The 144,179-nt window shown below is 46.6% G+C and overlaps 2 protein-coding genes, 1 long non-coding RNA gene and 1 pseudogene across 3 annotated transcripts; 3 read left to right on the forward strand and 1 right to left on the reverse strand.

Moving 5' to 3' along the window:
* Window positions 1-31,869: 31,869 nt before the first annotated feature.
* LOC119448657 (uncharacterized) lies at window positions 31,870-33,941 on the forward strand (annotated as a pseudogene).
* Window positions 33,942-40,103: 6,162 nt separating this feature from the next.
* On the reverse strand, window positions 40,104-49,443 carry LOC119448668 (period circadian protein). Its single transcript, XM_037711901.2, has 4 exons — window positions 49,182-49,443; window positions 46,514-46,773; window positions 41,389-41,938; window positions 40,104-40,270 (listed from the first exon to the last, which is right to left on the reverse strand). Exons 1-3 carry the CDS (start codon window positions 49,383-49,385, stop codon window positions 41,407-41,409), a joined length of 996 nt encoding a protein of 331 aa, XP_037567829.2. The 5' UTR covers window positions 49,386-49,443; the 3' UTR covers window positions 40,104-40,270; window positions 41,389-41,406.
* An 18,268-nt stretch (window positions 49,444-67,711) lies between these two features.
* Window positions 67,712-101,498, forward strand: LOC119448679 (uncharacterized). The gene is made up of 3 exons (XR_007465253.1): window positions 67,712-67,879; window positions 76,227-76,400; window positions 101,314-101,498. It is a non-coding gene; the product is annotated as an uncharacterized LOC119448679 (long non-coding RNA).
* Window positions 85,815-89,343, forward strand: LOC125939642 (uncharacterized). Its single transcript, XM_037711909.2, has 3 exons — window positions 85,815-86,134; window positions 86,756-86,891; window positions 88,848-89,343. The coding sequence occupies exons 1-3, from the start codon at window positions 85,865-85,867 to the stop codon at window positions 89,009-89,011; spliced, it is 570 nt and encodes a 189-aa protein (XP_037567837.1). The 5' UTR covers window positions 85,815-85,864; the 3' UTR covers window positions 89,012-89,343.
* Window positions 101,499-144,179: the final 42,681 nt, after the last annotated feature.

Here is a 144,179-nt window from a genome sequence, read left to right on the forward strand (position 1 = left end):
GCGCCCCCCTCCGCCGCCGTGGAGGGTGGAGACAACCGCGTCGTCTGCTACGGCGTCCGCCATTATGATGCCCTCTCCGCAGGCAGCCTATAGCCAGGATAGGCAGCAAGCGGTACTTTGCGCAGCTGCACGTAGACTTCGTTATGTAAAACGTGTGGTACTTTAACGATATGACGAGAACACAAAGTTTTCGCATCGGCAGCGTGAAGGTCTCCGATTTACGTTCTGTAATCTTTATTTTTATAGCGGAATTTGTAGCCGGTCTCGCTGGCAGCGGAAGGCTACCATACACGCCAGCTGCGTAAACACCTTAAGATAGCGTCTTGTTGGGCTATATATTGGTTAAACGTGCGAAACACACACACACACACACACACACACACACACACACACACACACACACACACACACACACACACACACACACACACACACACACACACACACACACACACACGCGCGCGCGCGATTCCCATCGCATTTCGTTGTGTGTGTTTTGTGCCTTCAACAAAATTGTAAAAAACATTCGTGTTTTCGAATCAGTCATCAGCTACCCCATTTATGGACTGCATGCTGCAACGCAGGGTATTCCGAATTTTTTTATTTCGTTTACCGTCCTGTAAATGTGCAGATGGGTAAAAATTGTTGGAATACATGTCAGATGATTTGGTGCTCTACATATGGCTTTTGTGGCATTAAATCATGGCTCTCATGCAGGCATTGACTATGAAACCTTGTTGAGCATGATTTCCGCAGCAATATAGCTTAAACCGGTAACTGTTATAAAGCAGCCGGTCATCGATATCTTTAAAATAAAGCGGCCACACGGCTTCTCAACGTAGAGGAAACAAAATGCATTCAATACATAGCGATTTCTCATATGTCGTATATTGTTTATTTGGTTGAGAATTTTTTCAAGAACAAGCGCTACAACTCACTGCAAATTAACTGCAGCGCATCTCTTGCTTCCACTCCCACTGATTCTTGTATCTTCGAGCTGGCGCGACATGCATGTCACGATTTTCATGTTATTAGAACGTGTCACCCATGGTCGTCAGACATTGTTGTCTCGTCATACCAATTTTGGTATATATCAAGTTAGCGAAACGTCCGCAAGAGTACCAAGACCGTGGCACGCAAATCATGCCGCTCATGACATTCATGCTTTGATTTTCATGTTATAACCTGTCATTTATGTTCGTCATGCAGTCATCTTGTGGCATACCAATTTTCGTATTCACCCCATTAACGAAACGGCCAGGGAAGCACCAAGACCGTGACACGTAAATCATGCCGCTCATGACATGCATGTCATGATTTTCATGTTATGACCTGTCATTTATGTTCGTCATGCAGTCATGTTGTGCCATACCAGTTTTAGCATACGTCCCATTAACGAAACGGCTAGGAGAGCACCAAGACCGTCGCACGTAAACCATGCCGCTCATGACATTCATGCTTTGATTTTCATGTTATGACCTGTCATTTATGTTCGTCATGCAGTCATGTTGTGGCATACCAATTTTCGTATACATCCCGTTAACGAAACGGCCAGGAGAGCACAAAGTCGTAGGCGGCTAGATAGATAGATAGATAGATAGATAGATAGATAGATATGCTCAATGTCGCCGAAGTGCGCTAAGAAATGCTTCGCATTTAAAAGCGCACAACGTAGGCGCAGATCTTTACCCACTTGCAGCTCATGCACAACAAGCGTTTAAGAACAGCGCATTTTGTGCTATCCAGAAACGAACGAGTTAAACAGGCACGTTTGCATGCCAGATATCAAGACTACAAGACGGACAAACGCTACGGGAAATAGCGTGCAAATGAACTATTACACACGGTGCACTGGTGATTACGATAAAGCCCGATCGGGATCTGATTTCTCAACAATGATCGGGTTCCTTCTGCAGCTTGGGCAAGGGAGCTGATGACGATCGAGAAATTCGATCCGGATAAGGCTCGATCGCGATCAAAAGTGCCAGTGTCACACAGCTTCAACTCCCCAAACACAGAAAGGCAATAACGTATACGCTGCACAAACAGGAACGGTCCGTGGGTTGCCACTTGTCGCGCCTGATCTTTACCAGCCACAGGAGTCGCCTCTTCGGATCTTTCGGAACATCTTCCAGCCATTTCGCGAATGGTTTGTGCACTGTGGCACGCAACACCCGGGCATTTTGCCCTAGAAGACGCCGCACACGTGTCTCACTCAACCAGCCGCGACGATGCGTGGGGAGCGCAATGGCGGCCGCCGGTCGAAAGGCGGCATTCACCCCTTCACAGAATGACTCCACCCTCCACGGCGGCGGAGGGGGGCGCACGCATCGAGGAACCCTATTTCAACTCTCTCTCGAGTGAAGCCGAACAGGACGGTCGTGGCCGAGTGGAGCTCAGCGCAGCAGGAGCAGTGAATAAGTTCAATTTTTGTTTATTCTTATTTGGTTGATAGAAGTGTTAGGGTACCCGAGCTATCTATATATATATTGTTTTTCATGCTTTTTTAGTTTCTTGGCTAGTTTGGTAGGACGTTAGTAGGTAGCGAATAGTTCAATTTGTTTAAATTTTTTTTTGGAAGCGGGTTGTGGCGCACGTGTTGCATGGTGAAAGCAGTCTAAAGCGGCAGTTTTAAACCGCGTTAGGGAAGCTAGCGGAGGTAGCCGGATAGCGAGTTTGCCGTGCGGCTTACCGTGGGGCCTTGATCAGGTATTTTATTGGGCTTTCTCGTTAGGTGGACGGGTGGACAATGGCGCGGCAGGCTAGGAAGGACAGGGGTGATGACGAGCTGGTGCAGTGCGAGGAGTGCAAACGTTGGTGTTATTTGGACGAGACGCACTTCGCCAGTTTAGCCGACGCTGAGGAGGCTAGCTTCGCGTGCAGGTCGTGTGAAGGATTTAAGGGAGCTGTGCGGCGGATGGAAGGGAAATGGGCAGCCAGTGTGGAAGAGCTCAAAGGGGAGCTGAAGGTGGAGCGAGAGCGGTGAATTGAGCTCGAAACTCGGATCGGCGAGTTGCTTAACAGGGAGGGGGCCGAGGCCGTCCTGGTAAAGCGAATAGCTGGCGAGCTACAAGAAGAACGGGAAAAGCGGGCCGTGCTGGAAGAGCGGGTGGAGGCGCTAATGGCACAGGCGGCGCGTAATCCCGGGTCAGCTTAGGCGGGCGGCGGGGACAGCGCGGAGACTCAGGCAGAGGCATGCCATGAGAGCAGGGAGGGACGCCTAGGGGCCGTTGAACAGCAGGCGAGAGCCGGCGGCAACGCGGCGGTTCCACAACTCTACAGCGAGGTAGTGCGGCAGGCTTCGGGTGGGAAGGGACGAACGGCAGGGAGCACATCGTCACGTGTCAGTGGCGCACGGCGGGTGGAGAACCAGCTAGCGCGAACTGGAGGACGACAATCGCAGGCAGGAGGCAAACGTGTAGAGCGAAGGGTCCTAGTGGTGGGGGACTCCAACGCAGCTAGGGTTGAGGAGGGCGTCCTTACAACAGTGAAGGCAGACGGGCGGGTGAGGGTGGAGGCCCAGTCAGGGAAGTGCATGGTTGACGCAATGGCAAAAGCTCAGAAGGTGGTATGGGACAACATGGAGCATGAACATCTGGTCGTTATCCATGCTGGTCTCAACGATGTGCTGAAGGGAAGGAGCCAAAACCTAAACAGACAGTTAGAGGTTGGGTTTCGTAAACTCAGAGAAACCTCTGCGAGTGTGCATGTGACCATATGCATAATCCCAGAGGTCCGGGGCCAGGCTAGCGGGATGGAACGGAGTGTGCTTGAGGCTAACTGGGTCATTAGGGGTCTGAGCCGACCACTTGGGTACGGAATAATGGAGGTAAACCGGGAAGTGTACGAGTCTGGCTCCCACCCTTTTACACAGGATGACATTCACTACAGTGGTGCCACGGGCGGAAGGGTAGGTAGTAGGATAGGGTGCCAAGCTTGAAGCTACGGCTTTTTTGGGGGGACCCAGAGCCCTAAGACCACCTGTGTAGACGAAGACGGACCCAGAGAGGCCCCAAGATTCAAGAAACGCAGAATCGGTAGGAGAAGAAATAGACGTAAGCACCAGGGGCAAGGCCATTCTGACATAGGGTACATTAACATGCAAGGTGGTAGGAATAGGCTGAAGTGGGAGGAGATAGAAGAGCAACTAAGGCAGGAAAAGCTGATGGTGTACGGGTTTGTGGAGACACATCTTAGGGACATGGAGCAACCTCCCTGTAATCCTGACTATGCATGGGAATGTTGCAATGGAACAGAGGGCAGCAGAAAAGGGGGTGGAATTGGTGCATTCATTCACAAAACTATGAATTGGCAAAGGATCAAACAGGAATGCAAGGAGCATTTATGGCTAAAAGGGAAAGTTGCAGGAGAGCAGACACTCCATGGCTTTGTATACCTGTGGACAGGAGCAAAGGCCAAAGAGGAAAACAAAAAATGCTGGAATGCATATCAAGTGACATTAATGAGCTACGAGAAGGGTGCGAGATTATTATACTAGGAGATATGAACGCACACATAGAAGACATGGACGGGTACACAGACTCAACAGGCAACATGATGCTGGATATGTGTGAAAAGCATGACTTAGTTGTGTGCAACAGTACTGAGAAGTGTGAAGGGCACATAACATGGGAGGTAGGGAGCCTGCAGTCGACGATAGATTATGCACTAATGTTACATAGGATGCACGATAGGCTAAATGTAATGAACATAGATGAATATGGCTCCAGAAGTCTAGGTGGTGATCACAAACGTATTAAGGTGAGTTTTAGAAGGGAAATGAAAGTAGGCAGGAGGCAAGATGAACAACCAGGTGGGATATTTTACTCGGAAAAGCAGCTTGAAATAGCAACCCAGCAAATTGAGGAAGTAATTTCAGAGGATACAAAAACAGAATGGACGTATGCAAATTTAACAGGGCTATTTAAGCTAGAGCTTGCTAAGGTACGAGTCAGGACAAAAGGGAACAGAAGACGTAAACCGAAGAGCTGGTGGGATGAGGAGGTTAAGAAGGCCATAGAGAAACGTTAGGAAGCATCCAGGGAACACAGATATTCAAAGCAGAGGGGTGAACCAGAAGCTGATGTAGGCAGAAAATGGAATAACTTTTTAAACTGTAGAAGGGAAGCATCCCGTTTGATTAATGAGAAGATCAGAAGAAAGGGGAGCCAATGGTTGTCAGAAGTAAACAAAAAGGATAGAAAAGCAGCGAAGAAATTTTGGAAACATCTCAACTCCTTGAGTAATAAGACTAGCCTAGAGCAGAGGTTTATAGTTACAGCTCAAGGTGTTCGGCAAGAGGGAGATGAGGCAATGGAACATATAAGAACAATGATGACAGAAAAATTTAATGAACGAAACATAGCATGTGCTCAATCAGGTGAGGATAGACTAGTTAGTTCAGTGGCTCCACTGGCACAAAGCGAGTGGGAAAGGGCAGAGAAGAGGGTTCCTAGTAGCACGTCTACAGGTCCTGTTGGCATCCCAATTATGTTGATAAAGACATTGGGCCCAAAATCTAAGAAAGCATTAAGAGAGGCAGTGAGCAAAATGATAATGGACGGTAAAGCCCCCAACGGGTGGAGACTGAGCAGGATGAGCATGATATATAAGGGAAAGGGGCACAAAGCCGACATAAACAACTACCGTGCCATAACAGTGACGTCAGTGGTTTACAGGGCGGTGATGCAGATTATAAAGGACAGACTGCAGGCATGGGTGGAGAGCAAAGAGGTGCTGGGGGAACTACAAAATGGGTTCCGGAAACAAAGAAGGTTAGAAGATAATCTGTTCTCATTGACACAGTGTATTGAAATAGCAGAAAAGGAACACAGGCCCCTATGGCTTGCATTTCTGGATATCAAGGGAGCCTATGACAGTGTAATCCAAAAGGATTTGTGGGACATACTGGGCACTCTAGATGTAGAAGATGGAGTAAGAAATCTTTTAAAAGATATCTATAAAAGTAACAAGGTGCTTATAAAATGGGAAAACAAGGTATCTGGTTCTATAGAGATACAGAAGGGGCTTAGGCAGGGGTGCCCTCTGTCACCTCTGTTGTTCATGCTGTATTTACAAGGATTAGAGAAAAAGTTAGAGAGGAGCGGACTTGGCTTCAACCTTTCCAATTTCAAGCAAGGAGAATGGATTAAACTGTCATTACCAGGACTGATGTATGCGGATGACATTCTACTTATGGCTGACAGCAAGGAAAACTTGCAGAGATTAATGGACATCTGTGGTAAAGAGGGAAATAGCTTAGGTTTGAAGTTTAGTAAAGAAAAATCGGCAGTCATGATTTTTAATGATAATCAGGGCAGCGAGCGTAGGATACAGGAGGTTACGCTGGAGGTGGTGGATAAGTACAAATATCTTGGAGGTTGGATAAACAATGGGGCTGAGTACCTAACAGAACATGAAAAATATGTAACGGCTAAAGGTAGTCGAAATGCAGCTGTGATGAAAAATAGGGCACTGTGGAATTACAATAAGTACGAAGTGGTGAGAGGGATTTGGAAAGGGGTGATGGTCCCTAGTTTGACTTTCGGCAGTGCGGTCCTGTGCAGGAGATCAGAGGTTCGAGCAAGGTTGGAAGTTAAGCAGCGAGTGGTAGGTAGACTGGCTCTGGGAGCACACGGAAATACACGTACCAAATCAGGGGGTACAGGGTGACATAGGATGGACGTCATTCGAGGGCAGGGAAGCCAGCAGCAAGATAGAATTTGAGGAGCGATTGAGAGAAATGGCAGAAAAGCGGTGGGCAAGGAGAGTTTTCAGTTATTTGTACATGAGGAATGTTGATACAAAATGGAGGAAGCTGACCAGAAAACTGTCAATCAAATATTTGGACTGCAGGAGGGGTGCAAACCAGGAAACAGCGGTTAAGAAAAAGGTTAAGGAAACAGAGAGGGGTCTGTGGAAAACAGGGATGTAGATGAAATCAGCACTGGGAACATACAGAACTTTCAAGCAAGAAATTGCCAAAGAAAATATCTATGATAATTCTAGGGGAAGCTCTTTGTTGTTTGAAGCCAGGACGGGAGTATTGCGGACTAAGATGTACCGAGTCAAGTACCAAGGTATAGACGCGTTGTGCTCTGCGTGTGGAGAAGAAGAGGAAACGGCTGAACACCTCATACTTTTCTGTAAAGGGCTTAACCCTACAGTGCAAAGCAACGGGGCTGATTTTTTCGAAGCATTGGGGTTTAGGGACAGTGAAGACAAAATAGACTTTAAGCGGGTTGAAATAACCAAACAGAGGTTATCTGATTGGTGGATAAAATCAAGGCAGGGGTGAAATTTCACCCACCAAAAAGTACAAAATATGTTCACAGTCATGGCTAGGTGGCGTATGCCGCCGCCCGATTTAAAGGGTTCAGCCTCATCTATCCATCCATCCATCCATCCACTTTCGGCGGCGGCGGTAGCGGCGGTCGACGACTTGCGCCGGTCCTTCTATAGCGCCTGCTGACTCCGAGACGGTAACAGATGCTACAGTAATTTCAGAGGCCGCAGCACGTGATCTAAGTTGCAGACGTGCGCCACAAGCGGCGCTCGTTGCCTTTTCGCGGAGAAGAGAAAAGGGAGACTGCACGGAACCGGGTTTACCGGACCACGCGGCAGGCATCTAGTAAAGGAGGCATTGTCTCCTATGTTGTAACCACGACCTACTCAAATACTGACCTGCTCAGCTGGCGGCCCTCTATGAAGCTGCCTGCGCCGGTTCTCGTTCCAGAGTTCGCCGCTAAGAGGGCGCTCGAGTTAGGCCTTAAGTTTAGCACAGAGAAATCAGGGATTATGATCTTTAATGAGCACACGAGTAACTTCGTGGTGTCAATTCAACAGCAAGTAATACCCATAGGGAAGCAATATAAGTACCTCGGCGTACACATAAACGAAGGAAAGAATTACTCAATCAACCACCAAGATAATCTGAAAATAAAGGGGAAGCGGAATGCAGCATTAATGAAACACAGAGCACTGTGGGGCCACAATAAGTATGAGGTGGTGCGTGGAATCTGGAAAGGAGTAATGGTGCCAGCGCTAACATTCGCAAATGCCATTATATGCTTAAAATCGGATATATTGGCGGGTTTGGAAGTTAACCAAAGATCAGTAGGCCGGTTGGCTTTGGGAGCACACGGTAATACGACAAATGAGGCAGTGCATGGAGACATGGGTTGGGCCTCTTTTGAAGTCAGAGAAGCACAAAGCAAAATTAGTTTTGAAGAAAGGCTCAGGAACATGGATGAAAATAAATGGGCAGCTAAAGTGCACAAGTATCTCTACATGAAAAGCGTGGACACAGAATGGAGGAAGAGGTCAAGGAAGTTGGCAACCAAGTACAGGATAATCGAAACTGTAAATAGACAACCAGGGGTCATCAGAAAGAAAGTGAGAGAAATAGAGACCGTGAATTGGATGCAAAGAATGGAAACGAAAAGGACAATGGAGATTTACAAGAATGAGAAGAAAGAAATTAGAAGGGAAAATCTGTACGATAACACAAAGGGCAGTGCCTTGCTATTTGAGGCTCGAGCCGGTTGCCTAAGGACGAAAACATATCGGAACAAATATTCGGAATTAGATGAGACATGTGTATGCTGCAGTAAAGATCCAGAGACCACTCAGCACATCCTAATGGAATGTGACGGGATCCACCCAGCGAGAACCGTAGGTAACGTGCAACTCCCAGAAGCGCTTGGGTTTAAAGTGGAAGGAAACATAAACAGATCAGCCGTAGAGATCAGCAAGAGACGATTAGAGTACTGGTGGAAAAAAAGTAGGGAAAAGATGGATGCGACCTGATCTCTTAAAATCATAGGCAGCGGTACAAGGTAAATTTTTGAAAAAGAAAAATAATGATAGGTATACAAAAATGCAAGATAAAGAACATGTATAGTATACCTGATTAAATCAAGCAGGCTAGGTGACTATTTGTCGCCGCCCCGTTTCAAAGGGGATGCCAATAAATCATCATCATCATCATCATCACCGTACCCACCCGACCATCGAGGGCGATGGTTACAGCACACGCGGGCGCACTGTACAAGTGCTTCACTCACGCAACGCGCTCAAATTTAGGCATATTTTGATTTATTTTAATGTTTGTGATAGTGAGAATGTTTATCTGCACTTCAGCCAACATTTCAAAGCGTTTATTTACAAAAGAAGCAACTGCACCAAAACTGGTGTACTATTCGATTCTTCAGCGAATAACTGATGTTGCGCACGTTTCTTTCTTTGTTTGTTGACCGTGCAAGTGAGAAATGGGCTTATTTGTGGTGCACGAGCTTAACGAACCTTATTGTGCGCTCTTCAGTAGAGCCCTCTAGTGTAAATACTGTTTCCAGCGATCACTTGGAGGGCAACTGATTTTTTTTTCTTTCTTAGCTGGCGCTGAATGTTTTTATGTTGCTACATTTGTTCGGGACTCTTTAACAAATATTTTGACTCCCGGAGAGTGTCAAATGAACATTGTACTGTTCATGAAAGTCTACAATCTGTGATAAAATTCCAAGGCCCAGTGTGCAAGTCTGGGCACCATCAACTTCGCAATCTTCTAAACTCTCATTGAAGATTAGTTGTGGATCTGTTTGTACCAATTCATGAGTTGTCGTTCTGTGATAGGCTTTGCGACGCGCGTAATGTATACGACTGAAGACCGTTTATTTACTGCATAAAATTCGACTGTATAATGTACGTGCTTGCACCTCGTTTCACTTCCTTTTTGCTGATTACATGCGGCTCGCTTTTGGTACAGCACCTACAGGGCACAATGCACCTAGGGTACCAGGTACGTATAGTCCACCTAGGGTACAATCAGGGGCGGATCCAGGTTTTTTCTGAGGGGGGGGGGGGGTCAGCTTCTGTCAATGATGATGATGATGATGATGATGATGATGATGATAGTAGCCTTTCTCATTTACCGAAATGCACCGTTTCTGCTCACGATAAACCCGCGTTTTATACGGCTAGAGCAACACCTGTAGCCCGCCGTGGTGGCTCAGTCAGCTCAGGTGTTGCGCTGCTGAGCACGAGATCGCGGGATCGAATCCCGGCCGCGGCTGCGGCATTTCGATGGAGGCGAAATGCAAAAACGCCCGTGTGCTTGCGTTGTAGTTCACGTTTAAGAACACCAGGTTGGCAGAATTAATCCGGAGCCTTCCACTACGGCGTGCCTCATAATCAGAACTGGTTTTGGACGTAAAACCCCAGAAAGAGGAAGAAGCCCTATAGCGAAGCCAGGTATCGGTTTCTCCGATCATAAAGGAAAAGGACGTTACCCAATACAGCCATGTGCTTGGCGGCTGTGCATGATAATACAGGGTGTTCAAAACTAAGATTTATGGTTTTCTTAAAATTAGGCACAGGGAGGCACGCAAAGACCACCTGGGCAAATAACTTATGTGGCCAGGTGGGCACAAAGTGAGAGGATAATTATCGGTGTGAGCAGCCGAAGTCACTTGAGTTGAACAATTATTTTTTTGTCGACTGCAGTAAGTGGGTATGTTTGTATTGAAAACTTAGAGACAGTAGTGTTTCTACACAGTATCGGTCGGAAGAGTTATTCTAGCGTGTTCGTGCTCCGAGATATCCGACTCCAAATTTCTATTGTCGTACTGCGAAGAGTTACGGAATCGACGCGGGAGTGGTTTATGCTTTGCGTTGCTGTGGAAGGGAGGAATTTTCAACGTTTTTAGGGCATTGACATCCTGATGGGTGAAGTGTTGTCATGAGATTCGTGCATGACAACATCAAACTTAAAACGGCAGTATATATGAAATATTCGTGAGCATAGCTAAAAAGGTTTCTGTTGTTGATGGTGTAGTTGTTGCTTTTGATTTCAATAAAACTTACAATACTTGGAAATCAGCAGTCACTTTATTTTCGTAGCCCAGGAAATGACCATGCCCGGTCGTCTAGTCACCATTACGCACGCGCATTGCCCTCCGGCTTCTCCGCTCGCGCCGTTATCTCGGCATGGCAGCTGCCGCCAGCTTTACAGGCTGCGAGGTCGCGTGTTACGACAGCGGTTACGGGTTCTTCGATTTCTTTTATTTCGCCAGCCGTCAGGGGAAGGGGGACAGTTATTATCTTTGCCAATGCCTCCGCCGCGTTGTCAGACTAAACGCCGCACCCAACAGCCGCGTCACATCATGGAGGAGCTTTGCGCCAATCCTCACTCTCTTGCATGCGTAATCATGCGAACGACTATTAAAATTTGGAGTTGGATATCTTGGAGAATAGACATGCTAGAAGAATTCTATCAAGTGAAACTTTGTAGAAACACGGCTGCCTCTAACTTTTCAATACAAACATACACACTTACTTCAGTCGATAAATAGTTAATTATTCAATTTTAGGTAATATTCGGCTGCTGACAGCAATAATTATTATCTCACTTTGTGTCCCCTGGCCACATAACTTATTTGCCCAGGTGCCTAATTTTAAGAACACCATAAAGCTTAATTTTGAACACCCGGTATATCTAGCCTGTATTGTTTCTTAAAATAAAATTTGGGATGATCTGTCGCAGGTTTGTTATAAATGCGTAAGCACGGGTCCATCTTTGGAGTTCTGTTGGGACATCTTGATTTCCTTAAGAAGATTCTTTGTGTTCGGCTGAGACACCTTCGTTTGCTTTGGAGCTCCAACGCGGCAACCACTACGCTGGTTGTTTACGATATGCGAATCACCGCGTATGAAGAAGACTCACGACACCACCTACAAGAACGATGTGGCCTAGTAGCCGAGAGCGCGAGCCAGCGTCTACATGTTTTGCTTCCCACGCGACGTCATCCTTTTACACAAGGCGCGCATCTGCTCCCGTTTCTCTAACCACGCGTGGTTAGCGGCCGACGCCCGCGCGCTGGCGTTGGCCGCTGACGTCACGCTCCCCCACTTCGCAGCTGCTGCTCGAGGCTTCATCCCACTCCGCGAGAACGGCCACTCAGATAAACGAATCCGACGGCTTTGAGCCTCCTATGCTTAATGTACGACAATAAAACTGTGAAGTTACAATGAAAAACTTGTAGCGTACGAACCGTACTGTGCTCGTACTGGATAATGTCAACGTGTAACTGTGATCACACTTCTTCCTGGGGTTTTACGTGCCAAAACCAGTGATCACACTGAGTGCTACAGTTTAAAAAAAAGTTGCCTATGCGAAGTTCTTAGTTTAGCTGTTAGTTGTTATTATTTATATATGAACACTTCAGCGAGAGATCTCTTTCATTAAGCAGGTTGGTCGCGGAACCGATGACAGCCAATGAGGCAACCGATGACACCCCAATCGGGAACTGAGTTGATCAGTTGCGAAGGCGCTCGCGCGGACATCTGCGTGCTTGGCAAAAGGCACGTCCCCTCGTTCATTCGACGCCACCGATGGGACGAGTAAGGCACGGCCGGCGCCAGGAGGTCCAAGGTGTTCATGAGAAAAAATAACTACGGCAACTTCGCGACACCACACCCCTACGGAATAAAACCAAGCTTGTGAGCGAGCTAGCTTTACCTCTACATGGCTCATACCACTGGTACTCGCGAAAAATAATTTTGAAGAATGCTGGTGGCGATACTTTTTTTGGGGGGACAGGGCCATTCCCCTGTCAGCGAGGGGGCGATGCAGAAATCTGAGGGGGGGGGGGGTCAGGACATCCGGACATCCCCCCTGGATCCGCGCCTGGGTACAATGAATACCGGTATTGAAAGCAGTACATCTTACCTTCAGTCTTTATGTCATACTCTGGCCTTTGTTGCAAAAATATTTCGTGCAACCCTTGCCTCGCATGCTCGCAATGCAAATTTGATGCCGGTGGCGAAGGTATTCGGGAAATGCCATTAAGTGACAATAAATGTACGGGCACATCTCTTTAACCACAGAACACTTACGTATAACGATTTGAGCCATGTAGCTGCATTTTCGGCACGCCAATTAACACTAGAGCAGCCTCACCTTTTCTAGAAACTGCATGCTTTGATCCATTTTTCCCCCCAGGTGCGTAAAGCGGGAACTCAGCATGTCAGGCTTATGCCAGGCGTCTTACCTTGCCGCGATTTACACAAAGTCACGTAGCAGTGCGGCATTATTGTTGATTTTGCTCAATCAACGCACTTTTGCTCCTTTTCTTAGTTGTACAAAGTGCATACCCACTGAAACATCGCCACTTGGCGCGAGCAGACGACAGCAAACGTGCGGCGCAGATGGGGTAACTAGTAGCGCCATAAGGCTCGTAGTGGCGGAAATATGACCTAGGACAGGCGCGCTGGTGTTCCGCTTGCTGGTCAGGTCAGTAGTACAGTAGGTCGTGGTTGTAACTCGTCAATGTGGCCAGCGCAATTATTTTTGAGACATGGTCACCTTATGCTGTGTCATAAAAAACGAATACGTGTTGGCTTTGTGAAGGTGATGTGTGAATATTAAGCTTACAGGAAGCGCTTGTTAACGTAATTTATGCAATGATTGATGTACTCGTTCATTCAATAACGCGAGTTTGGGTTTCGGATATTTTTTATTTGTGTTTTCGGATGCGTGGTAGTTTCGTTATGGGTGTTCTGTGGTTTCGTTTGGTTACAGTGTACTAGAAGTACACTGTAGCGATGCAATTGCGATGCAAATGCACCACGTGAACGGAGCTCACCGCGGCAAGCTAAGACGTGGAACTCCAGCATTTATATTCCAAATGTTATTTTGCTTTGCGCTTTCACATTACCGCGTATTTAATCATGGAAATGTGCCAATGACACAAAAATTATGGACAGAAAAAAAAAGGAGACATAGGTCCTCCTTATTCTGTTTCTTGAGCTGCTTCGCCGATCACACATGTGTCAGTAAGTTCCCGCTCTCTGTCCGTTGTAGTTATTTCATCTTTGTAATGCTTCCCCATTCTTAATTGCTTATAATCTAGCCCAATCTTCAGTCACGGCCCATTTTAAATAGCTTAGCGCGACGGGAGCCGTCAGTGGCGGCGAGTGTGAACACGCCACTGCGTTGGCGTTCGCCGTCGATACACAGCACAGTCGTGTGCCGGACGCAACCAGAGTTGGGAATTGCTAGGAACGAAAATGTACATTAAAGATAAGACGGCAAAATGACTACAAGTCTGAGTGTTCGCCTTCGGTGGCCAAGCTCCGGAGCCGTTACACTGCGGAGGCGAAAACAGGCAAGTGGGACACGAAGCTCTTGCGTATGAACGGCTCTTTTATTAACGTTAGAACAACTACATCATAGCAAATCAGCGTCGGAAATGTACAGTGCCCAGCGATTGAAGCGCTGGCAGCGCGGCTGCCGCCGTTTTTTGTTTTTTTTTCGTGCCACATGTGAGCGCCGTGGGACCAAATGCAGTCACAATGCGTTACGAAGGTTCTCGCTTTCACTCTACACCACAATGCATCAGTTTGGTGTCCCCAGCGCTTACAGTTAGTGCAAAAAGCGCTGGCGACCATGCGATTCGAGCATCGCGTTTCAATTGCTGAGCACTGAACGCGCTGTTGCCTACAGACCGCACATATACAGCCTTTCCGCCTGAAAAACGCGATGCCGCGATGAACAACGGTTCAATTGAATGGCCTAACCAGCTTCAGTCATGTTTCAGTAACTGCTTGTGCACCCAAAACGCAACATGTTTGATCAGACTTGGTTTCACGGCAGCGCCTGCTGCGCGCGGCCCGGCCGCCACATGCCATTACATTCGCGATGCCTCCGCATGAAGGCGCCACCGAGTCAAATTCATCCCGCGCCCGGTGCCTATAGACCTTTTCACAAACCGACGTTTGAGCAGCGCCATTTGCCGACGCGGGCGACGTCTAGCGTCAGAACATGTTATGCCACCATTTTGGACTGTGCGCCTTGCGAGAGCAGGCCGGCCGCACTTCGGTTGTGTGATCTTCGCCGCGCATTATTTCGATTGTTTTCTTCCGTTTCGCTTGTCTTGTGCGGCTTGACTTGTTACATGTTTCACGTGCTCGCGTGAGCGCTCAGTGTGGTGTGCCATGGCACCAGCAAGCCCAGCCAGTGGATGTGGTGTTTCGTCGTCGGTAGCGGCGGCAGCCGCGTCTGCTTCGTCGAGACCTGGCGTGCTAATCAGCGGTATATTTCATTGTTATTTCTGGACACATGTGACCGTATCGTTGATTGAATCTGATCACCATTAGGTTTCGCGGTTGAGGGTTGCCTCATTTAGCGAAAGCAGGCGCGTACGTAGGTGTCGGGCAATGCTTAGAACCAGGCGCCGGCGGCCCGACGACGCGTGTCAGTGGTTGGTAGATATGCGGTGGTTACTCCATACGCTTCCGACGCAACTGAACAGCTCAATCATGCAAAATTTATTGGATCTGGTGCGGTGCAGTGTGCTTATAACCAAATGTCAAAGCATAAGCGTGGCGATCGAGCAGCGTGGTACCTGCAGCGAACCGACGCGCGATAGTGATCACAGATGCCAGCGCAACTGATACAGCCCAGGTGCTATATTTTTATTTTTAGTATTTAGTAGTTATTTATTTATACATACTGTCAATCCCAATAGGGATTATAACATGACTTGTTATAAAGATATATTTGTTTACCTATTTTTTACGTTTGTTTACCTGGAATGGCTTTTCTTTCGAATGTCTCAATTTGGAACAAGCTTCGCCCACGGTGAACCTTAACGTAGATCGTGCGCGAAGTTTGTATTGAAGATATCGCGTACGGAAAGAATTGTTCGTGTGCGCTATCTCTGAAGCGAAATACGCCAATAATATTGCAGCGTTAGGGCCATCTCTGCTCTTTCTCTAGTTTCTGTGCAATGTTCATAATAAAGTAATCTCAACTCTTGACAATTGTCGAATAAATACATATGCGTATGACTGCAAACCACTACTGACCGTGAGTGAAAAGCGCTTAGTGGTCAGCGAAGCGGTCACTGCACGCACGTAAGTATTTCACTTGATCGACTGTGCGAATAATTTATTTTTTTCGTTCCTCTTATTCTTGAAAGTATGATGCTATTGTCCGCGCGTACCCATGCGAATACCATTTTTTACGTTCTAACTTGCGCGGGCTCATTTAGCGCGTTTCTACTCCATGCACAGTTAGCGCATTACGGTTCCCGAACTCTAGCACTGGCGCTAGGCCACGCTGACGAGGTTGACACGTTCGTTTTTGCATTCTCTTGCTGCCCAAGCACATAGACAACGCTCAAAGATGGGTGAGCTCGATGCAGCACCACACTGTTGAAATTATTAACTTTATGGGCAGGGCCGCGCAGGGTGCGTGTGAACGCAGAGACAATGTTTTGGTGGACACAGGGTCTGCATACATCTTCCATAGGACACGATTTTTCCAGATCGTTGCGAAGTGTATTTACCGACTAGTTCTCTCGCAGAGTGCTTCAATTTGTGTTATACCGGTGTCACACGGTCATTTTGATAGCGATCGAGACCGATCTGGATCAGAATGTTCGACCGCGATTGGCTCCCTTCCGCAGATTGAGCAAAGAAGCCAATCGCGACCAAGAAATTCGACCCAGATCGGCCTCGATCACGATAAAAAGTGCGCCGTGTGGCCCCCGTATTAGGCAGTGGAATGAAGTCGTGTTTGAAAGAATAACAAATGTAGCCTCTGCTACTACATACGAGAAAATATTGCATCGAAGAGCTGACAATTCTCGCAACCTACTGGGACATGTGCCGAAAAAAGTTTACCAAAATGCGTTATTTTACTGATGTGTGCATTGGTTCACATTAGACTGAAATGCCAAGTCCTCAGGTGATGCAGGAAACCGGCAAAACGTTAACATATCACATCGGCAGTGGTCTCGCGGAGTGCTGTGTTGTGGACACACTATACTCCTCAAAATCGTTATTTTCCGCTGGTTGTTTGTGCACCCATAAACTGCACAGTGCTGGCCTGTAGCCTTTTGATGAGTATATATGCCATTATTTACGAGCGTAAGTCATTCGTGACAAAAATAAACGGAAACATCGAAGGAAAGCTACCACTCCGCAATGCAAGCACAAGGCAAGCTCACAGTCCAGACCGAACAGGCAACACTGACACATACTCTCCACGCCAGACCGTCGGAAGCGCCCTTGTGAAAACGTCTATAGACCTTTTCATAAACCGACGTTTGAGCAGCGCCATTTGCCGACGCGGGCGACGTCTAGCGTCAGAACATGTTATGCCGCCGGTTTGGACTTTGCGCCTTATGAGAGAGCAGGCCGGCCGCACTTCGGTTGTGTGATCTTCGCCGCGCATTATTTCGATTGTTTTCTTCCGTTTCGCTTGTCTTGTGCGGCTTGACTTGTTACATGTTTCACGTGCTCGCGTGAGCGCTCAGTGTGGTGTGCCATGGCAACAGCAAGCCCAGCCAGTGCCAGTGGATGTGGTGTTTCGTCGTCGGTAGCGGCGGCAGCCGCGTCTGCTTCGTCGAGACCTGAAGTGATAATCAGCGGTATATTTCATTGTTATTGCTGGGCACATGAGACTGTATCGTCGATTGAATCTGATCACCATTAGGTTTCGCGGTTGAGGGTTGCCTCATTTAGCGAAAGCAGGCGCGTACGTAGCTGTCGGGCAATGCTTAGAACCAGGCGCCGGCGGCCCGACGACGCGTGGCAGTGGTTGGTAGATATGCGGTGGTTACTCCATACGCTTCCGACTCAAGTGAACCGCTCAATCATGCAAAATTTATTGGATCTGGTGCGGTGCAGTGTGCTTATAACCAAATGTCAAAACATAAGCGTGGCGATCCAGCAGCGCGGTACCTGCAGCGAACCGACGCGCGACAGTGATCACAGATTCCAGCGCAACTGATACAGCCCAGGTGCTAGATTTTTATTTTTAGTATTTAGTAGTTATTTATTTATACATACTGTCAATTCCAATAGGGATTATAACAGGACTTGTTATAAAGAGATATTTGTTTACCTATGTTTTACGTTTAATTGTTTACCTGGAATGGCTTTTCTTTCGAATGTCTAAATTTGGAACAAGCTTCGCTCACGGTGAACCTTAACGTAGATCGTGCGCGAAGTTTGTATTGAAGGTACGGCGTACGGAAGGAATTGTTCATGTGCGCTATCTCTGAACCGAAATAAGCCAATAATATTGCAGCGTTACGCCATCTCTGCTCTTTCTCTAGTTTCTGTGCAATGTTCGTAATAAAGTAATGTCGAGTCTCAACAATTGTCGAATAAATACATATGCATATGAGTGTAAACCACTACTGACCGTGAGTGAAAAGCGTTTAGTGGTCAGCGAAGTGGTCACTGCACGCACGTAAGTATTTCACTTGATCGACTGTGCGAATAATTTATTTTTTTCGTTACTGTTATTCTTGAAAGTATGATGCTATTGTCCGCGCGTACCCATGCGAATACCATTATTTATGTTCTAACTTGCGCGGGCTCATTTAGCGCATTTCTACGCCATGCACAGTTAGCGCATTACGGTTCCCGAACTCTAGCACTGGTGCTAGGCCGCGCTGATGAGGTTGACACGTTCGTTTTTGCATTCTCTTGCTGCCCAAGCACATAGACAACGCTCAAAGATGGGTGAGCTCGATGCAGCACCACACTGTTGAAGTTATTAACTTTATGGGCAGGGCCGCGCAGGGTGCGTGTGAACGCAGAGACAATGTTTTGGTAGACACAGGGTCTGCATACATCTTCCATGGGACACGATTTTTCCAGATAGTTGCGAAGTGTATTTACCGACTAGTTCTCTCGCAGAGTGCTTCAATTTGTCTTATACCGGTGTCACACGGCCACTTTTGATAGCGATCGAGAACGATATGGATCGGAATGTTCGACCGCGATTGACTCCCTTCCGCAGATTAAGCAAAGAAGCCAGTCGCGACCAAGAAATTTGACCCAGATCGGCCTCGATCACGATCAAAAGTGCGCCGCGTGGCCCCCGTATTAGGCATTGGAATGAAGTCGTGTTTGAAAGAATAAGAAATGTAGCCTCTGCCACTACATACGAGAAAATATTGCATCGAAGAGCTGACAATTCTCACAACCTGTTGGGAAATGTGCCGAAAAAGGTTTACCAAAATGCGTTATTTTACTGATGTGCGCATTGGTTCACATTAGACTGAAATGCCAAGTCCTCAGGTGATGCAGGAAACCGGCGAAGCGTGAACATACCTCATCGCGGCAGTGGTCTCGCGGAGTGCTGTGTTGTGGACACACTTAGTCCCCAAAATCGTTATTTTCCGCTGGTTGTTTGTGCACCCATAAACTGCACAGTGCTGGCCTGTAGCCTTTTGATGAGTATATATGTCATTATTTACGAGCGTAAGTCATTCGTGACAAAAATAAACGGAAACATCGAAGGAAAGCTACCACTCCGCAATGCAAGTGCAAGGCAAGCTCACAGTCCAGACCGAACAGGCAACACTGACACATACTCTCCACGCCAGACCGCGCCCTCACGTTTTCACGAGGGTACTAGTACACTGTAACGAGGGCGCTTCCGACGGTACAGTGTACCTTCTAGTACACTTCTAGTACACTGTACCGACGGTCTGGCGTGGAGAGTATGTGTCAGTGTTGCCTGTTCGGTCTGGACTGTGAGCTTGCCTTGCACTTGCATTGCGGAGTGGTAGCTTTCCTTCGATGTTTCCGTTTATTTTTGTCACGAATGACTTACGCTCGTAAATAATGACATATATACTCATCAAAAGGCTACAGGCCAGCACTGTGCAGTTTATGGGTGCACAAGCAACCAGCGGAAAATAATGATTTTAGGGACTAAGTGTGTCCACAACACAGCACTCCGCAAGACCACTGCCGCGATGTGGTATGTTCACGCTTCGCCGGTTTCCTGCATCACCTGAGGACTTCGCATTTCAGTCTAATGTGAACCAATGCACACAACAGTAAAATAACGCATATTGGTAAACTCTTTTCGGCACATTTCCCAACAGGTTGCGAGAATTGTCAGCTCTTCGATGCAATATTTTCTCGTATGTAGTGGCAGAGGCAACATTTGTTATTCTTTCAAACACGACTTCATTCCAGTGCCTAATAGGGGGTCACACGGCGCACTTTTGATCGTGATCGAGCCCGATATGGGTCGAATTTCTTGGTCGCGATTGGATTCTTTGCTCAATCTGCGGAAGGGAGCCAATCGCGGTCGAATATTCCGATCCAGATCGGTCACGATAGCTTCAAAAGTGGCCTTGTGACACCAGTCTAAGACAAATTGGAGCACTCTGCGAGAGAACTAGTCGGTAAATACACTTCGCAGCGATCTGGAAAAATCGTGTCGCATGGAAGATGTATGCAGACCCTGTGTCCACCAAAACATTGTCTCTGCGTTCACACGCACCCTGCGCGGCCCTGCCCATAAAGGTAATTAACTTCAACAGTGTTGCGCTGCATCGAGCTCACCCATCTTTGAGCGTTGTATATGTGCTTGGGCAGCAAGAGTATGCAAAAACTAACGTGTCAACCTCATCAGCGCGGCCTAGCGCCAGTGCTAGAGTTCGGGAACCGTAATGCGCTAACTGTGCGTGGCGCAGAAACGCGCTACGTGAGCCCGCGCAAGTAAGAACGTAAAAAACGGTATTCGCATGGGTACGCGGACAATAGCATCATGCTTGCAAGAATAACAGTAACGAAAAAAATAAATAAATCGCACAGTCGATCAAGTGAAATACTTACATACGTGCAGTGACCGCTTCGCTGACCACTAAGCGCTTTTCACTGACGGTCAGTAGTGGTTTGCAGTCATATCCATATGTATTTATTCGACAATTGTTAAGCCTCGACATTACTTTATTATGAACAAAGCACAGTGAGAAAGTGTAAGGCAAACAAGAGAAAGAGCAGAGGTGGCCCTAATGCTGCAATAATATTGGCTTATTTCGCTTCAGAGATAGCGCACACGAACAATTCTTGCCGTACGCGATATCTTCAATACAAACTTCGCGCACGATCTACGTTAAGGTTCACCGTGAGCGAAGCTTGTTCCAAATTCAGACATTCGAAAGAAAAGCCATCCCAGGTAAACAAACGTAAAATATATGTAAACAAATATATCTTTATAACAAGTCCTGTTATAATCCCTATTGGGATTGACAGTGTGTATAAATAAATAAATACTAAAAATAAAAATCTAGCACCTGGGCTGTATCAGTCGCGCTGACATCTGTGATCACTGCCGCGCGTCGGTTCGCTGCAGGTACCGCGCTGCTCGATCGCCCCGCTTTATGCTTTGACATTTGGTTATAAGCACCCTGCACCGAACCAGGTCCAATATATTTTGGATGATTGAGCTGTTCAGTTGCGTCGGATGCGTATGGAGTAACCACCGCATATCTACCAACCACTGACACGCGTCGTCGGGCTGCCGGCGCCTGGTTCTATAAGCATTGCCGACAGCTACGTACGCGTCTGATTTCGCTAAATGAGGCACCCCTCAATCGCGAAACGAAATGGTGATCAGATTCAATCGACGATACGGTCACATGTGCCCAGCATTATACCGCTGATTAGCACGCCAGGTCTCGACAAAGCAGACGTGGCTGCCGCCGCTACCGACGACGAAACACCACATCCACTGGCTGGGCTTGCTGTTGTCATGGCACACCACACTGAGCGCTCACGCGAGCACGTGAAACATGTAACAAGTCAAGCGGCACAAGACAAGCGAAGCGGAAGAAAACAATCGAAATAATGCGCGGCGAAGATCACACAACCGAAGTGCGGCCGGCCTGCTCTCGCAAGGCGTGCAGTCCAAAATGGCGGCGACGCTAGACGTCGCTCGTGTCGGCCAATGGCGCTGCTCAAACGTCGGTTTGTGAAAAGGTCCCGACGGTCTGGCGTGGAGAGTATGTGTCAGTGTTGCCTGTTCGGTCTGGACGGTGAGCTTGCCTTGCGCTTGCATTGCGGAGTGGTAGCTTTCCTTCCATGTATCCGTTTATTTTTGTCACGAATCACTTACGCTCGTAAATAATGGCATATATACTCATCAAAAGGCTACAGGCCAGCACTGTGCAGTTTATGGGTGCACAAACAACCAGCGGAAAATAACGATTTTGGGGACTAAGTGTGTCCGCAACACAGCACTCCGCGAGACCACTGCCGATGTGGTATGTTCATGCTTCACCGGTTTCCTGCATCACCTGAGGACTTGGAATTTCAGTCTAATGTGAACCAATGCACACATCAGTAAAATAATGCATTTTGGTAAACCCTTTTCGGCATCTTTCCCAATAGGTTGCGATAATTGTGAGCTCTTCTATGGAATATTTTCTCGTATGTAGTGGCAGAGGCTACATTTGTTATTCTTTCAGACACGACTTAATTCCAGTGCCTAATACGAGGGTCACACGGCGCACTTTTGATCGTGATCGAGCCCGATCTGGATCGAATTTCTCGGGCGCGATTGGCTTCTTTGCTCTATCTGCAGAAGGGAGCCAATTGTGGTCGAACATTCCGATCCAGCTTGGGCTCGATCGCGATCAAAAGTGGCCGGGTGACTCCGGTATGAGACAAATTGAAGCATTCTGCAAGAGAACTAGTCCCTATGGAACATGTATGCAGCCCCTGTGTCCGGGAAAACATTGTCTCTGCGTTCACGCGCACCCTGGACGGCCTTGCACATAAAGGTAATTTCAAATTCTAGCACCTGTGCTGTATCAGTTCGCCGCAGGTACCGCGCAGCTAGAGCGCTACTCTTCTGCTTTGACATTTGGTTTTAAGCACCCTGCGCTGCACCAGATTCAATAAATTCTGCATCAGTGAGCTGTTGAGTTGTGTCGAAAGCGTATGGAGTAACCACCGTATCTACCAACCGCTTACACGCGTCGGTTGGCTGCCGGCGCCAGGTTTTAAGCATTGCCGGACAGCTACGTACGCGCCTGCTTTCGCTAAATGCGGTAACCTTTTACCGCGAAACGTATTGGTGATCAGATTTAATCGACGACTACAGTCACATGTGCCCAGCAATAACAATGAAAAAAAAATATTACATTCGAAAGCAGCAAATAGAGGGGCAAGAAATGCAGCTCCATTAACGTGAAACCTGGGAAAGTGCGATGCAGTGATGCGCCGGTGCTGGAGTAGCGCTACAGCCCGGACGTGATTACGCGCGACGGACGCCCACAGCCCGGGCCACTAAAGTGCTTCGCACTTAAACCCGCGACGGATACCGACGTTGACAGCCCGGGTGTCATAACGCGCAACAGACGCCGACAGCCCGGGCCCCTAAAGTGTTTCGCACTTAAAATACCGCTGATTAGCACGCCCGGTCTCGACGAAGCAGACGAGGCTGCGGCCGCTACCGACGACGAAACTCCACATACGTCGTACGCTGGCTGGGCTTTCTATTACCATTGCACTTCACACTGAGCGCTCACGCGAGCACGTGAAACATGTAACAAGTCAAGCAGCACAAGCGAAGCGGAAGAAAACAATCGAAATAGTGCGCCGCGAAGATCACACAACCGAAGTGCGGCGAGCCTGCTCTCGCAAGGCCCACAGTCCAAAATGGCGGCATAGCATGTTCTGACGCTAGACGTCGCCAGTGTCGGGCAATGGCGCTACTCAAACGTCGGTTTGTGAAAAGGTCTATAGGCTCCGCTCAGCGAAGTTTGCTGCGATTGCTGTGCCATCTGTCGCAGCGGCACCAACAATAATGAGACGGCCAGAGCGCGCGGGGGTATTTGTAGGCGCGGCGTCAGTGGTGCTGTTCGGTCTTTTCTGGCGTTGAGTCAACGTCATCCTTCAGCTCGACTAATTCTAATCCATCGACTGAAAGCGTACGGAAGAGGAACAAGTGCCGGTACTGCTGCGTAAAAGACTGCCACAGCCACGAAGGCCAGCCTGGCATGAAATTGTACCGATTTCCTGGCCGCCCGTGGGAGCGAGAACGACGGAAAAGATGGATTGTTGCTGTTCGAAGAGTTAAGTAATTGTGAAAACAGCGTTTTCCTAGTGTCAATGTATAACTATATGCTTTAAGGTATAGCCAGGTCTAGCTGCTTGAGGTTCTGAAACTGTATTTGTGTGCTTAGCGCGGTTGGAAGTGCACGGAGCACGTTTTGCACAGGAAACTTGCGTAGCGCGAAATTTTACGGCCGAATTTGTGCCTCAAATGGTCTTGTAGGCTGCATGCGAATCTTTGTTGATTTGCTTTGCACGTGTGTAGTCCGGTAATTAACTGTTAAATTGCGTTTATCTGTGATACTTTCAGCTAAGTAAGTAAACTCGGTTTGCGTTGATTTTGGGGGTAGTGGTTGTGCGTGTAACATCGAAACTTCAAACGCCTTCACCAAGTGGCGCCCGCCGCAGACTGCTAGCTCTCGTCAGCGCTTTGTGGCGTGTTTGCCTCGTTTACCGTCTCGTGAAGTCATTCGGTTACTGCATGTGCGCTCTTGCTTGCGGCCGCATGTATCGGGCACTGTGTCGTCAGTATGAACTTCGCAGTATTCGCAACCATGCTCCTCTTGTTTTCTTCAGCGAGAACAACGGCTCGCCGTGGATGCCGAAGCAGGCGAGCAGGATCTGCTTAAAACACTTCGTGAACAGCGCAAAAAATACGATAGCAAGGAAACGTCGTACACTTGTTTCCCTTGCTGCGAGTGACACTTCGCCCTCAAGTCGGTGCCGTCGGTCTCCTTCACGTCGTAAACGTGGCCCGCCACATACAGCTTCTCTCCTTTGTCGAGTATAGGCGCACGAAAGTAATTTTCGATACAGCGTATCGGCTTAAAGCCGCAAAACAACACACGCGACATTTTGAACGTCACGCGCGCGTTGGAACACGTTCAGTCGCAGCCGCGGGGGTCGGAGCGGCCGTCTCAGTGTTTCACATTGTTTCACCATTGGCGCTGCACGGCGTTTCGCCTACTAGAATATGGTCGAGTGGGACGAGCGGCTGGGGCGGCGCATGCTTTGCAGTGAGGCGCCCGACGTGGAAAAATACTGGGGCGGCGCTGCGGTCGAAGTGGATTGGGCCGCATCAAGGTCGCGCCGTTGGAAATTGCTGGCGATACTGCTCGGCAGGGTCATTCGCACTACTTCGCGCGCTGGTATTTGCGTTCAGACCACTCAAATGGTGTTCATAATTGCATATGACATGTATTTATGCCTTAAGAATAAATTCCTTTCCTTTCTCTTTTTCATTAATTTTTTATTATTTTCTAATACCGCTCGGTGATTGCGCGTACATTGCGGCCGCAGTGTCGGCTTTCATTCTACTCTGTTATTTTACGGTTCCCTTTGGAGAAAAAATATTTTTCTCGTTCTTCAAGCAGCATGTATCTCTCGTGCGTATTGTTGTGCATATAGTTTTCTATCAGTAGCTCTTGCGAAACGCAGACGAAGCAACGTATGTAACCTTCCTGCTTGCCGCTTCAAACAAGTAAAGCATATCTGCCCCATCCGGCGCCTTGTACTTAGATTTATGGGAAGCATTGGCATAGATAAAAAAAAGAGTAAACTGCCGTGCAACATTCCATTCAAGTTTCTGCCTTTCTCGCGTAACAGAATACGGAGTACGGGGTCATTTATTACAGTTGGACCTCGAGCGCTGCAAACAGTTTTAGTTAGCCATTCTATATGTTAATCTTTGGCCGTAAGCCGTACATGGAATTTTTTCCAGTCGATGCTTCAAAAAAAAAAAAAAAAAAAACGAAAGAAAGCCTGCGCGGTTAGTGCCTATATCGTGGATACGGCGTTGCGCTGCTTATTCTGGAGCTCGCGGCTTCAATCCAGGGCGCATAGTTTGATGGGAACGAAATGGAAAAAGACTGGTGTACTTCTATTTAGGTGCGCGTTAAAGGAACCCCAGGTGGCAAAAACTCAACCGGGTGCCTCATAATCATATCGTGGTTTTTCCACGTAAAACCCAAGAATTTGCATATATTAAAAAAAGAAAAAGAACAAAAGCAGGTGGCTGCGTTCTTCGGCTTATTTCTGGTAATGTAAACAACAAATTATTCTAGAGTGTGATTTCCGAGAAAAACATGTTACGCTTATCCTATATTTCATGCGTAAATGTAATGACGTTCCCAAATGTATGACCACTCAACTCTGCAGCTTGTATATTATAAACGGCTGTGTTCAGTTATCCGGTGCACTATCATAACGACCATAATGAAACAATTAAAGGAACGGCATGTCTCACATAAAGGTAGAGGTGTGTGCAGAACTGTTGCGTTCGTTGAAGATAAGTGTGGTACCCCATGGGGCACCCAGTTTTAATTTCTCATTGAACATGGTGGCATGGAATTGAACATGGCAAACACGGTGAGACTGTCAAAAATTCTTTTCTGAATCAAGTTAGCAGATTTACAGGCTGCTCCAAAATGGGTCGTTTATATTGAATGAGAGCTAGGAACTTGTTAAGCAGGACTTATTAACACCCGTCCGTTAACTCTCCGGCAGCAAAATCATTCGGAATAACAGTCCTCACTTGCATGCAGTCACTCACCTCGTACAGTATAACACACACACACACACACACACACACACACACACACACACACACACACACACACACACACACACACACACACACACACACACACACACACACACACACACACACACCACGCACACGCACGCACGCGCACGCACGCACGCATATATATATATATATATATATATATATATATATATATATATATATATAATATATATATAAGATGGTTTTGCCTGCTATGAATATTATTTCCGCGAATGCGAGTTTTATTTCCAGTATTCACTAAGAAGTGTGTTTGTCACTGCATACACGTGCGCTTATTCCGGTCGGGAGTTCTCACTTTGTCAATTATTGCATTTAGAATATTTGTTATTGTTTCCCTTACACACACACACACACACACACACACACACACACACACACACACGCACACACACACACACACACACACACACACACACACACACACACTCACACACACACACACACACACACACCACACACACACACACACACACACACACACACACACACACACACACACACACACGCACACGCACGCACGCGCACGCACGCACGCATATATATATATATATATATATATATATATATATATATATATATATATATATATATATATATAAGATGGTTTTGCCTGCTATGAATATTATTTCCGCGAATGCGAGTTTTATTTCCAGTATTCACTAAGAAGTGTGTTTGTCACTGCATACACGTGCGCTTATTCCGGTCGGGAGTTCTCACTTTGTCAATTATTGCATTTAGAATATTTGTTATTGTTTCCCTTACACACACACACACACACACACACACACACACATATATATATATATATATATATATATATGTATATATATATATATATATGTCTATGTACCCTTTGATTTAATTACCTAGAAATACATTGGTCATTGTTCGCGCCACGCAGTTAATAAACCTCGCTTATTTCACTCTAATATTGTTTTCTTCGATCATTGTCCCTGATCAATATCCACCAACAAGAACCGCGTGCAAAAATTACACGATATCAATAATAAAATTTTCTTACGTAGCCTTCATGGTGCGGAGATACGAGTTATACTTTTAGAGGACAGTGGTTGGCTAAAACTACATTTGGCACCGGTCGTCAAGAGTCATGGGCGCACCGAAGCAACTACACCCAATGTGGATCGACCTTGCTAAACCATTAAAAAAATGTGCTGCACAGAGGTTCTGCGATAAAAACTGGGCGCTGCCAGCGTCCGCGTAGCGAACGCTCGCTCGCTAGCAGACGACGCGCTTGACAACGACAGCAAAATTGAAGACATCGCTTTGCATAATCTATGCTTCAAATATATATGTTTGGCAAAATGGTGTAAACATAAAGTTGCAGTTGAAATAAAGCGCTATTTTAAGAGCGTACTATGCGCAACCGGCCTCGGCGCCCACAGCGAAAGTACGTTGAATATGCCGGGGAGGGCGTCTCCGCCCCAATCCAGTTCGCTCGCAGCGCCCTCGCACTATTTTTCCACAGGCGGCGCCTCAGCGCCAGAGCGCCGTTCGGCCCACTCGACCATTGTCTAGTACACTCTAGTTTCGCCGTTTTACTATGGTCCCTTGAATACTGGCTAGTCTACCGTCCGCATGGCGCGCCGTATGGGGAGAGGTTGACGCTAGCTAAATGACCCCGCAGGGGGCGCTGCGCGCATTCGGAAAGAGACAAAGGCGCCCCAAAAAGATTCTGGAACCATATAAAAGCACTCGGAGCTCCAACTAGAAACTCGCAAACGGCTATAAGGGATGAAGACGGTAACATCTATGAAGGCGATGATGCGCTGCGGTACATCACAGACGTTATCAGGCATAACTTCGGTACGAGAAAAAGTGTAGTTCAGACAACAGATCCAGCAACAACAGAGAGGCTTGAGAGATCAAAATTCAGCATAGAAAGCTTCTATTGGAAAAAGGCAGCAGAAAATGTCCCTAACAACACGGCAGCAGGACCCGATGAAATCCCAATACAGCTAATCAAAAACCTCGGTCCAAAAAGCAAGGCACTGCTGACTAATGCCATAGAGCAAGTGATTAGAACAAAGAATATTCCCGTTGGATGGCGTGAAAGCAAGATGAATCTCATCTACAAAGGCAAAGGAGATAAGGATAAGACGAGCTCGTACAGGCCAGTTACAGTAACGTCGGTGATATATAGAATGGCAATGCAAGCCATAAAATTAGAACTGTCGAAGTGGGTGGAGGAAAACGGTGTATTGGGGGAACTACAGAATGGGTTCAGGCCATGCAGACGCTTAGAAGACAATATGTTTGTACCAACTCAGTGCATAGAGATTTCAGTAGCTCAGAAAAGACCTTTATGGGTAGCATTTCTAGATATTAAAGGAGCTTATGACAACGTAGACAGGGAATTGTTGTGGGATATTCTTCAATACGAAGGCATAGATGACGATTTCGTGGAGCTGCTGAGGGAGATATATCGAGACAACCAAGTACAAGTGGCATGGGAAGGCCGAAAAGGAAATGAAATGGTGGGAATTCACCAAGGATTGAAGCAAGGATGCCCTCTGTCACCATTGTTGTTCACGCTTTACGTCAAGGGCATAGAAAGACGACTGGAAAACAGCGAATTAGGTTTTGATTTATCCTACATGCGTAATGGACAAATGGTGTAACAGAAGGTCCCTGGATTGATGTACGCAGACGACATTGTGCTACTAGCGGACAATAAAAAAGATTTACAGATACTTGCGAATATCTGTGGGAACGCAGCGACAAATCTAGGCCTTAAGTTTAGCACAGAGAAATCAGGGATTATGATCTTTAATGAACACACGAGTAACTTCGTGGTGTCAATTCAACAGCAAGTAATACCCATAGTGAAGCAATATAAGTACCTCGGCGTACACATAAACGAAGGAAAGAATTACTCAAGCAACCACCAAGATAATCTGAAAATAAAGGGGAAGCGGAATGCAGCATTAATGAAACACAGAGCACTGTGGGGCCACAATAAGTATGAGGTGGTGCGTGGAATCTGGAAAGGAGTAATGGTGCCAGCGCTAACATTCGCAAATGCCATTATATGCTTAAAATCGGATATATTGGCGGGTTTAGAAGTTAACCAAAGATCAGTAGGCCGGTTGGCTTTGGGAGCACACGGTAATACGACAAATGAGGCAGTGCATGGAGACATGGGTTGGGCCTCTTTTGAAGTCAGAGAAGCACAAAGCAAAATTAGTTTTGAAGAAAGGCTCAGGAACATGGATGAAAATAAATGGGCGGCTAAAGTGCACAAGTATCTCTACATGAAAAGCGTGGACACAGAATGGAGGAAGAGGTCAAGGAAGTTGGCAACCAAGTACAGGATAATCGAAACTGTAAATAGACAACCAGGGGTCATCAGAAAGAAAGTGAGAGAAATAGAGACCGTGAATTGGATGCAAAGAATGGAAACGAAAAGGACAATGGAGATTTACAAGAATGAGAAGTAAGAAATTAGAAGGGAAAATCTGTACGATAACACAAAGGGCAGTGCCTTGCTATTTGAGGCTCGAGCCGGTTGCCTAAGGACGAAAACATATCGGAACAAATATTCGGAACTAGATGAGACATGTGTATGCTGCAGTAAAGATCCAGAGACCACTCAGCACATCCTAATGGAATGCGACGGGATCCACCCAGCGAGAACCGTAGGTAACGTGCAACTCCCAGAAGCGCTTGGGTTTAAAGTGGAAGGAAACATAAACAGATCAGCCGTAGAGATCAGCAAGAGACGATTAGAGTACTGGTGGAAAAAAAGCAGGGAAAAGATGGATACGACCTGATCTCTTAAAATCATAGGCAGCGGTACAAGCTAAATTTTTGAAAAAGGTATACAAAAATGCGAGATAAAGAACATGTGTAGTATACCTGATTAAATCAAGCAGGCTAGGTGACTGTTTGTCGCCACCCCGTTTCAAAGGGGATGCCAATAAATCATCATCATCATCATGTCACCCGCGCATTGCTCTCGTCTGCTTGTTGACTGTGTTGTGTTGTGGTGCTGCGGGTCGTCCGTTGTGTTACTGCGACCACAACTGCGACGGCGTGTTTGCTGGACTACCTGGACCTCATCACGAGTGCTTTCTTTCCAATACGATGCGAGGAACATGCTTTATATTGTGTTGTGTGCTTAGTCTTTTCGAGCTAACGAAATGTCCGCGCGAAAGCGCGAGAAGCGCGATAGCATGTGTTTCGTACCGGGCTGTAACAGCGGATACCGCTCGTGCAAGACACTCCCTTTTTCGTGCACCGAAAGAGACAGAGAGACTGCAGCAATGGGCGCGAAACATAAAGCGTGGTGACAAGACGCTGGACGACGCGTGTGTTGTGTGCGAGAGGCATTTTGAACCTTCGTTCATCGAGCGCACCTTCAAAATAGTTATTCAGGGCAAGGTGGAAGAGATTCCGAGGGACGTACCACTCCTTGTCAAGGAGGCTGTGCCGACTATTTTTCCGGACGCACCTAAGTACTTGTCCAAGCCTTTGCCTCAGAAGAGAAAAGAGCGCAACTTATGCGAGCAGGCTTCTCGGCCTCGACCACCACCAGCAAAAAGGCAGCGTCGTGATGCTGATGCGGTTGCGTGTGAACATGTGGAGCTAGGAGAACGACAAGCCGGTAGCTCTGTGTTTTTAGAATGCGCTGAGCTTCAAGTTGCACCCCCTTGGACTAAAGTTCACTTTCGTGATGCAAGAGACAGCATTACGTTTGCTGAGTGCCACAAAAGCGACGATGGATCGTTGGACATTATTCATGTGGGTTCAGTGGCGCTGAAGATGGTCCAGTAAGAGCATTTGTTTATATCCGCGGAAAAAAGTTCCAGGAAGAAAAGCTGCAGTCTGTAATAGAAGTTCAAGAACTGCTGAAAAATGTCGCAAATTACAATTTGTGCCCGGGGAGTGGACTGAAGCCGCAGAGCAAATCATTTGATACTTTTAATGGACATTATTATGCTGCAAACTGTGCTGTTGTTTCCGAATCAATGTGCATAGCTTGTAAATATCTGTGAAAATTGACTCAAAACACGATTTCCCGCAGGAAAAAGAAAGCAAGCTCGAGTACCTCTAGAAAAATGCTTGCTTCTAAGACTCGTGCTGTGTGGCTGATGAAGAAAAAGACGGCAAAGCTGCAAAAAGAAGTGGAACGGATGAAAGCAGACATACAACAACTGTCAACAACAGAGTTCGAGAAAAGAATCAGAGGCCTTCCCTGTAAACAACAGCTTGCTGTTCGAACTTGCTTTGAAGCTGCAAAGCGAAGGTCCACAAAGGGAATGCAGTATGCTGATGAATGGCTTATAGAATGCATCCTAATGCGAATGAGAAGTCCAAGGCTATATGAACACATACGCCGACACAATATACTCACTCTGCCCGGGCGAACATGCCTGCAAAAGCGCATAATGAACTTCAGGACTGGATTTGGGTTCAACCCGAACATCTTCAGCGCCCTCGCTGAGAAGACAAAACATATGGATAGTTTTTCTTGTCATGGAGGCATTGTGTTCGACGAAATGAAGCTGTCTGAGCATCTGGATGTGAAATCAAATGGTAAGTTTCTTTCAGGCACTTATACATTAATGTTACAGCGGCGTGCTTCATTGGCTTAATTTAATGCATCCCTTTCAGGTGAGCTGGAGGGCTTTGTTGATCTGGCGCAATTCACGTCTGAATCTCAGAAGGAGCAGTTGTCTGATCACGGCATGGTGGTCTTGTTTCAGCCTTTTCAGGGTAAAATATTACGGTTCCTTCTTTTTTTTGCATATCAAATATTGCTTTAGAGAAATGAAGCAATTTCTGGGGTCTTTACTTAGGGAAATGGACTCAAGTTCTCGGAGTATTTGCATCGCAAAGCAACGTCAAATCCGATACATTGGGGAAAATCATCGTGGAAGCCACCATCCTCTGTGAAAAAGCTGGCCTACTTGTTGACTACGTTACCTGCGATGGAGCCAGCTGGAACAGATCAATGTGGAAGCTCTTTGGCATAAGAGGTAACATCTGAACTAAATTACAAATTTGTTCTGGTAATATACATTTTCTTCTATCATGTGTGCCTTTACTCACAGGTACAGCTACAAGCACGCGATGCAAGGCTCCACATCCAGTTGACGCAACTCGTCATTTGCACTTTTTGTCAGACTTCCCCCATCTTATCAAGAATGTTAGAAATGCATTTGTGTCAAAAGGGTTCAACACTCCTGAAGGACGTGTGCATGTAGGCCCCATTGAGGAAGCCTGGAAAATGGACAGCAAGAGTGTTTCACTTAAAGTGATGCCAAAGATAACCAGCAGTCACATTCGTCCCAACTCTTTTGAAAAAATGAGGGTTGCCCCTGCCTTTCAGATATTTGGTGATCAGGTAATCAAGGGTCTCTTTCTCTATCGCTCTCATTTAGAAAGAACTTATAATTTTGTGGAGCCAACAGAGATTTTTGTAAAAAAAAATTGACAAACTCATAAGAATAATGACTGCTCGAATACCAAAAGCAGGTTTGTCCATGCCATCACCAAACTACGTGTTCCTGAAGGAATTTCTGGAATACCTGACAAAATGGGAAGAGCATGCAAAGACCACAGTTGGTGGCTTCATGAGTGCAACTACTGCGGAGGGTCTCCGAGTGACCATTGAAAGCACATTGAACTTAGTCTCATACCTTAAGAACATTGGTTTCAAGTACATACTTACAGCAAACTTGAGCCAGGACAGACTTGAGAATCTGTTTGGGATTGTCAGACAGTCTGCAGGAACCAATGACCATCCAACTGCAGCACAATTTCTAGTGATAGTTAGTTCACTGGCGTTTTATAACATTGCAAAGCCACCTAAATCAGGAAATTGTGCCCCAGAAGTTATCACTGCTCTAGCTTCACTTCCTGAGATACAAACGGAAAGCAAGGTTGCTGTACTGGATAATTTGATTGATGGAGGAATGTTTGTTGATGCTGAAAATGCACTGGAAGGTTGCGCTTTGCGCAATATCAGTTCGTCGGACCACGTGTCTTCTGTGATGGCAAAAAGCCATGAAATGCTTATTTATTATGTGGCAGGGTACACAGTAAGAAAGATCCTGAGGAAGACTTCCTGTAATGAGTGTACATTGCTGCTCTCTGTGGAAAAGTGCGATGCTGTGAAAAATGATGATGCTTCTGAATTCACATCAAATTTCGACAATGGGGGTCTGATGTACCCTTCGGGCCCTCTTAAGGATATTATAACTGTCCTTGAGAACAGCTTCACGACATTTTTCAGCGCAAGTAAACTACACGAGCAAAGCATTCTTGATTTTGCCGATTTCCTTACGCGGGTAGAGTTGCCTGCACTACCTGCACAGAGCATGCACAGCAAATTACTTGTCAAATAGTAAAGTTTTACATTCTTCTACGGCTGCGCTTTTTTGTGAAGTCCTTGAACAATGAGAGAACAGCAAAAAAAGAGCAGCTGAAGCACTTGAAAATGAGAAGATTTAAATAATTTTCCTACCTGTGCAATTCTTCATATTGATTTGCTTGCATAACCACTTTCGTTTCCACGTTTTAGTTTTCTTTTTTTGATGCTCATGCCAATAAAATTTTTGAAAAAAGAGTAAACTGTTTTTTTCAGTGTCAGTTGGTGCCGTGCCACCTGAGAAACAACCTACACACAGTACCATGCATTCCTTTGATATATGTGCCTCGGCAAAGCAAGCCTTTGCGAACGAACACGTGTGAGAACGTGTTAATCGAACCGGTTTTTCAGTGTCAGTTGGTGCCGTGCCACCTGAGAAACAACCTACACACAGTACCATGCATTCCTTTGATATACGTGCCTCGGCAAAGCAAGCCTTTGCGAACGAACACGTGTGAGAACGTGTTAATCGAACCGGTTAGTATTTGCCATGGGCACAATTACGCTGCAGCAAAAAAAAAATTGCAAGAAATGGTCAAGCCGAACTACGCTGAACGCGCGCCCACGCTTCGACGACACGCAGCTGGTCAGCGGAGCGCCGCTCCCCAGCATGAGGACTGTTCGAAGCGCCACCTCCCGCGTCATTCGGTAAGCGTGCTCCTCCTCCTCGGCGGACGGCAGACTAGCCAGTTTTCAAGGGAACATAGCTTTACGCCGTATTCGGTTGTAGCGCCCTCTGTTCACTGGACGGAGCCTATAGTTTAGCACTGAGATGTGATCGCGAGACGACATCGGTTGACGCGATGGCACCTTCGTGCCTTTTGTGCAAGACTAAACCTATAAAGGGCTCTGGCATTTCCCTTCACACGTAAGTAAACGTGTCTGACTTGTTCAGGACACCACGCGAGTAGACAGCTTTCGTGATTCATCGCAATCGTTCGAGAAGCACCACAGTACAGCTTTTTTTTTTACCTATTGCTCGTCAAGTGAAACTTGCGACAGCAAACAGGGTAGCCTTAACAGCTCTATGGTATTTTCGCTAGTGCGTAACCGTTGAAAACCACATATCGCCGGAAATTTTAACAGGATCATCCTTGGGTTGCGGAAATGCCAGCTGCACGGCTGCACGGCCCACACCTCCCACACCCACGCGCACACGGCTGCACACACACTACAAGCTATAGCTTGCCAGATTAAAACTGATTACTATCGCCAAGTCTAGCAAGCGTTTCAGGAGCTGGAAACATCAGCGTATCATAATGGCGGCGCTCTTGCCGTGACCGATTTCAGTGCATGGGCCCTATGGGCACCTTGTCCTCTAGAGTCAGTATATTAACTCTATGGCTAGAATGGATGCTAGAATGGCACCAAAAAATTGATGGTTTAGGCTTTGGATCATTTTGGATCCGCCTAACACAGGCCCTAGTTTCGGTTTTCTTTCCTCGCGTTGAACAAAATTTGTTGAGACTCTAATTTTGATATTTACGAGAAACACAGGCAATATAATTGCATACTTACTAAAAGTGCCAAAGTGAGTACCGTGTAACATGCATTCAGAGGAGTCCTAGAGCACTAGATAAGCCTCCACAGCTGCCAACAAGTACAATTAGTTTTGCGTTGCTCAATCTGCAAAGTGTCACGACACAATTTGAGGGGTGCTATAATCGATTTCGGCATGGTTAGGAGTGCAATAGCCAGTGAAAACTGCATTCAGTTTCCTTATTTTTATTGTAAGAGAAGTAATGCCCAGCATTATAAGCAGGTCGTTTATCTCGTTTAAGGAAACACGTAATCACACACTTCAATGGTTAAAACAAAAAAGTCAAAACAAAAAAGTTAGCAGCAACGCAGGAACAAAACCAGCACCGCATGTCTTTGTTGCCTTCGGTAGACGCGCATGGTTGCAAGTACGTTTCAAGCTTGGGCCGTATCGACGGTATTGACTATCCCGCCGTCGGTTGCTCTGCAGTTGTTTGGTTTCGCGTTACCGTTACCGTATCGACGGTATCGACAGCATCTTTTTCGCAAAGGTATCCTTTGGTTCCCTGCTCGCGGGTCTTTTTCTCCTCTTCACGGACTTTGACAGGTAGCTGGGGAAGTCCGGAAACATGGTTGGAACTGCATCTGATGAAAAAACCGCACGATGAGTTGTGCTGGCCAGTACGACAGCACCGTGCTCTGCAGATCACGTCTTGCTGACGTAACGACTGTCGAAATGCGTTTCGCAGACATCGTCAATGGATCGGAGAACACGGTCGCTACGGGGAATGGCCTTTCGCCACGTTTCCAGGCGAGCTTCTCCTTTGGGAGTGCTGAAGAGCGATACCGGCTCCTTGCAGGACGCGTAGCCGCTATTGCAGCCGGGTACGAAGCACTTTTTCCAAATATTAGAGCACAATTACGCACTTCTTGCAGCACCCACATACGAAGAAGATTCAGACCAATTCAGACAGCAGATCACAGCGCATCTCTGCAGTCGCAGTCGAAGGGAATCATAATTGAGATGGTCCCGCACATCGCCCTACACCATGCAGCTAAGCTGCCGATCACCCAAGTAGGCAGCGTCGGCGATTTGATACCACGAAGCGGCTCTTTAACTGGCCAGACGGAGCGACAATTCGCATGAAGCGCACCTAAAGCCCCTCCATACGCGTTTTCGCCGACCAGCAAAAGCGGCGGTGACGCGTGGATGGAGGGGCTTCAAGCGCACCCGGTGCGTGCTCCGACTGGCTTCGATGCTGCGCTCGCCGTCTGCTCGAGCAGACGACGCGTTTCTCTCGTGTCGGAAATGACGGCATGAAACCATCTACCTGCTCAGAATTAGGCGTCCAAATAACGAAAAAGTGCACATCTTTAGGTATGGGTGTTTCTATGCTGACTGAGGCAGATGCCTTGGCAAAGGCGGCACACGGCATGGACACGGCAATCAGCCCGGCAGTTATTGCCTCAGACTACTCCAGGAGCACCTTGCAGCGATTGCTGCTGAGCTGTCACCCTGACGCACGCGTGGCGAGGCGGAGTCCCCCGACACGGCTGCCGGACCGGGGACTGACAAGGAGGGAGAGATCCCTCCTGCTACGCCTACGGATTGGCTGCTGCTGGACAGCCACCCGGAGCTTCCACCTGGGTAGAACTGACTCACCAGCCTGCACACAGTGCGGGGCAGACTAAACACTGGAGCTACTTCCTATGTTTCTGCCCCGCACTCAACCAACACCGAGCCACCATGGTGGCTCAACTACGCCGCATGGGTCTGCCTTCAGCCTCCAGTACGGACCTGCTGTTCCCAGCCCCAGCAGGCTATTCAAGGTCGGACTCTGCTACCTTTCCGATTCGATGCTGGCTGACCGACTGTAAGGGCACCCTACCCAAGACGATGACAACTACTTTCTCCCTCCCCTTGCTCTACTTTTCCTACATTCTATCCCCCATTCCCCGCCCCTCAGATGCTAAGCCGTGTTCCTTATAAATGCTGCAGAAACATGCATCTCTTCTCTTTTCGTCAACCTCTACTACTATACTACTACTCTCTCTTACACCGTGCTCGCTACTTTCCTGTCGAGAATGCAATGTCACATTGATAACTCGCGTGCCGTTCGTGATTAGGAAGTACCGGGCTCACAGCGTTAATTAAAGAAAGGAAATGCGACAAGACAGATGACGATTATTGTTTAAACCTCCCAAAGAATATAAACTTTTTTAGAGTGTTGTTTGGGGACAAGATACGACCCAAAGGGTGTAAACTTTTTTCGAGTGAACTGTGGGCGTAGCTTTTGGTGGAGATTTATAGCTACACAATTTCCAGGAAGATCGTTCTCCGCTGGCTCCTGGCGCTCAGCTGAAACTTGGAAAAGGGGCACGTTCCTTTGTCAAGCCGATTTGTGGCTTCTTGGCTGCAGTATGCATGTCGCCTTGACATATTACTGTAAAGAAATTTGAGTTCATTTCATCTGTACACATTCGGAACTTTTGTCAAAAAGTCTTCATGCTTTAGTGTTCATCAAACACTCTTGTCATACTGTGCCAATTTTTGTTCATACAAAGTTAACGAAACGACCATGAGAGCACAAAGACGTAGGCGCCTATAGTAGATAGATAGATAGATAGATAGATACTGCCAAAGTGGCAAATGTTGGCCAAGAAATGCTTCGCATTTAATAATACTTCATTGTGATTTTTGTATGTGGACGATAAACTGCCTAAGCAAGTTTCAATACTTCTGGGCATGCTTGTTGCTAGATCTCAACGGCTTTAATTTGCGCTGACGCTCGTCATGGCAGCTGACTGTTTTGGATATCTTCAAGTTATATTTGCAATAGTCTTTAAATAATATATAGCAGACATTGGAGAGCAAAGGAGAAATAACTACCATAACATCGACAAGGTCACAACTGCGAAACAACGCTATGTAGGCATATTGTCTCGACAGATTGTTTTCTCAAAAAGTTACCCGCTTTATCAGGATGCTTTAGCATAAGGAGTGAATAATAGGGAAGAGAACCGCAAAATGTAGACAAGAAATAAGTGTTCAACGAAATGCGCGTGATTCATCTCACGACGAATGACACTGTCGCACATCGCACCTGTCGGCGCAAGTGTGTCGGGAGCAACACAGCCATAAGGTACGTTTGTATCTTATTTCGATGATCCATGTAATACAGCCATTAACGTTTACAAAGCATTCTGGTAAACGACAGCGTCACAACGTGTCGTCAGAACTACGGCTGTTCCTGGATACGTGTACGCCAATACGCCGCTACATTGTTGGAGAGCTTTAGCTTTGCGTGCTACAATGCCGTAAAACGAGATACGTTAGGCTGTTGCGTCCCGAATCGGCCGGGCGCATTCTTTGATTGTTCCCCATCGAGGCAGGCCCTTTCATGAGCGTCGCCCAGACGGCGACAGTGCCAGACACCGACGAGACGGGCAAACAAGCGCCCCAACTCGGCAGTGCGCATTCTTTGGGTGCTTCCCCCGATTCCACCCCCTTCATCAGCGGCCGCCTACCTGGCGACGCGGCACGACAGCGGCAGTGACGTTCGGACAAAGAAGCTCACTTAGAGGCGACCGACCACAACCGCCACCCTTCGTTAGAAGCAGGGATGAGCGTGAAGGTCATTCTCCCGACCCTGGCAAGATGACCGTTGGAGGGCAAGAAACAAGTCACCGACTTTCGTGGAACGAGTGTGAACCCCCTGTTTCCGGATTGCCTCGTCCTTGCTTCGAAGGTGCAACATTAGAGGCGGAGTTCGGTGAACAAAACGACCCCTCTGATTGGTCGCATCAAGGTCATCTGATTCCGTAGCCGGGTCAACTAGGGAAGACCGATGTTTTATAAGGAGACACCTTGAGTGCAGTTGGGTGTCCTGACGTGTTCTGATATGTGCTCAGACATGTAGTCTCTCTTTTTCTCTCGCTATTACTCCCGGACGTACTCATCCCTCTGGCTGAAGGATCACTGGCCTAAACGCTACCCGAGTCTCAACAAGGCCCAGTGCGTATGCGCACCTTATATCGCTCACTACGGCGGGTAACTCGCGGCCGCCGCGGATTACCGTATAACTCAGGACCGCCTGTATAGACCAGCCCAGACTGCACGCTCCAATTCGAATTCGCCATTGATAATTTTTTTCGTCGTGACTAATGCATGGTAAAGTGGACAATCGGGTCGTCGCATCTCACTCTGAGAACAAAGTATTAGCGATATTTTGTTTTTGTAATCGAGATCAGCTGTTTGTTTCGGCGCTGCTAGTCCTAGAGGGACCCCATTCACCCGTGGAAGTGTTTTGATGTGCACCTTGCAGATGGCGCAGCATTAACGCTAATGATAATTGGTGATGCGTTTATGATGCGGAACGCTTATGGCGTTCACTGCAGCATTATTTGATAACATGCTCTATATATACCATGCTGAGAGATGACAGTATATATGTTATATACCGCTGAGCTCTCCGCATGCCCTACCATCGTTATGTTGAGGCAGCTCATCCGAAGAGAAACTCATGTATCACGGCAACTTATTACTCAGAGATAAATGTCCCGATTGGTCCCATGCACAAACGCTAACTGCGTATGCGAAGTGCCGTACACTTCGATAACGTACAAGTGGCACTAGCGTCGGCACAGTGATTGCTACCATTGCCACAGAGACGTGACAGACATTCGATAACGTGCCCTGAGTTACAGCTTCATTCGCTCTGAATATATATCGTCAGTCATAATCCCGTGCTGAGAGTGAAGACTGGTAACTTTATTTCTGACGCTGTACACGCGAGGCGTTCCCAAGCAGGACTTGGCAAGGCAACGGAAACTGCAGCCGACGTCGTCGAATCGGCCATGGTACCGCCAAGGTACTCGTTCTCCGGACCGTGCCGCAGTTTTTCGTACCCTGCTTCGAAGACCTCACAGCAGGCTCACTGGACGTCGTAAGTGAAGGAAGAAAGAAAAAGGAAATCTGTCAGCAGGGCAGGCACGACAGTTCGATTTGAACCAGCATGCACCCGCTAACATTCACTGGTGAAGATCGATAACAGAAGGGATGTATGAGATCGGAGTGCGCAGTTACTTGTATTATTAATAAATAAAAAACTGGAATGTACCCTTGCTGCCGCAGTAAAAGCGTTTCGGTTGATGCCAATGGCCCGAAAGTTAAGACCGTCAAAAAAAGAGGTAATCTTGAAGCGCGTCAGAGAAGAGGTCAGTATACTAGCCACTACCGCAGGTTAACAGGACAGCAGCAAAATATAAGCTGCACGCTCAGAGAATGTTTTTAAAGGCACCCTCTCTGAAACGTGTGGCGCAAATAGTCGTTTAGCCTCCGTGAGCCAATTACCGTCTAGGATATTGCCTATCTCTCTCCATATTTTTAAAATTACCTCGGCTTGACTATGCCGGCTACGTTCCTTCCCTGCTTTTTTCACCATAGGCGCCTGTTATATGGACCCCTGACCAATTAACAGTCCAGTAATGGAATCTCAGCGCTTCCGGGATTAAGCGGGGCATTCCGTATGGTTCTGGCTGGGTGAATATCTTGGAATTTTATTACAATGTGCTGAGTTGTCTCCGGACATTTTCTGCTGAGGATCTAATTCTAACTGGAGCCTCAAATAGGAAGGCGCTGCCCTCTGTGTTAGTGTATTATTTTTTTAGCCTGACTTCTAGCTTGCCGTCTTTGTAAATCATCATGGATTTCTTGTTTCCACCTCTTGAATAAAATTTGCCCTATATAGGGAAAATTTCATGGGGCAAATCATGACTCCGTAATTGGTTACCACCTTTCTTGACTTTCTTTTCCATGCCAAGTCTAAGACATTGAGGTAAAAATAATTGTGCCCTTTAGCCGCCTATTTATATTGAATGATGTTCCCGAGTCTTTTTAAAACAATAATTTTGCCTGCGCTATACAGCTGCGCATACCACAGCTCGAGTAAGTGAAGCGTACATGCGCAGCGGACTTATCGGCCGGCCGGCGCGTATTGTATGATAAAATGGATTCCTCTCTGCTGTAAGGACTATGCATGCGTTGACCACGTACTTGAGACCGGCGTGGACGTCATTTGTTGGCCATCTGACCGTCCTTCTTCTCGGCCGGCGCATCATGCACGACGGCTTCGACGGGAGGACCGCCGGAAACAGCAGGAGCGGCTGGGCTGTCCCCGGTACCAGAACCCTTCCGAGACGACTTTTTAGATCCTTCTGCGGAGCCGGCTGCGGATCCGCTCGCGGATCCCTTTCCGGAAGCCGAGGCGGACCCTTTTGCAGAGGCCGAGACTGACCCTTTGGCGGATCCCGAGACAGATCCCTTTCCGGATGATTTTCCTGAACCCTGGCCGGACTTGTGTTCGCTGCGATGCTCGGATGATGGTGCTGATGATGCGGCGGACTTGTCTCCACCTTCGGCGGGTGCCGGGGCCGCGACGGCCACTTCGCTGCCCGCGGGCTGCGTCTCGGACACCACGCTCACGGACGCCCTCTCCGCTGGCATGCCTGACGCACTCGGCGTCACGTCGTCGGGGCCAGGCTCCTGCAATTCTGTGCTCGGCGGCGGCCTCTTCTTGGGCGGCACGCCATACTGGTCGGGTGGACTGCGCGTAGAAACATCGAAGAACTAATACGGCACGTCAATTCTCTACGTCTCAGATGTAATCATCAGAAGCCAACAGACAATACGCGGCAATGAAGTGATGAATGAAGTACACAGACAATGAAGTGGCGATGAAATACCCGCCGCGGTGGCTCAGTAGCCGTGGCGTTCTGCAGCTGTGCAATAGGTCGTGAATGTGATTTCTGTCTTCAGTGGCAACGTTTGGGCAGAGACGAAATGCGAGAGAAAGAAACGCTTCGAGAACATTGATTGAGGTGATCGTTAAAGACCCTAATCTCACCAAAATTAATCCACAGTACTCCTCTACGGCGTCGCATAGTCCCAGTATGTCGTTGTTAAACCGCACGATACCTCAGCGGGGGGGGGGGGGGGGGGCGCAGTGCACGCCTATTTTTGTCAGAGCAGGTATGTCGGCGTATCTCCAGGGTGACAGGGCACGGCGCCGGGAGTTACAAGGACGCACAATGTAATGCCAGGCCAAAACATGCGCTCGTATTATCGGCTGGTCAAGCACTCAGGTATTGTCTGTTTTGATGCGTAACTTGTTTACTTTACGTTTTATCCTTAAGAATCGGCACGAACTCTTGTCTAAGCGTCGTTATACAGGGTGTGTTTTTTTAGACCACGTAGAGATTTTATAAAAAGGCTACGAGCGTATCTAAGGTGGCGTTTTGCAGACCAATTTTTTGGCTAGGCGGACATACTTTGCCGCTAATAGCTTGAGTATCAGAATGCTAACAAATAATTATTAACTTTTTATTAGCGCCTTGGAGGCAGTTTATCATGCGGCAAATTTGGAGGCAGTAATATTTTAATGCTTCTACATCCTGCACTATGATGTGATCATAAGAGAGTATGAAATCTATTTCATTTATTGGTTCTCCATTAGGGCTTTTCCACATCCGCTTCCCGTTACTGCGTTTCCTGAAGAAGGTATTCGTTATTCGGCGTCTATTCCTTTCCTCGAATTCTAACAACTCCCCACTTCTATTCCTAGAATCAATGCCATAGTTGCCAACTGCTTGTTTCCTAGGCTGCTTTTTCGCCACTTTTGCATTGAAGACGCCCATGATTACAGTATACTGAGCTTGTACGTCTCTCATTCGTCATCTAACATCTTCGTAAAACTGGTTCATTTTATCATCATCATGACTGGAGGCGCCCGTTCCTGCGGCGAACGTTGGCATCCTACCTTGTAACTGAGCGAACGAGCACAGCGAAAGATGAGAGTGAACGCGGGGCGCAGCGGGGGGCGAAAAAAGCGGCGAGAGCAAAGAGTAAAAACCAGTCAAAAGACGAAGGACAGAGAAGAGACGTGGCACACACGACGACTGGAAATCATACAATGCAATGTGATAGCACTGCTTAATCATATCATGCATCTCTCCTCCCCACTTCTTTCTTTCTTTTTTTTTTACACGTGTCGCGATGCCTGCAATTTCGTTTGCTTTTTCACGTTTCTTTTCTCATGTTTTCTCCCTTTCCGAAATTTCTGTTACGTTCATATTTTGCTACTAGTATTGTATAGCATGATGTGTTTATTTCTGTTCTGTTCAGTTCAGTTATATTTGTTTTAGTACCATTCTGTTATATTTCATTTCACTTTTAGAAATTATGGGGTTTTACGTGCCAAAACCAGTTATGATTATGAGGCACGCTGTAGTGAGGGACTCCGGAAATTTGGACCACCTGGGGTTCTTTAACGTGCACCTAAATCTAAGTACACGGGTGTTTTCGCATTTCGCCCCCATCGAAATGCGGCCGCCGTGGCCGGGATTCGATCCCGCGACCTCGTGCTCAGCAGCCCAACACCATAGCCACTGAGCAACCACGGCGGGTTCCATTTCACTTTTACAATTTGTCGCTAATACTGTATAATGCTGCATGTTTCATTCTGTTCTTTTCTTTATTTATATGTTACCCACTCACCTCTACAAAGCCTCGGCGATTGAGGGTATCGAAAATAAATAAATAAATAAATAAATAAATACCAGTCGTTGTGTGTGCCACGTCTCTTCTCTGTCCTTCGTCTTTTGACTGGTTTTTACTATTCAGTATGTACCAACTGACCCAGACAGCTACTCTACTGAGAGCGAAGAGTGCGCGTGGAAGAAAACGGAGGAGGGTATGGTGAAAGCGTGAGAAGAAAAGCGTAGTGCCACGCACGAGGGCCTTTGCGGCGATGATAGCTACGAGATGGCGCCACAAAAGCGCGTCTTCTGAATGTAAACAAAGCGCTGCATGAGCGAAGGTTGTCTGCGGCGGCTACTGTGAATCGCACCCACGCGTCACCGACACGCTTCATCTCGCGATCCACCGATTTGCGAGGCAGTCGCGCCACACTTCGCTTCGTTTGCAACCTGCCGCACGAGACAGTTTGTCCGCGCGAGGCAATATATCGCGAAATGAAAACACGTATACAGCTGCACTCAAATTTAGCATTAGGAAGCATCGTAATCGTCGGTGAATTTTTTAACATGAGTCTTGCAAAAGAATAACATGTACAACACAATATAATAAAACACAGCATCATTGATGAGTGCCATCATCAAAGCTACTAGTATTTTCGTCGCCAGCTTCCGTATATTCGGAAAATACAATAGCGAAAATATATTAGGCAATAGGATCTCTCGCTGACAGTATGTACAGCTTTCCACAGTTATAACTAAACAATTATGCAGGTCGAACGCACATCTTGGAATCTTTATGAAGTGAAGTTTTCGTGAAGCTTGAGAAGGCTAAAAATTCTGCTTTGTTGGTACGACATATTGCAAGTGACATACTGCAACAAATGGCACAAAACTAGTTATGTGGCCTCTACAGAGAGCGTAGAATATCAAATTCCTCTCTCCTGTCGCAAATACTACGTGGAACAGACAGGTCGCTGCCCAAAGGAAAGGCTCAGAGAACATAACAACGTAAAAAAAAAAAATGGTCGAGATGGTTGGCAAACATTGCACCGCAGCACGTGTGGGTGTCGTCCGCTCTGTCAGAGTCGTGCCATTCTGACAAGAAATAAGGACGCTCTAACTAGACTGATAGTCGAGTTTGCAAAAATTCATAATCTAGGACCTTTTTGTGTCAGCATCCATTTCATATCTCAGTCAGGAAAAAATTTCTTTTTTTAATGTTCACTAGACTGCACATAGCTTCTAAGCAACTTGAGTGTCACTTGTGTGTGTACCGGGTGTATTAGCGAACAGTTTCAAAATTAAAAACATTGCCTCTGGCAGGTAGCACAATTCTAGCCCATGAGCTGGACTACTCGAAGAGGCGGACATTACTTTTGAAATGCATAATCGACTAATAAAAATTTACTAATTACGTTTTTAACTAAATACCTTAATTATGGTACATATTGCAATTTACAAATGCTAGCCGGGGGGAGTTCGCAAGGCGGATCCACTTGGAACGAATTCTCTGGACGACACCAGTTTCGAGATATCCATTCCCGAAGTTTGGGGATAAATACATTGACGTTTAAGTTACTGTTGTGCTTCAATGCATAAAACGACATTTTGTTAAAGAAAGTAAGTGGAACAACAGTGAATTTTTACCACGAGTTTGATGGCCCATATCTCGTAAATGCTGTCATCGACGCAATTCTTTTCAAATGGATACGCCTTGCAGTCTCACCCGATAGAATTCGTAAATTGCAAATTTAGTAGCCATGGCATTACTTGTCGGGACGGGGTTTCAGCAGCGAAGCACCGCCTCACTGTCTTCGCGCAAACGTCCCTCCGCGTGTTATCTGTCAGAACGCCAGCCGATAAGGCCTTGTGAAGCGATAATCCCACTAAATCAAGGCGGGCCCGCATACACAATCCGATTGTAATGTTGACAGGTTAAATTCCAATAATTATTTAAAATTAATTAGCACGTCTTCATACGTGAAAATGTGAGCTGATCCCGGCGATAGTGCAGCAAAACAAAATTAAAAAAAAATGAGTCCGACCCTCGTCCTACTCCTCTCACGTGACGAATGATGCGATAAAGTGCGGTGCGCAGTGACTACGCCCCCTATCTCACCCCCAATTCACTCAAGAAGTCTATGTCTGATCGACTGCAACTGGAGATTGAATCGCCTTCCAATTTTAATAATTTATTAATTTCTTCTAAAAAGCACTGCGCAGTAACTCGGCGACGGCATGTGTCCTCCTGAAGTGTACAGCGCCGCAGGCGATCTTCAAACTGAAGTGGACTTTGACTGCTTCTCGCCGTTATAAGGCCCTGACATGGCGTGTGGTTTAGCAACTTCAGTGCGGTTGACGCTTGCACGATATTAATAAAAATGCTGGAGGCTGTACAGCGCGGTGCGCTCTACAGCCTCCCGCATTCTGCGAATTTTTTTTTTCTTTTGACAAGTGGCTCGGTTTCTTAGCAGATGACTCGTTGCTAATGCACCTTTCTACACGCCTGCGCAGTGCATGGACATAGCCTCAGTCGGCACTAGCTAGTAGCTACATTGCCCGTGAAGCAAGAGCGGTACATTAGAGTGTTCCATTTAACAATTTGACCACACTGCATAGATGTAAGGATAGCGGCAACAGCGTACAGTGGCGTAGTGATGGTCTTGATGAACTCTTCGTAGTCCACGTGCCCTGCGTTGGTCGGGTCTGCCTCCCGGACGAGCTCGTCAGCCTCCTCGTCGGTCATACGCTCGCCCAGCGTGGTGACCACGTGACGCAACTCGGCCGTGGTGATGAAGCCGTGGCCATCGCGGTCAAACACCCGAAACGCGTCGCGCAGGTCTGTCTGGGGGCTGAACGCGCGCGTGCACTTCTGCACCAGATCCACGAACTCTGGGAACTGCACCTGCGGTGTACACGACTCACAGTCTATGGATTGCAGTAACAGCAAGAAGAGTCGCTCCGCAGAAGGGTACACAGAAGTGGAGGCTTAACATTGTCAGGGATAAAATAGCGCGATGAACAGAGCAGAGACAAATACCAAATAGCACGAGCGCCAGTGTTGTTTCCCTTCAAGTTATGGCGACACTTAGCCGTGATGTTCAATCGGCTGCCTGCCAGATAATTTAGTAGATTGAAAAAATTCACACTCTCAGTTTAGTTGCAGCTCGTATGCCTTTTTTATCATTCATCCGTCGGTATAAGAACGTTAGTGAAAATAATTTGAAGCTATCACAAGAATTCAGACCTTTACTGTGGCACAGTGGGATGCTTTTGAAAGTGGGGTCACAAAATGAGGAACGCTACAGCGTGCAAGGGTACAAAAGAACGCAAAAAGGCGTACACAGAGAAGCTTGTGCTTGCGCATACGCAAATCGGCTTCACGATGTTATTTCTAAAGCACCCTATAATAAAAAAGAAAAGTCCGCCAAAAGGATTGATGTGCGCATGCATAACCTTTTGACTAAGCGAGGTTTTCTCTTTGTACCTTTAGTTGAAATAATATCATTTCTGTTGTTTCATCTACATCTCTGTTCAGTGTATTGCTTTATTAACCCTAGACAGAACCGGGCTTGTTTGCGTCCATTAGCAAACAAGCAGGACAAGAGTTACACCGGAGCAGGACATAAGGTGACGCTGCATAATGAAATGTTCGCGCAATTTCATTTCGTACATTGGCGCAGCACATCTTACATAACCCACAAGCCAATGCATCATATTACAGGGCCCCGATATAGTAAGGCTGATACTCCCATTGCAATGCAATAAATATCGATTCATCAGGCGTGGCCTCTTACCGACTCGATTGTACGGACTCGCACCCATCCAAGAGATGACGCTATGTAAAGCGACTCCAGTGCCGGGTGGTAACCGATAATGTTGTTCATAAGGGCAGTTTGCTGTCATTTACCGAGCGTGTCCTGTTTCTGCATCATTACGTAATGAAACGAATACAAGCAATCACTAAATACGTGAAATATTATTTTACCACTAAATAAAAGGTGAGACAAACGTGAGCTCGGGTCACAGTGAGGGCAGGACGTTCAGGAAAAAGAGTTGGTTTAAAGGGCTCCTCACCAGGCTTAGGCAATGCAAGCGTATAGGTCAGGTTGTGACAATAGTGTATACTAAAAACTTGGAGTACGCTTAAGCTTCGCGTTTAAGAGTGGAACGCGATAGCGTTATTGGACGCCGTGGACGCCGACACCGACACCGTATTTTCTGCGACATGGGGCCCGTTTAAAATTTAGATATGCCCGGTTTTCAACATTCCCCTCAATGTTGCGTAGAACCAAAGCGAAGCGAAACAGCATCAGAAATGGAGGACGCTTAAGCTTCGCCTTCAAGAATGGAAGGCAATATCATCTACAGATCTCTGGCTGCTTATCAGGTTTTTTTCTCGTAGATTCAATCCGACGCTATCCGACGCTATCCCGTCTGTAGGTTGTGGTTACGTCGTACTTGACGATTTTTCTGACGGATTTTACTTTGAGAAATGCAATTTATGTTCACTAACGCCTTGCGCCACGCGAAGGGCCCGCCCAGTCGGGGTGGTTCGGGATAATGTGGCTCGGCATGATTATTTAAGCCAGCCAGACGCCGATGCTTACGCCGATGCTTACACCGACGCCGACACCGACGCCGGATTTTCTGCGACACGGGGCCCTTATAAGGCTCTCGCGTTAGAAGTGTTACACCGATCTGGAGTCCCAGCACAAGTGACTGGCGGCCGGAGCGGCAAAACCATGGCACGCTTTTTGACGACCACCCCTCCTTTGGAAAATGGAATGTGCCGCTTCGGCCACCAGTTACTTGTGCTAATCTTTTTTTCCGTTGGAACTGTACGCCGCGAGGAGAGCTCAGAAACATACCCGCCCCTATACTCTCGGTCATGACAGAACTATACTCGCGGACAACTTTGTGTGGCAATGAAGGGAAAGCTACGGGCGCGTGGCTGCTGCACAAGTGTTACAGCGCCAAGTAGTCCGTTTGACGGTGCCTTTGGTTGCTCGGAAGAAACGCTGAATCGACGCAGCTTCCACGGGCTACGGTTTCGCGTTTGGCACGGCACAGAAGGAAAAAGCCGCAAAATAAGCAAACTTTTACACTCTGTGGTGTGTTCTGTCTTATTTAACTCTTGCTAATAAGGTGCTAATGTTTTCTCTTCCCCAGCCTAAATCAACGTGGATTAAAAGGCGGCGCTCCGTTCAGAAGCACTCTAACTTGTGCGCGCTTTGTCTCCGTAGCTTTCCCTTCATTGCCACAGAAAGTTGTCCGCTAGTATAGTGCTGTAGCTCAATTGCGAGCGCCTACCTTCTTCCCGAGGTCGCCGGGTACGGTGCTCTTCACGCGTTTCTTGAACTCGGGGTCAGTGATGACGCGCGCAGCGGCTCGCAGTATCTCGTCTACGTGCTCGAAGGCCACCGTCCCCGTGCGCTCCGTGTCGAACTTGAAGAACAAGTCGCGAAGCTCGGACACTTGCGAGTCGTTCAGCTCATCTTCCTTGGTGAAGGACATGACGGCCCTGGCTTGCTTGCTTGCTTGCTTGACGGCCCTGGCCTCCGTCGATCCTGGGTAGAACGCTTTCTCGTCTTTCTCTGCTTCACGTGCGCAGCTGCGCTCCTGATTATAGTGATGATGATGTCTCCCGATAAAGGGACGAGCTCGCTATGGAGGAGGACAGCGCGAGAGTCGAATCGTATTAGATGGATGGATGGAAAAACTTCATTATGGTCCATTGGGTCGCGCTAGTTTCCTAGCCCGAAGCGGGATTACAGAAAAAAATGTAAATGAAAATAGAAAGGGACACACACAGGTCAACGGAGTGGGGGACTTTATTGGGCTAACAGGACGCGTGACTATACGAAGTATAAAAAGGACAGGAAAAAAAAGCGTCAGGAAAGAGCATCGCAGGACAGGAAAGAACCGAGAAGGAAGTCACTGTTTTTCCAGCGCTGTTCTTACTTCACATTGTTTCACTGCCAACTCCCCCATTCTATCCGCGAGATTCCCGAATTCCGACCAGTACTGCCGATTTTACGGACACGTCCATAAAAAACGTGCCCCAACGTTGTGGACACGTTTGGGCAAAAAAGCAAAATAAAAATTTAAAAAATGGCTGTGGCTCAACTCAGTTATGCCTGGGTGTGCGTAGTGAGAGGTACGGTTAATCTTATGGTTTAGCTTGGTTCTCTCTATGGTTACATCTTTATCGTTTAGCTTCGTACGTCTGAGTGTTTATGTTTGGTTGTTACCTCTCGTTAAGCTATGGTTACATTAAAGACTAGACATTTTTAAAGTGTAACGCATTTATTTTGAAAGTCTTCATCTTGTTGTTTCTCAATTGCCACAAAGACGATGGTCGGTGAGGCGGGAGGATAAGGGGTTGTAGTCCAGTGACATGAAGACGTTTCGGGTGCTATCCTCATCTGAATCCACTCGCCTGGCCGCTTCGGACTTACGATGCTTCTCGAGCCGTGCGGCGCGTTCTTCCTCCGTCTCCTCGGCTCGCTGCCTCCTCTTGGTTTCGTTCCGACGACGAAGCCTGGCTTCTTTCAGTCTCTCCGACTCAGTTTCCATATATGCCGACGAATCCCACCGAGCCGCCCCTTCTATATATACGATGCAACGCCGGCTCCTCCTCTGTTGTTGCAACGCGGTTTCACCGGCTCCTCCTTTGACGTCATGCCAGATGGCGCGGCGAAGGGCACTGCCAGCTGCGGTGGTTGCTAGGCAACGGCTCAGCTCGCGGTGCGGTGACCGGCCGCAGCGAAACTGCAAGAATACGGCCAATGTAAACAATTAATTACGGGCCAAAATTAATTACGGGCCAAAACCACGATCTTATTATGAGGGACGCCGTAGTGGGGGAATCCAGAAATTTGGACCACCTGGGGTTCCTTAACGTGCACCTAAATCTAGGTACACGGGTGTTTTCACATTTCGCCCCCATCGAAATGCGGCCGCCGTGGCCGGGACAATGTAGCTCTCGCTGCAAAAGAGATACCGTATCCACCTCGCGCATTTCTCTCGCCCACCTTGCCCGTGCTGCTTATCAGACCGTAACGGGGCCTACTACACGTTCCTTAATTGTACACGCGCGTATTCACCCTATTCACCCCACACGCACTCAAGCGCTGTCCTAGGCGTGCGTATAATGCGTATAGGCGTGCGGTTTACTGTGTTTAAAGGAGTACTGACACAAAAATTTGACGTCGAGATAACTCGCGAGATCGATTTAGGTGGACACAGACATATCGTCTACAAAAGATCAGCGGCGAATATAGCTTAGAACATATTTAAAATGAATTTTAAAGTACGTGCGCGCAGCCACCCGCAAAGCGCAGCACCTCGCGACATTGACATCAAGGAGGGATTGTAAATAACCAAGAAAACGCTACGCCGCCGTAGGTACGTCACGAGTTTGCGCTGCCTTCGGGGCGAGGCCGGCGAGAAGGTTCCTCGCCGCTCCGATCATCCCGGTGCTTTTTTTTTCCCCCTCCCTGGTCGAGACGCTGGCCTCGTTCGCCGCTGACGGCGGCATAAAAATCGGCTCAATTGTTTCTGACACGAGATAACTCTTAGAATAAAGTGACCCCGAGAGTGTGCATGTTATGAAACGTTGTGCGATATGGTTAATCCTTGGCATGACTTTGGCTCACAAGCGGTCAGCGCAGCCGCCGCAGCAATCGTCTCTACGAAGCGGCTCGCCTTGCTAACGTGTTTTCTCATCGCTACCAACGCCGTCGGCAAAACTTATTGTACTGTCAGTTATGAGCGTCATAAATGTGCAGACGTTGATTGTGTTGACGAATATGGGGGGTTTATTACGAGCTGCGGACGAATCGCAAGGGCCGTCGGCCCCGGATCAGACGGCCAGCGAGCTAGGCCTATACGGTTTCCCAGCGATCGCCAGCTCGCCTGTGGTGGATCGAATCAAAAGTGGTTGACAACGTCTAATACGGTGGCGATTCCCGCCTGGAGGAAATAGTCGCCGCTGGACGACGCAAACGAGGACGGCGACGACATCGCAAAGCTCGTGCAGGCATAGCAGACGAACTAGCAACACGAAGCTCGCTCGCCTGCGAGCGCGCTGGCTTGAACACGTCACAGTTTTGTGCGATCACGTGCTCACTGTGTTTACAGTCCCTCTTCTCCCATCTCGTTGCTCTCTGAAACCGAAACGTGGACTGGTCGCTGCAAAGAAGACTCCAAATAATTACCTGTAGCGCTCTGAAGCAAATGAGGTTTCGCGCCGGGATTACTGGGTCATTAGCTACTTATTACAGCAGAAAAAACAAGTTCGAAAATTTTTTGTCAGTACTCCTTTCAGGTGTTTGGAGCGAGCCACAGCACAGATATAACCTGTTATTTATTTGTTGCTTTGTTTGGATCCACATTTTCAGGGAAATGCCACTTTATAGTGGTTCAGCACATGTTCGGGGACCTCCTACAGCATGTTTATTTAATAAGAGCTCATTCCTGTTACCCGAATTCCCGGACTCCGGACCTTCACCAAAACGCAAGGAATAATTAAAAAAAAATTTTCGTTGTGCGTCCGATGATTCAAGCATTCAAAATGACTGGATTCAAGGACACGTCTGACTTCACACATATAGGCTGTACAATCGAGACTGAGACTTATTCTTCGAAATCAGTACTTCTGAAACTTCTTCATCACCACTTTTATACCTTTCTATACGCTCCCCAGTAAGTGAAGCGCATGTGTCCCACCGTTTCTAGCAAGCCTAGATAACATGACTAATGCCATCTTTTGCCCCCTTTTTAAAAATCGCCTGTAATGTCTTCGCTACGCTTTGTTAAATGTCAAAGCGATGTTCTTTCTTTACAGTGAGACGCATGAAGGAGTCGGAGAGTTCCTCATTAGAACTGCAATAAAGGTGAAGAGTCGAGCATTAAAATCAAGACTGATAGAGCCCTTTATCATGATCTCTTGAGAACCACGTTCAAGTTTTAAAAATCAAGAGATATACGACTGTTCAACAAAGTAATTCCGAGGCATAAAAGAGACGGCGAAAATGCCGTGATAGTTTTGACAGAGACAGAAAATTTACTGGCGACTAAGGCTGGCGCTCGAGGTTTTGCGGTCGTTTCAAGAATGCCTCGACAGATATTTTTGGTTTAAGCGCCCGTTAAATGGGACTACGTATAGTATGCCATTTGTGTAGCTGCCAGCGGGTGAACGCTGATTTATGGCAGACTAATGTTCAAAGTCTGTGTGCGTGTATTTCATGAGCATAGTTTAGGATGTTCAACATCATGAATAAATCGAAGTATTTGTTGATAGTAACAAAAAAGAAAGAAACGTTTTTCGTGCCTAGCACAAGTCTTCTTTCTGGGATTTTATGGCCAAAACCAGTTCTGATTATGAGGCACGCCGTAGTGGAGGGCTCCGGATGAATTTTGGACCACCTGGTGTTCTTTAGCGTGCCCTACAACGCAAGCACACGGACATTTTTGCATTTCGCCTCCATCGAAATGCGGCCGCCGCGGCCAGGATACGATCCCGCAACTTTGTGCACAGCAGCTCAACGCCTGAGCTAATTGAGCTACCACGGCGAATGAGCACGCGAGACGTCATTGACAGGAAATGAGACAAACGTCTTATCAGAAAATGTACCGTAATACCAACATGTAAGGAAGCGTTCTTCTGTGTGTATACATATATAATCGGTAACACAACTTTGCGGCATCTTAAAATTATGGGGTTTTACGTGCCAAAACCACGATCTGATTATGAGGTACGCCGTAGTGGGGGACTACGGAAATTTGGACCGCCTGTGCTTAAAACGTGCACCTAAATCTAAGTACACGGGTGTTTTCGCATTTCGCCCCCATCGTAATGCGGCCGCCGCGGCCAGGATTCGATCCCGCGACCTCGTGCTTAGCAGCCCAACACCATAGCCACTAAGCAACCACGGCGGGTAACTTTGCGGTATCTTCAGTTTATGGACAAAGAAACCGAAGGTAACCGCGAAGTTATGCTTGTCATCCTGCTAAATACGTATCGCCCCTCCAAAAATCCAGTCACTATATATATATATATATATATATATATATATATATATATATAACACCAAGGGCAACACAGGGGTAATGATGTGGCATTACTAAGTGAATTAAAGAGATGATAAATTAAAGGAAAATAAAGTGGACGAAAACACAACTGGCCGCAGGTGGGGAAAGATACCACGTCTTCGCATTACGCGTGCGATGCTCTTACCATAGAGCTACCGCGGCGCCATTTTCCAATCCACTTTACTGTCATCATCATCATCAATAGAACTTTATTTCATGAACAGAAACGACATATACAGCGATTATTTGGACCGATAGCCTATATTGGCTAGTGGCCAGTCCAATACATTGTGCAATAAAGAATGTACAGGTCAGGAAGAGGAAACAAAAAAGAAACATGATCATATCAATACATACATATGCACGTATACATTTACTGTTGTAATATATCGGTACCTATTAAAGGAATTCAAAGAAAATCAAATCAAACATTTTATACTAACATGCACACTGGTTTACATATCTTGAATTGATAGAAAAAATTATTTGCATGCTATGCTGAAATTACGTGCAGTTTTAATCTCAAGGGGAATCATGTTCCATACTTTAGCTCCAGTAAATTCTATTAATCTTTCACCATAAACATTATGGCATTTTGACAGATTGAAGTTACCGTTTGAAGTATGTCGCGTATTGCGTATAGGAATGGAAAAAAGATCAACAGGCAGAGGAGAGTTTCTATTGGTTATGTTATTTATTGAAACAGAAATATTTAGTCGCGCAACATCGGAACTGAAACAATGCGTTGTGATCGAAAAATATTACCTACTGGTTCACCTTGGCTTATGATTCTCAATATTCGCTTTTGAAGTCGGTCAAGAGTTATTATGTAATTATTGTACGCCACACCCCATGAATTCAGTCAGTAACTAATGTGACAGTGACACAATGAAAAGTAGAGTGTACGAAGTAATATAGCTTGTGGAAAATATTGGTGAGCTTTTATTAGAGTATAGCAGCCATACGCTACCTTCGCGCATACATTTTGTACTTGCTCATGCCAGTGTAAATTCTCATCAAAAATGGCCCCCAAGTATTGAAAGAAGGGACTGGTTGAATAGAAGCGTTGTCTAATGATAGGCTAAGAAATGCAGTATCAGTGTGCCTCCTGCGAGAGTGAAACACTACCTATTTTGTTTTAGCACACTTAATGGTCAGCTGGTTATTGGTAAATCATTCCGAAATGTTCGACAGATCCGTCATCACATCATTTTGTAGAACTGCTAGGCAGTGTCCTGTAAAAATTGAGGCAGTATCGTCCGCGTACAGCAATGCCCTTGATCTCTGTAGGGAATGTGGGACATCATTTATGTGAAGAGGGAACAATATAGGGCCTAATACTGAACCTTGTGGCAGCCCGCAGTTAATATAATTGTAGGATGAATTGATGTCACCAAAAACTACCCTTTTTTTACGCGCCAATAAATAACTGGAAAAGAAATCAAGTGAGTTATCTGCGATTCTATAGGAATTAATGCATTTTTTCCAGTAAAATGGAATGACTAACTGCATCAAATGCCTTCCTAATGTCTAAAAATACTGCTATTGCTATGTTGTTTTCATGCAGAGCGGAATTGGTATATTGCGAAAGCATTGAAACAGCGGTTGAAGTGGACCTGTTGGTAACACAGCCATGCTGCTCGGGACAAAGTACATTCTGATCACGCAGGAAGTGCTTTAATTGTGACGAAATTAGTTTTTCATATGTGGTCTCGTCACCGGGAGGCATGGTGACAAGCTCGATGTACCGACCACTTCGGAGTTCCGTGGCGAGGACGGGGATTGCAATCCTCCACCAGAATGTTACGTGTGGAAAGACACACACGAAAGAAGCTATTTACAGTATATTTACACTGGAACCAAAACCGCCAGGCCGACACCTTGCTCGAGCCAAAAGCCCAGACACACTTCATCGTCTTTCTCGCGGCGGCTCGTCTCTTTAGCATCTCTAGATGGTATCGTAATAATATGTAGTGTTAATACAACTCAGGACAGATATTGGTCTGTAGCTGTCCGGAAGGTTCCTGTCCCCAGATTTGTATACTGGTATTACTTTAGCAGTCTTAAGTATATTAGGATAAGTTTGAGAAGAAAACGCATGATTAAATATGTGGCATAACGGAGCCCACAGTATATCAATATTTCCTTTTAAAATCCTTGAAGGTACGGCGCCATGGCCAGCCACCTTGTTCCTCGGTAGCATGTTAATAAGCTGTCTGATGTTATCTTCATTTATGTCGCGAAGATTAAAATTATTGGTAACACTAGATGGTGCATTTAGGTTGGGTATATGAGCAGGGAACTTGCTCGCGAGACTAAGACCGATATTAGTAAAGGAATCGTTAAAGTTGTTAGCCACTTCACATGTTGGATTATCAGGTATAGTGTGTTCTTTGGTACCCATGCCAGTGACATCTTCTGACAATTTGCCATATCTTCTTCGTGTGACCTTCATTGTTTTGAATTAGGTTGCTATAATAGATCTTTTTTGATTTTCTCATCATTGCTACTGACTTATTTCTGTATAACCTAAAATTTGGATGGTAGTATTCACTGCTTCTGCTATTTTTCCATTTATCGTAGTAAAAATCTTTCAGTTTCAAAACCTCAACTATACTTCTATTCATCTATGGACATAAGGCGTGCTCATAATTTCGGCGCGAACAGCTGCGTGTTGACCGTTTGATGGCGTCCGCTATGCATTGAATAATGCTTTCACACTCGACTTGCACGTCCTCATCATAAAGGGCTTCAAAATTCGTAGCCTGAAGTCATCTTTGCACGCAGTTATAGTCTACACGTGTTGTTCGTTTGACGGTAGGTACACCAGCAGCAACAATGTCTTTTGGGAGAAAAATAGAAAAGTAGGATTGTGATCCGCATTAACAGCGCTGTATACACCTGCCGATACATTCAAGTCAGCATTGTATAACACGTGATGAATAATCGACTCCGAGTGGTCTGTTATGGGCGTAGGCGATGAAATAACATTTTTCATATTAACTGATTGCAGTAAAACACGTAATCGTAACAAATATCTCCAGACAAGTCTATGTTAATATCACCGCAAACAACAAGAGGCGCTTTAGAGGTCACAATAGGAATCATGGTACTTTCCATTACAGTAATGAAGTCGGCTATTATGGAATTTGGTGGGCGATACACCACACCCACGATAACACCATTTTGAAGATGAATAAAAAGAGTTTCTACAGATGAACTGTAGCATGAACTATCGCGAAGGGTGAAAGTAGCCAAACCAATCTTTGATAAATAACGCCACGCCCCCTCCACGTGTATCACTGTTTCGAGGTTGCGATAGCATGACATAGCCAGGTAGATAAATTGATTCGCTTTCTCGAAGCCAAGTTTCCGTTATAGCATTAATATCATATTTTAGTGAGTGCTGTGACAAGTACAAAAGTAGATGATTGAAGTTATTCTTAATGCTGCGAATATTACAATGTAAAACTACGAAATGATCCTGCTGAATCCATACATTTTCAACCTCAGGAAAAGAAAATCGCCATTTAGAAAAGTAGAAACTACAGGTATACAGAAACGACAGGTAAACAAATCTCAAACAACTTTAGAAAGATCTTCAGCACAAGTGACGTCAAGCACACGTGAATTATCTGCCTTGCGCATCAAAATCTTGCCATTAGTTACCCAAGTGTACTTCAAGTTCTTTTCCCGCTTGGTCTTTAAAGGGACACTAAATGCAAATACTAAGTCAAGGTAAAGTGATGTATTAGTGCTTGAGTATCTCTAAAGCGTCAATATTATCGCGAGCAGAGCCTTAGTAATAGAGAAATTGAGTTAAATGCAGGACACGATTAGAGACTCCCCCGGGACATTGAGATACTTGCCCGATGACGAAGGCACTCCTCATTTAAGTTCTGTCACTAGTACTGAACCACTCGTTATAAGAAAAACATCATTGTACTGTATTATAAGAAGAAAGAAAATACTACTTCACCAGTTCTATTACACTTTTACAAAAAAGAACTAACTGACATTACACCGTTGACAACGACGCGGGCGGTCAAAAGGTTTCGTGTTCGCTCGATTCTGCGCCGCCCGCACTTTCGCGTTTCAGTTTTTCTGTTATCGTGTAGTGTTGCGCTTGTTGTTCTGGCTCGCGAACCTCGCAATAACTGCAAGTAGCAAAGAAATCCACTTCCATGCGTCGTCGCGGAATGCCCGAACGGTGTACGCCGCTTTACCAAAATCAGCTGCAGCGGCGCACCGTACCGCCTTCTGTCGGGCGCCGTTTCACTCACCAATGGCAGCAAATGGCGGTAATGGCGTATGCAACGTCACCACTCCTCGGTTGGCATGGCGGGTGATTTGAATTGCAATAAAGGTATTTGGACCCTTCAGATCCAGTTTTCTCGTAATTTAAGCCTTTTCTTTGCACGAGACAAGCGTTTCGAGGTTTGTGGAAAGGTATGTAAACAGTCCAAGTCGACTTTGTATTTGCCTTTAGTGTCCCTTTAAAGCGGCAGTTAGCAATTCCTTATTTGCTGGGCTCAGGTGCTCATTTATGTACACCGGGGATGCAATGCCCTGGAAATCTAAGACTGCCGTGTTGAGTCCTTGCTTCTTAGCAGTCTTCAGAACATTATCTTTCACAGCTCGGAAAAGACCTGACGATGATATTAGGTGCTGACAGGTTCCTTGACTGCACTTGGTGCACAGCGTCTATATCTGTTTTCTGGACATCAACTTTCAGGCAGGTGGCAATTTGTTGCATTGTGGAAACCAGCTTCTCTGCATCCATCACAGCAACTCCCTTTATTTCTAGATTATTCTGTCTTTTATATTGTTGTAGATTCTGTCTTCTATGTTGTTGTAGAGCAGTAAGTTCCTGTCTCATTGCCGTAATATCCTCAGCGAGGCATATATCCTGGGGAACTACTAGAACTAACAACTAGTACTACTAGAACTAATCCTGGAAGTGTTAGCCAGCGCCACGCCTGCGGCAGAAAAGATGTTCCACATCCGCCGTCTAGGTTTGTCAGTGGTGGCGCTGGCTAACGCTCCAAGGGTTAGTTCTAGTTGTAAAACATAAATACCCCAGAAAGTGGATGGGAAAATGGCGCCGTGGTAGCTCCATGGTAAGAGCATCGCACGCGTAATGCGAAGACATGGAATCGTTCCTCACCTGCAGCCAGTTGTTTTTTCATCCATTTTCATTTCCCTTAATTTATCATTTCTTTAATTCAATTAGTGAGTACAAATAATTTCCCCTATGTTGTCCTTGGAGTCATTGTTTGTTGGCTTCTTATGATATGATTAATAAAAATCGGGCCCCTCGGTGTCCTTTCTTCTCGTTCATTACATAACGAGAGACCCGCCGGGGTGGCTCAGTCAGCTAAGGCGTTGCGCTGCTGAGCACGAGGTCGCGGGATCGAATCCCGGCCCCGGCGGCCGCATTTCGATGGAGGCGAAATGCAACAACGCCCGTGTGCTTGCGTTGTAGTGCACGTTAAAGAACCCCAGGTGGTCAAAATTAATCCGGAGCCCTCTACCACGACGTGCCTCATAATCAGAACTGGTTTTGGCACGTAAAACCCCAGAAAGAAGAAGAAGACATAACGAGGGCTTGAATCCGGTAACATTGATGCCTTCAGGTAGCATATGTGGGTTTATTGACCAGTTGCCTTCCCCTAAAAAGATCACGGACTCGTGACGCCTGCGGCAGAAAGGATGTTCAACATCCGCCGCCTAGGTTTCTGAGTGGTGGCGCTGGCTAACACTCCCACGGTTAGTTCCTGTTGTAAAACATAAATACCCCGGAAAGTGGATGGGAAAACGGTGTCGCGGTAGCTCAATGGTAAGAGCATCGCACGCGTAATGCGAAGACGTGCGATCGTTCCCTACTGAAAATAACCCGTATTCCCCATAACTCCTATATCCAATAACATCATAAGAGAAATAGGAAAAACTGGTTTCTATATGGGATCCTATATGTTTCATATCGTATTATTGGATATGGGAGTTATGGGGCATATGGATTTTTCAGTAGGGTTCCCCACCTGCGGCAAGTTGTTTTCTCATCCACTTTAATTTCCTTTAAGTTATCATTTCTTTAATTCGTTTAGTAAGCACAAGTAATTTCCCCGGTGTTGTCCTTGGTGTCTATGTTTGCTGGATTCCTATGATTAATAAAATCGGGTCCCTCGGTTCCGTTTTTTCTCGTTCACACACACACACACACATGTATATATATATATATATATATATATATATATTATGACAAGGAAGTCTAGCACGGCTGTGGACTGCACGAAGGACGCCGACAGGAAGACACAACAGCGTAGGTTTCGCCAGGCGCACCAGGAACAGCGTCGAGCACGAGCTCTGGCGATTCGGCTGCGGAGCTCTACACGACGCACTACTTCTTCCTTACATCTCCCCCCCCTCGCGGAAGACGGAGCTGCACAGGAGGCCTAAGGCGTCGTGAGGACGAAGGGCTCGTGATACGGCTTGAGCCGATCGACGTGGACAGTTTCGCGGCCTCGGCGACGCAGGTCCGTAGGGGGCGTCAGAGGTTCTATGACGTAGTTCACCGGAGAAGTTTGCTGCAGAACGCGGTAGGGTCCATGGTATCGGGATACAAACTTGGAGGAGACACCTGATGTCGAAGTAGGAGGCACCCACAACCAAACGAGAGCGTCAGGCGAAAACTGGGTGTGGGGGCTCCCGTCGTCATGACGAAATTTCTGTAGCGCTTGTTCTTGCGTTGTAAGGGAGCGAGCTAGTTGCCGACATTCTTCTGCATACCGGGCGGCTTCTGAAACCGGTGTACCCTCTGATAAGTCGGGACGGTAAGGAAGAATAGTGTCAATGGGAAATGACGGTTCTCGGCCATACAGAAGAAAGAAGGGAGAAAAGCCCGTCGTTGCCTGGGGTGCCGTATTGTAGGCGTATGAAACATAGGGAAGGATGATGTCCCAGTTGGTGTGGTTGGAGGCGACATACATCGAAAACATGTCGCCAAGAGTTCGGTTAAAGCATTCTGTCAATCCATTTGTTTGCGGGCGATATGCGGTGGTACAGCGATGAATAATGCGGCACTCAGTGAGAAGTTCTTGAAGGACATCGGCGAGAAAGACGTGGCCGCGGTCGCTCAGTAGTTCACGGGGAGTGCCGTGACGAAGCGTTGAAGCAGGAAGTAGGCAACGTCACGAGCCGTCGCGGCTGGTAGAGCGGCCGTTTCGGCTTACCTCGTGAGGTGGTCTATAGCTACAATGACCCAGCGATTGCCAGCAGCTGTGTATGGAAGAGGCCCGCATACGTCTATTCCAACCCGGTCAAAGGGTCGTGACGGGCACGGCAAAGGTTGCATTGGTACAGAAGAGCGGCAAGGATCAGGCTTGCGGCGTTGACATTCTGTGCAAGAGCGAGTGTACTTTTGCACAAATGTGTACATACCGCGCCAATAAAACCTATGACGTAGTCTGGTGTAGGTCTTGAAGAGACCAGCGTGTGCACACTGAGGGTCGGCGTGGAAAGCGGCGCATACATCGGTGCGGAGCTACCGGGGTATTACAAGCAGCCATTTGCGGCCGTCGGAACTGTAGTTACGGAGATAGACGATGCCGTCGCGGATGGCGAAGTGCGAAGCTTGCCGGCGTAGTGCTCGGGATGGTGGGCGTTCAGGTGAATCAGAGATGTAATCTATCAAAGATGAAATTCAGGAGTCCTTGCGCTGCTCCAAAGCCATGTCGACAGAAGCGAATGGGGGAAGTGGGTCGTCTAGGACGGATACACTGACAATGTCGGTGTGGACAGGCGAGCGCGAAAGAGCATCGGCATCGGCGTGCTTCTTGCCTGAGCGGTAGACAACCCGGATGTCGTACTCTTGGAGCCTCAGCGCCCACCGGGCTAGGCGGCCGCAGGGATCCTTGAGGGACGACAACCAGCAAAGTGCGTGGTGATCGGTGACAACATCGAAGGACCGGCCGTACAGGTATGGACGAAATTTTGTAATGGCCCAGATGATCGCTAGACATTCTTTTTCCGTGACTGAATAATTTGCTTCGGCTTTCGTAAGAGTGCGGCTCGCGTAAGCAACAACATATTCTTGGTAGCCGGGCTTTCGCTGGGCCAGCACAGCGCCAAGACCAACGCCGCTAGCATCCGTATGGATTTCCGTGGGATCAGCTGGATCAAAATGGCGCAGTATCGGTGGTGTTGTAAGCAGGCGACGTAGCTTCGCGAAGGCCTCGTCGCAAGCCGGGGACCACGCGGAAAGATTGGTATCTCCCTCAAGTAGCTCTGTCAGCGGTGCCATAATCGAAGCGAAATTTCGAATGAACCGGCGGAAGTACGAGCAGAGGCCAATGAAACTACGCAAGTCTTTTAGAGACGTTGGCCTTGGGAATTCTTCAACAGCACGGAGCTTTGCGGCATCGGTGAGAACGCCGTCCTTCGACACATGTCCGAGAATTGTCAGCTTCCGTGCCCCAAAGTGACATTTTTTCAGGTTAAGTTGGAGGCCAGCGTCACTGAGACAGCGTAAAACCTGCTCCAAGCGATCAAGGTGAGTAGGAAAATCCAGTGCAAACACTACTACATCGTCCAAATAACACAAGCACGTGTTCCATTTGAGGCCTCGAAGAATAGTATCCATCATCCGCTCAAAAGTCGCGGGCGCGTTGCAAAGGCCGAATGGCATCACACGAAATTCGTATAAGCCATCTGGTGTGATGAAAGCTGTTTTAGGCTTATCGTCTGCAGCCATAGGCACCTGCCAATAACCAGAGCGTAGATCGAGGGAGGAAAAGAACTCTGCACCTTGTAAGCAGTCTAAAGCGTCATCAATCCGTGGCAATGGATAAACATCCTTTCGGGTTATTTTGTTTAGGCGACGGTAGTCCACGCAAAAGCGGATCGAGCCATCCTTCTTTTTAAATAAAACAACTGGCGATGCCCATGGACTGTCGGATGGTTCAATGACGCCACGCTTGAGAATTTCACCTACTTGCTCATCAATGACGCGTCGTTCTGTCGAAGATACGCAGGATGGTCGCTGCCGTAGCGGTGAGTGAGCACCGGTGTCAATCCGGTGGCATACAGTCGTCGTTCGATCCAGAGAAGTGCTATGGCTGTCAAAAGCAGAGCGAAATTTGTCGAGGAGACGGAAGAGGTCATGGCGCTGCTTGGGGTTTAAGGCGTTGTCGATGACGTGACTGAAAACGTCTTCAGGCGATGTGGCAGGTACGGGACAACCGGAGAGGGTGTTGACCTCGGACGATCCATTAGGAAGTTCCAACGTGGTAATGGTGTTGTAAGGCTCCACAGTGCCGAGAGATTCACCGCGAAGCAACGTAATCGGGAATGAGAAGTGGTTGTAGACAGGAAGGTGAGTCGCACCTGCTTGAAGGCCAAGCAGCGCGGTTGGGAGTGGTGAGATGTGGCGACGAACGAAAGCAGTGGTAGGTGTGATGAGTACGGTAGAGTCGGAGGCAATGGAACAGGATACAGGTGCCAGAACGGATGCGTGCGGAGGTATCTGGATGTCGTCAGTGAGGGATGACTTGGTGCAGGAAAGCGAAACGTCGTCAGATATGGCATTGCCAAGCGAAGAGAAGGCGACTTCTGCACGGGAGCAATCAATAACAGCTTGTCGACGAGAGAGAAAATCCCAACCTAAAATAATATCGTGGGAACAGTGGGGAAGAACGACGAACTCGACGATGTAGAGCACTCCTTGAATTTCCAGTCTGGCGGTGCACGCAGCCACCGGCTGGACGTGCTGTGCTGTGGCCGTGCGGAGTAACGAACCGAAGAAAGGGGTCGTAACTTTTCGTATTGAGCGGCATAGTTTTTCGGCAATCACATGATATGACGGCACCTGTGTCAATGAGGGCAAGCACAGAGACACCTTCAACAGCGACATCAATAACGTTGGGCGGCGAAAGAAGAGGGCTTGAGCATTGCGACGATGACGCAGTTCTTGCCTCGGGAACTGCGCCACTTAGTTTTCCGTGTCAGCGGTAGAGGGACGTCGACGCATCGGGGAGAGCGAGCGACGACGAGGAGAAGGAGAACGGCGGTCAGAAACTGGGCGAAGGCTAGGGCGGGGAAGAGGTAAATCGCGGTCTGGTGCGTAAGACAACGGATGGTCGTACGCTGCTGTGCGTGGGTCGTCACGTGGATGAAGTGGACGGCGGCGGCACAGGCGTGCAACGTGTCCGGGAATACCACACGAATAGCAGATGGGCCGATTGTCCGCTGTGCGCCAGGGATTAATTGCTCGATGGACTAGGAGGTCGTGGTGGCGGGGAAGTAAAAACAGGGCTAGACATCGGAGGTGTAGCCCGGAACGTCGGTGGGCGTGGTCGTGCGACGGCGTCGGCGTAAGTCAGGGGGGCGGTGAGTTGAGGCGCCCGCTCCAGAGGAAGGACCTCGGACACTTGTTCTTCTATGACGTGTCGTAGGGTCGGACTAAGGGACGAACTGGACTCCGGCGGGTTGGAGATAAGGGAGAGCTGGCGAGCAACTTCTTCCCGGACGAAAGCCTTGATCTGCGAGAGGAGGTTGGAATCGTGAAGAGGAGAGGTCAAGCCGGACAACGATTCCTGATGGGGAACAGGACGGCGGGTGAGGAGGCGTTGACAGCGGAGCTCGTCATAGCTTTGGCAGAGTTCAATAACTTGGCCAACAGTCGAGGGGCTCTTTGAAATCCGCATCTGAAACGCATCCTCGTTGATGCCCTTCAGGATATGCTTGATTTTATTGCCCTCAGTCATGGATGCATCGACGCGTTTGCAGAGAGCGATGACATCTTCGATGTAACTCGTAAAGGTCTCACCAGGCTGCTGAGAGCGCGACTGCAGACGCTGTTCGGCACGAAGCTTTTGAACAGCAGGGCGGCCGAAGACCTCGCTGAACTTTGTCTTGAACACAGTCCAGCTTGTGACTTCGCTTTCGTGGTTGCGAAACCACAAGTGGGCAATTCCGGTAAGGTAAAAAGGGACGGTGGTCAATTTCGTGGTGTCATCCCATTTGTTGTTAAGACTGACACGTTCGTATGATGATAGCCAGTCATCAACGTCGTGGTCATCAGCACCGCTAAAGATGGGAGGGTCCCGCTGACGGAGTGTGCCGGGGCATACGGAGGACTGGGGAGCAGGTGGTGGTACGCTCGTGGCGCTTGCGGAGGTCATGATGGCAGGGAGGATCCGGCTGCGCAATTCCAGGATTACAGGAGACCCAGCAAACCTCAACCAATTATGACAAGGAAGTCTAGCACGGCTGTGGACGGCACGAAGGACGCCGACAGGAAGACACAACAGCGTAGGTTTCGCCAGGCGCACCAGGAACAGCGTCGAGCACGAGCCCCACTACAGTAGCGCTGGCGATTCGGCTGCGGAGCTCTACACGACGCACTTCTTCCTTACAATATGTATATATCTTAACAACTGTAGCCTCATAACGGCAGATTAATAGTGATAATGTTGCCCATTCGATTAGCCACGTGCCGTGTAGTAAAAATATTTTGTGGTGCAAGTTTTCTCCGTTTAGTCGGGCTCCTTTTAACGCAAATGCGTTAAGGGCCCCGTGTCGCAGAAAATCCGGCGTCGGAGCCGGCGGACGCGCTCCGGCGCCGTTGGCGGAGATAATCATCCCGAACCACCCCAACCGCGCAGACCCTCCGCGTGGTGCAAGGCGTTAGCGAAAAAAAAATTGAATTTTTCGAAGTAAAATCGGTTAGAAAAATTGTAAAGTACGAATTAACCACAATCTAAAGACGTGATAGCGACGGATGGTAATTTGAATATATGAGAAAACATAATTGTCTTAATTACGCCGAAACTTAAACACAAACCCCTTTTCCAGCATTTCTACAATTCATACGGCGGTGTGCCGCGGTTACTTACTTGCAAAAACACCATCCAGATGGCGCTCGCCTAATCGGCAGCCGCATTCGGAGGCGAAGTTGGAGAAAAAAGAAAGCTGCAGTTGCCGGGAAGCCTGACAAACAGCCAGGGATCTTTGAATGCTATCACGTTCTACTCTTAATGGCACTTCGTGAGACAGGGTCCGAAACTCCAAGTAAATCATGCACGAAAAGCTTCATGTTTTAAATAAAAAGCGTCTCGGGCAATGAGGAATGTAAAAGGCCAACCCAAGGTTGAGGACAAATACAAACATTTATTTTGACGAAATGGAATATTTTCTTAACTCATTATTGCGTTGCGTCCAAGCCAAATTAAGGTCGTCACGATGGTCGATAATTATTATATTGATTTACCCCAACAAATGCGAAAGGGCTGAAATGACAAAGTGGTAAGATGTCTTATTAAACTCTAATATTCCGCCTGTTCGAACTGAAGGTCACGAAGAACTTAAAGATAACTGCTAGCTTACGCGGACGGCAATAACTATGTTCCTGGCCCATGGGCATCGCTCAAGATAGCCATGAATATATTCATATATATTTCATTTTGCACCAAAAATTCTTTAATTCAGTTTAAGGAGCAAACTATTATTCAATTTGCTGAACTGATACGGTGTCAGTGCAAAAGTTGTCGAAGAGGATCGAGACGCGGGCGATAACTACGTGTAAAGCAACCTAGGCATTAGGTTGTTCTCTTTTCTTTTGACAAAAAGAAAAACAATCCACAAAATTATAATAATAGCAAGCGACGCGCCAGGGCTTGCGGCGCTTTAAAACGCCAACATCACCAATTACGAGCCTAGCATAACGCACTAGAAGCGAGCGGCCGCGCTCTTTCATCGACGCGTCAGAAGCTTTCGGTTCGCATTTTTGGTCTTTATTAAGCGCGAAGGCCTGGCTTATAACTTGCATAAGGTGCATAGCGTACTAAATTCATAGGTCGGTTCACACATTTGGCGACTAACCCCCGTATTCAGAAATGCATCTTAACTTGAAGCCCACGCTTGGCTTGATTTAAGTGACGCCTGTCGTGAACGTACCATAGGAAACGCAATGAGCGTATTAGGCACGTTCACGCCAGGCGTAATATCAAGCCAAGCATGGGCTTCAAGTTAAGATGCATTTCTGAATACGGGAGTAAGACTCAGACCAACCTGTGAGTTTCGTTGAACACGAATGACTCGAATTTTCGCGTCTATGATTCCCAGTGGGCCGTGATGTGTTGAAGTTTGATGAGTATATGTGCCTGTGAGAACCAAGGTGAACTAATTTCTAGTAATACCGAGTCGAAGATAGGTTGCCTGTGTAGAATTTTGATGACTCTGAGTTCCCCGAGTGGAGCCCGAAGCGAGAAATATATATTGTGTGTGAGTTTGCGTGAAATCCGCCTATTTTGGCCGGCCTATGGCTAAATGACGAGGTTTGCGTTTGACACGCCGAATTTCACTGGCACACGGACGTGATATCACGTGGTATTAACAAAATATCGCCAGGTTTCTTTTCTTTTTGCCATCAGGGCTTGTGATGAAGAAAGGCAAATAAAATGTGCCTAAATAAACTTAATTTACCATTTATTCTTATGAAAAAAAAAGAATGTCAATCAAAATACAGTGGGGACGTTCGCTTAAAACCTTCCCTTATTTTTAATTATTTGTTACATTTAATCAGCCGTTAGGTATGCAGAGGACGTGCGGAACTACAATGATTGTTAACCTATATTTCTTTCGGTGTCACCGACAGAGCTTTAGCATTTACTGTTAAATATGGTTCAGCGGTGACTGAACCTTCACCTGTCGTATTCGTCATTTGCGTTTATTCGGAGCTAGAAAGTCGTTTGCTTCAATTTTAAATGAAAGCAAACTAAGCTCAGCGTACCAAAGGTGCTTCTTTCAGAACGCGACGTACTGTCTCAGCAAGCCACGTACTGTATTCGTTCCCCAACACAGCATGCTGCTAGCAATATACCTGCTGCTCTTTGCAACAGTGCTGTTTTCATCTGGTAAGTGACCTGCAAAACCTATATGAACGTCACTTTTATTTGAAACGAATCCTGGAATAGAATTGTTTCATGCCATTATGTTCGCGCATAAGTGATGCTAAATAATTGAAATTTAAAATGCACGTAGCAGTCACGACTCTAAAACAGAAATTGCACAGTGGCTACTTCATGACGTATACACTTGATGTCAAAGTTAGCAGTGTCAGTTAGCACTTGTTGGGCCAACTTAACGTATTCAGATAGACGGGTTTCGAAACACCTAAAGCGGATTCAACTTTGAGTTATCATGCATGAACGCGAATGTATATGCCACAAAAAGTAAGTTTATTTCGCTAAAGGCAGTCATTAGAGTGTCATTTGATTGTATTCATGATCATTATCATCATGTAGAATTTTTCTTAAAGTTCACGAAGTGGAGCTCGTTCTACGATTTTACAAAGGATGTCTGATGTTTTATAGAAAATCAATTGGGTTTACGTAAACGTTCTAAAGCTGTTGAAAGATGCGGCAGCCAATGAATGACTTTATGAATGCACGCAAAAAAACTAATTGTGAGGGTACTTGCACCACCTTCTTAAGGCTGCGAAAGACGCCATGTACCAAATGGGTACTTGCATGGAGCTGCGAAAGTACCAAAAAGCAAAATCATTGAAAAATTCATCATGTTATCTAAAAATGGTACATTCCGTGTGCGTCTCTATACTGTACCAAGTGGGCGGGCTCTAGCATGATGCGTTGGAAGTTAAATCATTGTTTGTAGAGTGCGTATGTAGGCACAACAGATGTGTGCTTAGGGCAAGGGGTATAAAAATGCGTGTTATCTCTTCAATCCACCCCCTCTCCTTACCAGTTTGCGGGGATTATTACGAATTACAAAGTTCACAGGTTTGCAGGTATACTGGAGTTTCGATCAAAATTCCGAGTGATATATCGGGCAGCTCTGTTACGTATGGGTTCAAGCATTGTTATTCAATATTCTTAGTATGGTGCCCATTGCAGGTATACTGGAGTTTCGATCAAAATTCCGAGTGATATATCGGGCAGCTCTGTTACGTATGGGTTCAAGCATTGTTATTCAATATTCTTAGTATGGTGCCCATACAGCGGATGCAAATTCTAATTGCGGGCGTACAAACATCAGGTATGCTAACTTACGCACGTCAGCAGATGAATTTTGCAAGTTGCGCCTCAGAAAACCAAGCGTTTTAAATGCAGTAGCGCAAATTGTAGCAATATGCGAAGACCAAGACACGTTACTAGTGAGGTTCACACCAAGGTATTTGTAGGTAATGGTACGTGACAAGGTCGTTTTACTTAAGCTGTATGTGGATATGGAACTAGTGCGCTTGCGTGAGAACGATATAATATTACTTTTGGAAGGGTTTAGCGACATTTTCCATATGTTACACCAGTCGGTAATAATGTGAAGGTCATGCTGCAAGGTGGTTTGATCGTTAATGGAATTAATCGCTCGTTAAACAACGCAATCGTCGGTAAACAGCCGTATGCAAGAGGAAATCTTTCAAGGTAGATCGTTAATAAATATTAGGAAAAGCAGAGGCCCCAAGACACTCCCCTGTGGTACACCAGACGTAACTTCAGTATTAGAAGAAGGACAATCATTAACAACAGTAAATTTATGACGAAGCGATAAAAAGTTTCTAAAAGTGAGTCGATATCTAGATGAGATAATTTAGAAATGAGACGGCAATGTGCAACGCATGTGGAATGCCTTTGAGAAGTCTGGGAACATGGCGTCTATTTGTTGACTGTTGTTCATACTGAAGTGTAGATCGGTGGTGAACTCCAGTAACTGTGTTTCGCAAGACAGACCTTTCCTGAAGCCATGGTGTTTCTGAAAGAAAAACTTATTTTTTGCTAGGTGCGAGTAAATGTGCGAGGCGATTATGTGCTCAAGTAGTTTGTAATGAGCACATGTTAGCGATATTGGGCGATAGTTTTCAGGCCTGCGTTTATCTCCAGTTTTAAAAATGGGGATAAGCTTCGCAATCTTCCAGTCAACGGCCAAGACACCAGACGATAAGGAGTGCTTGAAGATGTGGTACAGAATGACACCTGAAATAGATACTGTGTTTTTAATAGCTTAGTGCTAATATTGTCAATACCACAGGCAAATGTTTTTTTAAGTTTGTTAATGAAGCTAACAATGCCTTCAGTTCAGATATTTATGAGTGCCATGAACAGGTAATCGTATTCCGGAACCGCTGGAATATCGGAATGGTCTTCCCTTGTAAAAATAGAATTTAAAAATGCATTGAATAGCGATGAACATTTCCCGTCTGAAAAGGTTGTTGTTTGTCGTCTAGCAAGGAAATATCGATACTTTGATCAGGTGTTATTGTTTGCCGCTGCCGCAACTGTCCGTACGTGTTTCCGGCACTTCGAGATGTACGGCTTTCCTCGACGATACAGAAATTTGCTCATCCGCCACGTTACAACGGCTCCTCTCTTAATACTGCTTTACCATTAAAAAACATGGTAATGTCTATTAGAATATCGTCATGCAGTCACGTCGAAAGCTTGGCAAAAGCTGGCGGTTTGTTTCAAGTAACTCCCTCTCGCAGCTATATATAGCTGATGCATCCACGTAGTTGCGATTAGGTTTGTTGCAAAGGTTCTGCATGTGTGGCTACAGTAGCTGGTTATGTTGGTCGGCATCTCACGATTTCTGGCGATGCCAATCACCGCAGCTGCTGAGACACAGTGAAGTAAACTAGAGAGAGAGAAAGCATTTTTTATAGACTAGTGTTCCTGCATATGGGTCTCGTGAGGAGCCATATACAGGAACACTATTATGCATAGGGTGCCTCGATACCAAGCGCCGCTTTCAGGGTTGGGACACGGTCTCCGCGAGCGCCATATTCGTTCTCATCTACACCGCGCCGCCTCGGAGCGTGTGCAAAAGCCACCGCGGTTTTGTCGAAATCGTCCCATTTGCGCGGAAAAAGTGAGTCACAAGTTCGAATTTTGTTAGTCAGAAGTCGGACACACACAGCAACACGGACGAACACTAACACACACAAAGACGCACGCAACCCCAAAAGCCCGCACGAAACGCTAGCCGCAAACACGCTGAAGAAGTCGGGTAAGCAGCAAGCAGAGGTACACGACCGCGTCACGTAGCACCAAGATGGCGCCGGCTGCTTTCGAAAGGCGGCGAGGACTGAATCAAAGCATGTCAACTCTCTGACCGGTGGCGCCGTTATCGAGGTGCCCTAAATATTAACCATTTTCGCAGAGCAGTTTGTTTTAGAGAAACGAGGTGGCGCTTTCGGCGGCGCGCAGTACGTCGCCTCAGCGACCGCACACGAATACGAAACCATTTCCGCATTTACTACCTTGCTTCTGTGCGATCAGCTATTGGAAATGCAACTGAGTTTTCGCTAACGCGCTTTGCTCCTATCATGCTGGAAAGAATCATGTGGATTGAAGACGCGTGCAGTAGTTGGCTGCAAAAAATAGTGACTGGCAAATAAGGAATGTAATGAATATGTGTGGCCAAGTTCGCGGACCACTGCTGCAACTGTCCGTACGTGTTTCCGGCACTTCGAGATGTACGGTCTCCTCGAGGATACAGAAATTAGCTTATCTGCCAGCGTTGTTTCGCTAACCTTCAAAGAAAGGGCTTCAGCCAAGGTACGCCGGCAAGACTCTGGATACCCCTCGTTAAACATTGTTAACAGGAGTAGCGCTGCTTCCTGTCATAGCAGGTTCCGCGTACAGTATCTACACGCATCTACCCCAACCAGCGCGAAAACTTACGCCCACTCTTTCGCCAACGTGTCAAGAATAAGTGAATTGGCGCACACTTGAATACATGCGCACTATATACGCACAATAAGTGAAGGTACTACACCGATAGCGCACGAATGGTCGAAGCTGAATGTTTCGATCGTGACGGTCCACAAGAGTAAGCGAGTTACTAGCAATAATAGGCATTTGCTACAAGGTATTACAATGTATTACGATGAGGGGTGGCGTGGAGCAGAGGTAGAACACCCGGCCTCGTATCGGAAGGTCGTAAATTCGAATCCTCTTCCAGTCCACTACACCTTCAGGCATGGAGTGGCGTCTGACACCAGCAAAAAAATCGCCGAGAGCTAGTGGGGCTCTACTGGTCCTGGTGCAACCAAATTAGGAAGGCCCACTAAGCTTCAAGAAAGTCCCTCCCTCACAACAACAGGAATTGGCCTCCCTGGTGAAGTATTCAGCCACTACCTCCATCATGACTACTATACAGGGTTAATTGGAGATCGCAAGGAGAGACCCCCGTCCTGCAGTGAACATAAATATAGGCTGATGATGTTTACAATGTACAGAACAGCTACGTCTCAAGCTTTGAGCGCAGCAAGAACATATCTAAGGAACTAAGCGTACTCGTGAGCGATTAGGCAGAAAATAGTCATATAGTGACCGGGCACCGAGGAACTTCACTGAGTCAGAAATGTGACAAGCCGTTGCGTCAAAATGTTTGAAAAATAAAGAACAAAGAGTAAAAAAGACTGATCATGATTCAATTCATAAGCGGAAAGTGTGAATAGCTTGGAATATATTTTAGAACAAGCACCATATACACTGCCTGCGTCGTTTAGACAAAGCTTAATGAGCTTCGAAAGCGCTGTTGCATGTTCTCCGAATCTGTGGCCAAAGCTTCGTGTCGTCCATTCAGTCACCGTCTACGATATCTCCCGAAGCAGAGGTCACGACTACTCAAGTAATTTATTGTATTTGGGCCAAGTTGGCTCCGTAAAAGTCCGCGAAACTTACACATTCAGCCTTGGCCTTCTTTAAGGCAGTGAATCGCAGCGAAAAGGGCCAATAGATCGTTTACAGCGCAGCTACATTGGCGCCGCCATCTTTGACCGCGTGACCACGCAGTTCCATCGGCGGCTTCTGGCTTCCACAACACGACAGCGAGTGCTGTATTAACTAAATGTAGAAAAATGCTGTTCTTGCTTTCTAGGTGAATTATTATTCACGATGATGCAACGGGCCTTCAACCTAAAGCCAATAAGTTTTTAAAAATTTTTAAATGCGCAAGCAAAAAGATACCTCAAGTACAAGTTTTTTATGATACCGTGGGACTCAGTAATAAACAACTGCAATTGCAATTGCAGTTCTCGAAATTGCACCGGTGGAGACATCTAAAGTGGTCAAATTGGTGTATCGCACATGAATGTAAAGTATACTACAAATTTGTGAATAGGATTTGTGCAAAACCATCGTGAGGACTGTAATAATTTAACGTAGGTCGTAAGCACAAATATAAAGTTTATCCACTTCATATTCGCTAAGAGACTGAGTTTTCAAAACTGCGATATCTGTTTTTGGTACATAATTACGGGTTTGTGAACTTCGTGCTGCATTTTTTGTAAACGTGGTGATTTTTGGAAATGTTAGAAAATATCCTAAGTCCTAACTCAAAAAATTGGAGGACGCTTTAAGGGACACTAAAGGGAAAAATGATTTCTTCTGTATCAGTATAGATTACCCTTCCACGATACAAAAAACACCACTCTTACCGCGAGAAGCCACTTGGTAAACCAGAAAGAAACAAAAAACACCGCAGGCGAGTGGCAACGCCATCGTGAAGTTCCCGCACCAGCTCACCATGACGTCAGGGATTTTGAGAACGTCTTCTAGGTCCCAGTTAATTCTTTAGCAGTAAACATTGAATATATTGTGTTTAAAAGGAGCCCAAGACTGAATGTGGTAAGTTTCGCGGTCTTTTAAGGAGCCAGCGAGGCCCAAATACAAAAAATTACTTTAGTTGTCGTGACGTCACACTGAAGTTTTGAGGTTGGGGTTTCCGCACGAAATTAAAAAAAAATTCAACTTTCAGCTTCATTTTCTCTTCTAATAATTGGCCTATTGCAGTGTAGTTAACGACAGCAGAGTTTTCTAAGAATACTTAATCAGTCTAAGTTGATTTATTGTTTTGCGTTAGTGTCCCTTTAAGCTTCCCCTTTAAGAGGGGAGCGCGATATCGTTCAAAGATCCCGGACTGCTTCTCACGCTTCCCGGCAACTGAAGCTTACGTAACTGTAATGTTTCCTTGCAAACGCTGGCGGCGAACGCCATGTACGAAGGCGAGCTTTCTGGTTCTTTTTTTTCTTTCCCCAGCATGACGGGCAAAGCCGCTGCCGCGGAAGCGCTTGGAGGTTAACAAAGAACTTGGAGGTTAACAAAGAACTTGTTAACTTGGAGGTTAACAAAGAAGCTCGAGAACAAGTTAAGGACCGCACAAAGAGCGATGGAACGAAAAATCTTAGGACTAACGTTAAGAGACAGGAAGAGAGCGGTATGGATCAGAGAAGAAACGGATATAGCCGATATTCTAGTTGACATTAGGCGGAAGAAATGGAGGTGGGCAGGCCAGGTAATGCGTAGGATGGATAACCGGTGGACCATTAGGGTTAGGGAATGGATACCAAGAGAAGGGAAGCGCAGTCGAGGTCGGCAGAAAACCAGATGGGATGATGAAGTTAGGAAATTTGCAGGCGCAAGGTGGAATACGCTAGCGCAAGACAGGGGTAATTGGAGATCGCAGGGAGAGGCCTTCGTCCTGCAGGGGACATAAATATAGGCTGATGATGGTGATGATGACCGCGTAACAGAAGTATGTTTTCTCGTATATTCAAATTACAGTCCGGCGCTATGATGTCTGTAGGTTGTGTGAAAGTCCTACTTGACAAATTTTCTGAGGCATTTTACTTTGACAAATTCAATTAGTTCGGTAAAGCCTATGCGCCACGCGGAGGGTCTGTGTGGTTCGGGATGCTTTTCTCTAGTGGAAAACGCCACCGACGCCCACATCGGATTTTCTGCGACATGGGGCCGTTAACGCTGTCGCGTTAAAATACTCCCAGAACAGTTTCTGCAACTGCACTTTCTATAATGCAACATGTTCCATTAAAGTTAATCTAGCAGTTGTCTTACTAGAGCATTTCTACGTTGTACATGCATGTGAACAGAGATTTGTAGTTGACCAGACAGAGAGAAGAGATCAGGAGTGTCGAAAGGGAGCTATAACTTCCTTTTAGGTCTCGACGGCAACATACAACACAGCAGTACCACCGCGGATGTGGTTTGCGTCCAAACAATAGGGGGGGGGGGGGGGGCTCAAAAGACGCTGCTTACTGACAGCGCGAATATCATAGACATTGGTGTCATTGCCACGCATACTGAAGGCGAGTCATCTGAGCAAGCTTATTTTATGGCCATAGCAATTATATGGAGCCTTCATGTGAATTTTCGCCGTCGCCATTGTCATGATGTTCCGTGTACAGTGCAAGCGGGTGCGAACGAAAGCGTGCAAGAGTCAGCCGAGGAGAATGATACTTTGATGCTCGCCGCATCCTCCGCACCCGATATTAGCTAGCATGTGATCAAGCTCGCGCTCGGAAAGGAGAGCGCCTGTCACTTCCTTGTGCTCGGCCGTGGCTGCGCACGGCTGTGAACGAGGCTGAGCGCATGTGCGGCCCGCGACTCGCGTTCGTATGCTGGAGGTCATTTGCGGCGAGTGTCAGTGCTAAGGGCAGGAAGAGATGGCTGGTGGATTTGTGCAATGCACGCGGTACATCCGCATGCCTCATGTTTGGTTCACATAATTTAAATTTTGGAGAAGCGGTGCAGCGAGCAACAGGACGAAGCGTTCCCTCCCCGCTACCGGCGGTTCTCATCACGTCAGCGTTGTGACAGCGCTCGCAGTCATCTAGTGAGATCTTTTTTTTACTTGCCTGTAATCACGTGACATCATACTTGCATATTTAGTAAGCGAATGTTTACTGCAATTTACACGGCCGATAAAGCTACGAACCCTACTTCGTGAAAGTGTCTAAAAATTTGCTGTCGCTATCACTGCGATAGCGACAGCACTTTCCGGTGAAACTGCGGCTTTCTTTTTCTTGGTACCATGTTGTATACAGTAGGGAAAGGAAGTAGAGGGCAAAGAAACCTGACGTTCTGACAGACGCAGCGCAAGTAAGTAACATATCTTTCCTACATGCAGCCGGGCATCTGTTTGCGCCATATACAGAGTTTCGAGCACGGCTTATGCGACATCCGTGAGTTCGTTTATTCTAGCGCGTTAGTCATTCTTCACAGAATGCAGATTTCTTAGGTCGTTATTCTCAAATATCTTTAGATTTGGTTCTCTTTCTTAAGAAAACAGATCAGGTATTTGAAGCTACAAACTGTACTTCGCCATATTACGGAATTCTGATGTGCGGATAGCCGGCCAGCTCAACGTTACAGTTTGGCACCATAATATTGTACTAAGTTTACTGATTTTTCACGTCCTCGGCGTGTTGTGATACTTTTACAGAAACGCAAGCTAAGGTCGACGTGTGCGAAATGGAGCCAGATCCTGGGCCATGTAACGCTATTATTCCTGCCTACTACTTCAATGCGACACACGGGTGCATATATTTCATATATGGTGGATGCTATGGGAACGGCAATAATTTCGACAGCGTTGAAGAGTGCATGGACAAGTGTGGTATGCTGAAGCTCATCTTTTTCTAGCTGTATTCTGCCAAGACAAGCGTAAGCAAGCGAATACAATCGAACCCGGATATATCGAACCCACGTACAAATAACGAATTATTATGTATATGAAACAGCTGTAAAATACTCCTGAAATTTTCGGTATAAGATTTTTATTTTATATACCGAAATATCTATATATCGAACTTTTTTGTTACCCCCTTCAGATTCGATGTATCCGGGTTCGACTGTATATTTAAAGAACCTGCCTTGTTAAACTCAAGTGTCGGGATAGGATAGAACTCAATTTTTATTTACTTGTGTGGTTGTGTTATGCCATTTAAGTGGAATGATGATAAGGAGCATAAATGAATCCACCACTTACCAGTGATTGCGTAACAACAAGGCAACACGCATAGTACCCATACACCCCTTTAGATCTGATTTCGTTCTTGTTATAGTAGCTCTCCGTCGTGATAGGAATGAATAAACGGCAAAATGAGCTTTCCAATGAAGTGATCTCATTCTGAAGACAAAGTATTGACGGTGTTCTGTCCTTATTGTGAAGAGTGACTATCTGTTTATGCACACTTAGACATAACGTTTCTGCTTATGTTTAGCATACGGCGCCATATCATTTAATGCTGGTGATATGGAACGCTGTTTTGTTGGCGATGACGAAATGATAATGCTAGATATAGTACGCAGTGGTTAAAGCTTTAGGTTTCATACACGTTTGCAGTTTTTATGGGCGTATGATTGTTTACTAGACAACAATGAATCTTTGTCGATAGTTCTTTTCGCGATGTCTTGTCCATGTGGTTGCCCTATACAGCGACGCGACAGAGTGAGCCTGTTGCGTTGCTTGTCGCTGACGTTTGAATGTCGCACGCATGTGGTTGCCTCTTTATAGGCTTATACAAAAGGCCAAATCTGCAGGCATCAAAATAATAGATGTCTTTAGATACGTCATACGGTAATATATTCCAAACATATTGCCACCTGTAGGTAGTGGGTCGAGGGCAAGAGTGGGTCGAGTCCAAGAGAACAAAGAAGACCGCGCGCGCCTTTCCCTGCTCGAGCCAGCCCCGACGGTCGCGTCTTCCAAGAGTCAGCTGCTCTACGGTTATTAAACCTTCAGGACTACTTCTCGAGGCTCGTAACAAACTGATGGAGGTGCGGGGTAAGCGTCCTCACGGATGTTGCAGACCCCTCCAAGGATCCGCGCTACGAATCCAGTGCCTGTCGACACTCCCGTGCATCGGGCCAGCCGCAGGATCAGGGTAATGTCCCCAGAAGTCGTCGACGCTACAGTTCCCACCACATCAACCGGTATGACCAGCGCTTCTCTTCAAACCGCCCCAACCAGTACGGGAAGCACGATGTCGAGCCGGTACACACTTGAGAGCCCCCGTATCCCGAAGACGTTTCATGGCACAGTGTTTGAAGACGTCGAAGACTGGATGGTCGACTTCGAGCGCGTGGCCTCCGTGAACGAATGGAACGACACGGAAAAACTCAGACACGTCTACTTCTACCTGGAGGATGGCACGCGTACGTGGTTTCAGAACCGCGAGGAGCAACTGACGTCATGGCGCGAGTTTTGCTTCTCGAGGCTCGTGACAATATAATACGTCGGAAAAATTGACCACGGGTACTATAACGTAAAATGATTCCAAACTGTTTTGATTCCAATTTCAACAATCAGCCTCCACGATTGGTCAAAACATTTTCGGGCCACTCCCAACTTCGCCTGTCTGTCACGCGACGTCATGAAAACCACGATAGCTCCCGTCTGATATAACGTGTACACACTGATTATGCATGATTAAACTGCACAAAAGAAAAAAAATAATAATTCCCAATTCGACGCCTTTTCACCATTAGCCCTCTGCTATTGGTCGAATGTTTTCTGGCTACGCCCACTTCGCCTGTCTGTCACGCGACCCCACAAAATCGCGAAAACTCACCACGCAAAAGTGACGTGTACGCGAAAAAAATGCAATAATATACCGAACAAGACGGAAAAATTTTCTGAATAGCCACAGACTGCACCGTTCCGAAAGGAATAGAAGATGACTGCCCGCCGATCGCTCAGGCCCTCGCTACTCGCACCTGCCTGTGAGAATGTATTTATTTGCGCATGATAAACCTTTTTGCGTGGCAGTAAAACGTTATCGAGCCCTTTCGGCACTCATACGACATCGCTCTGCCAACTCTTCCTTGCTCAGGATCCCTTTTAGCGGCATTCTTTTCCTTCCGCTGCTCACCGCCGCGATTTTCGACCAGCCAACGCAAACTAAGTAAGGCGGAGCGGACCAATCGGAGAAGCCGGCACCACCCTCTTCATGCGGTTATCTATTTTCACTGTGCTGGCTCGGTCCCATAGAAACCCTCTCCACTAGAGCGTGCTCCTCGCCTCTTGTCAGCCAATTAGATAAGAAAAACCGCTGAGTGTAGACGATGTTATTGGTTTTGAAAGCAAACAAAGGTGACCTCCTGTAAACGAGGAGTGTGTTTGATTGGGTAGTTAGACAACGCTGCGGGTCACCGCCCGTTGCTTGGAGGAAAAAGGAAAAGGTTAAAGGGGGGGGGGGGGTTATGGTAAAAGTCATAGTCATGACCATGACTCAGCAAAAATGACAATGACTCAGCGAAAAAAGATTAACACCCAAAAACCAATGGAATGGGTTCGGATGTGGCACTAAGTGAATGAAAAGGCTAAAGGTTGATGGTCGAAGTCATAGTCATGAGCATGACTAAGGCTTTCGCCTGAAGGTCTCTTGGGCATAGCTAAACGGACTACTGAGGACTCATGACATGAATGTCATGACATGCGTTTCACGTAGGTCATGAAACAGCCGCCTATGTCTTGGTGCTCTCATGGTGGTTTCGTTAACTTGGTAGGCTCCTCGCTCATTGCTTCGCATAACATCGATTCCCACAGGGCGTGCGATCTGCCTGCTTTTTTTTCTCTCTCTCTCTTTTACGTTTGTGCAGGCGGGTTGAGGAGAGGTCGCCGCCGAGCCCACGATTTATTGTAACCAGCCAGCTAGCCATGATGTCAATGGTTTGCAAAAGCCTTTGGTAGACGCGGCCGATCAGGCCGAGTGCGTTAGCTGTTCTAATCTCGTGGGCGCGTGGCTCGTCATCTTCTTCAGCCACGGCCGGCTGTATGCGTTTATCGCACCGCTACAGAGGTTCCCGCACAAGGGCGCAGCGTGATCGAAAGCATATATACAAATCAGGCGCGAATAGCCAGAGACTATATACATTTGAGGCAGTTCAGTATGGCCATTGTGAGTCCCGTTGGAGTACGTTGTGGGGCGAAAGAGGCAAACAGTTGCCCTGGTGGTCGACGCTGAGAGTGGCGCTGAGCAAGGTCAGTTTGTGTCATCGAGGCAGAAACTGCGGGAAGGAGATAGACGCGTTCGTCGCAAATGCTGAACGTATCCGAAGGGTGCACGCGGTCGCGTCGCGATGCCCTGACGCGTTTATGAACCACGCGGCTGCTGGAGGACGTAGCCGTGGGCGGACAAAGTCTGCCAAATTTTGACAAAGATGCTTGAGAGCGACAAAAGAGCGGTGTTATATTGGGCGCGAGACCCGACGTGGTGGCGTATAGTGGCATTGGCGTTGCGCTGCTAAGCCCGAGGGTGCGATATCGAATCCCGGTCGCCACGACCGCATTTCGATAGGGGCGAACTGCAAAAACACTAAGATAGTGGAAATCATTTTGGTGATTCATGATCTACGGGTTGTATAGCGCAGACGGAACGACCACAAAAAGAACAAGACGACATGCAAAGCGTTAGCAATGCTTTGTGTGTCGTCTTGTACTTATTTTTGGGGCCGTTCCGTCTGCGCATACAACCCGAAGAGCGAAAACGCCCGTGTACCGTGCATTGGGTGCATGTTAATGAACTCCAGCAGACTCCTCTCCCCTTCTCGAACTATCCGTCAGCTCCGTCCGGGAGCTGACGCTTGCAGAGAATAGTGCGAAACACGTTTCTGGCTGACACCGAACGCGAGTACGAAACGAGCGGTCTGGCGGGTCCGCATGATAGTTAAAACTGTAGTGAAAACAAATCCAGGCTGCCCCACTACGTCAGGCTTCATAATCGTTTCTTGGTTTTGGCTCGTAAAACCCCATAATTTAAACTGTAGAAAGTTGGTTTTGTTGGCTATTCGTGACTATGGTACAGCGTGAAGTTGACAGGACGGACAGAAGTAGGCACACGCAGCGCTATCTCTAAACAAAAGTTCGTTGAGAATCAGCGCTGAGTGTGTCAACTTCTTTTCCGTCCTGTCTACTTCGCACTGTACCCGCAGACATTCATAATTTAATTTAGGATGGGTGCGAGGCGTCGTAAAGTGCCGCTTCCCTGTTTGTTTGAACACTGGAGGGGTATACATGCGGGCGCAATCTTTCGCTCGGTAATAACTTAGGTCATGAAAGTCATAGCAGCGTGAACTAAAACAGGTACACAAAGGAAGAGACACAGGGGGACAGGCGCTGACTTACATCAATAACAATCGCCCAATTACTGGCGTCTATGGGCTGCAATGTGTGTCTCTGACGTCACAGAATGGGTACAATAGAGGGAGCCTTTAAAGCTGCCTGGGATAACGGGCGATCTTTAAAGTGACATTATGATCTCCGTGCTGCATGCAGCGGAATGACATTTGGGTCGCATATTCGCGACAGCGTTGTCTAGAGGTCTAGAGCGTTCTCCTACCATGTTGAAAAAGTGTTGATGTATGAAAATCTTTAAATGTGCGCCACACGAACCGGGCGAGAGTGCCGAATTAGGCAGGTAAGCTGAACATATATATGCAAAACCGTCTGAAGAACCACGTTAACGTGCATTACATGGCTTGTAAGGTTAACATTACGAACGCAGCCAGCCTTCGTTAGCGTTATGAAGGCCGGTAGCCTTTAAAACAAAGTGATCCACGTGCTCCGAAACGTAAACAATATTCTACGGAAAGGCTATCCAATATTATCCAGCAATGAGAGTCTTGGAAGAGCGGTCGCCGAAGTAGTAATTGGGACCTATCGCCGCAATAAACTGTACCCAGAAGTTAGCCTTCAGCGTACTGTAAACTTAACAGCCTGTCGTATACATCGCCACTGGCGTAACACCTACAAACACCTTCAACATTACAGAAAGATTAAAAGCTCAGTAAGTTGTTATCTGCACAAAATTAGCTTAAGGTTGACCTGTACTAGCTTTAACGTTTTTCATATGCTGGAATGTTCCTTCTGTCACGAAAAATAAATTAGCGATAGAGGACATACGAGAATCCAAGATTAGTTAGGCATCGTACGGACGCAGCCAACGAACTTCCGGACAAGTCGATGTGCAAGTTGAGATACTAGGTCGCAGCATCGAAGTACATTTAGCTTCATAATCTACAGTCAAACCTTCGTTGTCCGAGAGATGGAAAATATATAGAGTCATATATCATCCACGAGTTCAGAATACTGCAACCAACATATGTAAAATTTTCAAAGGTAGCTGTCGAATTTTTACGTTATTCGCGATGATGATGATCGATGATGATGATTTATTGGCATCTCCTTTGAAACGGGGCGGCGACAAATAGTCACCTAGCCTGCTTGATTTAATCAGGTATACTATACATGTTCTTTATCTAGCATTTTTGTATACCTCTCAATATTTTTCTTTTTCAAAAACTTACCTTGTACCGCTGCCTATGATTTTAAGAGATCAGGTTGTATCCATCTTTTCCCTGCTTTTTTCCACCTGTACTATAATCGTCTCTTGCTGATCTCTACGGCTGATCTGTTTGTTTCCTTCCACTTTACACCCAAGCGCTTCTGGGAGTTGAACGTTACCTACGGTTCTCGCTGGGTGGATCCCGTCGCATTCCATCAGGATGTGCTGGGTGGTTTCTGGATATTTACTGCAGCATACACATGTCTCATCTATTTCCGCATATTTGTTCCGATATGTTTTTGTCCTTAGGCAACCGGCTCGAGCCTCAAATAGCAAGGCACTGCCCTTTGTGTTATCGTACAGATTTTCCCTTCTCATTTCTTTCTTCTCATTCTTGTAAATCTCCATTGTCCTTTTTGTTTCCATTCTTTGCATCCAATTCACGGTTTTTATTTCTCTCACTTTCTTTCTGATGATTCCTGGTTGTCTATTTACAGTTTCGATTATCCTGTACTTGGTTGTCAACTTCCTTGACCTCTTCCTCCATTCTGTGTCCACGCTTTTCATGTAGAGATACTTGTGCACTTTAGCCGCCCTTTATTTTCATCCATGTTCCTGAGCCTTTCTTCAAAACTAGTTTTGCTCTGCGCTTCTCTGACTTCAAAAGAGGCCGAACCCATGTCACCCTGCACTCCCTCATTTGTGGTATTACCGTGGGCTCCCAAAGCCAACCGGCCTACTGATCTTTGGTTAACTTCCAAACCCGCCAATAGATCCGATTTTAATCATATAATGACATTTGCGAATGTTAGCGCTGGCACCTTTACTCCTTTCCAGATTCCACGCACCACCTCATACTTATTATGGCCCCACAGTGCTCTGTGTTTCATTATTGCTGCATTCCGCTTCCCCTTTATTTTCAGATTATCTTGGTGGTTGCTTGAGTAATTCTTTCCTTCGTTTATGTGTACGCCGAGGTACTGATATTGCTTCACTATGGGTATTACTTGCTGTTGAATTGACACCACAAAGTTACTCGTGTGTTCATTAAAGATCATAATTCCTGATTTTTCTGTGATAAACTTAAGGCCTATAGATTTGTCGTTGCATTCCCACAGATATTCGCAAGTCTCTGTAAATCTTTTTTATTGTCCGCTAGTTGCACAATGTCGTCTGTGTACATCAGTCCAGGGACCTTCTGTTGCACCATTTGTCCATTACGCATGTAGGATAAATCAAAACCTAATTCGCTGTCTTCCAGTCGTCTTTCTATACCCTTGAAATAAAACGTAAACAACAATGGTGACAGAGGGCATCCTTGCTTCAATCCTTGGTGAATTCCCACCATTTCATTTCCTTTTCTACCTTCCCATACCACTTGTACTTGGTTGTCTCTATATTGTCACGTAGTAGTGACGGAGAAGAAAACAATCGTAAACCTGTGTATGACGAAACTGGTTGTTTATTGGGCGAACCTGTGCCAACAAAAGCAAGCTACACTCAAAGCACAACGATAGCGGCGAACACAGTCGGCGATAGTTGAAAATCTGATCAGCGGCGAACCGCGTCGGCTTTTATACCTGAGTCATCGAAGGTTCCAGATTAATCCCTGATGCCCGCGGGTCTTCCAGAAAGTTCTAGACAATTCGCGTCAGTCATACAATCAGATAACATAAGCGTCGGTGAGAACAGGCAACGGAAAGAAGCATCGATAACGTTCTAGAAACTTTCGATACAGGCGCGTCCTGCGCCGAGCGATAACGTTTAACATTTGTTAGCCGGTGGAAAGCGGCCACCGGTGAAAGATAAACATGTATACGTGTCAATGTAGCTCCCTCAGCAGCTCCACAAAATCGTCATCTATGCCTTCGTATTGAAGAATATCCCAGATCCCGCCCGACTCCGAATAACCCGCGACTCCAAATAAACACTCGCCACCTAGCGGCCACGCCGAGAAACAGCTGATACAGGTGCAAGCGCGAAGCGAAAGAGGGTCTCCTATCTCGGCATACGCTGAATGTTTCGTAGTTCTCAAATCGTCGTGATGCCATAAGATCCATAAGTTTTCGGTCGCAGGTATACCACCTCAGTCCAGCTGGATATGCCTTATGTTGGCAGATTAGTGTCACGGAAGGCATACTTAAGAAAGTAAAAAGAGCTGGTCACACACGGACACAGGTTACAGGAGGGCAAAAAATTAAATTATGGGGTTTTACGTGCCAAAACCAGTTCTGATTATGAGGCACGCCGTAGTGGGGGACTCCGGAAATTTGGACCACCTGGCGTTCTTTAACGTGCACCTAAATCTAAGTACACGGGTGTTTTCGCATTTCGCCCCCATCGAAATGCGGCCGCCGTGGCCGGGATTCGATCCCGCGACCTCGTGCTCTGCAGCCCAAAGTCGTGATAACGCAAACAAGGCAGTTATTCCATCTTTTCATGGAATTTCACACAACCTTAAGAAGGTTGGCTGGAGTGCAAATGTTTTTTTTTTTCTGCGCCTAGAAAACTGGTGTGCTGAGTAAGCAAACTTGCACTTTCTTCCGAGAGAAGGCCCAGTTACAGTGAACTAGAACATCTTTATAGTGGCAAAAGCGAGGAGCTTCTCGTGAGGTTCAAAAAGCTGCCGCCGCCGGTGGCGCTGCAGTAGCTACCGCGAGGTGCTGCTGAGGGGAAACGGGTATAGCGCGGTACAACGCCGCAAACTTTTCTTTTTTCTCCTGATGCATTGCGTGTAAAAACCATATAGTTGCGGGGTGATAGTTGAAGTACTGCCAAAGGCTTTTTATTTTGTTCTTTTCAGCAAAGTGAACTACATGAGTAATTTACCGCTCAGTTGTGGTTTACTTTAAAACTTGAAAACATTTTCACGATTTTTTTTCCCGTAACTTGAGCAAAAGAAACCATGTACAAACCACGCACTTCATTTTATTTATTTATTTATTTATGAAGAAAATAGTACTTATGAAAGGACATGCTGTTGCAAATAGCGACAAAGTGTGTGATCACTTGACAAATCAAACAATTTTAACGCGACAGCGTTAGAGAGCTCGTTTCGCAGAAATTGCGATGTCAGCGGCGGCGTCATTAGCCTTGTGCGAAAATTCGAGGCAGATGAAAATAAAGATAAGAGCCGGAGAGCGTTCGCACTTCGGCTTTCCTTGCGGCACAGTTTAGGGGTGCGATTTTGTACGCGTTCCAAAATGGAACGGAGGCGTTCCGTTCCATCGAGCCGCACACGATTGGTCAATTTGAATCGTGACGAACGCCATGACGTTAATTGTGACGTGAACCGTGACGTCTTACTGCTGTCAATCATTCCGTGTCGTCTGCTAACGGACGAACGCAACGGAACGGTTGCCGAGTCCGTCCGTTTCGATAGAACGGATTAGAACGGCTACCAGACGACTTGGATTGGATTAAAACGTAAGCGCTTGGGACAGTTAGCCTCTTTCGTATCCGGTTCAATCCAAATCGGGAATCCCAACAGTTGGAGAAAATGGCGTTTTCTTTCTCTGCCGTGTCTTTTCGTGTCGCCTGTGCGGCTGCTGCAGTCGCGCAGAGACGATGACCCGAGGTAGATGATGCATTTAAAGAGTTGACGGAGGAAGAGCTCCGGCAATATTTTCGTCTGTCCAAACGAACGGTGCGTCGCTTATGCGACGAGCTTGACTCCATCATCGGATGCCAGCGAGCCAGTGGCCTTTCCACAGAAAGGAAGGTGTTGTGCCCGCTGCGATTTTTCGGCACTGGAAGCTTCCGGAGGAGCGTTGGTCGCGAGGAGCAAATAGGCATGGCGCAGCCGGCCGCGAGCAACACCATCCAGGAGGTGACGGAGGCCATCATTTCCGTGTCTGCCCGGAGAAAGTTGGTGGACTTTTCATTGACACCGGCTGCCAAGGATGAGGCAAAGGAGGCGTTTGCGCGACGCGGTGCCATTCCAGGCGTGCTAGCGTGCGTCGACGGCACGTTGATCGCCGTTATGAAGCCAGAGGGACTCAGCCCGGCCGACACGGCGAGCTTCATGTCGAGAAAGGGTTATTACGCCCTCAACGTCATAGTCGTAAGTACCGTTGGAATGTTTTACTTCAAACTGTAGTCGCCATTTTTACTCGCCCATAGTAGCAATTGTTCAGTTTAATGCCCAAGCTGGCATAACTAGTAATGTAACGATTAAAAGAGGACATGCGGGGAACTGTGTACGAGCTCGTTGAAGTCTGACATGTCAGCGGTAATGATGAGTGCCATGTGTTTCTGTGCATGAGCCGTTTGCCGTACCAAAATTGTGTTTTCGTTCTGGCGTGCATACACAATGGAGTTGTGCATTTTGGAGGTATTTAGGAACATGAGCAGCAGTCGTAGCAAAAATCGATACACTATAGGGAAGATACGATGGAAGCATTTTGAACAGGGAAGTACTTACAACCATTGCATGGGCTGGATTTGGCGTGTATGGATGTTCTTGCGCAATTTCGTGCCCCAAGTTTTCATTTAGCGATCACTTAGTGCAAACCATAGGCGTGCGCACAAAGGGCACCAAATGCGAAACCCTGTGCACGCCTATGAGTGAAACAGTGTAGCTGCTTATACCAGCGTAAATGTATGTATTGTTTTCTGCATATGAATGGCAAAAAGGGATTTTGAGCATATCTGCAGCGCTATTTTGTATTGCTCCTCATTGCAGGTGTGCAACTCGGAACTTTGCATCCTTGTTGTGGACCTCCGGCTCCCTGATTCGGGCCACGACTCTTGGATGTGGCAGCATAATCCACTGTGTACGCGCCTCGCCGCACAACTGCAGCCTGGCGAGTCTCTGCTTGGTAAGTGTTCGTAATGTGTACCCCTAACTAGGGCAGAGCACTTTAGTTGGTAACAACTTTGTTGATAGTCACAGGAATATTGATGTCACAGGAATGGTGAGCTTTCATAACACATACATAATTTATTTATACAAATTGCAATGCCCCTAGGCTATCACAAGGCTGTGTTTGTACAGTGGAAAATACATTAAAGAACTTGTATACACACCAAGTACCCCTCCATACGGATGGTCAATGTTTCCAAATCAAAACATCCGACAGATTATGATAATTTAAACACAAACGAAGTAAAGTTATACAAAAATCCTTCAAAAAGAATGCCACAGCCGTGGACTCGGAAACAATTGTACCCTCTTCACTGTGCAAGAGGCTCCAAGGTTTACATAAACCTCGGACACTCTTGCACAGGTTTGCATAATTTTCATAAAACACACCAGAATGATCACAACCGCCACATCCTGTGCATTCGGGTGCTCGGTGTACATTAGTAGGAACGATGCAATATGCTTGCTAGCCACCTCTTGTGCTAGGTGTATGAAAACTTCCATGCAAGCATGAATACGCAGACGAGGCAAGCAAGTAAAGCGTAATGAATGCGGATTCAACCACAAAAGAAAAAATCTAGCACTGAGTGTTGTGACATTATACTCGTCACATCATGTCTAAATGGGTAGACGTAAATTAACGTGAAAGCACAAAAAATACAAAGGTCAACTTTATTACATGGTATGACGACAAGTACAGAGGCCAACACACATCTCTAGAACGCGCAAATCATGTTTGCCGGACTGCGCTGGCGAATCTGATGACGACATGTGGCACAAAATCTGCTGTATGTGAGCTTGCGTGACTAAATGTACAGTTCCCATTGATTTTTATCGACCTGGTGGTCGGCTTAAGCTTAGGTGGCTGCTTTGGCCCTCGCAAGTGTGTTCTAGACATGAGTGTTGACCTCTGTACATCATGAACCTTGTACATACAGCATGCTACACGTAGCAAAGCATGTGAGAACATTGCAACATGAGCATCACACAATTCGTATTCACCACGGCAAATAAAACTTGCAGTTACATTTAAGTGACCTTGCAAGAAAGTATGACTTTGACAGGTATGTCCATTCCCTTCTCAGTGTTATGAGTCACTGACCAGAAGCATTCATTTTTCGACAGCAATTGCAGTGTGATGCTAAAGAACAGGTGAATCATAATTGTAGAAAGGTGAGTGCACTTGCCAGCTGTGATGAAACATAAATTACATACAACATGAATAATTAGCTCTGCAATCTCACAGCACCCAGAACGTGTTACACTTAAAACTTATTCTTGCTCACTTGGATACAAAACTAGAGGAAACCAATCACCGGCGTGGTGCAATGATGATGGCCATTTTCATTTGTGAAACTATGCAACTTGCAGAGTGACTAGTTTGGTGCTCTGAAAAAAGACCACATTGTAGTTGTACCTTAGCATCACTGTGCCGAAATGAAAATATCACAGTGCAAACACTATGCGGTAACGCTTCATAATGAGTGCAGTAAGCTACAAAACATAGTGAAGCAATATAAATATCACAGTACAAAACCCATACACAGAAATCGACAACTACTTGTAATGATTCCAGTGTCTTCGAAATGTGTAAATAAAAGAAAGCACGCTGGCGTTGCAGCTGGATTAGTATAAATAGAAAGAGGAAAATACTACGATACAAAAATGGGTGCACGCATTACACCTTTCGTCCAAAAAATCCTCCTGCATTACTCATACAAGGCAACAATGAAACTTAAACAGTAAAACTCAAAATGAAGCAACAATAAGTGCATAAAATGAAAGTGAAGATATAAAACTCAAAGAACAATAAATAAACAAGATAAATTGAACTCATAAAACAATAAATGACTAAAATGAAATTGAATAGGTGAAAATAAACAATAAATTAATTCCTCCTTTCTTGTTGCAGGTGGCCAGCTACGACTAGTGCCAGGGAGCGCACCTTCTCCAGTATGCCCTCCTGAGCCGCTGCCGTCCTCTCTGCCGCGATGGCGAGCCGGGTGGTGGATTGTTCGATCCTTCGCAGCACCTGAAATTAATAATTGTGGTGGAATTGTTCATATGAGTTGCTGATTACTCGCAACCAGCTCATCGCTGGAAGCTGTTGTTGTCAAGAATTGCAACGTGCACAACAATTTCCCACCTCCCTCGCTGTAGCCACTGTAGTGTCTATCCTCCTAACACATCACATATCTTACGGCAATGCCATCCAAAACTACCCCCCTTACCCAAACCTTCTACCCCTTCCTCCGAGTGGCTGACCGCCGCAACCACCCTTCACGACCAACGATTCCTTGGGGACTTCATCGGCCTAGCGCTGAAGCATGCCGCAAGCGACGCCCTGGACTCAGGGCACTGATGCATTTTTTATCGCAGAATAAAAAAAAGTGAGTTCTCTCTCTCTCTCTCTGTTGAAGAGCCACTGGCCTGATGGCATCCTTTGGCAGTGTCACGCGTCATGTACAAGCTATGCCCTCTTCGTTTGGGCAGACAAGGACCTGTTGGAACTACTTTTCAGTCATCTACTCAAATTCATCTCTTACCACCAAACAACCCTTTTCAGGGCCAACCAACCTTTTGCCCGGCTGTTGATCGTTGACAAGATAGGATACCGACTCCTTAATACAACGCATATTTCTTATTTACATCAAAAGTTGGCTTGTTTTCCAGATTCATGATTCACTTATGATAACAGAGCATAAATAATATTTATGTCCTTCACGTAAAATGACACCGAAGGATCTACCAACCTAAAGCTTCCGACGCTATTTTCCTGTTCACCAACAGTGTCGCGTTCTGCTAAAGGTACCACTTACAGATAATGGCAAACTCTAAGTCGGCACCGTTCAGGAACGCATGATATTACGCGGGCAGTGTGCTTACCTCTTGGTAGGGTAGGTCGGTGACGCCACGGAAGCGGACCGCGCCCGTCAGCTGGAGCACTCGGCCCCGGAAGCCAGGTGCGCGACCCCCTCCAGTGCTTCTGAAAATACACACCAATGTCGAAGGACAAATCGCCCGGACCATTCGACGGTCACTCACATTTGCTCTTGGGCTATAGCGGTAGCATTGCGGCGGGCCTCGTAGACCTGCTGCTTCCTCCACTGGTGGACCGTTTTCACAACGAGCCCTTCCGCGTTCAGCACGTCGGCCAGCTGCTGCCACAGCCGTCGTCGGTCGACAAGGCTGAAGCCCGGCCCCAGCTCGCTGGATCTTAAAGCCAGCTGGAGATGCGGCTCCATAAAAGCGAGCACCGTCTCCCGCTGGTCCTCGGAAACGCGCAGTCCCATAACGGGTGCAGAAGCCGACACGTTTTCCTACATGGCTCTCCGCACGTAACGGCTCGACCGAACCAACCGCTTCAAAACTCGCGCCATTTGAATTTTAATAGTGGTGGAGACATGCATACAAGCATTGCTTGAAACGGGGTAGTGGATAGCGCCACCACTAAACGTTTCGCAAAATTGCGACACCACCTAGCGCCATTTCAAGACATTAACCGAAATAATTTGTTTAACTCGTTCCGCATTCCAAATTGAATCTTTGAAAAGCAACACCAACACATTTTGCTACTCATTCATAATAGCCAGATATTTCTCAACGTGTTAGAAACGCTTCTAAGTATGTTATACGGTCCCCGAGCAGACGTCAAAAGCGTGACGCAGGCGTCCACTTCGCTCATTGGCTCTTTGCTTCCTCTCGTCCTCGCGAACATGGCGGACCACCTATTTCGTGACGTAAAGAACGAACCGCCTCCGTTCCATTTTGGAACGCGTACAAAATCGCGCCCTAGGTCTCCACCGAGAAGCGAAGGAAGGGCAGCGATTGGGAAGTCGAGCGTGCGTGCAGATATCGCTGTCACGTTCAACTCTTAAACGCGAAGCTTAAGGGTCCCCCAATTTATTACTTCAACAACACTTCATCAAATCCATTTGTTTACCAAACTAAATATCAAGGTTTTTTTTTCCTATGAAACCTGAAGCCAATGATGTATGTGAATAAATAAAAAAATGTCGAACAGAGATCAAGCACAAATAATGAACACTAGTATAATACATCAAAGGGCAGTCACCATGAACATTTAAACAATAATTTAACACACAAATGTACGAAGACAAATTTTACATAAGCACTGAATTCTCACACAGTGTAAAGACAACTGCAGAAATTAATTGTATGCAAATGTAGAAATGGTATAAAAACTAGCCTTCTTACAGTAGCTTCATCACATTGAAGAAACAAACATGGTCTTCCTACAAACATAACACCAAAATGGGGGTGAGAGCAGTCTACGTACAACGGCTGAGCTTTAAGTACTTCGCTGTTTCACGCTTTTGCACGCTGGCTCGATTGAGCGATTTTACAAAAAAGTGCAGTCGAGTGGTAACAAAAAATGCCACCAACTCAGCCGTAAGCACTTCAGCATGCTCAGCACATCCGGCACTGTCCCGTGGTTGGGATTTGATAAGGGAAATTACATCCATGATGCTTTCATGATGAAGTTCTTGTGCACTGAAACAACCTGTAAAAAGATTTTCCAGGTTTTGTATGAACCTTAGTAGGAATCCCGACGGGTACAACAAGCCACCATTATCCTTCAGCTGTGTAAATTCAGCAGCACGAAGGTTTTGGAGCTCTTTTTTGTCTGCAAGCAGGACCTTCTTACATGCATCACAACTGGTTTTGGCCAAGAACTTTCGTGCCACGTATCCAGCGACATAAAACGTTAAGCGTTCATCGCTTTTTGCAGATATGCAGGCAACATGATCTGGTGCACTTTTTTCCAACTTGTTAACTGCAAGTTCAGCACTACAAAGATCGCCATTAGCAATGAGCTGGTCTAACAAAAACTGTTTGTTCTGCTCATCCCCATCTGCAGCGTCAGCCCCAAGCAAAGCAGTCAACATACCTGGCTCAGCATTACCGTTTGTGACAGACTTGGCAAGGCTATAAAAACTCAGACAAGAAACTGTTATCAAAAACTGCTGTGGAGTGGGGTGTGTGTTACAGCCTGACGCCTGCCTTGCAATACCGAAAAAGTTTTCAAGTGGGTCTTGGCTCAGCCTTGATGTCATGATGAACTTGTACTCAAGTTGCTGACTCAGGTAGTCCAGCAGCGACAAGACACTTGCAATGGTGACCCTCAATCCAACTGTTGTAGAGGCCGACAAGAAGCCACCACGGCCTGCTGCATGAACCTCCCACTCAACGAGGTAAGTTAGAAATGACAGCAACTTGTCCACGGCCGCGGAGTCCGGACGCAGAACCTTGGCCGGAAATCGAGATGACATTATCTCAATGAGGTCCCTCATCATGCTGAAACGTATAAAGCATGTAATGAGAGTTTAAAACAATGAGCAGAGGCGCTGGTTGCTTCATTTTAAATAAAAGGTAAATCACGAACAAAAAAAATGTAATGAAGGTGTGCTGCTAACACCGTGTCAGTACTTACTCGAAAAACGTCAAGACGGGCTGGATACTCCCACAGATGGCTTCTATGTCATTTCGGTAGAGCCGCAGGCCATTTAGCACAGTGTCACTGAAGAGCTGGTAGGCAAAGGTTACCCGCATCTTCTCGAAGTTGTTGGGCTGAATATGCCGTGTCGTGATGCCAGGCATGGCCTGAAGGGTCACATTTGAGCCATCCATCTTCAGAGCCTCTTTTACGGGATGAAGTGACACCTGCATGGAAGAACAAAATATTTCATTAGATGCTGCACAACTACCACCTTACTTTTGCTTTGAAAGATTTCACTTCAAAACATGCTCATCACATTAACAGAATAAATTTCTGCACTTACTGGTCCTGTTGGTGTGTTGAAGCCTGACTTGAGCAGCCCATTTCTGATGCATTTAACAAGATGTGGGAAGTCAGAAATGAAATTGAGTGACCGCTTGTTGTCTACTGGATGCTGAACTTTACATTTCGTGCTGGAACACAGTCGCATGAATACCCATCGTGGCCCACATGTTACGGTTCCAGGCCGCACCATCACAGGTGATAAAGTCTACAAATAACCCGGCTTTCTCTGCTAAGATAACTGCCTCCAGCATCACTTTTGAAAGTAGATTTCCTTTCATGTTGCCCTGTGTGGCAAAAGAAGCAAGTATTTGTGTCCATTTGCCGTTGAACGGAACAAACATTATAACTATGCCATGGTCTGCCACTTTATGCTTGGCAGTGGCAGGAGTTAGCTGACCGATATCGACAAAGCCTTCTATGTGGCCTGACGATGACACTGAGAGATTCTCGGAAAGCTTCATCTCATCAACGATGAGACCCCCATGCCTTTTGAAGGCATCCATAGTAGACGTTTTCTCCTTCAGCACGCTCATTACCTTTGCATTGAAGCCAAATCCCGTCCTGTAAGACCTCATATATTTCTGCAGAGTCACTTTGCTCGGCAAGACAAGAATTTTCTGCCTACGCATGTCTTCATACAGTTTAGGTCCTTTCATACGCATGATCAGACATTCCAAAATCCACTCCTTCGAGTATCTCATGCCTCTAATGTTTTTCCTCTTTGCGGCATTGCACATGTGCAGAGCTCCTTCTTGCTGCTTTTGAGGCAGTTCTTTAATACGGCCGAGAAAAGCTTCATTGCTCAGCTTACAGTTTTCTTCTTTCATAGCTCGGATTTGACCTGCCAGTGTACACAAGCGTGAAGCAGTTCGCTTTGCCTTCTGATTGGCTACTCGAAGTCTGTGGAACCAATTATGTGCGACACGTTTTTCTTTTTCAGCTTGGATTTCCGGGCCAAGAGTGCTTTTCGCAGGTAGCGACAATGAATGCAGATGCCTCCTGTAAAATGTAAAACACAGAATGAGCTATTTACTAAAATGTAACCAAGTGCAAGACAGCCGAAAAGAAACTAAGATAATAGAGCAGACAAACATCTAAAAAATGAATTGTAGATCTATTTGGAGCGTGTTTATATAGCAGTCCCTGTCCAGCATTTTTTCTTGAATATTATTCACTTTAATTACGAAGAATGTGATTCAGCTGGTTGAACATCAGGTTAGGAACACATTAAGAGGCTTTGTTAGCCACAACAGAAAATACTCATCTTAATTAAAAAGAAAAGCTCTTACATACCTTTAGCTGTCACCACTCCAAGGCAGTGCTTGCTGAACACACCATCATTTGCAGGAGTAAGCGTGCGTTTCATCTTGTCAGTCAGGTTCTGAGCAATGTCTTCATAAGTGTCTCTACTCATTGCACCTGCACAAAGCAATGCAGAGTCTACTACTTCAAAAATATTTCTTGCATCAAGAAGGGAACTAATTTTTCCGTACTTCTTCTCTCTGCCATTAAAATAGCAGCTTGCCACAATGTCATTGTGTTGATCTAAGGTGAAGCTCATCACTTTCTCATGGAAAATACCAAAAGACTCCTTTCTTGTGCGTGTCGTGGCATACACCAGGACATCCAGATCTGGTGTAATAAGCTTCGTCCACAGCCCTGGAACATATAGCGAGTCGGCCAGGGCCCGCAGATCAGCTGGTACAAGAGAATTCACTTCGTCGTTTTCGAAGGCCCTCGCGTTCGGGTCGACATTTTGGTCCTCGGCCAAGCTCGCTTCCTGCTCATCGCGGCGAGACAACCGTACTTTCTTGGCCGATTCAGACGAGGGAACACTGCGACGCTTTCTCTCTGGTCTTGGCTTGACAAGTACTTTTGAAAGGTATGCAGGTAGGTCGGGTAAGAGCGTTGGCACTGCACCTGCTGCAAGCGCAGGCCTTCCCCGGGGGATTCGCACTTCGTTACCGCCGATAACATGCACGTAATCGCGAATAACAAAATGCTCAGCAAAGTGTTTTTCGCACACCGCAGATGTCTCGGCTAGAGGTTTGTCCTTCCGTTTGAGGTTGCGCTCCCACTACTTCCGGCGGTCTTCCTCTTTTGGCACCGAAAACAACGAAATCTTTCGTCCGTTTTCTACGCGATGGCCGGGGTAGCCTGTACGGCAACCCGGAGCGAAGCAATGCGTGTCCGGCTTTCTCTTCTTGTTATCCATTAGGATATAGGGTGCTTCATCGACTCCGAACGCACAAAATACGATAAAAAAAGAATCACCACAACGCAAACTTGCACTCGCGGGTTGAGCTGCGCCAAGCCACGGCCGCTCGCCAAGCAGTCCTTCGCACGTGTTGCGTGCGTCCAGTCAGTCCAGTTTTCTCCTCGGGATAGCGACAGCAGCGCGACACGCGGCGAGCAGCTTTTTCTATCACAGCGCCTCCCACGGGTGCCCGCTTCGCTCTTGCCACTACAAACCTTCTCGAACACTGTAGCCCAGTGTAAAACTAAGTCCAGACAACACAATGTGCCTAGTGGTTCGTATATGGGATACCTATCTCATGCGGTAAAGTCTACATCAGGCAAACCGGCCGATGCATTAACGACCGGCTAAGGGAACACTACGACAATGTTAACAACCCAATTCAAGGTCATCTAGGTGCGCACTGTCGCCGCTGTGGGTGCAAACCTGTCTTCAAAAATGTAAGATTGTATTTAGGGGCCAATCTAGCCTTACTAGAGAAATGATCGAGGCTGCCACAATTTCACGTACGGGAAAAAAACTGCGTCAGTTGTTCATTGATAGCCTTGCGTGAAAAAGAGCTGACAATTCTAGATTCAAATTCCAGGGTGTGATAGCGTTATGAGCAGGTTATGTGCGCATCTGTGATCTTGTTTTTTGTGAAGTGTTCACTATTAAACTAGGCGTGCATCAGCAAAATAAACATAATTGTTGAAAGTCAGCGCTGCGTCTGTGTACTCTCTGTGCCTCCTTTGTCTTCGTCAGTTCCGCGCTGTAGCCTTCGACCACCTTTGTTTATTTGGACAGTATTGTCAGCGCAAGCAAAGGATTCTGGAGTTGTCAATAGTAATGGCAAGAACGTAAACAGAAGCGCGTAACTTTTGCATTCTTGCATCTGGTCGGAAAAGAGGTAATCATATATAATGCCTCATGTACAGTTTTGTAGGGATGGCAAATACATGGACACTCCAGGCGCATTTCCGCAGTTGTCGCTGGCGTCGCCGTGATGTCCCGTATAAAGTCCAAGTGCGACAATATCGTGGCTGCGCGCCGTATGCGGTGAGTGCGAGTGAAAGCGTGCGAGGGTGAGCCGAGCATGGTGGCTTGATCTCGCGTGCTTAATGGAGGAATTCGGGGAGGAAGCGCGCCGTCTTCCAACCCGCGCAAGGAACTGAGGAGAGGGGGCATTCTATTCCGGCTGCGGCTGCGTATTGGGGTATTGAGCGCGGCTGCGCACGGCCACGCGAGCTCTATCTTAAAAGCGATCAGCGATGGGGGCAGAACGGGCGTTTTTCTATTTCGCTCCATCGAAATGCGGGCGCCGTGGCCGCGATTTATTCTCGCGACGTCGTGCTTAGCAGCTCAACACCATAGCCGCTAAGTCACTGCAGAGGGTTATTTCAGTTCTCAATTTCCGTTGGTTATACATTACCGGACCCATCCCAATACAACCCGTTTTATTTTAATGACCATTTTACTCTTCATTCCTTAACTAGTGATCTCCAAGGCTCGTTTTTCCTTGTTTCCACATTGCAGCGAAAACTAAGCCTACTGCGTTGACGAAGCCCGTTAAAAGACGCGAAGATTTTTCCTTTTCTTTTTCTTTTTTTCTTTTTTTTACCGCTACATATTTGAGGCACCAGCGACATAGATCTAGAATTGTTATCTCGTTCAAATTAAATCCACGTTTCCGAATATTGGCACTAGACAATCCGCATTTCAGAGTGTAATACGTCAGGGTATGATGAGATCGAATTTAATATTAACGCCAGCAGCCGCATTCCAGGGAATACAGAATTAAAGACAAACACTTAACTAAGATTCAGGCACCCGTTAAAGAAGCCTAGCTAGTCAAAGTTACTCACAATGAAGCACTTCAACCCCCCATACCTGTACCTTCGAAACGTGAAGTTGGAACAATGTTAATCTGTCCTAAGCTAATACAGGCCATTGAGCTTAAAACCGAAAATTGCTGGCAATAATTATTTACCGAAATAGACAATGGCGTGATTCCGTCACCGTTAAATTACGGTTATGAACACTGATACAGCATCACCATTTGTTCTAACACCTACGGTTGTGGAACATCACAAGAGTCATTAAAATCGTTTTCAAGGAATCATCTTTGCGTATAGGAGACCAAATGTCTTGAGTCATTGTTCATGTAAAATAATTTAAGGCGAACCTGCAGCACCTGTAACCACCTAAAGGTTCGCCAGTCTACGGTATTCTCCAGGTGTGTGAAAGCTTGTTTGTCAAGAAGTTTTGGGTGCCTTGGTTTAACCGGACTCATCTATCTGTGCGACGTGCAGCGGTAGAATGCTTGTAAATCAGATTTCGCAACAATTCCGCAGTAAGGACTACATGCCCACCAGTATCCTCGAAGGCGCTCTGCCTCGTGCAGAACCGACTCATTAACGCCTCGGGCCTCGTGTCACCACGTATACATATCTTGATGATCAGACGCTCGAGACTCATTGGCGGGGAACAGTACCGCACTGTGCGACTCGTTAATAACGTTCGGCAATATGAGACAGTGGCCGATCAAAGGAACATGTGCACGACGCTGACAGTGTACTGTTGACAGTGACTGTTGGGTCAGTTGGTCTTGCATTCCACTCTGTTGAAGTCTATGAATAAGCAGTGCTCTGAGACACGGAAGATCATCAGCTCGTCGCAGTCAGCATGGGTAACTAGCCTTTGAATGCCGTATACAATCACCACAATGAGGAGTTATAGTTACCGAAAGGGCACTCTCGCTGAAGACACCAACCTTTTAAAGCGAGACGTAGCACGCTTCGTTCATTACTACGGCAATTGTGATTCGATGCCGAGACCAGAACGGGGTGGGGCCGAATGAAATGTACACCTGACGTGGCTGTGCTGCGGTATTCCGTCTCGCAAAACAGTGGTGACGCCAAAAAACAAGCACCGGTTGAACTCTGCCACGGGAAGAATGGTCATGCACACCCAGTATGTGCAACATTTCATCGATCACCACAATGAATCGTCCGTACGCGCTTCCTTCCTAACGGACTGCCAAAGACTTTCAGCTCGATCTCTGCTCTACACTAAGGCGTCTCTACGCTGGAGAGTATTAAAATAGCAGAGCACCAACCACTCGTGTTACTAACGCCGCACTTTTTCCGCCTGATAATATGGGTATGCGTGGGGTACTGTTTTTGTAAAAAAAAAAACAAAACAAAAAACAAACAAACAATGACATTGGAAGAAACATTGATGATAATTTTACAGAGAATAGCGTACAAATGACTACTTAGAAAGTTCAAAGTAACAATTACGGCCAAAAATAGGAGTCTCGTGCCTTGGTGATTATCTGTAAAACGAGTCTAACCAGCAGCACGCACACTATAACCCGAGCTCCTGGGGATGAACGTTTTAATTTCTTTCTTTTATTTCTTTGTTTCGACTTAATCAATAAAGAGTGCGCCTGTGTCCATTTTTTTACTTAACGAAAAATGCACTCTACGTATAGTGTCTCATGGCGATCGACGATTAATAGTTTCACCTGTACTCCTGTGCTTCGTCTTTCTGCGCGACATACACCACGGCTGGGCTAAGAAAAATGTTCAGGCCTAAATGTCGGAACTTTACGTACAGAAGACGATTTTCAGCACGAAATATACACAGCATCTACAAGATTAAGCGTCGTGCCAATATGGGTTGCGACATCTGTAAGAGTTGCATTGCTAGGAATCATTGTGAATGTTTGCAGTGAAGTCTGCATTGTCGTGTTAGGTTCTACTTCCCGAACGCATATAAAGGTAATGAAAGCAAACTATGGACATCGATGCGACACTGCTCTTTTCAGCGCGGGCGTACCGAATGTCTTCGGACGTGTGTCGACAAAAAAAAAAAAGTTAGATCGCACTTATCAGACCCAAGTGCTTAGAGCTGTTCAATCTGACACCCCAGCTTGGCGCATTGAGTAAGCATTGTAAAGTTGCGTAAAGCAGTGCTCTTTTTGCATTTCTGCTTGTTCCAGTGAATATTCTGAAACGCTCCGCCGTTTCACAGAATGAGCTTTTGTGAATTACCTCCTCGGTGACTCAGCACGAGATCGCGGGAATGATTCCCGACCATGATTGCTACATTATTAGGCGGGGTGGGTGTGGAGGGGGGGGGGGGCGATATAGGCAGGTTTGTCCGCTTTTCTTTAAGTGAACGTTAAAAAGAACCAGATAATCAAAATTGGTATAGCTAGATTCCTCCACTGCAGCGTCCCGCAGGTGTTGCTTCGGCAAGTTAAACACCGTAATTTATTTCGGCCTTCACCGTTCACCCGCTTCCCCGCACTAATCTACGAAGCCGGTTTTCTTGGGACTAAGTTTCTAAAAAAATACACGAAGTTCTATTTGCCTTTCCATTTGCAGGTAGGGGAAAGAGGACTGAATTCACTCGGCTTTACATGGGCTTTTCTGCCATTTTAAAAGTGAAGCTTTCTCAGGCTCTACTCCTCCCTTCCGTTCGGGTGTATGATTGTGTTGTCGAGTTATGTAGACAGATCCGGAGGACATTGTAATCAAAGCTGGGTAGATACCGCAGACAGTGCAATTCCTTCGTAGGCCGGGAATAGTGCAGACCAGTACCCGATATAGTGCAGAGAGGAGGCCCGGTGCGACAGATAATTTGTGGAAGCACAAACTGGAGCACCAGCACAAGCACACTTTTGGCGTCACGTCGTCTCCGTCATTCCTTCATTGTCCATTCGTCGCCTTCATTCCGCTGTCGTCCTTCCGTTGTCTTCATGCCATTGACCACACGCTGTCGTCTTCACGCCGTCATCGTCAAACACTTTCTTGCTGTTTGCCTTCCAAACAAGTAGATATTGCTCGTGACGTACGCCATCACGGCCATTCTCGGCACATGTGCAGTCATTTTTAGAGGCAGTGAATTAGCGATTGCTTTTAAGGATCAAATGCATTTCTGCTATGTGGTGTTCCTATTCCCGCCAATGCTGGTGTTGGCGCGAGAGTTGGATGCAGCGGCAGAAAAGAAATACATGATAAATCATCCCTACTAATCGCAAAAAAAAACAATAAAGAAAGCAGGCGAGCACGTCAGTCACAACCTGACCAAAAGAACGGGTGTTTTTGCCGCAACCGGAGAATGGCCAAAGCGATAACAGCGAAAGCACCGCCTCTTGGCGCAGAGTGCATGAAGCCACCAAGCACAAAAGAGCGACACCAAAAAGAAAGATAGAAATTAGAGTCTTGTTCTTCACTTGATTGTCCCATGAAAATATTATTATTCTGCAAATTCGAAAGACACCGCTAAGCACAGGGAGGGTAGTACATTAGCTCCGATATTTGTGACCACAGAATCGAGCTTGAAATCTCTCATTGCCGTAACCACAACTGTACTCATTATACACCGCCTTTAGGGCACCACTGAAAGCCACCTAGGGCTAGATTTCGGAATTGCGGCAAGGAGAAGCAGCACCCCTGTACCACTGTCCCACGTTTGCACCAAAGACGGCTAACATATGGAGCTGCGACATTCCGTTCGTGCACGTGACAGAATATGATTTCTGTAGTGTAAGTGTAGAAAAAAGAAAGAGAGTATAGGTGATCGAGCGCGTATCCCATGTGATGTGAGATGACCTACGCCGTATACACGTGGCTTGGCTTCCACGGACAATCGTGACAGTCAGTGCTCGACAGTGTAGGCTGCAATACATTATTCCGGCTTTCTTATAATTGACCACAGCTGAATCCTTTGCGTTATTTAGTTGGCGTGATAAGCTTGCTGTATACTCTTGCCACGACGCTATCCATCCGGAATAGCGCACGTAAACAGCAGCCGTACACTTGCTTTCGACATACACTAGTAAACCAAATTACCAAGCCGACTGAACGGCGATACGATTGAAGCGGTTGATAACGTAAGTTTCCTAGTTTTTTCCGAGGACACATTGTCCAGGTGGCGTATTCTGTAAGACTTCACCTTAGCAATTATTTCCCCGCTTGCTATGGGCTCGGACGACACCACGCTGGAAATATTGCTTCGATGGAGAATACTCTGCGCGACGGATAGAGAAAGAGAGAAATTGTTTTGAGGTTGGGTGAGTTCCGAGAAAACGCCGCCAGTTGACTGCCTCGACGGATAAGATTTGAAAGTTAAATTGATAGTTTGTGGACGTGCCATTGAGCCGACGCCGACGACGAAGAAGTGCGGAGGGCCAGAGCTAGCGGAGCGAGCACGCGCGCCTGTGAGGGGAATAAAGACTTGGTTCCGGCTTCTTGACGTGGCAACAACTCCTTTCGCTGTGTACACAGTTGACTGAATTAACATATCACTCTGTCGTCTTTTCAGGTCATCTAATGAAACATAAATTATACCCTGATGGAAAATACATCAGGAAAATTCATGGAAAGAGAGTTCCCTGGCCAGCCGGTAATGATGTATATGATTGACAGGAAACGTAAATAAGAGGCGCATCGCTTACAGGCGTGTAAGAGCGATCGAATACACAAATAAATAAATCTTTTATTGTTGAACACTAGTGTTTGGTTCTTGACTTCCCGCATGCCATTGATAAACAGGGGGGTGGGGTGCACTAAGCTGCGCTGTTCGTACGCAATTTCTTAGCGAAAAACTTTATACGCTGAGATAAGGGTGCAATCGACGTGGCAGCGCACTTGCCTTACGGCGTCGTATGAGAGCGAGGAGGAAACAAAGATCGCATGAAACCACAAAAATTGAAATAAGTGCGGTCAACTGATAGCTTGATGGCGCATCATGCATCTGCAGTTGAAGCTAGATTCTTACGGCAAATGACTACACACCCCCATTCGACAGCTTCTTTTTCGTGGCGTCTGCTGCAGCGCCGACAACGCAACGACGCTCGCCCGTTCACCGCACCGCCATCAAAAGATTGACAGTAGGAATGTTAGGCATTCTTCTCACATTTGTGAGAGAGGCAGGACTGATGGACACATGGTGACATATTTGGCGCGGCAAGAGACGCTCAGGTGGAGCAATTGCCGGCCAGGTCTTCCAAGCTAACCCCGCCTCTAGCAACATCGCCACCACCACCCCCACCATATTACAAAGCGACTAAATGTCTTTATTCGATACGAATTACGCAAATTAAAAAAAAAGCTGCATAATATATGGTTCATATAGGCTCAAGGCAAAGGGCTCACTACCCATACGTTCAACGGTACGGTATGTCATCGCGCTGTAAAACACGTTGTGGGGCTAGTTGGTGCATAGCTTTCAAAAGATGAAGCGCCAACAGTGACAGCACATTAGGAAGGAACAAAGACAGGACAGGCGCCTGTCCTGTCTTTGTTCCTTCCTAATGTGCTGTCACTGTTGGCGCTTCATCTTTTGAAAACATCGCGCTGTACACGGTTTCAGGTGCGGTTCTAATGCCGGGTATAGGCTCAATATCAGCTCCCTCGGCAGCCGATTCTGTCTAAGGGTCTGGTCGACGATGTCGTCGAGTGCCTACCACCGACGAAACACATGCTCCCTTCGCATAGGATCCCTTTCGAGGGAACAGCTAGCTGTGAATGTAACCCTAAAAAAGAACTGCAGGAAGAAGACGTGGCTACCGACATTGCCAAATTATGACAGAAATCTTCAGTATGTAACATCCAAACGTGCAAGTTTCGCTCCCTATCAAACTTTGACTTCGTATCAGCGTCTATCGCTTTTTCTGGGTTTCTCTTCAGCTGCTAAAACAGGATCATGCCTAGCACCAAGTCAAGAGTTTCTTTGCAAGTTCAAGTGTCGGTATTCCGATAGAAGCGAAATGCTCACAGGTGCTTACCCATCAATTTTGGAGACCGGTAATAAATCATAGGTTGGTGACGTCAGGGCCTGGAGCCCCTAAATGCGCTGTCTGTCATAGCCCAAGTGGCACCTCATAGAATTCAAGGCTAATCAGTCAACATCACCACAATGATCAGCACCAACATTTCCATAAATTTACCAGCCTCATATGAAGACACATTCAAGTGTATGTCAGAATACTGCACAGCACCGCACACGAAGCACATAACGGTTAATCATCCTCGCTGGTTTCGAATCAAATCGGTTCAAGTCGCGATTTTGCGACTATGACGCACGTTCGGAGCAGTCACTGCACACAGAGTACGAAGCCAAGTTTGCGTGGGTGGCATCCAAGCGCCACCTGACACCGTTCTGTGAACATGCGAATGTTGTGTCGCCGTACGAAGTAAACTGCGGCTCGCGAGCAACAGTCCATTAAAATTCCGGGCGAATTTAGGATGTTGTAAAACGTCATCAGCCTATTTTTATATGTTCACTGCAGGATGAAGGCCTCTTCTCCCAGCGATCTCTAATTATTGCTGACCTGCGCTAGCTGATTAAAAGTTGTGCCCGGAAATTTCGAAATTTCATTACCCTGCCTAGTTTTCTGCCGTCATCGACAGCTCTTTCTTTCCCCTAGCACCCACTTTGCATTTGTAATGGACCACCGATTATCTCCCCTATGAATTACGCGGCCTGCCCAGCTCCAATTTTCCCTCTTAATTTGAATTACCACTCCCCCCCCCCCCTCTTTGTTCTCTGATCCAAACCGCTCTCTTCCTCTCTCTTAGCGGTAGACGTAAAATGTTTTGTTCTACCGCTTGCTCGAACGGTCCCTAACTTGTTCTAGAACTGTTCCAAGTTTCTGCCCCATATGTCAGTACTGGTAGTATTTCATGGTTGTACATTGTCCTTTTCAACGACAGTGGTTACCTCTCAGTGATTATTCGGTAATGCCGGCCCTATGCGCTCCGACCCGTTTTCATTTTTCTGTAAATTTTCTTCTGTTGATCACGATTTCCTGTCAGTAATTGACCTATAGGTAAACTTACTCCTGCACAAACTCTAGAGGCTGTCAGCCGATCATGAATTCTTGTTCGCTTGACAGGCTATTCAACATTATCGTTGTCTTCTGGATAATAATATTCAACCTGCTCTTACACTTTCTCAGTTAACGTCCTCAGTCAATTGTTGCAGTGTGTCCCCAGCGTTGTAGAACAGCGCAATGTTATCGGCAAGCTGAAAGTTGTTGAGACATTCACCATTGACCGTCGCTCCTAATCCTTCTCAGTCTAATAGCTTGAATATATTTTCTTCGAAGCATGCAGTGAATTGGAGAGATTGTCTCCCTGCCTGGCCGCTTTCTCGATAAATACTTTTGCCACTTTTCTTGCGGATAATTAGAACATGTGAAGCCGGAACTATCACTGAGACAGAGTAAAACCCTGAGGAGTTGCGGATACTTGCGCAGTGGCTGAACTTAAATATGGAAGTTACGCATAAATGAAATAATTTTTCAGTTGTCAGCCGCATGCTGCAAGCACCATGGCCTTGATGTGAAGTTCATTCAATCCTTCAGTAGAATCCATACGATATTCACTTACACCGCTAATTACGCACAATTGTCGTAGCTTCGTACACAAGCACTGAATTTAATGATCGAAGTGTGCGCCGCTGGTAGAGAACACAAGGTAGCGTAATTCGAGCGACGCAAAAGTTGACCTTGCTGATAAGACGCGTTTTAGTGATCGCGCTCAGCGTCGTGCACGCTTCAGATTGTTCACATTGCGATACCAGGCCACAATGGACGGCTTTTTATATGCCGTAATGTTGACCTGACTTCTGTGCAGCAGGCGTGGAGCACCGTGAGACTGTCGCCGCATGGAAGAAAATTCTTGCGCAGGTTTCACAAACGCCTATGAAGGGTTTTTTAACTGAGAGTAAGTGAAAGGAGGAAACTATAGAAAGAACATCGCACGAAGCGACTAAAAGACGTGAGTGACGTCATTTCGCCCAGGACTGATGTTAGTTTGGGGTTTAGAATAAGCACCTCCGGCCAATCATATGGCGACGATGGCTGTCATGTGCTGTCGCTTTTTTGCTTTTTTTGCCGTCGATTCTTACCATGGGTCTGTTACTGGCTCGGCGCATGCAAAACAAAAACGTAGTAGCGTCTTGATGAGCGTTATGCTGCGCTCGTTTTTGTCAAAAACGAAGTGCCTACAGGGATATGCGTGTTTTTTTCGAGCGTGAAAGAATCCCGCGAATACACGCAATATTGTCGCGCGACTGGCCGTTCGAGATACTTTGCGTGTATTCGCGGGCTTCTTTCACGCTCGGAAAAACAGTTTTATGTAGCACGTATTGAGCAACAGAAAGCTGTATCGGGAGTTTTTTTATGATGCTCTACAGTTTTCTCATTGACACTTTTCATCTGATTATAATATTTGAGAAGTGCAATAAATAGGTAACACTAATTATGTCATTAGGTGAAATGCAACAAGTAATCTGAGTATCTCCAAGCGACCGCAAACAACATTACCTTGGTTGTGTCCAGCTACGTGGCATTTGCATATTTTTAAATCTTGGTGCATGATAGTTTTTCAGTGCGATAGTTTTACGCACTGAAGAAACACGTCGCAAAATAATTGTTAAAGCAAAGACAAAATAAGACGTAAATAAAGACTCTCCAATAGTGCGTATATTGATTCTCTATCTCTGAGGCAAGCAACGTGAAAGATGTTCCAGCAATAATCATTTCACCCGACTTGCTTATAAACAACGCCTCTTCAATCTCATGCATCACCTTGCCTTCGTATTAACTCTTTTTTTTTCACGTGCCCCCCTTCAACTATTGAATTCCAACTAGCCCAGCAAACCATCCTTTTGTGGTGTAATTAAAGTGGCAAAAAGAGGAGAAAAATAATTACGCAGATGCGACGCACATTCTGGAACCTTATCTGAAGGGAAGTTTTCATGAAGCGGTTAATGAAATATTATAACACTGTTCATCTTATGCAACGCGTTTTGGAGCTTAGTACTTCCGTGCCTGCCCGGTGAATCAGCAAGACGCAGAAAGGCCCACTACGTGACCCACGCAACCGCGAATGCCACTGTCTCTGGGATCGGGCCATTTCTCAACCCGCCATCTCTTTGTCAAGCGCAGCTTGCACTACCTCCTGGGCCGGCCCACATTACTCGGCAAGAAGCCTTCGTAGCGGACGCACCAGACTTCGGGAAATAATTCATTACGAAACTGCAACGCGCACACAAGACACGAGGACACAAGGCAGAGGTAACTCACAAGCGTTGTGCGTTACCTTTGCCTTGTGTCCTCGTCTCTTGTATGCGCGCCTGTATTTCATAATGAATACCTACCAACTCGCCCAACTTTCACTATACATTTACAATCCGGGAAATAAGCCGCAGAAAGTTTCGCTTAATAAAACAATTGTGCGCTCCAAGACGTATATTTGTTGTACTGAGGATATTTAAATGCCGTTTGTTTTTTCACTTTGCAACATACTCATTCTGGAGTGGAAAATACCCCTTTGAAGGATTAGCCAAAAATGGGCACACACCCAGTCAGGGTTGCCATAATTTTTTGAAGCGTGCCGCTTAAGTGAAACGAAAAGGGTCGTTTAATGGTTGCTAAATGTTGCTGCAATGTCACTAAAGCTTTTGAGTAAATGTTAAGTAACGTAATCGTCTTTGAAAAAACTATAATTTGGCTAGCATGGCGTAAGCCATTTACATGGGCCCGTATGGGTTAAATGTAAACAGTTGATTTACCAGCAGTGTGAAGTGCGTTTTTGCTTTACTGTTACACGTACATAACAGCTAATGATGGGAAGCTGAAATTATGCGTTTACTCTCACATTGTGCGGTGCCAAATGCAGCAATATTCGAAAGAACACAAGCAATCTGATTTTCCTATAGCACGCAAACGAACTTGGTTCGCATCATCCCTGAAGATTTTCTAGTTTTCGGTGCTCCTGAAGGGATAGCGAAATTCTGCAAGACGCACATTGTTGCATGTTAACACGGCGATGACAACTACGTGACCTTTGTGCAGATCAAATACGATGTTTCCGACCCTTGTTCAACGTGAAGGCGCTTGCAGTGATGATTTGTCCGAAACGCAATGCGATCGGAGAGCAGAGTGTTCAGGTTTGCGTGAACCAGCCCAGCCGCTCCTATGTATGCGCTTTCTACGTCGACCTACCTTATTATTCACTTGCGGCGTTTTAAATCTTGGAACAAAATTTGTAAATGTCCACCAATCGAATGTATTTAGTGAAAGCACAGAACCAAGAACGTTAAGCCCCATTTACATTGGTTTCGCAAAAAAAAAAAGTTTACTATGTGAGCGCACTGTGAAGTCTGTGAAGGCAGCCATTACTTCATCATGGTCAGAGAGACTATGCGTAGTACAGGCAATTTCGGCCGTTCACATGTAGCTTTTGATTAATCACGTGCGTTTACCAGGCTATTTTCGAACAAGTTTCTGAAATTCGTGATCGCTAAAATGTAGCGAATTGTTCTGTCACATCGTTAAAAAATGTCGCCGGTGCCTAAATTGAAAATTTTGTCGCCCTACAGGCAAGAAAGTAACTAAATCTAGCGACGAAATCGCTAAAATGGCAAGACTACATCCAGTGGCAACGCAGAGACGCTGGATGGTGTAGTCATGTCACCAGCGCGTCTTTTTGCTAGTCTGGCCGCACCCTATGAAAATAAAAGTAAACTGGGCTGTTCAGATACGAAACGCATCACGATTGTGTGGGCCAACCAGGGACAACTGAGATGTCTATCGCTACCATTTGAGAAAGGAGCCTGCTCGGGCACGACTCGCCACAGGTGGTCTGGTCTTGGCGCGATCTGAATTAGCTTACGAAGATAGTGTGCCAGTATTGACGAATGTGTTACAGAAATGGTGTTTGGCAACAATTGTCAGCTACGGCGGACAATCGATCGAAATCTGCAGTAGTAGAAGTCCTTGAGCGTTTGGAATAAGTACAGTTCACAGCAGATGCCAATGGCAGCCATGGCACGCCATTGTGTAATAGAGTGCAATAAAATTTTCGCTGCTTTCATGGACCTCTCTTACTTGAGTGTCTTCTGTAGAAACAGAAGTTGAGCTTTCAGTGGTAGCATCACATTATCAGTCAAATTCGGCGTAGGTTTTAGAAGCTCTCTTTATCATGCGTTCAATATTCTCTCTACAGTTAAAAAAAAGAAAAAAAAAGAAAACCCGGTTCGCACCATTAAAACAAAGCCAGTTTTATGCCGGGGCTCGTATGGCCGCACTAAATGCATTGTGACACGCGCGAATATGTGGGCTCCGATATACTTGTTCCCGAAAGCATGACACTTGGAACTTCATAGCATTAATTGCACGCAGGACCGCACCAGCTTCCTAGCATAGCAAAGGTAGGTAGGTAGTAAAATTTATTTAGGTCCGGAAGAATCTTCACCCTGTTTTTATAGGGGCTAGCATAGCAAAAAAAAAAACATTGCTGAGGTCAACTTAACATAGCAACCTGCCATTGCACAGCTTCTTCAATGTTGAACACCGGAGGAAAAAAATCCGGCAGGACTGATCTCACGATGAATGTCGTCGTTAGTGCAAAGAGTATTGAAGCAATGTAAGCGACACCGTATTGCCAGCACTGAAACTTGTAATGCAGCCGGGTTACTCGGGCTTCCCCCTTTTATTCCAACTGCACATGCTTCGCGATCTAGCGGCGCCACCGTGAAGTCCGCGCGTGGCGAGGGTTCCCTTCCACGAGGCAGCAGATAAATTTAATAACTTTTTGTCATCGAACATAGGCACATGTGCAGTGGAACGTACCCCGTTACCTAAATTGTAGTCAAGGAGGTTTATCGACGAGTGGCACAGACAAGTGGCTCATACGCAATGAACAAAGTTGGCGTCAGGTTCATTGACGGGTGGCACATACCCAGTGCTCCTAGTTTGCATCAATTATGTTCCTTGAATACCGTGAGGCTCAAGTTGGTCTGACGGTTGAATTGGAACTCTGTTCCCTCAGCACACGCAGCAGCCCGATGCACTACCCATTAGACCATGGACTACCCATTCTCAGTGACCCAAGTTGGCGGGAAAATGGTTAGAAACACAGACGACAGACAGACAATCAACCACCTAAAAGTGGTAAAGTAAAGCAACCACAAAGCCAATGACTACATCCCATTTTCACACCATGTTAGTTCACTGAACTCATTGCAAAGCTTAGTCACTTGATAATCTTGGTGTGCTTTCAGTATAAATATAGGTAGGTACTTGCCACCTGTTTATGTTATGCTATGCATGTTTTTATTTTTTTAATCCTGCTGTGTATTAGGTAGCTTGGTTAAAACACTTAGCCCATGCCTAACTCACTCAAATAACCTAATTACAGCTTACAATAGTTCACTGACCATGTTCAGCCTGTGAAAGCCTATTGTTTATATGGAAGAAAAGAATCAAAAAAGAAAACGGGTGGATGATGCAGACAGCATCAAACGGTCTTAAGTCGACCATCCTTGTTTGTTGCCATAGCTGAGAGAGGGAGCATGCCTGTCATGGCACTGCTTCATTTTTGTGCACTTTGGTAATATGTCGTAGATCGTTTAAATGCTGAATTAGGTATGTCTAAGTAGTAAAGGGGCAGCAGATTGGCCACCTAGGCCGGCAACAAAAATACTATTATGTGATTTCGCTCAAAATAAGTTGTCTGGTCAGTAACATAAATTATTATTTGCTTTCATGCAAATCTTCTTGAAAATATCTGATGAGTATCTCTGCATAAGGTTACCATTATACGTACACATTGCTTTTTGCCACTCATAGTAAATAATACACTCACAAACCTTAACCTTCAGTTCCTTGCTGCATCAAGTTAAGTCGCTTATGCACAACATTTTGCCACATGCTAAGAACTTCATCGATGGCTGAGCACATCTTTTATTTTTCTACTTCACTTAAGGTATTAATCTATTTGGATTGGTATTCTCTCACGAGACACGGGGAGGCACATGCGCCAACAGACTTGCCTTTCAGGTGTTTAACGTGGTGTTCAAGATTGGCGCTATAAACTAGCCACTTAAACGCGGGCCATTTATAGCGGCGCGCAGATGGCGTTTACTACAGTTTAAAAGCAGCGCAAATTGAATCTCTAAAAGGCCTGTTTTATGCCACACTTCGTCTTTGGTGGTTTTACATAGGTAAAAAAGAAGGAAAAGCCATTTCGTGCATCAGTATTTTAAGCACACTTAAAATTAGCAGAGTGAAAAAAAAAAACATGAACAAGCATGTGCAAGCAAATCAGCAAGTTGTACTCGAAGCTTCACAAGCGTGCTCAGTGGTAAAGAGGGGTGACTTGTCGCCCTACGCAGCTGTTTCGAGGTATATGTAAACTGGTAGCGAAGCTTCCATAGAAGCCCACATGTCAAGAAGATGGCGGCTCGTTGCAACCGTCGCCATCTACGTATCGGGGGGACAACTAACAGCAAGCAAAAAAAAATAAAGAATGACATCACAAATGTAAATGGCAGTGACGTCAAGATCATATGCTGCTTGGCGCGAGTGTTAGAATTTCCAAGGTCGATCCCATAGGTCGCGAAGCTTCGGGCGAAAAGCGGTTCAGAACCAATTGTCACCGACATCAGCAAGGGTGGTTATGGGAGCAACGATTGAAGCGCGACTATGTTTGGAGGGAATAAACACTGGGAAAAAAAAGCGTTTTTAAATTAAAGCGAGACGCAGTTAGATTCATTCAACGAAAATAAAATTCCTAATTCATTTTATATACGCATGACGAGAAAAGATACAACTGTATTTTACTAGATCATTATCAATAAATACCTTTTTTTCAGGGCCCACCGTGAGAGCGCCCATCGATAGCGGCGGGTGTTGACGCCGCTATCACTGGTAATGCAATGCAGCTCTTGGAGTGCGCGGAAAGGCGTGCTCGTAAAGTTCACCTGTTACAATACGCCCCCCTCACATGTGTTGTGTTGCATGTCGACGTTTGTCGGAATTGGGTGACGCGGGTGCTTTTATTGTTTCTTAACCTGTGCAGTCAAAAGTAGTGAGTTGCGACCGTCAGATGCTTGTTTATTTTAGTTGTTTTCGTGCAACAGCGCTGGCCGACGGGCTTGGCGTCCGACGAGAGGACGAGCACTCTACGCAGTCTACGCCCAAAGCGTTCGTCGGCCTCCAAAGAAAGTATGTTCTGTGCAGCGATGCGATTTCGACACCCGTACGGCTGATCTTTTCCGGCACCGCTTTTCGCGCTGAAAACTTAGAACGCCCATGAAGTCGAATGGCGGGGAATTTGAATATACAGCTCTAATGGCAGGTCTCCGAAAACAAATTTCGCGCCTATGAGAACACAATGACGTCACTTCTGTTTTTGACGGATATGACGTCAAATAATTTTTTTCTTCCGCCGGAAGTGTTCTCTCCTCACACAGATGGCGCTAAGCCCCATGAACCGGCGGTAAGCAACCATGTTTTGAACGTATGGGCTTCTATGGAAGCTTCGCTACAAGATGTATTTACCGTGCAAGTTCACCAAATGAACAGTTTGCTAAGTTCGTAATTTGCCTGCGTGCCTGCTCGCCAGCACTCGTCCATACCATGTGGCAATATTACGTTTCAGCTTGTTTTTCCTGTTCTTTCATGTTCTGATTTTTTTATTGTGCGATTAACAAACGCATTTTTTTTTGTAATTTCGCTGTCAATAACTTTATTCGTTTTTTCATTCATAATTCTGTCTTCGGATTTATGCTTGCTATAACTATACTCAACTGCCGTCGTTGCTTAGTGGCTATGGTGTTAGCCTGTTAAGCACGAGGTCGCGGGATCAAATCCCGGCCACGGCGGCAGTATTTCGATGGATGCGAAATGCGAAAACACCCGTGTGCTTAGATTAAGGTGTACGTTAAAGAACCCCAGGTGGTCCAAATTTCCGGAGTCCCCCACTCAGGCGTGCCTCATAATGAGATCGTGGTTTTGGCACGTAAAACCACATAATTTTTGCAACTATACTTGACACGTTTTTTTGTTCTTTTTTGCTTATATTGCATATCCTCTGTAGCTTCGATTTACCCACAGTGATACATTATCTGTGAGAAACGGCAGTGCTTTCTTTAACATTATTAAATAAACTGCAGACTACGGAGTGATCACTTCATGACTACGACCATAGAAGGCAGTTTACGATGAGTTCTGGAAGCAACGCCGGATATTCTTTATGGTCTTCAACTGATGTGGGAATTGGCAATAGCGGGACAAACGCTTTTTATTACACCAGCAGACTAACACTGCATGCAATGGGCCCAGTGAAATATGTGTTTGCACTTGACAGTTTGTTGGCTTGAAGTACAAACTAGTGCCATAAAGCGCTTTGTGGTACATTCAATACCAAGGTAAAACACTCTACAAGGTATCCGGCATCGGCAAAGGCCAAAAGGCAGTCACAGCGAACGAATGGCATTTTTCTATACTCCATACTGGTACGTTGGACAACAGAGAACACTTTTTCGAGGGTTACACTCGACTGCGTAGGTAACGACTGCAAGATTTCTTGTGTAACAAGCAGTGAGCTGAGGCAGCAACAAAAAAATGGTTTCAGTTTCAATGTTCTCCAGTCTATCGGACATACGTTGCACATTATCTATCCGCTGTGACACCTCAGGGCGTCCACCTGAGAGCTACAACTGAACACGATGTTTGTAGGTAAAAAAATGCAATTGCTTCGTGCAGAGCAAGCATAGAAGGCTCAGCAGCATAGACCGTATGAGAAGGTAACCAGTCAGGACGTAGTCGGATCAAGGTGTCCACAATGCAATCTAGCAAACTCAATGGCAGAGGATTTGTCTAGTGGCGCTTTACACTCGCCCTGGACGTGCCTTTGAGCTTACGGGCGTGGCCTCTGGCTGTATTTTGGTTACAAACTAGGCCGGCAAAGTTACAGCCTAGGATGTACCTCTTCTAGGGGACGTATTTCGCTCTCCGAGTGGCCGCGGGCAGCAGGGAGCAGTGGGTGCGTGCCATGTGGTAGCGGAGGCTCCCCCTTCGCGTAAACTGGCATCCGCAGTGTCCACACACGAACCTTTTCTCGCCAGAATGGCACCTCACGTGGCGGCGCAGGTTGGACAGGTAAAAGAAAGTCTGCGGGCACAGGTGGCATTCATATGACTTGCCGCCGCCATGGCTCCTCAGGTGGTCGCGCAGGCTGCCCCTCTGGGCGAAGTCACGTGGACACAGGTGGCATGTGAACCGACGCCGAGGGTGCTCCTCCGGGACAGCTTCCACTTCTCCCTTGACCTGCACCACGAAGTATCGGTGTTTGACGCTGTTTCTTTCGAGAGTTCAACTGACACCCCTCGCAGAAATTAACAAATGTTCTACGTAAGAGCGATTGCGTAGACGGTGAGGTGATGGCTCCACTGTGTCGCGAATCATGCCTCTGGAGTGACCAATGTCTTTATTCTAACAGCTAATACGAAAAAAAAAGACCGGTGTACTAGAGCTTGCTTAGAGAAAGCCTGCTGTGATATAACTGAAATGCGCCTCGTTTTTTACGTTCCACATTAGGCGTCATGCGCGATGAAATGTATTATTAGTTATTATTGGCATTTACCTTGTAGACATGTGTACAGAGGGGTCCATTGTTAAAGAGAACACCGGAGGGCGTGGCGTCTGCTCGGCGCCACCCCCGGCCGATGGCTGCAACAAGTTTCGCGCAGGCGCAGTGAGTGCTGTGGGCGGTGCTCTTCTGTCGTCTCCTACCGTCTGCTGCCGCGCTTCGGACAGTAGAGAAGCAAGCCGATCAAGCCTTTTTAATGTTGGCCGGTAAGTGTATGGCCACACACTGATAGCCAGCCATTGCAAAGCTAGAGGAAAATTAGACGAGGCAAAATATTAACCAGCAGGTATTTTGCCGTTTCAGCTTACAAAATATGATTATTTTTTACGGATGTCTCTTTGTGATCACAGCTATATTAGACAATACTTCTCCGTGTGACGTGCAAATCTCATTTGTACTACTGCATATTCGAGTCGCTGCAGTGCGTAGGCTGCACAAAGAATTCACAAGCGCTTTAAGCGACCATATGAATTTATAAAGAGCTATCAAACGAGTTATCGTTGAATCATGGGAATATACGTGCACAGTTGAAGCGGGCAAATCTTTATGAAGCGAGAAGGCGAACAAAAGACGACACGATCATTGCTGCTGATGTTAAGGGCATATATCGATTATCAGTCACTTTCCTTCCAGCTGGAAAGAAAGTGGCTGCGTTCAAACACGAATTACGCGAGCTGGGGCCGTATTCTCTAACGCTTCGGTTTTCGAAGATTTAGGTTTGCGTGCAGTGATTGGTCGGCGCCTGGGTGACGCCATCGCCTCAGGGTGCGAACGCATTTTTTGATGACGTCACGCACATGTCAATAACGCGGAAACCGAATTTGTCGTCTGCTACGAAGCGAAGCCACGCGCGCTGCTTCGGTCTGATCCGAAGCGCGGTGTGCCGTGTGCAGAGCCTGTGCGTGCCGTGTGCACGGGCGAGATCGCGGCACTCGGAGCAAAATGACGGCGTGTGCGGTGCCTGTGGCGCCTGTTATCGTGCTTTTAGCGAGCCTCCGTGATTGACAGCGACGACCTCGACGTCGACAAGACGCCTTTGAGATAACAGACGAGGAATTCAGGCGACAATTCAGATTCTCAAAAGAGACAGCGCTCCGCCGTTGCGAGGGACTTGAGTGTGTATTGGGGCCTCAACGCGAAGTTAGCGTACGACGTCCTACCTAGCGGCATAGATGGGTCAACCGAAGAAAACAAAATTGGTTAAGTCCCTCACCACCAGTGCAACTCACACACGTTTCGTAATGAAAAAGTAAACCTCATCAATACCGTGAACAAATTATTTTTATTTACCAAGAAGCGCTCGTAAATTGCTATATTTTTACTCGGTTTGTGACGTTCACTGCCACAAAAAAATCCTTCGCGCCGATTGGCCTCTGTCCCTCCACTTGTTTTCATTACGTCAACGGACCGCCCCAATGTGACGCCACCGCCAAACCGAATCCTTCGAAAACCGAAGCGTTACAGAATACGGCCCCTGCTTGCTTCCCGACGTTCCGAAGGACGGCAGCTGACCGTAGCAGACGACGAAAGAGCACCGCCCACAGTCCTCACTGCGCCTGCGCGACACTCGTTGTCGCCGCCGACCGGCGGTGGCACCGAGCAGACGCCACGCGCTCCGGTGTTCCCTTTAACAGTAGACTTCTCTGTACATACACGATGGCGGGTGTAAAGTGCAGAGGCTACGTGAAAGCGTACGCAGAGGGCCATGTGACGGGACATGACGTGCTATAAAGCCAAAGGTAATGCAGATGACTTATAATAAGTACGTCTTTACGTGCGACGGGAACGTTAGTTGGCCGTATGACGACAAGTTTAACGACGACGATGGTAATTACAACAGCAGTATTGACGATACTGTCGCGAGAATTACCTCGCCGGCTCAGAGAAATTGACCATAACGACAGTATTGAGCATGGTACGACGGTTGGAAGGAAACCTGGAAGGGAGCTTCGGACGTCTTTTCTACCGACTCCTTATGCTAAGAGCAGGTGATTATGGAACACACAATACGCGCCCTCGCGCTGGCGTAGTAGCTATGGCGTCGCACTGATAAGCACGAGATCGCGGATTCAATTCCCGGCCACAGCGACCGCATGTCGTTATATATAGTGGGTTACCATGAACTGCAACGTTCAAGGTAACGCACTTTTCAGTATCGCGACGTTAAACATCATAATTTATTCTAAGAGAATGAACTATCTGCTACATAGAGCCATGAAAGTTGGCTGAAGTACCAGTCATATCTGTACTTTGCAGGAAAAAAAATATGGCGGTGCTAGCAGCTACTGCAACTTGAACCATTTTTCCAGCCCCAATCATAATTACGGACAGGGTACAAACTCGCAGCGGTTGTTGGTATTTCGCACGTATTCATTTTGCTTTCTACCATTGCTAGCGCCCGCTTGAACAAGCAATAGCAAATGTTCGTATTTTAGAGCGGAGCTCTTCGGCGCCCGTTCCTGCTGCGGGTGTCGGCATCGTAATTCGTAACCGAGCGAACGAGCACAGGGAAAGATGAGAGCGAACGCGGAGCGCAGCGGGCGATGAAAGACGGCGAGAGCGCAGTGAAAGAAGGAAAGCGGAGGAGGAGGGTATGGCGAAAGCATGAGAAGAAAAGCGCAGTACCGCTCAACTTTGACTTTGGTGACGGTGGCTACGACATGGCGCCAGAGTAGCGTGCGTCGTTAGGGTGCCTCGATGCGCTCGCTCGCCTCCGCTCCGTTCGCGGAGGCGCGCGCATCGAGGCAGTCTACGCGTCGTCTGTTCACCGAAGCGCTGCATGAGCAGAGGTCTGTCAGCGGCGGCTGCTGAGCATCGCGTCCACGCGTCAGCCACGTACGCGTTGCCTTTCGCGATCTACCGATTAGCGAGACAGTCGCGCAACACCTCGCTCCGCTGGGAGCGTGCCGCACGATACAGTGTCCGCGCCAACCAATATATCGCGAAATGAAAACGCGTATAGAGCTGCGCTGAAATTTCGCATTAGGGAGTATCGTAATCGTCGGTGAATTTTTTAGGTTACCTGATAAACATCCTGTGGCGACGTATTTGGCCTCTTTTCTTTCCTCGATTTTGCCGCAAGGTGTCTGAGAAGTGAGCCTTGCTCCTTCACAGATTTTCCACCCTTTGCTGCATTTATTGCAGAGGCTGTCGTTGAAAATGTCGGCTCTTCACCTTGGCACAAAACGCGTTGGGAATGATTTTCACCTGCTACGCCCTCGGTCGATACCAGACAGGTAGGACCGGCCTCGGTATTAGTGCACTCGGGGACGTGATCACGCTGGCTATTCTGAGTAAATGTGCTTGGATTCATTGCTCGGGCTTCGTGGTGCGTGTCTGGGCAATGGCTTTTCTGGTGAACTAGGCTTTCAGTGGTATGAATCCAACAGTGTCCATTCAGCGAGTTCTGGTGCGGAAAGGTTCGCGAGCACAGGGTGCAGGGAAAGGGCTTGGCGGCGCTGTGCGTCGCGACATGACTGCCAAATGTGGACTTGTGGCTGAACTCCTCGCCACAGTGCGGACACAAAAACAACTTTTGGGGCTGCTTTCTCTTCCGGGACGACACTGGCTGAACTGGCGGGCGTGTGTCGGGCGATGTTGCGGGCTCCTCTTTTACGTGCGTCCCGTGAACATGTTTTCCCAGGTTGGACGAATTGCTTGAAGCGCAGGGGTGCACGTTGCTCTCGGCCAGTACGTTGCCACCACGTTTTCCGGCGGGATGATGGATAATGTGGTCTTCAGGTGATTTACGGATGTTAGAATTGCGCGCGCTCACTGCCACTCCGCCGAATACTCCCTGGTAGTAACCCGAGCGATACGGTTTCATCGGTACTCCGTCATCCTCAATACACTCGCGGTTGCTGGTCTTTTTTCCTTCGCAACTCGTCTCTTGATGATCGTTAGGCAAAATGGCAGTTAGGTGTAGCGCATCATTTTCGATGATGTGGTAGGGAAGGGTATCGCTGAGGTGCTTTCTCTGCAAGGCTATTTCACGACAGTTCGGTACTGTACAACTTCCGCTGCTTTTGACGCTGCAAGCACAAACGTCAGTGCTTCTGGTGGCTGGGCCACTAGCGCAGCGAATAGATGGCTTCGACTCGAGAACAGCCTCGTCACAGTCTTGGCGCCCTGGTGAACGCTTATCTTCCGGACGGTCGACGATTACACGCTCGAGTAAAAGAGGTTGACTATTAGGGAATTCAGCCGTGGCATACTTCCTGCATGCCACTTCACGTAATGCATGCTGGTGCTGATGATTTTCGTCTGCGACCGAAGGCGGTACATTAGCTCCATGTATGTTTACGTTATGGCGTTGAAGCCAAGCCGCGCTTGAAAAGGAACATTTGCATAGCGGGCAGTGAAACCACGTTTTCGCACAGTGGCCCGACATGTGCTGTCGAACGTCGAGAATTGAAGGAAAGCTTTCTGGGCAAATGTTGCACATGTGCAGCTCGCTTTCTTTGTGGCCTCGCAGATGGGCCATCAGTCTGCTTGGCTTCCCAAAAGCTTTGGCACAAGCCCTGCAAAAGTACTTTTTGTCCAAAAGCTGGTAAGCAGTGAGTAATTTGTCTTCAGGTTCGGGATTGCGCTCAGTTTTTTCTTTGTAAGCATATGTATCATCGTGGCTTTGTAGCAAGTTATTATAAATTGTGCTGCCCTCTACAGGCGCACATTTTTCAGAAGTTTCCTCATTTACTAGCGCTCCTACGTCCTCGTGTCTAAACTCCTGGCACATGATGTCTTTAAATTACCGTGCTTGTGAGTTACGATCACTGTCGCAGCGTCTGAGGTGCCAGAGAAATCGGCGCCGTCTTAGGGTTCCCAGTGTAGTGACAACAGCATCTTTTCAGATTTCGATCCTGAAACAAAACATGTGATCATGTTTAAAACAAATGGCGGTTAGGTTACCGTCGTTATGTATTACTGCCTAAAAGTTACAGGAAAATATGTTAGCGGAATGCCTAAGCGTCATTTAACGACAGAAGACATTGTGTATACGAATATTTCGACGTTTCTCACTGAGTGTCCACCGGAGCTTGAATAAACGCTTAAAGTCCATGAAGCCACGAAATCAACTATCGAACTATACTCTGCTTCATACTTAGGAGGCAATGTTCAAAAACTACACAAGTACTGTTATCACAAACTTACTGCTCCGTGTGTATCGTGGCGACCTGCATTTTAACAATTAATGAGAGGGGGCGGGCAGTATAGGTTAGTTTTTTTTACTATATTACAGCTATATTGTCAACAAATATATTGTTTCTATATATTATTTCTCACCATGCGCCATGCACTGGAATGCGAAGGTTCGCGAACAGCACGGTAGTACAAACGGACGAGCGTGTCGCTCCACCCAGTTCATTGTGAATAGGGGCAGATTCCCGATGTCTTCAGTGCAACAACATCTTCATATCTTGCGTCTGTAGCGTGCTACGGTGACATTATAATTAATCACATAACACATGTAATTCCTGTTGTTACATGTGTCTACTGTCTACTGTCTGCCCTACTGTCTGGTCATGAAAGCAGGGAGTGCAGGCGAACAGTTGCACTAGCTTCCGCAGCATTACCTGCTGTTACGAATGGCCTGTGCGATAAACAATTTGTGTCGCGCCGCCGATGACTCAGCGAAAGCCCGCAGGTTTCCGCTGTATCATCTGCGCGCCTTCTCGCCTCTTTCCCCACAGCGCGCGCGGTGCCCTGATGTCTGCGTAGGCTCGCCAGTGCTGTCTCCCTTGAGCAAGCGGGACGGTTAAGCTTCGTGTGTGCATTGACTCCTCCTCCTCATCGGAAGGAATAACGCTGGCGGCGTCTGTGTGTGTGTGTGTGTGTGTGTGTGTGTCAGTACCTTTCCCTCTGCTGGATCAGGGACGCTTATAAAATCCGTTGAACTGTCTTACGTGAACCAAACGGCAGCCGGAAGCCTGGAGAGTTTTCGCTCTTTGCTTCTCTTGAGCGAGGGTGTTCCAATTAAGGCTCTATAAAAGACGCCCCAGGCAACGGACTTCCGCCATAGAGAAAGAAATTCAACAAGAGGGGACACTTGGCAAAAACTGGCAACAGGAAACACGTCACCATACGTCACGCTATAGTATTGATGCCGAACGTTAGCTGCCGCGAGCATTGAAAAAAAAAGTAAAATTAAGTTTCTAGACATTGTTTTATTTTTTTAATTCTTTGTAGCGAAAACTAAAACGTTTTGCGTATAAATGAACTTAAACTCTGCGACTTAATTTTCTTGCCTTACCTAGCGACAGGTCAATGACGCACCAGATGCATCCGTCATCCGCCAGACACTCTCCCGAAGCGATGAGGGCGGCTGCGCGCGCGTTTGAGCGTTCGCCCGCGGCGACCCGTCTGTCTCTCTTTCTTTTAATGTAGCCTGGTTTCTTGGGCTCCTGGCGTATTCTTGCGCTCTTTCTGCACTAGAACAAGACAACACTGCACTATTGGAATACGGCAGGTTGAGAAATTTTGTTTCACAGTCTACGACGCAATTAGGCTTATGGCACCGGACCGAGACTAAAGACGCAGTTGGCGAAAAACCGCTCGGCCGTCCTGGCGCAGTTAATTTGAGTTAATGAATCGTGCTGGGACATGTTTCCGACGCTTCCTAGGGGATTATTGTAACTTATTTCAGTTCTGTTGAGGCACACTGACCGCACCGGGCGCTGTGACGCAGTTAGCGATAAGCAGCTCGGCCGTGGTGACAAAGTTAGTTTGGCGTGCAATGAATCTTAGAGGGTCAAGCTTGTGACGTTTTTCGTGGCCCCGCAACAACATTTACCTTCTTTCGGTACTCACGCCTGTCGAAAACGTGATGGGCGAATGCCAAGAGTGATAACATAAGTGTGTGTTGCTGGCACCAGCAGAACGCGCGAAAGATAACGCCGAGGACCATATCAGAAAGTTGTAATTCGAAAATTCCGTCTTATAAAGGACTGAAAACAGGCTTTGCACCCACACATTTGCCTTGAGCGCGAGTAGAAAGCGTTCTGCGAACGTCTAGCATGGTCCGGCTGGGAGCCTCTGTTGCGTCCGTCTCTGTGTATGTTCGAGGCCAACTTTTGGAAGCGCGAAGTCGCCCGTGTATTAGCGGAGAGAAGTTGGAGTGGCGCCTTCTACAAGTGACGTCACGGCCAGGACGGCGCTTGCTCGGCTGGTGCACGCGCTCGTTCCCTTCGTGCATGCTTGGGGTATTGGTGGCTCGAGCCGTACTTATTGAAGAATATGCCGGCTTCTTTTTACTGTCATGCCTGAACGGCAGTTTCTTCTTCAAAACCGCGAGTCGTGAAAATTTGCGGCGTGGATATCGCAAGCTATGTAGCATTGAAGGGGTCTACTGGTTTTGCAATGTGTATATGCGCAGTGTCTGTCCATAAACTTTGCGTAAAAAGAGTGTCTGCAATTTCAACGCACAAAGTAATGTGTGATGCTCCGCAAAACACTTATCATTCCCTGAGTGCTTAGCTATGCGAACCATTGCATTTTACAAGGAAGAAAAATCTTGGCCGGTATTGGTATTTGATGTCAAAATTATAAATGCGTGTTAGAAGGAAACTGCCCAGAGAATCTTTTATGATGATTATTATTACGATGGTGAGTTGTTCTAGTCAAATATGGCTACTTTATTAATGCGCAAAAGGAAGAGTTAGGCGCGTATTTTGCATGAAAACGTTTGCTAACACTTTCACCGTTCTCTGAAACAGGCACCCAGGAAACGCATTGCACATGGCTGTTAGCTCGACGGCGCGTCACGTATAGTATGTATATACTTTACGAATACCATGACAGCAATCCCCTGAAAGAACAGTTTCGTGGTTAAGATAGAGAGCCTATCAATTACACGCGAGAAAATGTTTCATAGTGATCCTCAGTTGCCTTTATCGACATAATGGCACAGCCCTTACGCAACTAAATCTACCGACTGTGGTTATGGCAAGGCATGCACTATTCGGGAAACCCATCAGTTCACTACAGCTTCGAATTGAAACCATGAAGGAGTTGTTTGTGTGCCAGTTGCAATGCCTAAGGTACACTCGAGGCTATACAGCGCAGCTTAGGCTGTGCTGAAGAGGAAAATTCAAACGCCTTCTGCCTCACCATGTCTCGATCTTGCGTTGTCTAACAACACAAACTGAGAACTATTCCCTTCGTGGCACACAAAACTGAAACTGAAACATAAAAGAGAACCTCGCATACCTGCCTCATAGAGAAGACACCACAAGCCTCAAACGAAGTCACTTCATTTTTGACCTCCACAGGGGAATAATGATATCTTCAATAAGCCTCATACTGCTAATGAATGAGGCTTCCGCTTCTTTCTAGCTGCAGCCATACGGTCAAAAAGGCATATCTCACTAAAAAATTTGGGCCGAGGAGCCTGTGTCAGTTCGCCAAACAGATTCGTGATGTCTGTTCCTCAAGAAACAAGCAGTAGTAAAATTGCACAAGTGAGTTGAACGTGTAGCATGAAACAGTGAATAAATATTGGTACATTCCTTTGCGTATTCTGCAAATAGCTGTAAACCTCAATTAGCTTTACTACAAATTACCGCCACTTGAAATTAATCGGTGAAGAATGGCCTAATTTTGAGAAGCAGTTAAAGGAACAAGTGGTGGTTGAATCTAAGCTGCAGTGTCAGGTCGTCGTGTTACTGCCAAGCGTTTCTGTGAAGAAATGAAAAATTAGATATTATACCATGAGCTACTCGGCATGAGCAAACACGTTTTAATGGGTTAAAGTCATGGTAAATGTAGCAGTCATATGTAGTAGACATAGTGACATGCTCGTTGCACCACTGCAGGTATGGTATCCTAACTGGATTCTTATGTGCTATGCTTATGCGTTTGTGCTTTTATTAGTCACGTGCTATTTATGTTTTTAGATGCGAAACAGCTTATGGTCGGCGCTATGTCACTCCCTCCCTCCATCCATCCGCCGTGCGGCGTCCACACCCGCACTGCGCATGCGCATCCCAATCCCCCTCTTCTCCTTGTTTCATCTCCTCTCCTCTCGGCATTCCCCCTCTCCTCTCCGACGCTCCTCTCCTCTCCGGATTGCGCAACGAATGGCAACACCTGCGGCTCCGCGCGCGATAATGCGAAGCAGCTTAGGTTAGAGGCGCAACGGCAGGCGCTGCATACACCGCTGGGGAGCGCCACTGTAGTGAAACGTTTTGTAGTTAGCATGGAAACCAAACGGTATATATAACGGTAGCTACGTACCTGAACCTAACGGAAACGATGAACTGAAAACTAATGGGAACTTGAGTCGACCCCATGGCTGCTTCGCATACTACTCAGTGTTCCCCTACGGGAAAATGGTGTAATTTTTTTATTAGTCCTCAATCTGCAAAGTATAGATTCGCGCATGAAAAACACGCAATGTCTGAGCTCCTTCGGCTGGCACTGCAGCGTTGCCCTTGAGAAATAAATTGTCGTCTTGGAAATAAGCTCTTTGAATGAGTTTGCGCGAATGAAGACGTCGAAAATGTACTTGAGATGACCGTCATAAGTATACAAGCACAGAGAGGGACAGCGAACAGACGGAAACACTGCAGAAGGCGTCCAGACAGCGCCCGAACGGCAGCAGACGACAGGCGCGAGTCCGTTCCGTGACGTCACGCGAGCGGCGCTCGCAGCGCTTCTGTAGGTCGTTCTAGGGGCTAATTGCGTCGCCCGTGACCAAGTTTTGGAAGCGGGAAGTCGCCCGTGTATTTGTGCTGCTAAAGTGCAGCAAATGATGCTCGGAAAGGGGGGAATACTTGGAAATCAGATGTTTTCATATTTTATGGTATTGTTTGGGATGAGTCGGGTATTTTCTACGCCATGTATGTAAAAGCGAATTGCTTTTGTTTGTAATACCGCCCATTCACCGCTTTGCCTATACACGCACTATTCCTATGCCTAAATACCAAAATGACACATGCTTGTAACTTGCTGTTACATGCTTGTAAATGTAACATACTTGTAATTTTTTTTCAGCTGATGAAGTCCGGTGGAGCTTCATACAGGAACTACTGCTTACCTGGGGTCACAACGTTGGATGAACGCGCAAAAAACGCGGAACGAGCTTTTATATAGAGCAAACGAAATATTTCCTCATTTCACAAGGGGTCTTGCGTCTACTTTGTGAAATTGCACGTGGCACAGATTCGATAGGACTTGACAAGATCCTTCGCAATAATTTTTACCAAATAAACCAATTCCGGACAAAGACCCTGCGCGGTCGAGCAAAAAAAAAAGGGGGGGGGGGCGCAGCTGGCGTGCAAGCTAGCGTTCAAAATGCGCGCGCCCAAAACCGAAAACGGCAGTGATTGATGCCGACCGCTTGGCGCGCTGCAGTCAATTCGGCCGCTGGGCTCTATGGGAGTGTCCACTCTTGTTGAATTCCTTTCACTATGCTTCAGCCTTCGGCAGACTTGAGCCCAAGCTAGAGCATGTGTTGCTCTCCATCAGGAAGCTTGCACAGCTGACCACTCCGTAATGATGTAATTAGAGGTTACTTGTTACGTGGATCGCCTCGAGTCTCTCCCAGGGCCCCCCATGCTGGTAAAGCTCCAGACGTCCACGGTCCTGCTTGCTCCGTTCGTAATACTGCTAAACATAAATCGAGGAGCTGTTACACTTTAAAAGTTATGCGCTGGCACAGCGAAAGATGCTGCCTAACTGTTCATTCTGACGGGCATGGTCTCTATCACAATTGCGCCTATGACGTCGCAGCAAGCTTCTTCGCACATCACCACCACCATCACATCCTCCTCCTCATTGTCATTATCATGATCATTATCATCATAGGCAAATTCAAGTCATTCACACCCCGCAACTTTTAGTCAGCGATCTCAAATTATCTGTCATGAATTAGCGAAACCCGTCCTCTATGCCTACGAACGCTCTATTCACATTACTCCAACATTAACTTTTTTTCTATTTGCGATCAGGGAGTGGAACTCGGTCCTCCCTGACTGTTCATAGCTTGTCATTATTAAACAAGTTAATTGCACAATCTGAAGATTCTGAGATGGCTTGACAGGATATGTTTGCATAGTTCATCGATGCAGTTAATAATTAAATTACTTTCATTACATAGCATAGTATAATACTACTATGAACCCGTTTACCGGGGGTACACGGGTTCAAATTCCGCCTCGGCAAGAAATTTTCTTTCTTGAAATGCTTCACATTCATCATTATCAGCCTATATTTTATGTCCACCGCAGGACGAAGGCCTCTCCCAGCAATCTCCAATTACCCCTGTCTTGCGTTAACTGGTTCCAACTTGCGCTTGCAAATTTCCTGATTTCATCACCCCACCTAATTTTCTGCCGTCGTTGACTGCGCTTCCCTTCCCTTTGCACCAATTCAGCAACTCTATTGGTCCACCAGTTATCTGCCCCATACGTTACATCTCCTGCGCAGTTCAATTTTATTCTCCTAATGTCAACGAGAATATCGGGTATCCCTGTTTGTACTCTGATCCACACCGCTCTCTTCCTGTCTATTAACGTTAGGCCTAACATTTTTCGTTCCATCGCTCTTTGCGCGGTCCTTAACTTGTTCTCGAGCGTCTTTATTAACCTCCAAGTTTCTGACCCATATGCCAGCACCGGTAGAATGCAATGATTGTACATTTTCTCATTCAACGACAGTAGGAAGCTCCCAGTGAGTATTTGGTAATGCCTGCCGTATGCACTCCAACCAATTGTAATTCTGTAAATTCCCTTCGCATGGTCCGTGTCCCCTGATAGTAATTGACCTAGATAAAAAATTATGGTGTTTTACGTGCCAAAACCACCATCTGATTATGAGGCATGCCGTAGTGGGGGACTCCGGATTAATTTTAACCACCTGGGGTTCTTTAACGAGAACCTAAATCTAAGTTCACGGGTGTTTTCTGCATTTCGCCCCCATCGAAATGCGGCCGCCGTGGCCGGGATTTAATCCCGCGACCTCGTGCTCAGCAGTCCAACACCATAACCACTGAGCAACCACGGCGGGTTCCAGATAAACGTACTCCTGTACAGACACTATAGAGGCTGACTGGCGATCATGATTTCTTGTTTCCTTGCCAGGCTATCGAACATTACCTTTCGTTTTCTGCAAATTAATCTCCACCTCGGCTCTTGCACTTTATCGGTTAAGGTCCTCAATCATTTGTTGCATATAATCTGCAGTGTTGCTGAACAGGACGATGTCATCTGGAAACTGTAGGTTGCTGAGATATTCGCCGTTTATCCTCACTCCTTAGCATTCCCAGTCTAAAAGCTTGAATACATGTTCTAAGCATGCAGTGAATAGCATTGCAGAGATTGGCTCCGTGCCTGAAACCTTTCTTGATAGTTCATTTTCTACTTTTCACATGAAGAACCAAAGTAGCTATGGAATGCTTGTAGACATTTGCCAAGATATTCACGTATGTGTCCTTTACTCCTTGAATATGCAATGCCCCCCATAACTGCTGTTATCTGTACTGAAACAAATGCCTTTCCATAATTCACGAAAGCCTTATACAGAGGTTGATTCTACTCCGCAGATTCCTCAATTACCTGCTTGATGACATGGATGTGATTCATTGTAGAAGATCCGTTCATGAAGCCAGCCTGTTCTCTTGATTGACTGAAGTGAAGTGTTGCCCTCCTTATAGTGGAAATTCTCTTGGTGAATATAATACAATACTGAAAGCAAGCTAATGGCCCTATTATTATTCAATTGTTTAACCTCTCCCATCATATGCATTAGTAAAATGTTAGCATTCTTCCTGCTCTCTGGTACACTTGAAGTCGTAAGGCATTGCGTATGAAGGGCTGCAAGCTTTTCAAGCATGATATCTCCTCCGTATTTTTTAAAGCCTACTGTTATTCAATCTTCTCCTGCCACTTTTCCCCTGGTAATGTCTTGCAAGGCCCTTATAACTTCATCGCTTGTTATAGATGGCACCTCTGCATCCTGTTCATCACTAATTGTAATGAAAGTAGCGTGGCTGTTCTGGGTACTACACGGCTCAGTACAGAATTCTTCTGCTGCTTTTACTATATCATCAATATCGCTGATGACATTACCCTGCTTATATTTCACTGCATACATCTTGCTCTGTCTTTTGCCAAGTTTTCTTCTCACTGATTTCATGCTGCTGCCATGTTTTACTGCTTCCTCAATTTTTACGATGTTATAATTTAGAATATCGCTAATTGACTTCTTATTTCTCAGCTTTGACAGTTCAGCGAATACTATCTGATCTCTTGAGTAAGACACTTTCACGCTTTTTCGTTTCTTTATTAGGTCTTTTGTTACTTGGGAGTGCTTACCTGCTGCTTGCCTGGGTATCTTACCTCACACTTGAATTGCTGCCTCTAAAATCAACCTAGTTATGGTTTCATTCATTACCTTTATATTAGCTTCATCTTTCTCTTCTAAAGCTGCAAATTGGTTTTCGAGCACCATCCTGAATTCGTCCGCTTTTACCCTTACTGCGTCTAGGTTGGCCTGCTTCTTCTTAATTAATTTTGTTCCTTCTCTTTTCAGATTGAGAGCAATCCTAAACCTCACTAACCTATGGTCATTGTGCTTTACCCTACCTAGCACTTCTACATCCTGCACTATGCTACAATCGGCAGGGAGTATGAAATCTATTTCATTTCTTGTTTCTCCATTACGGCTTTTCCAGGTGCAATTCCTGTTACTGCGCTTCCTGACGAAGGCATTCAATATTTGGAATCTATTTCTTTCCGCAAATTCTGCCAACATGTCTCATCTACTATTTCTAGAATCGATGCCTTAATTGCCAATTGCTTGTTCCCCAGCATGCTCCCCAGCATTTCCCCGTAATGCTTCGCACTAAGCAGACCTAAATACAGTAAAGTCTGCCTTTTTGATGCGAGAGAAAATATAAGCCGCGAAATTTAAAACACTTCACGTGACAGCGCACTCGTGTGCCAGCGGTAGCCGTCGTTTCAAGCATATAACTGTCGCAATCTGGTAGGTTGTGCACCTAGCACACGTTGGGAGTCACTGCTACGCGTCGAACATGGACGGAAGACGCGCGTGAAACACTTTTGAAACGTGCACCAAATGCACCCGTACACGAGCGTTCTTGCATTCCGCCCCCAACGGAATGCGGCCGCAGCCGCCGGGGATGAACCCGCGGCTTCGCGCGCGGCAGCGGAATGCCTTAGCCTCTGGCCTATAGGAGCGGGTGCCTAAATGGAGGAAAAGAACCTGATCGATCAGCGCGTGCCGATTGACATGCCGAAGAAGGTACGCTGCTGGGCAGCATTGCTAATTTTGGCGTATCAATACGTGGCTGCGATGGCGACGCTGCCGCGGCGTGGCTCGTATGGTGACGCACCCTATTGGGACATCCACTTACCGAGGCAAGGGAGAGCACTGAAACGCGACCAACTAACATCGGACGTGCTGTGGGATCGCATCACGCCGACACAGAACTGACGGATAAAGGCTCGGATTTCGTACCACCGTCGTGCCCAGCAATACCGCGGCGATCTTAGTGCTGCTCGCTCATTGGGCGGCTGCGCCTGACTGTCGCGTCAGAAGAGGTGTTTAATGAACCTTTGCAAAAGCCTCCCGAGGTTTGGTCTACCGGGTTTACTGTGCCCACATGATTGGCCAAACGGAACAACATGCCATTGGGGGGAGAAAGGCGTAGACAACAACGGATCTGAATTAGTCCTTTCCTTTTTAAGAGTGTCGCTATTGAACAGTCGCACTTGGAATTTGTTTCTTAATTTATTTTCAACCTCTCATTCGCAGTATCGCTCCCATAACCTACGCGCTTCGAGTAGCCAAAGCTTGAATTACATTCTGATCATTACATTTTGCTTTGCCACAATAAGTAGTGATTTGTGAGGCGCTGCGGTACCGTAAAGCTGACTTACAGAGTAACTGATTCGTTATAATACTGAACGCTAACAATAATCAGTTTCTACCGAAGCAGCAGATTATGCATTACTTACTGCTTTGTAGGCGTAAATAGAGAACATCAAGCTTACCCTAAAGGATCAAGGAACGGTAGTAACCTGAAGGAAGGTAGAGGGTGTTGATGATAACTCTTCGTAACGATTGAATGCTGCCTCGATGGCGACACTAAATGATGATGATGATGTTGTCCTCAGCACATGGCTCGTACCCACTTCGGGGGATTGCCCAAGAATTGAGCACCTGAACTTTTAGATATGGATTCTGAAACTACAGTTAATGTGCAATTTAGTAATCACAACAGACAGATTAATTTTCCTGAACTGCATAATTTATAATAATAATCCCATGAATTAAAACTGAAATATCTCTCGGAGAACTGTAAAAGTAGGGATTTAAAATTTTATTCGTTTTGTTGATTGAATGAAAAGACGAACGGCATCAAATATGTCCCTGTGGCTAAAGCCAAATACTGAGGCACCGAAAGTGAGTACTGATTCTGATGTTAAATTTACCCATAATTTAGCAAGCGGTATTTCAAGAAGTCTTTTTCTTTGTAATATATACCGACAACATATTAAAAAATAGTGTTCTACGGTTTCTATTTCTAGGCAGAATTGACCCAGTGGCGATATCGCCAGACAAGCCCTGTGTAAATATAGGTTTAATGGTGGGACACGGCAATGTAATTTTGTAAGGATGACTTCCGATTGTCTTGATGGACACCAATTAATTTTCCAAGGAAATTTTAGGTGCTGAAATTCAGTCTATGATGTTATTGTTTCCATGATATCTCTACGAATTGTATATTTCCGATATCTGATCGCTGTTATCGGAAATATACAATTTGTAGAGATATCATGGAAACCATAACATCATGGACTGAAATTCAGCACCTAAAATTGTGACTAGTGGAGTCCAACTTCTCCTTTGTCGTCTACCGCACGCTGCTGAGGGAATACTGGGATAGTACGTGCCCCGTGACGGTCTGGCTGCAGCGCTGACAACCTATCAAAGGATGATTTCTCAAAGGATAGCATTCTAAAGACGGCAGTTAGGGACCTTGTTAGGGACATAGAGACATTGAAAGGGCTGCAGTGGAACATTTTTGCTGCAGCCACTGATTTTTTACATCTATGAGAAGAACGTTCTCCTGATATGATTATTAAAGCGAAGCTTTATATGCCTAGCTGAAGCCGGATGTGGCTAGGCGAAATCGCTTGTGTACGGAAAACTATCATCATCAGCATTAGCTCGAGCATCGTCTCCTGCCGCAGCTCGCTCGTTCACGCCTCTCGGGTTGTTCTCGTGCTCGTGCCACTGTCCCCGCTTTCGTCGTCGTAGTCTTCTTCCACAGCTGGCTGCGTTGCCACTCATCATTCCAGCTTAGAATTTCACTTCTCTTCTGTTGTGAGTGAGTGAAATGACTTTATTGAGGTCCAGAGAAGACGCAGGGGAGACCCCGCGCCTGATGTTCGCGCTTGATGTTCTCTTCTGTCGTCGTAAAAAAAAATTATGGGGTTTTACGTGCCAAAACCACGAGGTGATTATAAGGCACGCCGTAGTGGGGACTCCAGAAATTTGGACCACCTGGGGTTCTTTAACGTGCACCTAAATATAAGTACACGGGTGCTTTCGGATTTCGCCCCCATCGAAATGCGGCCGCCGTGGCCGGGATTCGATCCCGCGACCTCGTGCTCAGCAGCCCAACACCATCGCCACTGAGCAACCACGGTGGGTCCTGTCGTCGTAATGGAGAGGCCGCGTTTACGGGGGTATGAGCCACTCATTGCCTTACCGTATTGGACAGATTTAATTTTGAATCAATTTAATTTCGAAGAAGCGCAAGCGGCAACGGCGGGCGAGTGCTGCTAACCACGCCGCCGAGCAAACTCGATACATCGACCGCAAGCGACAACGGCGAACTGCGTTCATACAGTCTGTGACGCCGTTCTCTCCGTCGCAGCCGAACGCGCGTGTAAACTCATAATTGAGAAATACTTTAATGAACGCTCGGGATTAACCCAGCGATAAACACCGGTGCCGCACGTTTGAGCTTCGCTGGCTAACATCTTCACGGAGTGGAAGGGCCGACGAATTTTTTTGCAAGAAACTTGGTTATCCACAGAAAAGAGCTTTAACTTAAAGAATTATCGCAGTTTTCGTCTGGATCGCCCTTCTCGTAAAGGGTGTTTAGCATTTTTCGTCTAATCGAAAATTGGTGATAGAGCTAAGATTAGACGAGAGAGAAACATACTTTAATTCGTCACAAATCATTCTCTGCTGAAAGTGAGGTTCTCGCATTGGGTGTAATGCTACTTGGATGTGCCCCATTTTAAATAGTCAATGTGTACTTCCCTACAGAAGTTCTGAATACAGGTTATCTTGATGCCGCGGTTGCAGTATGCAGAAAGGATACTATCATAGCTCGTGATTTGAATTCTCACCACGTGTTATGGTGTCATCGGTGCGATTCTTGTGGTAAAAGATTGTTAGATTGGGTTTCGTCAAATAACCTTAATTGCGTAAATTCGAGAACCCCAACTTATGTATCCGTCAAATCGCGTTCGGTGCTAGACCTAAATTTTTGAATTCAGGTTGTGTCCATTAGTCTTGGTCTGCTATCACCTCGGCCACAAACAACGACCATCTTCCAATAACTTTTGAAATCACGTGCCCAATTCATTTGGACAATAAGCATGTCCGCACCTATGTAGCAAAACCAAGATTCGTTGCAATAAGTTTTAAATAAACAGGTAGGTCTAAGGGGCGAAATAAAGGTACTTAATTTGTGTCACTTACTAAATGATAGTTACAAAAATGTCGTAGTTTCACCCGAAAGGCGAAGCATCAATTGCGATAGCAAATTAGTAGAGAGCTATACGTAGTAAAGATAGTAGTTTCATCAGCTGTATCAACTTGGACATGCAGCAGCACCAGCAGCGCGCAAAACTGTTGTCGATGCCGTCAGAGTTTTGCCCACATTCGCACCGAACGCCCGCGGCGTTGATGGCTGTTGCCGGTGCCTCTGGGGGCGGCTTGGAGGTTTTCGACGAGATAAGAACGGGAGACTCGTCAAGCAGCGTCGGAAGTGTTTACCACCTTCTCGCCTCAACATTTTTTATATAAATACGCATTTGGTGCCGCAGCTAAACGTTGCCTCCCTCCCTCCTTCCCTTCCGTCCCCCTACGGCCTTTTGAACGACGGAAGAAGTCGCGTTTTCTCCGCCATGCGTTCGCTCCCCGTGAAAGCGCGCGTCCCTCGCGCGCTTTCACTCGCACTTACAGCATACGGCGCGCGGCGACGATTTCCTCGCCGTTGGACTCTATACGGAACCTCACGGCGACGGCGACGACGCCGATGGAAGAAATCCGCTTGGAGTGTCCTATCGCAATAAAACTCCAAATTCACTATGCAGTCAACTGAAGGTGGTAATTATTCACCCTGGTGGAATCCTGACTCTGAACGCGAATATAGAACAAAAGCAGCCTAGAGAAAGTAACTGTATAACCAATGCCCATGTAATGAATGAAGACAAATAAGTTGAAACTACATTCAGGCAGAAAGTTGACAAAACTGCAGTAACAGGCGCCGAAACAGGAATGAACACAGGTTTATTGAGTTAGTCGTTTAAGTAGTCAACTGTGGCGTGACGTCATGTCACTCAGGCATTCACACATGCGCTTGTGGCATTCGCTGATACTACAATTCCTTTCCCTTAAGGGGAGCTCTAGAAACGGTGTGGCGCCTTGCAACGCCGGTTTGATCTGCGCACTAGAATTGCCAGAAGCCCAGCATTGGCAGTATCCGCGTCATGCTCTTCCGGGACTCCAGTGTTTGCAGCTCCTGTTTCGTGCTCTTCGATTGCCGAGGGAATGGGGCTGGTGTCCGAAAAGTCTGCCAGAGAGTCTGCATTTTCGTTTGTCGGGGCCAACACTTCTTTTCCTTCGGCGCCTTCCTCGTCCAACGATGTTGGTAGGTGACCATCCGAGCGGTGCCTTAGCTGATCTTCATGACGCTCACATTGTTCACCATCTTCCCTCTTGACCGTGCTCAGGCGGGATACTCTGGTGTTCTGTATCACGGCGCGTCTCCAGCTGGCGCCTGCCCCATAGTTCTTGCACCATATGGGTTCTCCGGGCGAATGTCTGCGGGGAAGTGCACCTGCGGCAGAAAAAGGTCGTGACACCACATTATCCAACAGCTAACGTGGTTCAAAACCAAGATGCATGAAGCCTGGTGTCTTTCTGTTTCGGAGTGAGGCGCGCCAATAACGCAGTAGCCATCGGGCCAGGCGTCTTTCGAGGGTACCACGCACGTTTTTGCGCAGCCCTTCTTTAACAGTGCGCACTGTCCTCTCAGCCAGCCCGTTGGATTGCGGATGATATGGAGGGGATCGTAGGTGTAAGATGCCATTATCTTCCATGAATTGGCGGAACTGTCTACTTGTAAACTGGGGCCCATTGTCGGACACAACTGTTCGTGGCGACCCAAATCTGCTGAAAATACCCCGCAAGGCTTCGACAGTGTTATTTGCGCTGGTCATTTTCAGTGGAACAACCTCGATCCATTTGGTATGTGAATCCACTACGATCATCAACATCCGCCCTTCGACTGGCCCTGCGAAATCAACGTGGATTCTTGACCATCGCTCAAATATGTCCGGCGACGGCACCGGCTCTTGAGCGCGTGGCATGCTGCAGTTTTGCTGACACACTGCACATGCGTGCACAAAAGTGCCCGAGCCAGATTTTTCATCGCAGTCATGCCTTGATGGGTATCGTGCAGCAGCTGAAGCATTGATTTCCGAGCGGCGGCGGGTATCACGGCCCGATGGCCCCAATAAAGGATACCGTGGCTGCACGTCAGCTCGTATTTCTTCTGGAACAAAGACCGCAATGCTTCTTGTGCTGCCGACAATTTTCTTGGCCAGCCTTCCTGAACATAACGCATGACCGGCCTGAGCACGCCATCACGTGCCGTCATTTCGGCCAAATTGTGCACCGACACAAGTCCGGAGTCCAGGTGATCTGCCAGAAGCACATACTCGTTCGTCTTTCAGCATTGACTTCACTGTCTTGTCATCATGTGGCACTTACGCGGGAAGACGGCTCAAAGCGTCGGCCACAATTATGTCCTTTCCCGGTTTGTACTGAATCGAGTACTTGTAAGCACCGAGTAAAAGAGCCCAACCCTGTATCGTTGCTGCTGCCGAGGGTGGTATTGGTTTATCGGGACTAAAAAGGCGCATCAGCGGCTTATGATCCGTGACCAATGTAAAATTGTTTCCCAGCAAAGACTCGCGGAACTTCGTCACGCCGAATACTACCTCTAAGGTTTCGCGCTCAACCTGAGCATAATTTCGCTCGGCTGAAAAGAGGGTGCGAGATCGAAACCCGATTGGTTGGCTTACGCCGTCCACACTGTGGTACAAGACTGCCCCGAAGCCGCATGAGGATGCGTCCGTTTCCAAGATGAGTGGTTTGGTTGGGTCATAGTGGGTCAAAACCTTCACCTCCTTTATCAACCGCTTCACTGCCTCGTATGCCTCCTCTTGCTTAGCCTCCCATTGCCAAGGCACGTCTTTTCTTAACAACTCATATAGCGGTACAAGTACTGTAGCCAAGTTCCCCAAGAATGCGTTGTAATACGCAACCAGACCTAGTAGTGCGCGCAGTTCTTCACTTCCGCTTCACTGCCTCGTATGCCTAGTAGTGCGCACACCCGTAGGTCGAGGCATTCGTAAGAGCGCGTCGATGTTTTCGGTCTTAGGCCTCAGGCCTTTTGCGCTAATGCGATGACCAAGGAATTCCACCTCCGGCTGACGAAATCTGCATTGGAGCGGGTGCAGTTTAACACCGGCTTGCCTGAACCGCTGGAACACCTTGCGCAACGTGTCACAATTTCCTCTTTTCTCGGCGACCACCACATCGTCTAGGTATACTTTGTACACCCGGTAGACCTTGCAATATAGTTTCCATTCGCTTCTGAAAAACCGCTGGTGCCGACGCAACCCCGAACGGTAGCCGGTTGAAGCAATGCAATCCTTTTGGCGTGTTTACCACAAGCAGCTTCTTTGTCGCGTCATCATCGGAAGCTGGTTGTATGCATCCTTCAAATCTATTGTACTGAATAATTCCTCTCCGTTGAGCTTCGAAAATATATCCCTTATCTTTGGCAGCGGATATTGTTCTGTGTGGCATGCTGTATTGACGGTCGTTCTAAAATCGCCACACAAGCGGATGGAACCGTCCTTCTTGACGACGGGAACGAGTGGCGCCGCCCACTCGGCACTGGCGACCTGTGTCAATATGCCCGTGTCAAACAGCCTTCCGATTTCTTCATTTAATTACAGGTTCTCGTAGCGCGTACGGTACAGAACGGGCCTTACAAAATCGCGGTACGGTTCCTTCGCGCAACTGTAAATGAACCAGAGGCTCCTTGAGTAATCCTAGCCCTGGAGAAAACAGATCAGCATATTCTGCCCTCAGCATGGCAGCAATAGAATTTTCGTGAGCAGCGGGCGGCTTACCGTCGTTGACGTCCACTTTGAGCACTGGGCCTCCAGTCAGCTGAAATGCTTGAATTATGTCTCGCCCACAGAGGTTTGGACCTGAGCAGCCGACCACCACTAGCATCGTGTTGACGGTTTTTCCACCGTAGGCGACAGGAACTTCCAGCTGGCCTTTCACAGGTAGTCTACCGAGGAAGCAACTCAGTTGAAACGACGACTTGTCGAGCACGGGCCAACGGTGATGGTGCTGGGCGTAAGTTGGCCATGTCACTATTGACACTGGTGACCCGGTGTACACTTGCATCTTCACGGGCACCCCTTTCCACTGTAGCATTCGCCATATAGGCCCGACCAGTCCTCTTGACGACTCACGGAGGTGTAACAGGAACTGCCCGTAGTCCTCGCTGTCGGAGACTGACTCCTCACAATGAGCTACATTTTCTTGGCGTGGCTTGGATTTGCACATTGCAGCCAGGTGTCCCCTCCTCCAACAAGAGAAACAATCAGCGCGGCGGTACCTGCATTTGGCGGTCTTGTGGGAGTCGCTACCACAGCAAAGGCAGCCGGTCTGGTGCTCGTTGCTGGACTCAGCGATCCGGCTTGGCTGCGGCCTACTGACGAACTTCTGCCGCTCTTGCATTGTTCGTACTGCGTTGACGCCCTCTGTGATTGGTCCATCTACAATCTGTTGTACGTTGCGTGCCGCCATCTCAGCAGCTATCGCCGCATCCTCTGCTTCCTGCAGCGTGAGCGTGTGCCTTGCTAGCAGATTACGACGCACTCCAGCATCCCGTATACCGGAAACAAGCCTGTCGCGCAGCATCCTGTCTAGCACCTGGCCAAAATTGCACCTATTAGCCATCTTCCGTAGCTCGACAATGAAATCGCTCGTCGACTCGTCGGCTTGTTGATTCCATGTGAAAAAACGATAAGAGTCCGCTATCTCGCTGCCTTTCGGTGCAAAGTGCTCAGCCAGTTTTGAACTGCTGCTTCGTACGTCAGATCCTGAATCTTGTCAGGTGCACAACGCCCTGCCAAGAGATCTATCGTCTTGGTACTAAGGGCGGCAACAAGTAAGGCCCGACGCTTCTTCGGATCGACAATCTCATGGGCTTCGAAGAAAGCTTCTAATCGCACCTGGTATGCTTCCCACTTGTCGTCCCCTTCGTCAAAAATAGGAGGCCCGGCATGCGTTGCCATGCTTTACCCTGGCCGTGGGGGTTAATCACTTCGTCGCCACTGCAGTAACAGGCGCCGAAACAGGAATGAACACAGGTTTAATGAGTTAGTCGTTTAAGTAGTCAACTGTGGCGTGACGTCATGTTACTCAGGCATTCACTCATGCGCTCGTGGCATTCGCTGATACTCCAAAAACGAAAGAGAATTAGAACATCAAATATTATTTATGGATGAGAGTCTAGTAATCAAAAATCTCTATTTAGGTTACTACGGTCCAAAGGGATTAATTCAGCTGCAATAAATGTAGAACCTGTTTAACTTCCACTGAATTGGTAATCACGGGTGGAGATTGCGAAAGGATGATATCGCATTTTTTTCCGGTGTCGAGTGACATACATATCATCATAATCATCATCATCAGCCTATATTTTATGTCCACTGCAGGACGAAGGCCTCTCTCTGCGATCTCCAATTACCCCTGTCTTGCGCTAGCGTATTCCAACTTGCGCCTCCAAATTTCCTAACTTCATCATCCCATCTGGTTTTCTGCCGACCTCGACTGCGCTTCCCTTCTCTTGGTATCCATTCTGTAACCCTAATGGTCCACCGGTTATCCATCCTACGCATTACGTGACCTGCCCAGCTCCATTTCTTCCGCTTGATGTCAACTAGAATATCGGCTATCCCCGTTTGTTCTCTGATCCACACCGCTCTATTCCTGTCTCATAACGTTAGTCCTAAGATTTTTCGTTCCATTGCTCTTTGTGCGGTCCTTAACTTGTTCTCCAGCTTCTTTGTTAACCTCCAAGTTTCTGCCCCATATGTTAGCACTGGTAGAATGCAATGATTGTACACTTTTCTCTTCAACGACAGTGGTAAGCTCCCAGTCAGGATTTGGTAATGCCTGCCGTATGCACTCCAACCCAATTTTATTCTTCTGTAAATTTCTTTCTCGTGATCAGGGTCCCCTGTGAGTAATTGACCTCGATAAACGTACTCCTTTACAGACTCTAGAGGCTGACTGGCGATCCTGAATTCTTCTTCCCTTGCCAGGCTATTGAACATTATCTTTGTCTTCTGCATATTCATCTTCAACCCAATTCTTACACTTTCTCGATTAAGGTCCTCAATAATTTGTTGTAATTCGTCTCCATTGTTGCTGAATAGGACAATGTCATCTGCAAACCAAAGGTTGCTGAGATATTCGCCGTTGATCCTCACTCCTAAGCCTTCCCAGTCTAAGAGCTTGAATACTTCTTCTAAGCATGCAGTGAATAGCATTGGAGAGATTGTGTCTCCTTGCCTGACCCCTTTCTTGATAGGTAACTTTCTACTTTTCTTGTGGAGAACCAAGGACATACATATACCCTATATAAAACTTCGCACTGGTATTTGAATCAGATTAAAATGTGGCTTAAAGGAATGAAAATGCCGCTAAATGTCAACAAAAGTGCAATCATTGATTTTTGCTAACTTATCCTATCTGAATAAAGAGGACGTATGGTGCGGAGATAATTCTAAAGGTGCAATAATTAAAATATGTGGAATGATTTATACAGAAAAGCTTAACTGGCCGACACACATTGAGTACATCGCATCTAAATGAGCATGTTCTGTTGGTGTTTAGAAGATTCAGCAGCAACTATCTTGGAATGCGCAGGGAGACATTATTGATGATTTACTGTATTATGTCCGCCCTATCTTAGAGTTTGGTTACGCGTAATTTTATGGAGGTGCTACTTATAAATTACGCCCTCTCGCTCTTTTAGAACGCATATCATTGCGTCTGTCTCCTGGCCTTCCACATTTTGTGGCGAATATTATTCTTTATCATGAAACTCTCCTGCCTTCTCTTCAAAGTCGATTTCGGATACTGACAGTCGAAACATTACGTAACATCTAGGCTTCTCCCCAGAGACGCTCGTATTAAGTGTTCATACGAGAGCCGACTGTATTTGAGAATCAATGGTCGCGACTGCATTGTCCCCAGGAGGTAATCTTTGTGCCGAAGCTATTTGAACGATTACAAGTGTTACTCCGTAATGTGGTTTTCCCAAATGTACGTACTGCGACAGTAAGCATTGAATTTTATTATACATTCATACGAATGCATCAAATATCCCATTGAGCGAAAAAGCAGGCGTCGATAGCCGCAAAACGGCACCTCAATTCCAATTGTCGGTGACGCATCGTCACGTGCGCGACTCGATAGGGCAGAGCCGGTGAGAGGGAACACCTGCTGCCGCGCTGGCGCATCAGGTGTTTCGTGAGGGGAGAGGGCATCGCCGCGATGCACTGGCGCTTTCGGAATCTTGCGTTATCCGTGCGTTCCTTGTTCCGCGCAAGCTCTCGCCTGCATTCTAATTTAACCTCGGTAATCGCTACATTTAAATTATTGTATAAATTGGAAATTATTTAAATTATTATATATATTATAAAAATCTGTGTAAACTGTCCCTTTGTCTAAAGCGTTGATCTGGTGAACTTACACAGAATTCAGATATATAAGATTAACATGGTTATTAACAATTAGGAATAAAAATTTTTATCGGTCAAACTTCGTCCTTAGTTCTAAAGGGGAAATGTTTACATGACTGCATAGTTCAGTAGGAGAGTGCATGCGCTGATATTTATTAAATAGTAATCTGGAAGCTAGTCGTTGAACACTGCCCAATTTATGATGGTTAGTAGCAGTGTGTGGATACAATACTATCTTTGCATATTGAATGATTGGTCGTATTAGTATCTTATACGCCAGGCTTTTCACTTCAGGAGTTGCGCTATACAATCTTCGCCTGAGGCCCCACAGAAATGTATTTTTCCGGTACAGACTTCGTTTATATGTTTGTTCTACCTTAAGTCTGAGGTAAATAATAATCATAAATATTTATAGTCTGTTACTCTTTTTAGTTCGTGTGAGCCGATGCTGTATTATACCTGAGGGACGCCTTCTTCCTCGTTATAGTCATACAAACTGTCTTTACTGGGTTCAGTGACATCTGTCATTCATTACACCATTGTAGGATGTTTTGTAAACCGTTGTTCAGGTCTAACTGGTCATTTAAAGAAGTGATCCCATTATATATAACGCAATCGACCGCAAACAATCTTAGTGGGGCGGTTATGTCAGCAGGCAAATCATTAATAAAGAAATAATTCTATTGAAAAAAAAACATATGACCCATAATTTCCATATCAAATAATCCGGCATGAAACATTTAGGATCCATTTAAAAACACGTTTTTCCCATATGAGCGAGAAGAAAGGGCACCGAGGGGCCCGATTTTTATTAATCATGATATGTTTTCTGATGATATGTTTTTCCCATATGTCACATGATGTCATTGGATATAGGAGTTATGGGGAATACGGAGTTTTTCAGTAGGGAAAAGATGCCCCAACACACTGCCTTGAGGTACTCCAGAGTAAACCGGTTTGGACCTGGATATAATTTTATATATGTCGACATACTGCTGTCGACATATATTTATGGCGACATACATACTGTCGACATACGATGTAAATCACTCAGTAATATTTGGATTTCTGAATATTTCATTCATTTTTAGCAAGAGTTAGGGTGCGAGACTTTATAAAACGCTTTGGCGAAGTGTAAAAAAAAGGTGGTCAATCCGTCCTCGGCTACTTGTTGTTTGTGTAAGATCGTGAACTGTCTGAACAAGCTACGGTATTGTAGACAAACGCTTACGAAAATCATGTTGCGCAGGTGATAATAAATTCTTAGTTTCCAGATAATTTGAGAGGTGTTTATGGACTATATGCTCAAGCAGTTTGGAGCAGGTGCTCGTAAGAAAAATGGGCCTGTAGTTTTCTACGTCTGATGTGCTCCCACTTTTGCGAACTAGAATTATTTTAGCTTGTCTCCAGGCCATAGGCAATGTGCCCTGGGTAAGCGAAGATTGAAAGACTATGTTAGCATATTTAGCAACCCACTGGGCATATCTATATAGGAACTCATTCGGTATGCTGTCTGGGCCAGGGGATTTCTTAGTGTTAATGCGCAGAAGAATGCTCAGGACTCTTTCTTTGTTGATCAGAGGTCAGACGCTGACGGGTGATCAGAAACGTCATAAAAGGCAAGTATGTATATAGCCGGGCGATCTCTTAGTGTTAATGCGCAGAAGAAGGTTCAGGACTACTTCCTCCTTGATCAGAAGGTCAGACGCTGACGGGTGATCAGAAACGTCATAAAAGGCAAGTATCTATTTAGGCGGGCGATCTCTTAGTGTTAATGCGCAGAAGAATGCTCAGGACTCTTTCTTCGTTGATCAGAAGGTCAGACGCTGACGGGTGATCAGAAACGTCATAAAAGGCAAGTATCTATTTAGGCGGACGATCTCTTAGTGTTAATCCGCAGAACAATGCTCAGGACTCTTTCCTCGTTGATCAGAAGGTCAGACGCTGACGGGTGATCAGAAACGTCATAAAAGGCAAGTATCTATTTAGGCGGGCGATCTCTTAGTGTTAATGCGCAGAAGAAGGTTCAGGACTCCTTCCTCGTTGATCGGAAGGTCAGACGCTGACGGGCGATCAGAAGTGTCATAAAGGAATGGAAGTGTAACATCATCTTTGGTGAAACGGAGGAAAAGTTTTCGGTACGCTTCTGTGTAATTCTTTCTTCTTCAGCTTTATGTTGTTTCTTTGTAGGGTAACACATCTCTGCAAAATTTACTAGGTGCTTCATGAAGGAAGTTTTTCAGTGTTACGTTAAAGAATACATCTTTGCATTCCCGGACAAGATGATTTAAGTTTAGCCTCATGGTATGTAGTTAAGTCTTGTTCCGGGCACTTGTTTCTCGAGAACAAGCTTCCCTTTTCCTTTTTATCCCCCGTTTGAGATGAATTCCGTCCCTTGTTGTCTAGGGTTTGTTTCTTTTGCACTTTCTGAATCCCTTAGGGATAAGTCGCATAATGCAACACATTGTAATCTTTCAGAAAAATGCCCCACGGATCGTCAGTGCCATCATTTGATTAATAAATAGACATGAGGTTATCAAATGATCTTTCAAGGTAACGCAAATTATTAGCATCATCAGGAGCTTGAAAGTTTAGCTAATGAATGCTTGATTCGTGGTGCAAGGGGTGCGAGGACATGCTCGAGGACAGAATAACTATTTTGTGGTCGGATTAATCTTCATCAACAAGGCAATCATTCATATACTTTGTCAAAGCGGTGGAGACGAAAATAAGGTCAAGTACAGATGAGTTGTACGCTAGGGTTGTACTGCCACGAAATGCAGTGCGCGGTGAAAAAGTGCGCGGTGAATCTATATGGCGACTCATATGTAAAGCCCAGGCCCAGTTGCCGTCTAATAATGAAATCCAGTTTTTAAGCTTAATGTTGAGATTCACTGCGCGCACCACATTTGTTGGCAGTACAACCCTAGAACGTGCAAACAATATTGTTTTACTCGTCGGGGCACTCAAAATTAGTAAAAATAGGCGTAGCTGCAACGTGTGTAGCTTCGGATCTCAGAAAGTACTGTCACATGTTGCCAATTCCAGTTTCTCGCGACAGCTAAGCCGGCTAGAGAAGGCCAGTTTTCCTAAATCAACTATTATCTCCGTTTGCGAAGGGCTTGTACAGAAGGTAAAAAATGGCGATCCCCCTCAGCAACAGAAAAAAAAGAAAAAAAAAGATGTTAGCCGTTATTCCTTACGCACACCGGATAGGGCATGGACTGGAGAAAATCCTTAATAAATATCAAGTACGAGTTGTCTTTTCTGCGAGAAATCAGTTAAGTAGGATGTTTAATCTGCTCAATAAACCTCGGCAGGGGTCAACAACCTCATGTCAGATCAAGTACACGTGGAAGTTCGTTCCGTGTTCAGTGGGGGCGGTGTACGCAATACCGCTATCGTGCGTTAAAGTGTACTACGGAAAGACTGGACGCTGCTTCAGTGTTCGTCTTAGAGAGCACCACTCTGCTGCCAGGAATACTGCAAGCTCAAATCTTGCCACACATTGCAGGCGCTGCCAGTGCGACTCCCATGTTTCACGAAACCACAGTGCTGTTCAAAATTGGAAACCAAACAAGCCGAGAGATAGTCGTGGCATATCACATGCACATAGATTCCGCCTCTTGTCATAGCTACACGTTCATATCACTGCATCAAAAAGAAACAACACAAAGTGCCTCGAGCGGCCAGCAGCGCGGCAATTTTGCGCGTATTCGCGGGCTTGTTTCACGCTCGGAAAAACACTTTTATTTAGCACGTACTGAGCCATAGAAAGCTGTATTGGGAGTTTTTCATGTACCTCTATAGTTTTCTCGTTGGCACTTTTCATCTAATTATAATATCTGAGAAGATCATTATTTCTTATCATAAATTATGTAATTAGATCGAATGCAAAAGTTTATCTGATTATCTCCAAGCGACGGCAAACAGCATTGGCTTGGTTCTTTGCAGCTACGTGGCATTTGCATATTTTTAAATCTTGGTGCATGACAATTGGCGCACCCTGTATATCAGTGCGTGAGTAGTTTTCACTCATGGAATACGAAATTGATTACTGAAGTGCGGGAAATTGAGGGCGGAAACCATATTGCTAGTTCAGGGCGGCGGAAGGTTGGAGTAAAATTTTGCATTAAGGATGAGGGCAAAGGACGGCAGGCTATATTTTCAAGGTGAAAGTTAGGTGGAGGGCGAGACCTGGATGCTTAGTTGAAATGGTGAAACAAACAATCAGGGCATCTTTCCCTCTCTCTGTGAGCGCACTGAATCGGGCGTATGCCGACCTATGCCCGGGCCACCACAATCAGACTGGCTTCACATGTGCGTGTGTGGCTGTCGAAGAGTGTGAGTGGGTTTGAGTATGAAAGTGGATGAGCTCCGTTTGAAGACGAGTGCGTATGCCGTAATAAATAATGGTGATTGAAATCAAATTCTGGGGTTTCACGTTCCAAGACCACGATTTTATTTTGAGGCACGCTATAATGGGGGACTCCAGACTAATTTTGACCACTAGGGGATAGTTAACGTGCCGCCATCACACATGATACTGGCGTTATTGCATTTCGCCCTCCACGAAATGCGGCTGCCGCGGCCAGGATCTGATCCCGCGACCTTGTGCTTAGCAGCGCAACACCAAGCTGCTAAGCCACCAAGGCAGATATGGCGATTGAGTGTGAGTGAGTTTCCGCTTATATATTGACGACCTATTTGTTGTGTTTAACTTTGTGCTCAATAAGACTAAAAGGGAGAATAAAGGCAGTGTCCTTTTGTAAATCATGGCGTTATCCACTGCCAGCCTATATCTGTAGCGTTGAACACAAGGTAAATTGAAAAAAAAATTATTAGTTGATCTAAATGGTAGAACACGAAAGTGAAAGGTGCCTTCACAGAAGCTGTTGAATGTTTTTGTACGTGAGGAATTAAGTTGCAAGTAGCCATCAGCGGCCCCATACCACTGCTCAGTCATTCTCGACAATTGCCACGCAAGTGAAAGTTGTCGAGCGAATCGCGACTAGGAAACATCCCCCGGGGATGCTGTGTTGCACGCGCCGGAGCACTGCGCAAATCCGCCATAAACCACAGGCGTTCGCAAACCGTACAAGCGCAACCGAACGGGTTGTTAGTTAATTGCTCGCGGGCCGCTGCAGCGAAAGGCGCACCATTTGCGGTTCGGCCACCGTGTTGCTGTTGCTGGTTTGCTCGTCGCGCAGCGTCTTGTTGGCGAGTGGCGTCCTCCTGCTGAGGTTCTTCGGCGAAGGTACGAGAATTTTGGTTCGGCTCCGTAGTTTCTTGAGTAGCCAATTGAGTTGCGACGCGCTCAACTTCAGGAATGCGAGTAGCACAGTTCGCAGCGTGCGCTGCGAACGCGCGATGGCGTTCTGCTTCACGCTGGCGTGTCTCTCGCCGGACCAAAGCGAGATTCGCCCGTCGGCGCTGGTGCCTTTCTTCACCGCTTAGCGCAGCAGATTTCTTAGTTGGTGCCATTCGTCACCTGTGCTGAAACAATGGTCTCTGCTTCTTCTACACGAGAGGTATGCGGACAGTGTACATATTTATACTGATGATTCCACAAACCTCCAGTGTTCGTCCGGTGCAGTGGTTGTCCCAGCAAGAGATACTACCATAAGCTTCA

Source organism: Dermacentor silvarum, chromosome 1, assembly GCF_013339745.2.
Source record: "Dermacentor silvarum isolate Dsil-2018 chromosome 1, BIME_Dsil_1.4, whole genome shotgun sequence".
NCBI lineage: Eukaryota > Metazoa > Arthropoda > Arachnida > Ixodida > Ixodidae > Dermacentor > Dermacentor silvarum.

Coding starts and splice junctions, on each gene's coding strand:
- LOC119448668 (XM_037711901.2), bottom strand. CDS start 49,385: ATGTCCTTCACCAAGGAAGATGAGCTGAACGACTCGCAAGTGTCCGAG. Junction 46,774..49,181: donor CCGGCGACCTCGGGAAGAAG/GTAGGCGCTCGC, acceptor TGTACACCGCAG/GTGCAGTTCCCAGAGTTCGT. Junction 41,939..46,513: donor AAGACCATCACTACGCCACT/GTACGCTGTTGC, acceptor TTCTACGCGCAG/TCCACCCGACCAGTATGGCG.
- LOC125939642 (XM_037711909.2), top strand. CDS start 85,865: ATGGCGCAGCCGGCCGCGAGCAACACCATCCAGGAGGTGACGGAGGCC. Junction 86,135..86,755: donor ACGCCCTCAACGTCATAGTC/GTAAGTACCGTT, acceptor TCCTCATTGCAG/GTGTGCAACTCGGAACTTTG. Junction 86,892..88,847: donor GCCTGGCGAGTCTCTGCTTG/GTAAGTGTTCGT, acceptor TTCTTGTTGCAG/GTGGCCAGCTACGACTAGTG.